Consider the following 116,934-nt stretch of genomic DNA (forward strand, 5'->3'; position numbering starts at 1 on the left):
TGTGCGCGGAACTGAGCCCACCCTTTAATCCTGAGGTTCATCTGCCGGGGCCAAGCACGCTTGGACGGTGGCAGCGAGGTCCTCAGGACGTAGATGGATTGCCTTACAGGGCTAACGAGCTCCATCTGCCCGGGGAGGGGCCCCGACCGGGAATCGAACCCGGGTCTCTGCAGTGACAGTGCAGTGTATTTTCCCCTGGACCACCGGGGGCTCCCTGATAATTCCATACTCTACAGTACAACACCATTTGAAAGTAGCAGTGGCTTAGACGCCCAGCAAAAGAAACACCATTTGAAAGTAGCAGTGGCTTAGACGCCCAGCAAAAGAAATTTTTTCATCTCTACTCCGAAACTGATAATCCATACCAAAGCCTGAGGGGCAGGAGCAAAGGGTTAGCCCATTCCCTGGTAGGCAGGTCATTCTTGGGAAACGTCTTGCAAGTTCTTTTGTAGGTGATCAGTCCTATATACTATTTGTGCACTCAGAAACTCTGAAAAATTACAGAATTTCTCTGAATTTCCAATTAAGTGCACAAAATAAATACACAGAATAAGTGCACAAAGCTGTAATTTCTGTTTCTGTGTTTAAATTTCCTTCTGTTTATTCATGTTAGTGTAATTTGTGTGTTGCCTGGAAAACCAGCAAAAAGCCCCCTCAACCATTTAAAATCTCCAAGGATGTCCCTTACAAGGGGCTGTCTATAAAATGATAGGCAATATGTGCTGGATGCCATGTGAGAAAGCAGAGACAGACCCTTAAAGGTCATAATTAATGTTCATTACAGTTAATGGAAATTTTATGTATATTCCAAAGAGAAGTTCTAAAAATCTCCAACATGTAAGGGTTAAAAGCTGATAACTCACTTGAATATCATTGGTTCCTATGTTGGCATAGTTATTATATTGTCTCTTTGTATTGGCTATCTAAATGTCCAATCACCACTCTCCCCACCAGCCTATATAAGCTGGGGGACATTTGAATAAACTTTTCCTGCTGGCCTCCCTGCGTGCTGCGTGCTCTCTCTCTCTCCGGGCAAAGGCCCCTCCGCTGCCTGTCCACGCCAAGAGGGCAGGCAGCGGGGGGGGGGAAGAGGTAATCTCAGCTCTGAAAACCCTCACACAGCGCCGGGAGAGACCCCCCAGAAGCCACTCAACCCCAACACCAACATAATACCAATGCATATGAAATTTAACTTTAAAACGAGACAAGTCTCAAGCATATGGCTTTCCAGATGATTTCTTTTTTTTTTCTTTTTTTTTCTTTTTTTTTACTTTTTTTTTCTTTCATTCTTTCTTTATTTCCTTCAAACTGCAAAATTGGCTGATGGGTGAAAGCTAGCATTTGCACCTAGCATTTGATACAAATAAGAATTGAGGATGTAGACTGTTCTGAGATCTGAAAAGTGACCAAAAAAACAATAAACACAAAGTAGTGATAAATGGAATGCACTGAGTTGGAGAAAGTGTAGTGAGGCAAGAGCAGGATTGATGGTCGCTGGAAGTTATTTATAATTTTTGTTAAGTCATTAGTAGTCAGGTCTATTAGTGAAATTCAAAGAGTGGAAGAAGTTTAAATACCTCAGAGACCAAGGAGAAATAGATAAAAAGCACTGTGTTCTACAACTGTATAGACAAAAAAAAAAAAAAATTAAATTTGGCATAATGTATAGTAATATTTGGCAGACATCATGCATGGTTGTTCATTTGATGAAGGAAATAAACCTGGTAAGTAATAATGGTTCAACAAACACATGGGATTAACTGTGGACAGCAAAGTATTCATCAATTTGCAAACTGTAACAGCTGCCAGAAAAGGGCAGTGCAGTTTTAGGCTGCATGCACAAAGACATCATATGGTGCAAGAGCCAAGTAACAGTATCTCTACAGCTCCTATGTCATCCCAGATAGACTACTGAATGGTGGTGAATTTTTTTTTTGGATTTTTTTTTGGCTTCACATTATCAAGAAAAGATACCGTGAATCTGGAAAGAGCTTTAAAGAGCAGCAGAAGTGGTGAGTTGGCTGGAGGGATCAGGATCCCTGGGAAGAAAAGCGTATTTAAAGACATGCCACCATCCTGAAAACTGCTTAGTTTCAAATGAAGAATTAAAGTATCCTAAAGCCTTCTTATTCTTTCCCTTGGCTCCTGCTTCAAATCAGATTCTTTTTTTTGCCTTGAATTTCATTCAGTTATGGGGTTTTTTTTTGGAAAATTTATATTTAGTATGAATAAGAATACAAAGCAAAATGACATTCAAGAAAAATTTTCTGTTAAGCTGATGGTGTCATTTAGTACATATAGTTTAATTAAACCATAAATAAAAATGAAAATGGAACTACATGTATTTGATCTTCAACATCAAGAATTAAAGCCAAATTATTTAATTGCAAGAAAGCATAATTAAGAGTAATGATTTGAAACCGAGAGAAGAAATTCATATTTGAATACCAAGACTATATTCTCATTGCACAATTTTTTGATATTAAAAAAAGAGTGCTCCACCCTCAGAATCTGATAAAACTGACCTAAAGAAATTATACCAAATATACTACTAGGATCAGTCTTGTAGTCTCAACAAAGTTAGTAGGTCTTAAAGCATCTCTGAGTTTGTCTGTGATTATGTAACTTCAGATGCTGCATATCACTTGTCAACTTTTGCAGTGGATCTTCTCAGAGACCAGGCTTGCTTTACCTTCTCTCTCACCCACACATCCATTCTCTATTCATATTTAACATATACAGCAAAGTTTTCCAAGCAACATGAAAAATGTAAACATATGTTATCCATTAACTGTAGTGAGGTGTATACATTTAATTCTAATTTGGTTTGGGATAGATAGATAGATAGATAGATAGATAGATAGATATAGATAGATAGATAGATAGATAGATAGATAGATAGATAGATAGATAGATATGAATTTATTTTTTCCCCAAGCACGGGTTACAATGTGAAAATATCTAGTTTATCAAAAGTATAAGCACCAAAGGAATAAACTGTCACTAGTACTTAGTAGTTCTACTAACAAACTAAATGTTTGTTTTTTTCCAGTGCTTGTGCCTTATTTTCCTGTATTCCAAAAAAGATAACCAAAGTCAAAAAGTGACTGGTAGGTGTGGGTTACAGTTGTCTCAAACTGTTTACAGTTCTCTAAAAGGGAAATCTAGCCATTTTTGTTGAGGAAATACAGTATGTACATTTGCCTCTATATATTATGGGATAGGCAGAGCCAGGTCCAAATGATGAAGGAGCTGTGCTCCTTGACGTATCAAGAGTTTTGGAAGCATCATAACTGAAACTGATGCTACCAGTCAACAGTGTCTTGGTATTATGGCAACAATTTCCCATGTTGGTCCTCAAATCCACATTAACACCTCAAAACACAATCACTCATGTTTTTTCTGCATCTTCTGCCCCATTACCACCTGTTTAACCACAACATTTTAGAAGTCCCTCCTTTCCTCTCTGAATTTTATTCTCTACTGAAGATCTCAGTGCTGAACAAATATACAAGGCAGATGGTCAAACTGGATGGTAGGAAAAGCTGCAGTTCTAGCAATTCTTTTAGTTGTGTATGTCCATTTTGGGTAATTTCAATGAAGAACAATAATTTGTTGTAGTCATTTTTCAGATTTTAAATGTGTTTATTTCTCACAATATGTCCATGATTGTTTTTTAAGACGGATAGTGACTTTTGTTAAGCTTAGGGAGAAGAAGATTGAGAAAAATAAAAAAGGATATTTACCTATTTCCTTTGCAAAGAGTTCTAAAAATTCCCATTAAAATTAAATTGCTCCCTAAAGAGTTATTGTTTCAGATTTAGAAAGTCAGTCTTTAAACTTAAAAAAGGGGGTTTGCTTCTGTTTCAGAGGTAAATCTCAATGCTTCCTTTACTAATCAATACCTTCTGATATCTCTATAGCATAGGCGGTAACGTTGTGAAGATATTATTTATTCTCTGTCTTCATATGTAAGCTTCAAACATATTGCATAAAATAGCATATGCACACAATAGTTTTTGTATATGTATACTTATACATTTCTAAAACATGCACACATTTTTTTTGTGCTATCTCATGTCTATGGTAGGGGTTCAGTAAATAAAGTATTCTTTAATCTGCATTGACCACTTCTTAGATGTCAAGTAAATAAATGTTCCCACATTATTTAAATCATTAATATGATTTTACTAGCTAACTTTCTACTGGCCTCATGATATATTTCCTGTGAGCTTGTTGTTTTGCACAGCTCAGGTAAAAGGAGTTGGCAGCATGGTGTCAAGAATAAACTTTAAAAGGACTCTCTAAAAGTAATGCTTGGAAGGTATTCATTTGACCTTCAGTGACAGAGCTTATGCCTTGCAAATTGATTAATACAGATACAATATCAAATCATTTTTCATACAATTTTTTAATGTTTGTTAAATGCTGGAACAGTATGTAAACAGAGTATTTGGCATTTTTATTAGGCTGCGGAACTCAGTCATTTCCTTTGCAACAACATCTCATAAACTATTTTGACAGTCTAATAAACTATAAAAAGCTGTGGTAAAAACTGGCTCTGAATGTTATAACCGTACAAAATGGAAAGAGCAAGAGAAAACATCTATCACTGAGATTATTATCACTGTTGCCATGGCAACCTGGTTGCAATGGCAATATCTCCATGGTTCTGCTGTTTGTTATCATCTTTCTTGATTTTACATCATTGAAATTGTAGTAATTACACTCTGCCTGATGAAAAATGCATGCTGTCATGGCAACTAAGTCAAATATTCTTAATCATTTCACCTCTTCAATCTAAAATGTAATTGTTTGTCAGTAAAATAGGTTATACAGAAGGCTTCTATGGACTTATGATTGCCTTAAGTGTTTTGCAAAAATTGTGCTTTTAGGCTCAAGACCCTAAGCTAAACTAATAGTCTACAACGGTAAACAATGACTCATTAGAGAAAGTAATCAGTTCTTATTAATTGTAGAGTAACTGTTCTAATGTAATAGAATAATGAAATAAAAAACATATTACTTGAACAGAGAACATTGACAATATTGGTAGAATCTTGAAGTAAATTGTATGTGATTCAGATTCTGTATTCGTTTCATTTGAACTTCCTTGCCACTTCCATTTCATGAGGATCCACCTAAAATTTAAAATACTTTTATTTTGTAATACATGTTGACTGCTCCCTCACCTCCAAAAAAACTTCTCTTTGTGAATTCAAGGCTGAAGATTTAAAACACTGTAGACAATCTAAGGGAAAATAGTAATAAACTACTAGTAATTTGGGGCATTACACTAAAATTAAATTTTTTTGCTTTCCCCTCTGGTCCTGTACTGTGTATCTTTTCAGACTGACTATAAACCAAATTTTCAAAGGGATCTCTGTCCAACCTCATAATTGAGTAGCCATATTTGTTCAGTGATGCACTGGGAAGATTATCTTACAAGGGACCAATTGCAGGTACAAATGATGAAATTCATGTTTCATTTCCCAGATCATGCCTTTGTCTCCCAGAAAGATTTTTGCACTTCTGCCTATCATTTAAGCTGCAGGTAATTGTTACTGCATTAAACTATTGTGATTAATTGCAGAGTCAGACTTGCCGAGGACTTTTTTTTTTTTTAATTGGACCTCTTCTTGAGTACATTTGACAAACTTGTTCTCGCCACTTTGCAAAGAACTGAGTTCTACTGATACTTTCTTATCACCTAGCTTTGACCATGTGCTCTGCTTTGTGTCTTTTTTCCAAGTCTATTACAACTGTCCATGCACAAGCAGATGGTTCTAGTTAAGTTGAGGCTCAGTGTCAAAGTTTCTGTTTCAAGCACAATTGTTTGTCCTATTGATATTTTGTATAAATTGAGATTTTTTTTGCCACCTGGGAAACATGGAAGAACACTTCATCAACACTCTGAATCAGTTAGGGATTTGTTTGGTTTTCTTTTGTGCTGGGAATAATAGTGTGCACCCAGGTGCCCAGACCTGAATTATTTCTTCTTCAGTAAGTTCATAATTTAAATACTTCACAAATATTAATGAACTCTTCCAAACACTTCTGTTAGAGAAGGAAACATTGCTGATAGGTAACCAAGATACAGGGAAATAAAGAGCTTTATTCATGGCCATGGAAGAGATTATGAGATACTCTGCAGTCACACCCAGAGTTTCATTGACATCCTTATCTAAAAGATCATTCTTGTTTGCAGGCCAAATCATGAACTCTTCACCCAAACAACATTCTCACTAGAATGACTGGGAACCTTCTCTCTTACGTGAATCCTCTTGTAACTCCATGGTGCCTTTATTATGCATGGAATTAAGGGAATTTTAGGCAAACTGTGATAAAATGACATGCCCACTTGGAATGCGCTGAGCCACTGGCAATTGTTCCCCAGTAGGGAGCATGATTTCTCCCACAAAGTTACTCAAGTTGTGCCACAACTCAAGCTGGGTAGAAAATGTCTCCTTTTGTGAAAAACATTCTGCTGTTTTTAATTTAGCTGCTCCTTTCTCCAGAAGAAATCAAAAGCTACATATGCCTAATTTCCCCAAGAGGGAATCATGCTGTCAAGCCCCATTACCACAGGTTAAAAAAAAAAACAAACAAATTTAAAAAAATCTAAAACCAACAATTGAAAACTAGCCACCAGAAAACTAGATAAATTTGTCCACTATACAAATACCTGTAGCAATTTGAAATTGTCCACCAAATGTAAATATCAGGCTTTAAAGCACAATAGCCACAGGCTACTCAATCAGTGAAGCAGTAAAAATGGGTCAGATCCCAAAGAGCTAAAATATGGCTCACCATTCACCCTGCAACAAATTTCTGTCCCTATTGAACTTACTGTCTTGGGAGTCAGAATGACAAAGTAAGAGGGAAAAATGCATAATGATCTTCAAGTGAAATATCTTTGTTTTTTTTCCTCTTGACTATCCTAAGGTTTTCATCCCAGACTTGAATAGGGTTCTGTCATTTGTTTTGTATTAATTTCTACATCAATTTTCACGGTGGAACCTCTTCACATTTATTGCCAGTGGTAAGGTCCATTAAGTTACGGATGTTGCTCTTTTATTTTTAGGAAGCCTAGAGCCTTCTCCTTTCTTAATGTCATCTGGGGTTTTCAGATACTTCCAGATAGGCATCTTTCCATTGACTTTAATGGATTTTGCATCAGGCTGTAAAACCCTGACTTTGTTCTAAATTTTCTTTAACTAGATGTTTTTTCAGGGTGCTTCTGCCTGTGCCTTAAACATCATCAGGTCTGCCTGCTGTCCTGTGTTGCCTTTCAGCTTCTTAGCTCACTGCCTGTACCATTAACAATACCAGTGTGGACCTGCCACATCTTTCATTAGTGACACTAAACTGTAGCTTCCTCACTGACACCACAGCGTGTCTGTGGTCTCCTACTCTGCACACTGCCTGTGGGGTTCTCCAAACCCAAAAACTGTTCATACACTTACCTGCGACTTCAGATCAGTTTTGGCCCTGTGGACTAGAAAGCCGAGCATAAGGAAGGTAGACCTTATGGTTTAAGATATGAATTAACATTAGTCTGAAAAACAAAATAGCTGACAAGAGAGGCATTTCTCAAGTCTATGTTCTGATTTGCCTGAGCCACTGATAGAGTGAAAAGCCTAAATTCCACTGCTAAATAATACAGGAAGTCCCAGGTGAACACTCAATCACTTCTAGCAGAAATTTAGCCAGAATTAATGAAATCAATTAATTGATTAATACTTCATATCTGCCTTTTCTTGCCTCCTCTACTGTTATGTATAATTTATCCTAAACAACTTGTCACGACTGTTTACACTAAAGAAGATGTGGTCTCTGTGCAGAAGAACTTGATAGTCACACTTTAAGCTTGACCTGGGCTGCATGCAGGACCAAGAGAGAAGGGTTAATATTAGTCCTGTTTCTGTGCCACAGGCCCTATATTACTAACAGATAATGGATTTTTGTATTCTGACAAGGGAGAGGTTTGTACTGTGACAACAAAAAGATCAGCTTTTCCCAATAGGTGCAACAAAACAGTGTTTGTGAAGTTTTTGGGGGCTTAAGTATTTCCATGTGGTTTTAGAGATTGGAAAATACCTGTGAAGTTCACTGTGCACAACACAAACAATAATGTAATACTGATAATATAGACAAGCTACAGAGTTCCACATAAGGTCAGTTAGTAAGTGACTTTGGTAGCTATCTGTTAGAAATACTCTTTTATAAGTTCTTGGGAATACATTCCCTGCTCTAAATAGCATTCACTGTCTTTCCTGAAGACAAGAGGCACGAATTAAGTTTTTCTTCCACAATGAAAATTACTGTTATAAAGTAGATGTACCTTGGTTTCTCATTTTCCATCCCACCTTTTAGTGAATGTATGTGTCATTTGAAAAAAAATAAAAAATAAATTGGAAAATACTTTCATAATATGAAAAGGTTTTGTCAGAATATGTTTTGTGATACCTTGAGGTATTTTTGATCAACAGAGCAATGTAACTGCTCAACCTAAGATGAGTAAATGTGTGCTGAATGAGGGCATAGAGCATGAAACAAAAGTAGAAAAGAAACCAAATGTGTCTCTGTATTTCTGGTTTTTATGGAACCACACAGATTCAGTAAGGCAATCTCCTACAATGTATTGATAGATGAATTTTTGCTGCCCTTACTTTTCTCCTGCAATTTTGGTAAGTATTATTTCTGCTGTTGCTTTCATTCTTACTGTTTCTTTGCTGTTTTATTTATATTTATACTCAGAAGCTATAAAACAAATATAGAAGGGGCTAGATTTTTTGCCACAGAATGTCTTTGTGGTTACTAAGGAGCTGCACAGGCCATTGACTATAATCGTTTGTTAAGAATAAACATTATACTACAAAGAGCTCATTTTGGAACTGGATTATTATTATCATGTCCAGATTATAGACAGTCTGTTCAAGAAGAGATCTTAAAAAAAAAAATATTTCTTTGTCATCCTAGAAAGCAATATTAAATATTTCCCCAGAACCTTAAGGTAGAAATACTATTAATGTTCAGAAGTATGGGAAAGAATTTACATGTCACTTTTATCTCAGCAGATCTTTCATTTCATAATGAGACCTGAGAGGTGAATTTCTATTCCTTCTTTCAAAACTTTCCCATAGTAGCCTTAAGGCTGTGTCTAATAATTCTTTTAATAAAAAAGTGTGCTCCATAATGTGAATCCAGAACATAAACTTAGTGAAAGGTGCCTAGAGACATCCGTCAATTCTTACTTCAGACAATGTGATTTTATCTTATTTAAAGATTTTCAAAATCACTCTGGTGGGTTGGGACAATAACCAGTGTTTCACTGAAGTGGTGGCAAATTTGTTGCATTGGAACTGGTTCTGGAAGAGACGATCCCGTTCATCATGCAGATTTTGAAGTAAAAGGTGCCAATAGACTCTGCTGAGTGACTTCATATGGCAACTTACAGACAGACATTGATATATATGTATTTTAATTGCAAAATAAAGTGTGGTTCATATCAACAGCAGGTTCCCTCAAATGAAGAAAATCCAAAGCAATTTGTACTAATCCCACTTTACAATACCTGTAAGACAATAGAAAATTCCAAGTGGAAAGTCTCAAATTGTGAATATGTTGGAGGTTTTTTGGTGCTAAGCAGCAAGATTAAAATTATCATAGGGTTTTTTTTGTTCTGAAGAGAATCTTCCTTGAAGAAGGCTGCACAAAGATTTCAGACTACTGTAGCATTGTCCTCCTAAGTGCTCGAATTGGTTGGACATGCTGCTTGTCTCTTCTTTCTGGAATTTCAGAAGCCAGCTGAAGTAACTTGGTTAATTAACAGTAATGGTAGCCCTTCAAGAATTGGAATGATTAGGTAGGCACAGGTATTGGTTTTATATGAGATGGATTCAAAGATAAGTCGTAGTTTCTTATGCTATCCAAAGAGCTACTTCTCATAGAAATAATATTTTATTCAAAAAATTAAGGGTCAAGACAATAATAAAGACCTAGGCCCTGAACTAAGATTCTTAATCTGATATTTTGAATTATTTTCCCTGCAAATGATTGTGTCAACTGCACCATACTTTGAGTTTCCTTAAGATGTGGTGGAAGAGAAGCTGAGGAGATAAAAGAAAGTATTTCTGCAGCTTTGCTCACACCACTGCCCATGTTAGTTTACAAAGAGGGATGAAAACAGTTCAATGATAGCCACTGATTGACCTCATCGTCCCACATGGCTTCTTGCCAGCCGTTCTTTCTCAGCTATGATACGTGTCTTAGTACTCTTTTATTTTCCTAAATATGTATAAAAAGTATATGATCCATGGAAAATTTGAGCTCCTGTCTCTCCAGGGCTGTATTTACTAGTGTACCTACTAGACAAAGTACACAGAGTTGTTTTTACCTACTAGACAAAGAACACAGAGTTGTTTTTGTAGCAATAAGTCTATAAGTCTATAAGCAATAAGCTGTAAGTCATCTTGACTGTACAGCTAATGGTCTGAGATGCAAAGGCTGATGGTTAAGCTCACACATCAAATTCCACTGTCTTCTTATGAAACAGAAGCAAGTCTCTTCACTTTTAGCATAATCTCTGCATCCCAATATAGACTGGTCTCACTTTACCTATTTTTGAAAATGAAGAGCTTTGGAAAAGAAAGCTGAAAGGAAAGTATATGTTTTTTCTAAAAAGAGCAAATTAGTGAGTCCTTCAGTATTTCCATTATTTCAAGGCAAGTTGTTTGTCTTTCCCTTTGTATCTTTTGAGGTCTGAGAGGCTTGCCTTAATTAACCAGAATTTAGCAGTGGACTTAGCATATGGACTGATATATGGGCAGGTAGCATACCCTTTTTAAGATTTAAACATCTCAAAGGTAATAATAAGACACTGGCAGAAGATAGTTTCAAATTGCTTTTCCTTTCTAATTGGCAATTAGGTCTAATTAACTTTTAGTTAATATTCAATGATTTCCTTTAACAAATGGAACCCTGATGAGATCACATCTGTTAAGACCACTTGGTCTGTGTCTCCATTTTCTGCATATTTCTGTAGTTTAAAATTAATTCAGCTACAGACTAAAAGAAGATCATGTATCAACTGGAAAGAAGGTATGCATTTATCTAAAGTTACCACGAATCCAGAAAACTGAAACAGTAATTTGAAAAATAACATTAGTATGTAATCCTCAGGGCTTGGAGTGGAAAACTTGTAGAGATCAAGCTGGAAGTTTGAATAGATTGGGGGCTTCTTTGATATTAGCAGAATTACATTTGTGAAATAATTTAAAAATATTGCTCTGATTCTTAGACCCAACGGATAGAAATTTAAAGGGTCATGTCCTCAATTACTAGCTTTGGGGAAAGAAAAAAAGACCACTGGATAAGTACTCATTCAAAATAAGCTGAGGATTCTGTTTCAGTGAATGTATAGTAAATATATTTTGCTGATTTCAGATCTTAGAAATTAATGTTAAGATATACTTGAGTCTCCCAGGATAAGTAACAGGAGATTGCAGATTACGTTGTATTAATAAGACATGAACAAGCAAATATGTATACTTAAGTCTTTTAGGAACTCTGCTGCAAAATTTTATCCTTACATGGACAGTCCAGAAGACAAAAATAGAACTGTTTGCATGAGCATAGAACATTTGCCTAAGTAAAGGTTTGCAGGACAGTCATTAGGCACATTGTGTTCCCTTAGCTTTCCAGGCACTGATTTAATTCCATATCTATTTTTGTTTATTACGTTTTTATTTTCTCACTTTGCACTAATATGTGTCATGGCTGGAATTTTTTTGCTACTCACCCTATGTTTTTCCTTCTGTTTCTGTCCCACTTTGAGTATGCTTTGTGCAATCTCTCAGTAAAACAACATGTAAGTAAATCCTTGGGGACTGTCTCTGTTTTAAACCCACTGATTAGGAAGATTTTTCTAACTTGCTTTTTCATCAGTTAAATATTTAATAAATATACAGGTACTGCTCATCTTATGTGGATTAAAAGATATTTTGACCAGCAGAATCATACCTTTCTATTTGAGGAAAATTCATACCATATAGTCCACAAAATCAAAGTTTGATTACGACTAGTTTGGGGTTTTTTTGGGTTTTGTTTTGTTTGTTCATTTGTTTGTTATTATTTGAACATCAGAAGTTTCCTTGACAGAAAACAAGAATTTTAAACTTTGCTAGAAGAACCAAAGCAAAACAAAAATGTCAGTGCACAACACTTTTATTTTTAAAATGTAGTGCTAAATTTCACGTATGTAAGAAGCAAAATTTACAATGATACAAAGCTACATAGAGAAGCTGGATGGAAATAGGAGAAATCATTATTCTTTATATAAGCAGCAGATATTATAAAAGTTTGTTTTGGCTTAAATATAGATCTGCTATGTATGAGATCTTTGCCACTTAATTTTTTGAAATTCTAGATTTTTTTTTCCCATATTTTGAATTGAACTCTAGTTGTTTGAATGCAAAAAAAAGGGACTTCCCTCACAGTCAGCAAAAAGTACTACTAGCTTGCATCACGTTATCTCATTTGCATCCCAAATTTGACCTTCCCTTGGATATGATAGGTCTCGTCCATTTCTCGTTTGCCATGGTGCATGCTGCTGTGAGTACATGGATATTGTGGAATTACTTCCAACTTTTGTCTATGACAGTAAAATAGGAATGAAGGCTGCTTACTCTGCTGCCAAACTCTTCTGTAATGTAATCTCATTAATTTCCAAAAGTCAAGTAAGACTTGTTTAGGTGGAATCCTTCCAAAAACACAAGTGCTTAGGGAAAGAGAAACTATATGATATTAAGTGTGATACATTATTATCAAAATAAAAAGCAAACCCTAAAACCTAAATCCAAATCTTGAATTCTTACTTTGATATTTAAGAGCCCTATATATATATTCTGTATTTCAGTCTTAAAAGCAAGGTTCTAGCATCTTAGGGAGACGTAGAATATGATATGAAAGGAGGGTTGTTAATTAGCTCTAATGCTTCGCCTAGAACAGGCTTTTGTTAATTATATATATGCCTAGGTTAAATATTAATCGTTAGCATTTATAAAGAGCTTTGTATTTTTTTTAAGTACTTAGCAAACATAAACTAATTATATGTCACAATATCCTGTCTAATTAGATGACTATGTAATTTCCCCACAAGATACATTATTTTTCACTTCCTGTCGCTGAACTATTTTGTAGTATTGTTTTATATTGTTGAATGGTTTCTTTCCGCTCCAGGATTGATTGAAGTAGAAGGAAAAAAAAAGTACCAAAAAAAACATGATAGCTGTTTGGGAAATTCCATTTTCTCTTTGGAAAATCCTAAGCTTGTTTTTCACTTGAAGGAAAGAGTCTGTTTTCATGAAGCTTCTGAATAGAAAGAGGGGAAAAAAAAATGTGTACTACCTTTGTACTATATGAAAATGTTACATATGGTGTTTTCAGTAAGAAAGATTTTGGAAAGTCTTTTCACTCCAAAAGTTTGGTTTCTGTATACTGAATAAAAAGGAAACACACGTTACCTTTTGTGGAACTTTTTGAAATCTTTCATACACCTGACTCGGTCTGCTCCATACTGTTGGGAAACATTTCTAACTTGTGGTATAGGTAGCCTGAACGGATCTTCTGTGCATCCTCCAAGATAAAATAAGTGTTGCCTTGGCTCTTAGTGTTATTAAAACATAGAATCTGTCTATTTGTCTGTCTATTTTTTTATGTTATCCATTCTTAACATTTCTGAAGGCATCAGTTCTCAGATCACTTTGAAGGGAAAAAATGAAATTTCTGTCTTGTAAATTTATATGATATCATGGAATCAAGAATATCCTAACAATAGACTACCTTACACAGTACCTATCTGAGCTCAGCTTTATTGGAAATGGTAAATTTTGCTACATTTGTTCTCCCTTCCGTTTCTCACATGAAAGCTGAGATATGTCCTATGAAAACTGATGTCACTACCCTTGCTGAATGGCAAATTGCTTCGGAAATGTGTTACATCAATACACTAAGAGTGACTTAAACATGAATTTCAGAAAGTTTGTTTCTTTCTTTTATGTAGGATGAGACCTGTCTCTTAAGAAATACCCATCTGTGATATACCCTGCCACCAAATTGCACCTTGGTATTTGCCATATCAGCTTGGAGAAGCCTCTCTCCTTCTGTTTTGTGTCAGACCCAGGGTTTCTTAGGACACTGCTAATGCTACTAGACTTGCTTTACTATTTCTTATTGGAACAGGAAAGGACTTGAGTCAAGACCTTTCCTCTTCCTGCAGAGCACCATCCTGGATACTGGGCCATAAAAAGTCCTTATGCACCATGGGCAGAATGAACAGCCGTTTTCTCACAGTGCTTACCAAGCTTATGAAGTTGTCAGTTTTCATTGCTGCTCACAGTTGTCAGTTTGCCCAAGCAGATCATTGGCACCAGGTGACGTGGAATTTTTCGCTGAGGGTCTAACAAATAAATACATCTACACAAGAAATTTTCTTCTTTAAAAGAATGACTAATGGTTAAAATTCCTCATCTGTGATTTTTTTAGAAGGAGCTATCAGAATGAAATGCTCAAATCCCACTGGAAGTCAAACATTTAAAACTCTCAGGCACTTAAATGTTAGGACTGATCATTCTTAGGACTTGACAACATAAAACAACTCTTGTTCAAATTACAAACTGTGAAGAAGTTGCTGAAAATTATTCCACTTATTTAGGAATTCATAGAAGGACTGTACTGCAGTGTTAACTTTGACTCTAAAATACTTAGGTATTTTGATCATACTAACAAAAAGGCTCATCTTAAATTTACATTTCTGGTAATCTTGGCAATGCAGTTTAGTCATCTTTACCATTCTTCCTGAAAAATAGAACTATTTCAGTCCTTGTGGGTATTATGGTAAGCATCATATATGTGATGAAAAGAAAAAGGAAAGACCCATCTGTGCTCCTCACAACACCAGCTTCAGCAAATGCAGAAGCACAACCGTCTGAAGTTTGTGTTTAAGGAAAAGGTAGAGAAAGAAGTTCCAAAACTTCTGTGTTCTAGGGAGGCCTTTGGAAACCTATCTGTTGTCTCCCTGTCTGTCCAATTAGATTTTTCAGAGACACTGAGGAAGCTGTAAGTCTTTAGAGGAGCACTGTCTGCTGAAGTTACAACTCCTGGGTTATTCAGGCCCCACATCTATTCTCACCCATCTCATACTCATACTATGTATACATTCACCCTTCCTCTAAACAGGTGGATTCCCAAGATTGTGGCGAAGCACAGCTGCTGTGCAAACACAGATATTAACATTCCCACAGCTTTAGAAATATGGTATTACAACTCATGGAATTTAATAAAGTGCCACGCATTCAATTCTTGTGTCACTGATGTTATTATACGTATGTTAGAAATCCCATCTGTGAAGTACAGATTACTTCAGTGCCTTTTGTTCATCACTAACTCTTTAGGAACCATATGGAGTGGGAATTTTCAAAAGACCGTACCATGGATCTAACTCTGCTCAAGATCAAAGTTTTTTCATTAACTTCAGTGGAACCTGAAGTAGGTCAGCACCAGTTGCTGTAGAAGATGCAATCCTTTAAGCTTACTGAAAGATGACAGAGGAATTCATCCTAGATTCAAGTCAGTGGGATTCCTGGGTATGAAAGAAACTCATGGCTGGCTCTTCTGTGAAGAACATGATCTCATCAACTGGACTTCAGAGAAGTACTTTTGCTTCAGCCCTGCTTCCATACTTGTTGACACAGGCTTCTCAGTTCAGTTTCTAGAGGCATATGCATCGTCACATTAACAATCCTGCTGCAGGATTCAGTTCTGAAGGATGGGATGGGCTCTGAGCAACCTGGTCGAGTAAAAGTTGTCCCTGCCCATGGCAGATGTTCATTAAGGACCCTTCCAAGCAAAACCATCGTATGACTCTATGTTGCAATAATGTGTGCCATTAATTTTAACTTTTGATGCCCGCATTTCAATATGATTTCTCACACTGTGCTTGCAGGTACTATTTAAAATGGTAAAAACAATTAGAAGTGCTTGTTGGATACCTTAATGCTAAGATTCTGCTGAAGCATTACGCAAGCTAGGGTAGACAAGTGAATTCTTTCAAACTTCCATGTACTATACAGCATTTATAAGAACAAATAATTAAATAAGAATCTTCAGAACATTGACTACTTTAGTATCTCAGAAAAACCTTGGGGCCATTATAGGCTTTTTGGAGGTGATTCAAATTCACATATAGCTCTGATCTCAGAGTGCATTTTGAATGCAAAGTAGGTCTACACCATTACTGGCCCCTCTTAGCTATTCTGAAGTGTCTTTCCAAAGCTGGGTAGTAACAAATTACTTAAAACTGATTAAAGAGTTACATCCTATTTCTAAATGTGCTGGAGAAATATAAAAAAAATTTCAATTTAGATAAGAATCAGACACTATCATTTTAGTCTGATAACATTTCACATCACTTGTAAAGCTGAGTGACTACAGAAGTGAAGGGCAATAATAAACTGATACTCTGCTTCAAGTGAGATTAAATTTTAAACAAATATCTGTATATAGATGGAGATTTATAGAGGAGTCTAAGGAGGAAAAGCTTGCTATGCATTAATACAAATATAGTCTACAAATCTTTAATATAACCCCAGGGTATATACCTCATGTGCAGGGTATTAGTATTTAATTTTACTTTAATATTTTTTTTTTTTTTGTTATTTCAGTCCTCTTCCAACCTCCTGAAATGTATTTTTCATGATATTTTATTTTTATCCTAATACATCAGTGATGTGTCTTATTTATTTCCTGTATTCCATTCCTCTTCTGTGGTTAGATTTTGGAGGATTTATTTAGACTTTCTTGTGATAGTGATCCAAGAAAGCCTGAAGACCTGGTGATGCCATCTCTATATGATACCTTCAAGAGTTGAAATACAAAGCAACCATCTAGTATTAAATAGTATACTGTCTTCTTTTCCCTTCAGTAACCATATTTACCTTCCTCAGGTTATGTAGGGCTCCAATAAACACTTTCTGCATAACAGAATATTTTGGGACAAATCTGGTGTTTGGTCTGGCATCCTGCCCAGCTCACAGCAACAAAGGGCAGGGTCAGTTTCTTTCAGTTTTCTAACTCCACAGTATTTCTTCTGAATAGAGATGGCATGTATTTTGTGGGGCAAAATGCTAGACAAATGCTAGCTGGGTCTGGGGGGAGGGGGTGTGACCTACCAGCATTTAGCCCTTAACTAGGTCTTGGGCCATACCTAGCCAAATGGACTACCGCAGGGAAACCTAAAAGTTATTACAGTTCCATGCAGCCTTTCTGTGAAATAGATGACAGTGAAGGTTTGTATCTGACCCTAAAATATAAATCAGTGTTATGCTACTAGATTTACCTTGACAACAGAAAGCAAGTAGGCTATCATTATTCCAGCACTGAATATTTTTATTTTCATAAATTATAAATATTACTTTTTTCTCTCCACCTTCAGTCTTAAGAATGTGGTTTCACATTTCATTTAATGCTAAATGGTTCATTACATAGAGTAGCAACTTAGTTCTCTTATTATGGTGTTATCTTTCACTTTGTCAAAATATGTCTACTTGATAAGAAATCTGACAGAAGTTGCTTATGATGGGATCACTAACAGCCATCAGTTTCTCTCTAGCAAATGAAACTGTAACCATGGAAACGGCCTTTTTTTGCCAGAATGAAAATGAGACAGCACTCTGCTGCAGCCATTAGTAGAATACACAAATGTCCCTCAAGGCAAACATCTAAAGCAAATGGACTGCAAAGTAAGGAGCACTAATTTCTATTTATTTAGGATTTGTAAACCTAGCAGAGCAAGATATTAACAAAGGAACAAACAAAAGGAGGTTAAAAAAAGATGTTTGTATTTTTCTTTCCATCTACAAAACTCCTCATTTTAAATAAAAATGCTTCATTCTGGTCTTATAAGTATAAGGTTAAATAGTACTATAACAATGCACTTAAATTAGGCTGTGGTTTGATTGTACCTGTTCTATGTATAAAATAATAAAAAAAATTATACTAGAAGAATGGTTGAGGTTTTTTTGAATTTTCGAAAATCCATATTTAAATGCAAAGGTATTAAAAATACTGAGTGTGAGACCGTTTTTTTTCACACTGTTTAATTTTCAAACAACCATGTTCATACTGATAAGATACACCAAGGCTGATAATAAGTGTATTCTAAACAGTATCAGCAGTTGGCCACGGGCTGTCAAAGACCTTTCAAGTGTCATACTCCTCTTACTATCCTCTTTATTCAGTAATACGCCCCTCTTGCTACAAACTGCTTATTGAATGCAGAGATTCCTTTGACAGACTGGGATTAGGTGAGGGGTCTTAAACCATCTGTGATGTACATCAGTAAGATATATCTTAACTTGTTTGCCTTCTCCTTTCACATCAGAAATCATGGTTACACTGGGAACATCAATGTCTAGCTTCTGTTCTATTTCCAGCTCACTGAATAAACTAAAGATACAATTTTCCACTAGGATAAATGGTTTGCTAACCAAAACTGTTTAGATATTTAATTCGTAGCTGGCAATGGATTGGAATCATCATGCTAATTACTTACAGATACCTGTGTGCCTATAAATATGACAAAGCGACATGCTGTGACAGGTCACTTTCAAAGACCTCTTTCCTATAGTGTGATTAGAAATACCCACTGTTGTTCTGATATTTTTCATGGAGGTCAGGGTCAAGGCATACTTATAGAAGGAGTTGCGTACATACAGCTTAGTGGTTGCAGCTGTAAAAAAATTAAGAACAGGCAAGGACACAGTACTAACCTGACTTAGTTTTTCCTCTAAAGCCAAAGTGTTCAAGCTTTTCTAAACTTGCAGTCCATGACCTTTATGGCATTGCAAGAGTTAACCGTGTCGGAAATGAACCAGCTTGGGTAATTAAAATGGCATGACAAAGATGACTGCCTCACTGGAATGTTCCTTGTCTATCTTATCTGCAAAATGCCACTAAAATATTCCCCCTCAAATCAAAGGTACATGTTAAAATAAACACAAAAACAGAGAGGTGTCTTGGTTTTTGGTTTTGCTTGATATTGTCTTTTAATTGTCCTAAGCATATGTTCAGCCATATGTGTGAGTACATATGTATATTCACATAGATGCACACACAAAGTAAAAATAGTTTATTAACATTGCAGGTAAATTTGCAAAAAGCTTTTTCAGACTTAATTAGCTATCTGCCTGAGTAGATGTATGTCAGGTAAAAAGCAACCAAATAAGCAAATTTTGATATATTAGAAAAGTGGGTGGGGGAATACACAAATAGCTTTCTTTTCTATCTTCTACTATAAAAACATGGGACTGCACCAGTCTTTAAGGTAAAGAACACATATCCAGACATGGCACTACTTAAGTGCAGTGCTTGCACATACTTGTATACAAAATAGCTAATTAAAATTGGCAAAATTTCCAAGGAAATAGGGTTGTTATCGGCTGCTGGAAACTGACAGCTGGAGTAGCAATTCTATTTAGTCCTGACATCAGAAAAAGCTTTAGTTGAATAATACTAACCTAGTCTGAAATTCCGTCTTTAGAAGAAGAGAAAAGGTCAGTTAGTATCTGAAATGTCTGACACCAAGGTACACTTGATGTGAGAGGACATAAACCAGCTAATGTATACAGCCACATTCTCGCTATTTGCATTACATTTCAAATTCAATCACCTTTAACATCATCTAATAGAGTATCTTTGTAGTTTAGGGTACAGACCTTTACCGGTTGCCCATGACTTGTTATTCCTCTAAAAGATGGTGAATTATACTTCTAACTGTATAAAAGTAAAGAAATTTTTACAAATATTATGATGCTTAAACTAAATGTGACAGTGATATTCTGTTGCTCAAGTACCTTGCTATCCTGTATTGTCGTCATGCATTCAGTGGAGCTTATATAGTGGATAATTTGCTTCTCGGCATTCAAATGAGCATTTATGTTTCTCCCATAGTCCTGAATTGATCCAATCTACTCAAGGCAACTAAACTGAGAGAATACTTCTCCTTCAGTATTCAATGAGATGAGAGAAGATCATGCAGAGAATGATTCACCCACCTAAAATCTAAATCATATTCTGAATGTGCTTATTTTTATCATTGTCCATATAGGGAGTTGACAGGTGAGTTCAGGTAGTGCCTAAAACTGAGTGGAGGAGCTTTCTGCAGAAGCAGAAGTTGCCTCACATCCAGAGAAGAACAGATCAAATATTTGAAGTCAGTCTGAAAATGCACAGTCTTGCAGCACATTTTGTCACAGTAGCAGCATCACCATTGATATTGCTTGCACACCACTCTTTCTGTTGGAATAAGGGCAAGAGAAAGAAGAAAATGAGAAGAAAAAAAACCAGGTCTTCTAGCAGGAAGAAGAGAAAGAGTAGTGTTCCTTTCAGCTGTACTATAGATGTTTTTGTCTCCCAAATTGGCTCTGAAATAATCTTGACTGTGCCAGGAGAAACAGGTATGGCTGAGGCTGCAATAGCATCCACAGTCCAGACCCAGCCATGTGATACAAAAATTCCAGCAGGTATGTGCCAATCATCTATTCAGTGACAATCAGTCACTACAGGGCAGGTCAGAAAGAGAGCTGCTGGCACAACTAATTCAGTTTTACCTGTCCTTATTAATACTATGGTTCTTAATCAAATAAAGGGACAAGTTGAAATGTATCTTAGGAAAGTTTCTAGATTGATTATTTTTTTTCTCCAACGAATCATTCCACCCTGAACTGAATCCCACAATACTATCAAGCACCATGGCTACAGTGCACTACTATGTATGGTTATATTGAAAAAAGAAACTTTATATGTAGCTAATAGCCTCTGGCATCTTCAGTTATTTCTCTCCTGAAGAGATGGTTGTGTCTATATGACAAAACAGAAATGCAGTTTCACAGAGACAAGTTAATTTAAAACAGGTAATCCTGCCTCACACAGAAGTGATGAGAAAAGTTCCAGATACTGTGCACTCTTCACATTCAGAAACTCCTAGTTTGCATTTTATTGTTTTCCTTGGGCCTCATGCTGACCTCAGTGATGTTTGTTGTTGTTTACTATTTGATTCTTATAATTTATTCTACTTTATAAAGTAAGAAAACTCTTAAAAAGAAAAAATATTAATATGTGTATAGGTTTCAAAGTGCAGATGAGCACAGGATGTTTACCACTTTAAGAAAACATTTTTGAAAGATCGAATTACCCCTCTTATCAGTCCACTTCTTTGGGATCATACCCACACTGACTAACTTCACCTGACTCTAGTCTCCCAAGATTCTTAGATGACTTACTCCTTACAGAAAACCATCTCTTCTAGCTGCTCTAGAGAGAAAATAAAAGGTTTAATTTCTTGTTTTGAAGACTTACATTAGCTCAATGCCTAAAGATAGGCAGACTTAAAAGCAAACCTTGACAAAGGATCATTGATTGTTGACACTGTTTGCCCCTTTCAAATAGTCCATTCCAGGTTAGGAGCAAAATTTTTTCCTCATGTATGTATGCAAATTCTTTATTTTCAAATCTGATTTCAGTTCTTGTATTGGCAGATAACTATACTGGCTGAGTGCATAAGACAAATATCTGCATCATCTGAACCATTAACGTCAGGAATTGCACCTAAATTACTCATGTTCATTCACTTGCATAGCATGACTACTTCAATGAGCGTAAGAGTATTCTCCTGACTAATTTTGTGGTTTTCAGTATATTTGTGTATCTAATGGTACTTCAGAAACTCTACTAGCTGTTGTATCTTGAAGTATTCTGTGCATCATGAAAATATGTCTTATGTTTTCCAAAACAACTGAAAGCCCCCCAGTTATCAAATAAAGTATAATTGATAAGCTAGTGGGATCTGCATAGAAAACACAAAAAGGCAGATTGATCACTAAATCTGGTAACTCCTAACTGCAGTAGCACATGTATTACAGAATACATGTATTACAGAATGCTCCCTGACACAGAACAAACCTGGTTTCAAAACACTAGGATAAATTACATACAAACACATTGTTTCAATTGCTATGAGTGTAATTTCATGTGATTTAAAATACTTTTATATAAACAACTAAAAAATTAATCATGTGAAGAATCTAATTATAGAAGCCTAATACAGAATTTTGAAGATCTCCCAGTCTAAAATATCTCAGGTCAGTACAGTTTGATATCTAATATATTGTTTGGTTCACAGTAAGCATGTCTGTAGGGATCTGATCATGATAATCCTTGGTTTGCTTCAAATAAACCTCTCTTCTCCTGTACTGAGCTTCCTGCAGCTGTGCAATAGCTTTTTCCTAGAAACACTGCCAAGAAGCAGCACAGTAACAGGGGTCAACTCCAACCATGAACTTTATGAATTGTTTAGTTGCACATTAAAGGACAGCATCAAGTTCACTTATAAGCTTTGAAATGATCTTATTTCTAGCCTGTGCAGGTGGATGATTCCCTGTACATTTGATTCACTTGGTCAAGATTTAACCCATTGTCTCTTGCAGCCCTCCCTTCTGCAAAAGTGTCTGCCTTCTGATTTTTATATTTTATAGCTGTTTTACAAAAAAAAAAAAAAAAAAAAAAAAAGTGGGTGAGAATCTGGAGAGTGTTTAGGAACTGGGATATTGCTAATCCACAAAGCTGCCTCTTAGCTTTTGGTGCTTTTGACCCCAAGTGCAAGCCCAGGAGAAATGCTCTTCTCCCTAGGGCTCTCAAAATAGAGAATCATCTATTTCATACACAGAGGGTGCTTCAGGTTTAACTGTTACAAAAGCAAGGCTCTTGTTTTCTTTGGTGTTGACTCTTTCAGCGCCTTGGAGAATGACAACAAATTTACCTAAATCAATGACCTGCAATTACAGGTAGATGAAATCTGTGGGATTTGCTTTGCCTATTTCTTTAAGCATGTGAAAATAATACCAAAGAATTCAATTTTTCAGTGCCAGCTTCCACTCTTCCAGTACCTCTACCTATCCACCCATGAAATATTGAATTCACCCTTCAATCCAAGGTCCATCTGAATCCTCCTGAAAGTGTCAGCATACTTGCCCCCTGAGCAAATTCAGCTTCACTTCCATATCATTCTTAGAACACAAAACTGACCTCTTTTGGGGGATGTGGAACCCAATAAACAAGATAAATGTCGAGATATTTGTTATCTAGAAATGAGAGAGACAAAATCTTACTTCTCTTTTTTTAAACTTCATGGTTCAATTGACTCTTCTGCAAAATTCTGGGAATTTTGTGCCAAGGAATCTTCATGATAGCAGAGAGAGAAGATGGTGACCCACTGAATACAAACTTATGGGTGCTAGTCATATTATGATAGTAGTGTCATCCCATAGTCTCTTAGTGTACTAATCATACTCAGCATATCAGTACAGATCATATCCATGCAAGTGCTTTTTTTTCCCCTCATTATGTAGCTACTTATTGCTTTTTGTTTTGTTTTGTTGTTTGTTTTTTTTTTTACCTCCTGTTAAACTTGTGGCAAAAGGAGAGAATAATGGAAGAATGAGGTCTATAGGGGTTTCCATCTGCTGCTATTGCTGCTATTGCTGATATATCATTCCTCCTCAGATAGGACAAAGATTCTTGGCCAAAGTTCTATTAACATTTGCAGAACAGTAACACCAATGCTGGAAGGCACGTCTCTCATGTGTATTTAATGAAGCTAAAATGGGTATCTAGCCTATCAAAGTAGTCTTACAGGAGTGTTAGAGGAGAGCTGTGTAACTAACTGAATTTTTTGATCAAGTAGATAAAGAATGATCAATTTGAAAAATAATTTGAACATTTTTAATATTCTCAAAGAAAAGAGATCTGAGACTTTATTTTCAGATTGACCAAAATATTAAATATTCAAGGGAACATTGAAAATGATAGTAAATTTTTCTAAATGAAAAGTTGTTTTGAAATGAAAAAAATCAAAACATTTCACTTGAAAATGTCAGAGTGAAGTGTTTTGACTTTTTAAAATGTTTTTGCAGAAAAATGATAAATTATACATGAATTTGTGAATTGTTTCATCATCTCAAATATGCATTTTAGTTAAAAGAAAGTTACAGCTCCCTTCCTAGAGTTTTTTTTTACCTCCTGTCTCTGGTCTAAGTAAGCAAGTGTTTCTTGCTCAGTTTTTGTCTTTAAATTTGTTTGACATTTAACATATACACTGATCATAAGTTCCAAAGACTTGAACCATACGGTTGTTCTTAGAGTAGATCTGACTTCACTGAAAAGTAGTGCTTATATTCATAAGCACTTTCACACACACAAACACACCCAAAGAGAGAGGCAATTTCTGCTCTGGGTTACAATAATTTAGAACTGAATAATTATTTGAAGTTGAACTGAGTTATTTCAAAATCAAAATGACAAAAGGTTTAGATCTTTGTGCTGATAGTTATTAAGAATGCTGTGATAAATCATGGCATGACCTATTGGATGCTTAAGAACGTCTGAATAATTACTGCAATGATTGTTGTAATGCTCTCTGTACTGTATTGCAAGATATAGCTCCCATAATAGAAATTAAATACTGTCATAACATTATTTCTGTTTTCAAAGAGTTGTTTGGACTGCTAGGGAAATGAGGTAGCATTCAATTTTAGGTTTTAAGTTAAAATAAAATTGAGATTAGTGATTATTAAAAATCATTAATCAGAATAAAACTGTTATTTCCTCCTATATTTCTTAATTTATCTGATTTATATTTGAGTAAAATCAAATCCAGAGAGGAATAATTTATGATTATATCATAGCTGTTATTTAGTATCTGTGGAGGACTTAATGCAATTGCTGCTAATTCTTGAATTTTGGCCAAGTGGAAGTTAACATCCTACAGATTAGTTGTAACCAAATACTCTCTTTTGTCTCTGTACAAAACATAAATACAGAGACTGTAAAATATTGTATCGTCTTGGTTATAAAAAGTATTTACCTTTTTTAATCCACTTTAGTACATTTTTTCCATTCTTTCCGATCAATTATATTTACATGAACTTTTTCCGAAATTGCTTTAGGTCAAATATTGTGAGGAGTTACTGACTAATATAGTTTTAAATTATAAGGAAAACTTTTAAGTCTTTAAAACCATTAGGAAGAGAAAATAGAAGTCATACAACATTATTTATTTAGATTCAAAGTGAATTATACCTCTGCAATGAATGTTATGCCTCCTTGGGTCTGATATAAAGATATTTTTTTATTTCAAAGCATAATTGTTTAAAAAAAACTTTCTACCTTACAAAGGCTTTGGGAAATGGTCTCTGCTCTGGTAAATGGTTACGGCTCAGTGAAGCTCCTCAATGCTCCTTCACTTGTTTACATTGGCAGAAAATTTTCGGCTCACAAATAAATGCACCCATAGGACCCAGGTGAAATGAATGATCAAAAGACATATCACCCTGAAATGAAATTTCAACATGTTGCTCTGTTTTTCTGTTCTGAAGTGGAAGAATGATTCAAAAGAAGAGAAGTATCACATCAGGCATCATGATGTGTTTATGTTAGCTGACATTTTCCTGGCTATTTCAAATAACTCTTAGACAACTGAAAAGAGCCTTCCAGTAACCTGCTTGTATCAGCTGTGCTGGGGAGACAATAGCTTCCCAGGTTGTAATCTGGATAGTGCTAAAACCTCTGCACTTTCCCTTGAGTGTGAATGTTATAAATAGTGACTAACTGGAACTTCCAGAGAATGATTTCATTTGCTAGGGACTGGTGTGGGAGTAATGTTCATACAGAGGTGCAAAGGAAAACCAAGTTAATTTACTAATAGCCTAACTGCTACTCTTTGTTTAAACTATTCCAGGAGGTGCCTACGGTCTGGATTTGTAGCCGCATCTTCAGAAGGACTTTAGGAACCTTCTGCAAGAAGACATATGCCAACACAGTTTACAACAAAGAGAATATGAATTGAGGTTTAATTTGGCATCCTTTTAACCTTCATCAGCATTCATGCCTGTTTCAGACCTCAACATCACTTTCAGATTAGTTGAACGTCATAGTACAGCTATGTTAGATAAAACATAAAAAAATAAGTTAACAGTTTGTAGTAGATGATAACAATATTGAAGTTTTCAAAAACATTAGTTTACTTCTCTTCAAGATGTATTTATTTTCTTATGTAATGTATTGCAAATATTTCTGTTTAACTTGATTACATTTCCATTTACCTTTCTCTCAATGTTTGGTTTTATTTTCTAGTAAATATCTCACCAACATGAAGATATTTCTGAATTATTTGCTGTTGATAGAAACAGAAATGTTAAATATAGTCTGCAGCAGTGGCTGCCTTCATTAAAATGATTTCAAAACAGCAAACATGATGCTCAGTGCATACTTTATTTCTGCTAGGAGACATCACATTTCTAATTAAACTGAAATCATAGCTGAATGAAAATACACAGAATTCAGCATGATTATTTATGCTGTACTTTTAATTGTTATTATTTTTTTATTTTTAACGAGGCAGAAGAACAAAAATCATAGGACAGAGGATGACATTTGAAATATATGTATTCTTTCTGTGAGCAGGCTTTGTTGTTACAAGTACCATACTCCCAATAGGATCTTTAGGGGAAGTCTGTTTGTATCACAACGTGTAGCATTCATCAGGAATTAGTAAATTCATCCAGGAAAGAACCCAATGGATTCTTTGTTACAGAACTCCGTAGTACTTCTCAGGAAAAGTCTTGGTTTTTTAGTCCTGGGAAAACTTCTTTCTACTTAAAATGAATAAAGAGAAAGAAAGAAAAAAAATTTTTTTTTTTCCTGAAGAGCAGTAAGGAAGATGATGTATTAAAGCAGATACGGACTATTTGCAGTTATGTAAGACTATTAGGTACCCTGCTTGTTCTGGCTTTTGTAATTTGTCCATGTCCTACTTTCTATAACTCAATCCATTGTGAACAAAAACATGAAATACCAGAATAGTTCATATTTCATTTTGTCAGCAAATTAGAAAAAAAATATAAAAACAAGCACAATAGACATCATATTTGCTGAGTATGGAAGTGAGTATTTTTTCATATCAAAGGAGTCTGAAAAGAACAGAAGGTTAAGAAGATTTCTTTTTACAATGAGCAGATGTGCTTGTTACTGTTGATGGACAAGCTTATCCATTTACATCAATTAATATCAACAGCAAGCACATCAATATGGAAGCTTGTCCTGACGCCTTGATTTTTTCCCATCTGACAGGTAATAGTAGGGCTGGGAAAATGTCACAACAATTTAGTCATGCTTCACTGGCTTTAACTAGTTCAGTGACAATGGGAATGCATCATGCTAAGATTCCTTATGATTCATAATGGTACTGCATTAGTCGGCTATTGCAGAGGATTTAAACTAGTCTTTGTCAATTAAGGGTTTAAGGTCAAATCCTCTTTATGGTTTTTTCATTCGTGCATTAAGTAAAAGCAAGTTAAAATATTTATGAATGGCACTGAAATGTGGAAACTTTCTTTAGGAACCTGTCTTTTCATATTGAGTCATAACTGAAACCAACTATGTTTGACAAAGAAGGGCTATTTCATCACATGGCATGGCTTATCCCTCCCCTTCTCTAAAGGCCCGAGCTAAAATCTACTCAGTTTTGGCAGGAAAACTTCCGTGGTTAGAAACCTGCAGTCTTAAACTTTTTAGACACTGAGACAAAATTATGCCTCAGCACACTTGACAATGATCAAGATATGATCACAATATTGCTAAATAGCATTTTGAAATTGTTTGAGTGTTCAGCAAACCAGAAGGGAACACGGTATATGGGTCAGTGAAAGGGATGCAGTGTAAACTCTCTGCTGCCCAGCAGGAAAACCAAAACAAGGCCAGACGAGCCTAGATAATACGTGCTGTCCCCATGGCTGCAGTGGCTGTCCAGCCCACCATCTGCAGGGTGTCCATTCTGACTTCCTGGGGCCAGCATGTCCTACTTTGGGGATGGTTCAGGGAGCAGGGACAAGGAGGAACTGCTGACTTCTCCCTGGAGCCTCGCCTCTGATCAGCCCATTCAGCTTAGGGGGACCTCTGTGCCTTCTTATTTTACAAATTGAAAACTGCTGAATATCCATATCTTTTCTTCCTGAGGAGCAAGAAGTAATGGGACATCTTCTGCCACTTTGTTTAGGTGCTGCCTCACTGTTTTCCCTGAGTTGTACCAGGGTAGCTGAAAGCACGTCGTGTCCAATAGAAGCATATTTTGTTGTTATGCAACGTTTCAGTGCTTTGGGTTAGAAATGGCATGGTGAATCCTTGTATGTAGAGACACATACTTGCACATACTTGCTCACATTCTCCATTCAAATATTTTTAATTTAAATTGCCATATATTCAGATGGTTTTTCTTCTGCTCAGTCCTTGCAAAGAGAACTCACTTGAAGTAAGAGAGGATTCAACTGTCAGCTATAAGTCATTGATTTAACCTTTCTGTCATGAGAAAAGTAAAATCAACTTGTTTCCAATATAGTTAAATGTTTAGTTATATATGAAACTAGATCTTTGGAAAGGATAGGAAATTACATTTTCGATAATCAATCAATCATCTGTGAAGAGAAGTTTATTTAAAGTGACTCTTTTCTGATTACTTCTAGAAGAGATAAATAGAAAATTATTCATAAAGAACTCAACATATCGATAATGTGACAGCTGAGAGGTTGTGCTCTTCATGCAGATCATTTTATGAATTTCTGTGAAACCAGACAATGTTATCTAAATAAATTTATACTAATGGCATATGTATATTGGTTAGAAATTAAATAGCAGTAATTGAAATTTTCTGGTCAGTCTATGCCAACTATACATAAAAGTATCAGCGTGAAAAATACCTAAATACTGATGTTCTTTTTACTAATTCAGAAATTGATGCAACAGGTTATAAAAACAGATAATAGAGCTATATAGCTACTGAGTGTTTTGCATATACTTACCAGATGCCTTAGTCCCAGACATTGGTTCTGAAGTTGCACAAAGATGTGTGGTGCTACCCCCATGAATCTGCCCTGGCCCTGGAAGCTCTATTTTGTAGATGTGAATCATATTTTTCATCAAAGTACCTTGAAGAACAGTGTATCTCTGTGCCCACTGCCAATCTGATGGGCAAGCAGCAGAAGGTTTTGAGTGAGGAAACATGGAGAAAGATGTTCAGTCCATGGAGAAAGGATTTCTTGGGAATGTATGATGGTCTTGGAGAAATTAATGAGAAGAAAGTTATGGAAATAATCATGAAGGTGATAGTTTTTGCGTTTCCAAATCTTGTGCTTTGTATGACCCTGAGAGGAATAAAGAAGGCATTGAAATCTCTTAAATATCATCAGTTTCTCCTTTTTCTCCTCATTCTGAGAAACACCTTTTTCTAGAATCTCAAATTTCTTTGGTCAAGATAACAAGGGATAAGTCATTAAAATACATTACCTGAAAGTTTTTATCTAGAATACTTGGAGTTCTTTTCTTTAACTGTAAATTTAATCAGTTTCCTTTTATGAAAAACTTGTGTGTTTTGTTTTTTTAATGTGAAAATGGGAATTTTAAGAGAAATATTTTCATTCAGAAAATTCATTTTTTTCTGAAAGTTCACTTTTCACCACAAAAAGCCTTCAAGATTGCTATGAAAAACTCTCAGAAAAGTTAAGTTACAGATCTGTTCTTAAAGTAGCTAAGAAACACCAAACTCCACTTACTGGAAATCTGTTTATCAAAATCAGAAATGGTTTGGACCTATTTCTTCTTCTAATGTTAGTGGAAATAGCAATGTTTTGGTTTTTTTATTTAGAGTATTTGGTGGTCTAAGTGTTTAGAAACTTAGTTCTTTACATTTTAAAAAAATCTTTTATAATATACTGTATATGTCAGGTGTACATCACACAGAGACACCTGGACTGAGAAAATAAGATTAAAAGTATTATAAGGAATAAAAAGTAAACGTTTCTTGAGATGCTTTATAAAGTTCTCTCCTGTTAATAAGAAATTTTGTTGGCAGTTTTTGTGAACTAGGCAAAAGCCAGCACAACAGGGATGGTGAACAAAAGATGGTGAGTACAGCTCTGTACTAATCCCAGAATTATGAGGTGATCTCCCTGCCAGAGCTGCTTTAAGAAGAGAAAAAGACCTGATGAAATGTGGGGGAAAAAAGGAGTCTGAGAAATACAGTGAATGCACTGAAACCACAGGATTCAGGCACAGGTATTGCCCAAGAGATTACTAAGAACAAGACACCCAAAATGGCATTTTACAAGGAAACAAAGGGCAGGATTTTTGCATTTGGTCCACCTTAAGAATTTATTTCTATTCAAAGCTTCAATTCTGATGCCCAGATATCTTATTTTGCTTCACTCTTTGACATATTAAGGAGATGTCAAAGTATACATATTTGGTCTAGAAAGGGTAGCTCTGCAGTTTGGAGTCAGCAGGTATACTCTTACAGAAACTGGGCTCAGTTTTTCCCTTAGATGCACTGATCTCAACAACATCATTGCTAAATTATCAGCACAAGCCCATATGACAAAGTGGCTATTGTTAAGCAGCAGCAGAGTGTGTGGCCAGTAAGATCTCTGCTTTGGTGGCACAAATCTCCAGGAAGCAACTTTCTTCCATTTCATTCGAAAGAAAATCAAGGGTTTTGCTGTTCTTGAGGTGCTGCAGAAACATCTTGAAATGATCATGTGATCTGTTCTACAAGCCAAAAGAGGTATTTCTTCAAGGCCTTTTTTAAACTGAGATATGCTGCTTCTTGCTCAAACCCTCCCACAAACAGATGAGGACATAATACAGGGCTATGTCTCATTATGCAACCTACCTCCCACATGCATGTTCTAAAAGAAAGCACTGAGCAGCTGCATAACTCTCCTTGGGGCATGAATAGAGTCTTTAATACCAACTCTGAAATGAGAGTGATTAGTGCTGTTACTGGCACACGCAACACCTGAGCATTCATATTTCAGTTCAATGTAGCTGATGGAGCATCTTGATTTTCAAGGGGAAAGAGCTGCCAGATTTGCTCATGGGATATGCCACAGTGACGTATGGTCCAGGCATTAACAGACTTTGTGCATGGCACTCTGATTCATGGCAACTCTGGGATTAGTGACAACCCCTAATTAATTAGCAGTTTATTGTGATTGTTTTGCAATAATAAAATAACACGGGTGATGTTACAAGTTAGAATCACTAGGATGTTACTGGGATGCCACTGTCAGTACTAGCGTGGTCAGCGACAGCTTTGCCTGAGCTGTTCAACAGGCACAGCCCTGAAAATAACAGTCATAAGAGGTCTATATCACACACTGAAGAGAAACTTGCTGTTGTAGATGGATATGCTCTCTGACAGCTCAGAAAGAAAAAAAAGAGAAATAGATTTAGTTGTAAGCAAGGATGGTATGCCAGTAAATTAGTACTATTTATATTCCTTGGCAAACTGAGCATTTTACCCACCTTGTCAGGATGACTGCCTGACCCCAGAAATCTCAACTGGAGCAGCTGAGGCTAGTAACAGGCAGCGTGAAAAATTAATGCTCACAGCTCATAGCTCATAGTTCATGCAACAGGGTTATTTATTTATTTAGATTCAAGTAAATGTGAAAAAAGAAGTTCTCCATATGGCCTAAATGCCATTGATGTAATCTGAAAATACCACCTGATAGAGTAATTTAAGAAACATCTCTTCACATACTGATCCTCCCTCCCTGCTTGATCAATGCTCTACTTTACAATAGCTATTGTATACACCCATTTTCAATAGAGTGAAAAAAAAAGATGAGCCTTGCAATATACCCTGCAGGTCAAATTCAGGTTATATTAAGTCAGAGAAGGGGAAGAATCCATTTCAATGTTAGTGAGGAGTGGATCTATTTATAAGGCCTTTTTAAACCCTTGCTTCATTTCACAGCATATATGACAACTGATTTTCTCCAGCCCAGATGACTATGGCTGCTGGGATATTATCTTGTCAAGGAAACCAGTCTATTGGTTTCTGATTCCTAGAAACAGAATAAATAAAACAAAATGAACAAGGCAAAAGCCAAAGAGAACTGAAGAAAACATCGGCAGAAAGATTTTCCTCCAGTCAGCATAAGGTATTATGTTTTTATTTCTGTTGGTATAACAAAAGTTGTGACATTCTTTCATGATGTCTAGTGCGGCATTTAGCATTGGGACTTTGTTCAGTATTCCAGTAAATAAGAACACTTGGAAAAATGTCCTACCTTAATACTCTGTTCTAGTAGTAGGAAACAATATTTGTGGGGACTGGTCTACAGATTTAAAGAAACTTACAGAAGTGTGGGTTTTCATATTTAAGTACCAAAAATCCAGCATTTGCTATCTAAAGATCTGACTTTTGCAAATACTTAAGTACATGACAAACGGTAATTTCATGAGTAAAGACACACCAGTGTTTAAATGTTTTAGAGGATTAGCCATCTTTGTACATACCATACATTACTTTCACCATAGTGTTTTATACATTTTCTCCCTACCAAATATCTATTTGTTATGGTGAAACAAAACATGATATGCAGACCAATCCCCACTTTTCATCGTGCACTAAAAAAATGTTCATTTAATAGTGCCTGAACACAAGACTTGTTTCTTACAAGGCTGTAAGAAGGCTTTTCAGTTTGAGTACTAAGAGAAGATCAACTCTTCACCTTTTTAAAAAAGAAGCTTTTGGAACATGCATGATAAATTGTTTTGTGCTCAAATTCATTAGATAAATTAGCTTCCAGAGAAGCTACTATAATCTGAAGGTTTTAAATCATCCTTTTGGATTATATCACAGTAGCTCTGACTACTATCATGGACCGCCCTTTGTTCAAGAAACACCTATTTTTGTATTAGAGAAGAACATTGAAATTATGAACATCTGAAGGTAACCTCATCTCAGATGAGGTTTTCTGTTACGTTTTGGAGTATTCAAAGCTCAGAGAATGGTTATCTGCTACTAAGGGCTGATGGTTATATGCTGGTGTAAGCAGGAATCAGGGTGACATAGCTTTTCTCAGACAAGTGACAATAAACTCTGTATCCAATCATGCTACCACAAATATGGCACTTCTCACATACTTCCTAATGAGAAAATCATGTCAGAACTTCTTCTGGAACTACTGACTTGTAACTAGGAGTTTTGAAATGCGTATCAATGCTTTATTTTCTGATTATGTGTCAGTTAAACACATTTTCCCTTTTGTATGACTCACAAAGAAGTCTGAGAGGGGGCAACATTGACCCTAATTGTGAGTTTCCCTTAACTGCAGCAGTCTAAAATATAAGCCTCCATTTTAAGGCAGTTGTCTAAATTCTTTCTGCAGGCAGTGGAGAAAGAATCATATCTTAAAAAAAAGATTTGTCTTAGATAGCTGTCTTAAGTTCAGTGAAATAACCCCTGGAAATCCCTATATCTCTCTACCAGTTACGCAGGTAGGCAAGAATTTTCAATGGTTACAATTAGGAGAGTAACTGCTACGTTTTACAAACTTCTGACAAGTGCCTAAAAGAATTTCTTAACTTCTCATATGTAGAAATTGCAATCTGACAACTCATAAATTACTGGAAGCAATTACAAGCTGTTAAAATAATAGTGACAGGATATAGAATACATACACAGTGTCTCTTCTTTGTAATTACAAAGAAATATAAAAACATATATGAACAAATGAACCTTGTAGGGTTAAAAATGGGCGCTTTTTTATATCAGAAATGTGAGATTTTTCTTATTTACTTTGGCAAATAGCTGGACAGTGCATTACAACAACGCTGTTTGTTCTCCGTTCTGAAGGGGTATTTTCAAACTGTTCCAACACTTACAAGAAGCCACTTATCACCACACTGGAGACGAACCGAAAAGCTGGTCTTTACTTAGAACTCTTTGTTAAGGATTTTCTAATGCTTAACTTTGCAAATCCTTGAGGCTGCCACTGGAGATGTTTATTGAATGGCTTGTGCAAGTCCCTTCACATCCTCTTGCCCCATGTCCACGCCTTCAGCACAACAGCGGCTACTGTTTCTTTCAAGTACTTTGACCTTTATACCTGAAAGGCAGTAGTACACCATGAATAAACTCTAAAAAGGGTAGTGCAGCAGTATTTTTGTTAGCATCATTATGACTATTTGTAATAATGGACTCCAAATCACTGTGCTAATATTGTGTAAGCAGGATGGGTATAGTTTTTCCATCCTGAAACTCTTCCTAAATGGAATAAATATTTCCCTTTGTTGGCTGGAGTCAGAAAATGTTCAAAGCTGGAAGATCTTTGTTTGACTCGGTTGTTGAGGTGGATTGAAACCTCACAGAGTTACTTTTCCCTCTCATACACAGATCTGTGTGGGAATAGGCACAGGTATTACTGAATTACTGAAAGGTGATTTGGTAGATGTTTACAACAGATCAGATTTTTATAGCAATGGCGAGAAGTGAAGGGAACACAGTTGTACTATTTATGCTGATATCAAGTTTCACTGACTACCCTGTATTGTACTACAGGTACAGTAGTTTTCACTTCCAGAAACTGGGAATAATTCCAGAGGAATGCATCTGGATAACATTTGCCTGTTACCCTCCTCAGAAAAGAATTAGTCACCAAGGGCCCTATTCATAAAAATTAATTCAGGCCCTTTCCACATGAATATCACATCTTTATGTGGAAAAAGTGTGATGCATGCTTCTTTTCTACATAAAGAATCCTTTTCTGTGATTAATGGAGTTATTTCCTGCTGTCTGTAAACGAACACCTCCCTACTTTGTTAAGGAGGAGATTGAAGTCCAGAGCAGAAGTGGGAGTGGGATGGACAAGAAACTCCTAGCTTTAAAGAGTATATATGAATGGCATTTGAAAATGGTTACAGTATAAATGATTTGGCTACTTGAGCAGAGGAACGCTAAAGAATGTAGAGGAAAAGGGATCAGTCCTTACACACAGAGATTTTTATGAACTGGCCTGGCATTTTTCTTAAAGTTTACAGTTTCCTATTAACTTTTCAGTGTTAAGCAAGCCAAAGCTTCCACCTTGAGTTGCATTTTACAAAATACTACTTCCAGCAGTTAATTCATAACAGTGTGATTGCTTTAATCAGCCCGCAAGATTGATAAGTTGGATTGACTGGAATCACATCGTTAGCATGTGAATTTTGGTGGAATTTTAATAGCCACCAGGGGTTCACAAGATTTATGGCAGAGTCAGCTTATGATTTTCTTTTGGTTGAATGCTCATTTTAATGTCCTGTAACATACACTAGACCTTGCCTACTGTTCAGTTTGTGCTGTGACGAAGGGTTTTAAGATATTGTAAGTTCAGATCATTACATTTCATGTGAGATACAGTATATAACTAAAATATTATGTTTTACTTCAATCACTCCAGGGAAAAGTACAGTTTTATTAAAGACATTCAATGCAGTTACAACTACAGCTGCAGAACACTTCTTGAATGAGTCTCACATGGCAGTGAATATTTCTGGGTTTTGATGGATACAGTCCCAGTCTTGGTTTTACCAAGAAAATATTTAGAGAAGCTTGCATAGGAGTCTCCTAGATGTTTATGACACTCCCCAATGGCAGTGAAATACAACGTATTACATGCATTAAAGTTAAAAGAAGTGCAACTGAAAGGGAAAAAGAACCCAGCTTTGAGTTAGTGGTTCAGACTGTGCGAGTGTACTGATTGAATGCTTCTAGTGAAGATGACAAGGAGGGAAAAACAGACTATTAGGGCTAACTTGATCCATATGATAAACTCTGATGACACTAGATAGAAAATAATGAGATAATGTAACCCATCTGAAACACGAAGAAGCAAAATGTTTCCCGTCATAAGACCCAAGCCTTCAACTTGTTATGCAGTGATGTGTACCCCTTGTCTATAACTAGAAGTGTCTGTCAAATTGTGAGCACTCTCCAGATTTTTCATAAAACATAACAAAATTTTCAGCCATAAAATGTCCATTTATTCAAAGACAGTATAGTAAAATGGTACCACTGTCTTCTCCGTTGCCCTTTTTACTGTGGAGCTAACCCTTCTTGTAACAAAATAAACAAAACACCAAAAATATCACTGCAGACTTTTCTTCAAGCACTGTTTTCTGGTTTGATTTTTTGGTCTTTTTTTTTTTTCCATGTATGGTTTTACAATACTATAGCCTCAGAAGATTTGTCATACAATTAGGACTTTGAATGCATAAAAAACTCTTTAGAACCAGAAGATCCTGAGAACTAAAATTCCTGAGTCATTCAACCCGCTATAAAGATCAACGCTGCCACAGGGGAAAACCTACAGAACTAAGAAAATTAGAGACTGCAGTGGGTTTTTGGTGGCTTGCTGGTTTTTTTCTTTCTCTGATAATCTAAGCAGTTGACTTTAATTGCAATTGAATATTACAAGTAGTATTTTCAGGTGTAGATCCAAGGGCTCCCTATTTAGCATAAGATGTCCACTGACCATAAGCAACATAATTTAGAAGTACAGTCAGTTAGCACTGTTTTGCTAGAAGAATGGTCCTCTGAACTTACGTTTCTGAGTGCACAGAGGCTCCATACTGGAGGGCATGTTTAGTGATCATTTTATAATGGCATAAAAACATTAGAAACACAGAAATAAATGGAGCATTCTTGGGCAAATTAGATTAGCTTCAGCTCTTTCCACATGTGATTGGAGATGATCTAATTGGCCTGTGGCATTAAGTAAGTTATACTGAGTGTTTGAATATAATGCATGTTATGTTTACAATAATAAATGCATTAGAAGCATTTTTATTTTTCATTTTTCTCTTAACATACTTCCTGTTAGCATGAAGTGTACAGTACTTGCCATGGCAAAAGGAAATACTGTCTCATACCAGTGTAAATTATTTTTCCTCTGCCTGCAATTTCACCTCTTCTTGAGTTCTGTCCTTATTTAGAAGACAAATCCTTCAGTGCAGAACGTTGTTGAGGAGTAGAAGCTACGTAGTACTGCATTGTTATGGAGGAGTTTCCTTGGCACACTTCAAAAAGTTATAAGCATTAAACATTTGCCACCACTCTGATAACAGATATATATAAACTTCTTTCTATTTTGGGTGACTTCACACAAGCATTGTCTGAATTTAGGTCCTGTTAACTCTTGCAGACATCAGTGAATAAGCAAAGAGTGCCCTTCTACAGCAAACACACAAGATACTCTTTACAATAGCATGATTGTTTTTGTATGGATCTGTTTATAGCAAGAAGTTACAAAGTTAGGCAGCCTTACACTAATACTTTTGTATATAGCAGAGACCCTTAGGATAGACATCACACATGAAATCATGACTCCATCAAATTCTTTGAGTTTATCCTAGGTTTCAGTGAGGTCAGAATTTCCCCCTGCAACCTGCTGTGGTTGCAATGCAATTTGTGAAGACATCACTTAGATCCTCTAAGGACTAAAAAACACAAGGATGTTTTTCAGCATAGAAAATAATAACTCCTAATAGGTCATTTATGTTATAACCCTGCAAAACAGTTCATCAACCACCTTTCATCATGTTCTTTTGATGACTATGAACACAAACAGCTCTAAAAAGATAGATGGTGGGATGACAAGCTGGAAGGCTAGGGGCAACATCAGACACAGAATATCAGTTTGCTTTGTAATGCTTTCCTTTTAGCTAATAAATTTAATTTTGTGTTGAAATGAAGTAAAATACTAGACAGTATTGACTTGACTGTATACTGTGATAATAGTACTTTTGAGTAGTAGAAACTAGCATCAAGAAAAAAAATTGCTTCTCATATTCAGCTTCCCCAACTGTTCTCTGTACCCCTAAATCTCATTTGGCTACATTATCTGCTTCATAAAAACAATTAGCTGTGACTGAGTGTCTCAAACCAAGTTACAACAGGGATGAATTGGGTTGTTAGTTACAGAGAGCTTTCTCTGACAAGGATTTCATCCCTCAGAACAGTTTTCTAGGTATTTGGAAGGTCTCAGATTCATGATTATAGTTTGGTTCTGCTGTAAACAAGATGCCAATCACAAAGCCTACTTCTGCAGATATATCCCATCATGAATCTCCTGGTCCTGACATGCTAGTTTTAGCCTAATCACTAAATTATGTTTCCTATAAAAAATGACTTCTAAAACTTTGTATTCAACAAATGCATAAGCAGAGACAAATGAAACAACATATAAAATAAAAAGGTTGCACTTCTCATCTCTAAAACCCCTAGAAAAATATTAATTCAGAACATATTCCTTTATTTAATTCTTTTAAATTCTCCATTACTGGTTTTACTTTTTACTTTAGGTAAAAGAAGCTATTACCCATTCAAGTAACAAAGATCACTGTCTTTTATCTTCACAAATGTAAGAAGATTTCTCTATGTCTGACCTGAAGGAAATTGCTTACTCATTGTAAGTAATTATACACACAGTACCAGCTACCAGAGACAGTATACTTTCTGCATTTCCCCACTGCTGTACTTCCTGCATATGTGCAACATAATTTGAGTGGGAGACGAAACTTCCGCTGATATGCTATCTAACTGCCAAAATATACAGAAAATTTCATAAAAGGAAGAATGCCACCCAAAACAACTAATGCAGCACCAGCAGACCAGAATTATTTTTTTCTTAATATCGTTAGATTCCTCTTCATCTGTTTTCATGAATGTATCCCTTTTGACTCAAGGGTGGCCACTGGGGCTGGGGAAGAAAGTACAAGTTTTGCAATTTGCTTCCTCTTCAGATTATGACTTGCATTTCTATGCATAGTGGCATCTGTTTATTCAGGTTCAATTCTCTGAAGACAGCAGGGAAGAAGTGAGGGGAGCCAATTTACTCCTTCCTTCTTCTAAATCTTTTTTTCAATGTCTCTGTCCAGCAGCTCTTTCACTCCTCAGGTTTTGCTTCAAGTGTCTACGAGGCTTCCTGTTGCTTGTTCTGCATTCCTCTGCAGTGTTTCTGCTCTACCGTTTTCCATCCAAACCCGCACCTACCCCTACCCCCAACTTCTTCCTAGTAAAATGGGAAATTCCCCTTCAAACTGAGGTCAGTCCCTTAGTCAGTCCCAGTCTGCATGTGGCCTGTTCGAGCTGATTCCTGTTGTTCGTACTACTGAGACACTTGATTTGTCTGTTAAATTGTGTTTCTTGTAGAGAAAGCATATTGTTGTGCATACTAGCTTCAAAAGGTTTCTTCAAGCCTGGATGCCATAACATTAGGCCAAATCACAGCTCTCCACATTTTGTCACTGAACTAAAAAAGGATACTATTTTTTTCCTCTATAGGTTAAAATCCACATATTTTTCAGGAATATAGCTAAGGTTCTTTATAAAATGATCTCTCTTATGGTTGCTACTGGAGATTTTACTCATTTGAGATTTTTCTTCAGAAAAAGTATGAGACATGCATGCATGTTTGTACAGAATCACAGAATGACAGAAATATGCCAAGTTGGAAGGGACATACAAGGATCATCGAGTCCAGCTCCTGGCCCTGCACAAGACCATCCCCAAGAGTCCACCTATATGCCTGAGTGTATCATCCAAATGCCTCTTGGCTTGGTGTTATTACCACTTTTCTGAGGAGCCTACTCCAGTGCCCAACCACTTTCTGAGTGAAAAATCTTTTTCTAATAGCCAGCCTAAACCTCCCCTGATACAGCTTAAGACCACTGCTTCAGGTTCTATCACTGGTCACGACAGAGAAGAGATCAGTGTTTGATGCTCCTCTTCCCCTCCTGGGGAATCTGCAGGCTGCAATGAAGTGTCCCCTCAGTCTCCTCTTCTCCAGGCTGAACAGACCAAGTTACCTCAGCCGCTCCTATAATATGGCTTCCCATCAAGACCCTTCACCATCTCTGTTGTCCTCCTTTGGACACTCTTTAATAGCTTAATATCTTTTTTATATTGCAGCAACCAAAGTTGCACACAATATTCAAGGTGAGGCTGCACCACCTCCTACTTGTTTCCAGCACAGGTCGAGGTAAGAATCTAACTATAACTCTTAGTTTGCTTTGGCTCCATAGTGTATATCTATCCTCCTGAAGGTTTCAGACTTTTCAGGGATATGATTCTTATCTCTGTGAAGTACAGTCCAGGTTGCTCCAGAACAGTAAAAAATATAAATCCCAAACCTTAGTGTTCTCATAGATATAGTTTCTCCTTTGCAAATGTCCTACATTCTCATTTATATTCTCATACAAATAAGAATCAGGTCCTAATTTTCTAATGGGATTTGACGTTGAAAGAACACTTCACATCAAAGATCTAAATTGGCTGCTTTTGAATTCAATTCTGAATTAAATGGAAAATGGCTTTGTATCTTGGTATAAATCTCTAATGGTATCTGGCCTTGCTGACATTTACAGGACTGCTGCTCTATATTTTCACTGATACAAGCACTCTGGGGAAAACACCATCACACTGTAGCTCTTCTTGCAGCTTTCTTCAGTCAAATTTCTTTGCATCCACTTCCATTCACATTATTTTGAAGTGGTAATCCCATGGCTGTAAACTTGAAAACGCATTATATCAGTATAGCTGTAGTTACTGGTTTTTTCTAGCTCTGGTGTCTCTGTGTCTAACTTAAACTTCATGTCTCACTTTCTGCTTAATACATTATTTTCTGACCAGAAAGCAAGTCAGAAAACTAGGCAACTTCGCCTTTTTTATTTTAATTTTGGAAATCTTATGCTTCAGAAATAAAAAAAATAAAAATAAAAAATTAATTAAAAAAAGGATGCTCATTTCCCTTTTTCATCATGAAATGCAGAACGTTTAACATAAAAACGTAGTACAATGCCCAAATCTAGACATCTGATTTGAGTCTACAGAGGATCCAGATGGTCATTAATGGCACCCAAGTGAAGAGCCTGTATTGACTGCACTGTGAATGCTGCTTGGATATGAAACAGGGACCCAGGAATACAGGGACCAAAATGTATCACTAGCCCATCTATCCAATTTCCTATTTCCAGAAATAACTGTATCAGATCTTTCAGCTGACTCATAGCTAAACACATGAAGCCCTGAGCTAAATTGCTGGAAAATAATTATGTAGCAAGGAGAGGTTCTTAATTAATCCTCAATAAATGACTGAGGGTTTGGATAACTATCTTTTTTAATCTTAGCTTTGGTAACTGAGTACAGTTGTTACTTGTTCAGCCTTCTGTGGGTGTTAGCAAGCCTTGCTAAAAAATATGCAACAATAAGTTCAGAGGGCCAGTTCAATTCAATATTCCATGAAAAGGATTTCACTTTATTAATGTTAAACTCACTGCATTCCAGATTCTGTGTACAACTTGTTCAGGCTCCTTTTTGGACGATCAGTCTCTGTCAGTCTATGAAGGTTGAAACTCTTATCTTTGTGAAAGCTGGAGTGCAGGTAAGTACAGGGCTGTTTCATAATCAGGTCACAAAGTACCTGTGCTTTGTTTGTGGGTTTGTTTTTATTATTTCTGAAGGGTTTTGCTCTTTTCAAAAGAAATTATTCTAGTGCTGTCAAGGCAGAACTACATTTTCAATTTTTTTACCCTTTCAACTATTAGAGAATTTGAGGATTCAGCAACATTTTCTTTTCTTCCAGTTTTCACTGTTGTTCATTCTGTGGCCGTTGTTTATGAATGGAGAATGGTTATAAAAGGAGGCTGATAAAGCCTCATCTGAAATCATTATCAGCAACTACATCCTGGATTTGGGAGTACAATAAATGAATAGAGTATTCTGCACTTGAATGCTGCTCATCTTATATAATGAATAAGCTTTCACCAAAGTGCCAAAACCTCTCCTTTGCATGTTAGTCAGTCTTAAGATATACCAAAATTTAAAATAACTTATTCAACAGATAAGTTATTAGTTCTGATTTTTTTGAAGAAAGTTTGCATGAAATGTGAAATGTAACTTCTGTTGAGCTATACATATCCTCCCCTGCACACGATTTTTAAAGGCTGATTTAGGATTAAAAATTAATTCAAGGTCCTTGGGCTAAATTCTGATCTCGCATTTCACCAGTGTCGAACTTTACCTGGCAACCAACAGAGTGTCTCTGGGTTATATCAGTATATGTAGGTCTGCAAATTTGGGGCCCAGTTACTATGGCAATAATTTCTTTTTACTCTGAAAATGTTTATATACAGTTTCTAATGTTTTGGCCCATATTTTCTACATTTGTTCCAAGGTAAAATGTAATAATTTCACTGAGAAAACACAGATTTTGAGACAAATATAAAAGTTAACTTCTCTACTCAAAGATTTGCATTCAGAAGCACCATCATTTTAACAGTAGAACAAGCTTCTATCAGCAAAAAATAAAATATTTTGCCAGTGAAAAAAAGTGACTGACTGCACAGCTTCCACTGCACAGCTTCTAATTCAACAGCAATTAGTGGCATAGACCAAAGACTCTGAAATCTTTAAGCTTAAAGCTACTGGTCTTTATTGACAGTTTTACTTCCATCACTCTTGCTAACAGTAAACTGATAATATTTATCCATACTCTCAGTATTACTGCTTCTTTTATCATCAATTTTAACACAAAAGGGGAACAAAAGTACAGGAAAGATTAAAACTAGAATATTTTTTTCCTAGATTCATAGACTTTTGTTATAAAGCAAGGTATTTATGATTAAATTTGGTGGAACTTTATGTTTGGTGGTTTTTTTTTTTCAGTGTTCATTAGAAAGAAGCAGTAAATCAATATTTCACTCAGTTTCACTCAGCTTACTACAATATCTGCAGTCTACTAAGGGCAAAACCAAATGGTTTTGTTTCTACATATGTATTTTTACTCACAAGATATGTATTTTCACACACAACACCCACTATTTAAAAAAAAAAAAATTTATCCTGTATTTACTCAGATGAGTTTCATTTATTTAGCATATATCACTAATCAAAAAAGTTTGTAGCACATTTTCAAGAATGCCTTGATAAAACGTCATTCTCTAAATATCAAGTGTTACTTCCACAGGCATTCAATTTTGTCATTTTCCAATGTGGAAATATAAATTCCAATGAGACTGCATCCTGGAACATGGACAAATGGGTGGTGAAGCACTGGAACAGGTTGCCCAGAGAGGTTGTGGATGTCTCCATCCCTGGAAATGTTCAAGGTCAGGTTGGATGGGGCTCTGGACAACCTGGTCTAGTAAAAGGTGTCCCAGCCCATGGCAGGAGCATTGGAACTAGATTATCTTTAAGGTCCCTTCCAACTCAAGCTACTCTATGATTCTACAGTTCTATGATTCTATGAAAAAAGAAAGCAGATTAAATGATTTTAAGTTAAAAGCCTGGATGCAGATGTCTCTGCTTTGGTATATCAGAGAGATCAGTCATGCTTTTTAACTGATCTCTTTCTAATCTTTGAACAAAAAATTGAGTGCAATTTGGACTCCTTGTAGTTTTTTTTTTTTTGTTATTATTTTATTTACATTCACAGAAGTGGGTTAGGGATATAATTGAAAATAAAATTTATTTGATGCTAAACATTTGTAAGCTAAATAAACAACACTCAGTGAAAAAGAAGACAATGACATGACAGAATAGAAATCAGATATTTTGTAGGGTAATACATAGGGTAATGACCTGTAGCTAGTGTTCTTATTGCCTTATTTTTAGCAGTTCTTTTTCAAAAAACCTAGAGTTGCAGGTCACAGGGAAAAACCTCATGATTTAAAGAAAGCTAAAATTTTAGATCTGAGTGCCTTCTCATAGACCAACTCCTATAGCAAATCCTATACTATTACTAACATCAATTAATGACAGGATTAAACATGATGGCCTGGATCTTTCTTTGTCTCAAGGAGACTATAAATCATAAGTCTTTCAAATTGGGAACGGGAATGATCCCTCCCCAAAACCTCTGATTTTCACAGTCATTTTATAGTATCTGGCCCTCTGCTAGAGACAGGCTAGATAGACCTTTGATCTTATGCTCTATGAGGTTGCACAGTCTTTGACTATCATTCTCTGAAAGTTTAGCTTCAAATAGAGCCTGTTCTCACTGTGTCCTGATTCTTTGTCTACCATTCTCACTTTTCCTTAAATTCCCTCATATGTAGCCAGCATTAGCAAAGAATACCTCTTTGCATGGGTTTTTATCTAATACTGCTTCCTATGGGGGCTGGATGTGAATGGGGAATGGCATTTGATAATCTCTGACTCCATCATAAATGAAATTTAAATTAAAAGCAGCTGTTTCTTTTAAAGTGAAAGACACATCTGCATTAAATATAATACAGCTTCATCTGGCTTGGTCTGCCAACACTTCAGTCATATGGTTTTTGGTCTTGTTACTGACTGCCATCCATTTCCTAAAGCTTTTGATTTCTTTTCAGAAAGGTGGGCAGGAATTAATTTAAGTAATTTTTAAGTAGTTAAATAATGACTTTCCTCTCTCCTTCTTGCAAAATATGCAGCTTGATGAATTTGGATAGTCTGATCCTAAGGTTATCAATATGTAAGTAGTGATTGTATTTGATGATGATGTCTCATGAGCACTGGACTAACCAACAACAAACGAGGCAGTGGGAAACCAGTCAGCCCCAAACTCAAAGCCACTCCTGGGAAAGACATTTTCTGGAAGCTGGCATGTGGGTGTTGCAGCTGTGGAAGCTCAGCATATGAGTGGTTACAGGTATTGGCTTCCTTTTTTCTCTGCATATGTTTGTAGGAAAATGGGCATCAGTGCCAGACACAAAGAAAGGTTGAGCCAAGCTGTTTCAGGGGAAAAAAAAAAATTTCTTGTGGTACAATACAATCTGTATTGCTTGCATGACAGTTATATGGTGTTCTGGAGAAATCTGTTTATGAATAATAATGGGGGTTCTGGCAATGTTGGCGGTAGCACTCAATGGAGAGTCAAACAAAGGGCATTTTGTTTCATGTTCATATCTTCAGTAGTCAGGCATTTTGGAATTCTATAATCAGAGTGTTTTCCTTTTCTGGTTTCAATTTGGTCCTTCCAGTCTTGTATACTTGTTTCCTCTGGTTTAAGTAAGATTATCTAACAGAGTCTTGAGTTAAATATCTTTAAAAATATTCATTCAAATGTGATTGATTAGGTTGGAAAAACTGTCCCCATCTTTTGGGGGATGGGGTGGGGAAGAGGAAAGGAATGGAAACAAAACCAAAGAAAGATGGAGTGGAAAGCTGTCTAGAAGGAATTTTGCACAAGCGTTTTATCTGAGGTGGAGGCAAGGATTACCTCCTATCTTTACACTGTACTGATGAAGTGGTACAAGCCAAAAATTCAGTAGATTGAAAATAAGGGAATTTCTTTAGGGAAAAAAAAGGAGGATTTTTTTTCGTCAAATCAAATATCTCTCGTTCTGGAGAATGACTCCATAATTTTGAAATTGACCTTAAAATCTTTAAATTCCTGAACAAATTCTTTGTGATACAAAAAGATGTCTTTTCTTCTTTGTCCCTTTCCTTACCAGTTCTTCTCTGCTTTTCTGTATCCTGGCAGAAAGAGAGGCATGGTGCAAATGCCTGAGTAGCACAGAGGAAGCAGGATTGGAGGAGATGGTGCTCTGGAGAAGGGAGGGATCCACTACCCAGCCTGCTTGTCCCTGGCACGGTGATCAAGAAGCAGAGCTGAGACCCTGACATCCATTCAGATGCTCAGCTGGCAGTGTCCACTCCCTGGGATCCTGAGAAGAAGAACCACATTGAAAGGCAAAATATTATCCTCTCTAGTATAACTTCAGACTATTTCTAATTCTTTTTTGGCCCACTTCCTTAGTTTTTCACTTGATGTTTTAAAACCAGATCCTAGAAATAGTCCCAAAATAGCTCCTCTAAGTCACATGTCACATGCAAAAATCTTCAGAGAATTAGGTGGAGCTTGGATTCCTTTGCAGACTTTTCTCTTGTGAAACAGACAATATGAACAGTGGAAAGAGGAGTATCTTTCCAATCCAGTCTTCCATTCTTGAATAGAAATCTTTCTTTAAAAATTGATGGCCTGGACCACAAAGAGGATAATTCGGCACACAAAGAGCCCCCTCTCTGTCTATAGATATTCCAAATTTGCTATTGCTTCTCAGACAGGATAAAGTTTTATTCACATGCTTAACAGGTCTGTTTAAGTAATGCTAAACAAAGTAATTAAGTGTTTAATGGGGTTTGCTACACTAATTTAAAGTATACCTGGTTTGGGCTGAGAAGGGCCAGCATTTGACACTTCTCGACAAACAGCAAAAACAAACCACAAATGGAGAGTAATCTACCTATCAACACTGGATTTCTCCCTAATCTTTAATCAGTAACAATTGACTTACACTTTGAAGCACCTAAATTAGTGTCACTTTCAGATATGAAATTGTAACATCTCAGGAAATATTTACTGACAGCAAGTAAATTCTTATAGCAAATGACAACATTCTTACCAAGGACCAATTGGAGCTATTCAGTTAGGTTTTGAGTATACTTAGATCTTGTTTAATCTCTAGCCCAGTTTTGCAAAGTAGTGATCCTCCAAGTTTTTATTTGGGAGTGAGGAGGGTTAACTGTACATATACAGAACTTCTTGCTGCTCGTTTGGAAAGCAAATCAGTCTAACTTGCACAATTTCTCACTAAAGGCCTATATGGTTTGACCTCTGGTTTGACTCTTACTTCAGGTCTTTTTATTTTCTTGTACAATTTCTCCTTATTACTAATTAACTTGCCAGGTGATCATGTACCAGATCAGCTTGGTAATTCCTTCTATTTCCCCCAGTGCTTGGATAGAAACCCTAACAAGTCAGTATCTTTTCCTAAAAAAATGTCAAGCTCTCTCTGAATGCACATTCTGAGACTCCTCAGTCCAGCAGTCTTCGTTAACTAATTTGCAAAAGTTTTCTCTGCTGAAACCACCTTTATAGACCTGCCTTGGTTAATTCTTCTGTTTAACATAAATTAAGCTGATTTCTGTTTAGCTCATGTGAGGTGTAGAGCCAGCAGTCTCTATTCTTTCTGGTTCAACGGCCACCTGGTGAAGGAAAGCAGGTTTCTATTGAGGGGACTCTGGCTGCTATTCCTGGCTGTACCCCATTCCAGGTGGTAGGATGAGGCCACTGACTCGAATAGACTTGTCATTGCACTTGGTTGTTGTTGTCTGGCTCCTACTCCCGCCCAGCCCTCTCCAGCTCCTGACAACCTGTTTCTGCTTGGTTCTCTTATGGTTTTCCCTGGATAGTTTGGACCCAGGTAGATTAAAATTCTGTCACACTTTATTTCTTAACAGTGAGTCATATTATTATTCATCTGTGTTTTAACTAGTGATAACTGGTATGTCAAACCAGATTCCTGCTACTCAAGTACATATTACTTGGGGTAGTATGAGGGATATACATGACATTTTTAGATTATATACCTAATGCATGTTAGCTAACATATGACAGGCAAAACTAAAATGTTACATATTGTGAAAATTTGGAATAAACTTGAATATGTATGACCGGTAGAATGTGGAAATCTGATCTGATAATTAATTGCCTTTTTAAAAGTTAGATGAAAATAAATGAAGAAGATGGGGAAAGGACAGACTGACTAGGCTATTGACCAGAAAGCCATCAAAAGCTTTTGGAATTGTTGATAGATAGATTATTCTCACAACCCTGTGTTATTTAGCCAGACATTGAACAACCACGTTTCACAGTATTAAACCCTGAGGACCTCTGTGGTAACTGCCTCTGAGAAGGAAATAGGAAGGTTAATTCTGGTCTAATATGACAGTCTAACAGGGCAGTTGTCCAGGCAGGAATTCATACCTCTGCATAGCTTGGCTTGGCAAAGTCTTTAACTGTGTAGGTTAAAAACAGCCTGTTCATTCTGTTCATTGTGCCTCACACTGAACCTCTCCTACTGGTATGGATAACCAGGAACATCTAGAGAATTCAGTCTCTTTAATTATTTAGAGCTTTTATAGGGCTTTAAATATAACATGTTGCTGCAAACAGTTATTCTTGGCTTGTCAATGAAAACAAATATCTCTATATGTCCCTCTTGCCTCCTTTCAGCATTCCTCTTCTGCAGTGCTGAACGAAAGCATGGTCAGCCATTGCATAAGAGAGCCAAGGCAAATCCAGGTTTTCATACAGAGGACGCAGAAGCAATCAACTGTTTGCAAGTAGAACTAGATGTTTTAGTCTAGAAAAGAAATATACTCTAGATGACAGTGATGTATTGCACCCTTTTCCCATGTATATTCCTGGGAAATCAATTGCGCTACTGTGATACGGCCAGCCACATGTTACATAAAGGCATATATGTTATTAATTATAACAGAGGTGGAATCCAGAATTTCTATTGGCAGTAGAGTATAGCATTACCACACAGAGCCTTATTACAAAAGTAAACTGCAGTTTTGATAGTGGATTCCTTATTTCTGGATGTATTAATTATATTTATTTCATGGAAGAGATTAATGGAATGTTTAAACAGAGATTTTGCAACCTTTATCCTTGTTGGTAGGTGCTTTTGTCTTTCTGTCTTAGCTTGAAGCATCATGTGTCTTTCAATGGAGCTACTTGACAGTTGACATTTTCTGCTTTTACTTCTACTCCAGCTGCTAATTGCATATTTACAATCCTTCAATCAAGAGGAAAAGAGAAACAGATTAGAAAAATTTTCAGTCTGTCAAGCAAACCATACATATAATGAAGCATTCACTCATTAAACATAGAGAATTTTATAGCTTTAATAATAAGTGTTATAAAGGGCACAAAGGTAATATTAATTCTAAAGGAATGCAGGACTAGAAAAACAATAAGTCATTTTGACAGTTGCTATGAAGACTATTACCAAATGTTATGTTTACTTGACTAGGTTCAATTTATAAAACAAGACCCATAAAAAATCTACAGCCTAATCAATTGAGATGCCCTGTTACAAACGACAGCTAATGGAGTGAACTTCTGATATATTGATTAATGATTGAATTGTGATCATGGAGTTTACAAAATTAAGATAATTAGTAACGTGAGCTGCTTATGAAATGAAACAATGTGGCAACTAATTAAATTGCTATAATGAAGATTTAACACTGTAAATGTTTGTTCTTAAGGAAGCAAAATTTTCTGAATGTGTGATTATCTTTCTAAAAGGAATTCACAAAGGTGTGTTTATTATGCAAATATAAAAAGATACAGGAGCTTTTGTTCCTGTGCTGTAATCACCGATTAATTCCTCCATATATTTCTCATAAAAATTAAATTTGAGGGACATAAGAAATTCTCCTTTGTTTCTGTATGTGCTGCTTGCAATCCCGAACATAATCAAGTGAGCTGACAGTATGTATGATTATATATGATACCACTCTGCAGGAGACAGTTCCAATATTGTATCTGCACTCCTCCATTCATTACTGGCAAACATGTGCCTGGAACTCACTGCAATGTTACAACTGGCATTTTAAAATATTGTGATTTCTTTTTTTTTTTTTCTATCCAGGACTTGGATTCCCCATAGGATTTATGCACACTGCATTGTATTATTCAGTATATGTTCATGACTTCCACTACTATTAGGAAAAGCTATGTGTATAGATTCAGAGCAGAATACATCTCATAGTGGATTTCAGAAAATATAACATACAGTTACTTTAAAACACGAGGTTAACAAAATAGGAACTGAAAGTCAAGGAAGGGAAAAACAAGCAATTTAAAAACCATTCACCCAGTACATTTGATCCTGTTCCCATTCTTTCCACAGTAAATTATGAGTTACTTTGCAAAAGTCAATGCAAGTTGGCATGAAGCTGGTAGGAAATCAAACCTGAGCCTATCCTGCTTAAAAACCTGAAATATGTTCTTCATTTTAAAGCAGCCGTTGCTCTGAAACCTGAAAACTGATAGACACATTCAAACCACTCATTAGGTAACAAAATACTCTTTATAAGACCATAACTGAGTGTGGCAATAATAGCACCACAATAGACTGTGACAGAGCTAAAAAGGCTAACTGGTGCTTGGGGCTCTGTAATGGGGCTCACTAGCTCAGTTTCCAGTTCTGCCAAAATAGTATCGGCAAGGCACTTTTCCTCTCAGAGGCTCTGTTTCTGTGAACTTAAAATGTGGATACTGATAGCATGAACAGCTTTGAGATCTACTGACAAAGAGCAGAGGGAATTACCTCAGTAAAGTTTATTAGTTCTATCAGTTGGACAGGGATGCAAACAGTGGAGCCAAACCAGCTCCCAGAGAAGAACAGGCTTCTAGTAAGACCAAATATCTCTCTGGATCACAAGGCACTCATAATCAACACATCTGCTGATTATGTCTGCTCAATGAATTTTTTTTTCATTGTCTAAGAAGTGGAAAAAAATCTGATTTAGTAGTGGTACCTGTTCCCTCAACCTCATTAAGCAGAGGACGGGTTAAAAAAGTATGTTCACCTGATCCTCTGCAGGCAGCTGCAACCTATCTTTGGCTCTGCACAGAGCAGATGTGACCTGGGCACTTCCAGAGGTGAATCCAAGAAAAAAAGATTAGTGCTTCCCTCAGCTGGATCAAAGAAACTTTCGTCAGAGCCATTTCAGATCTAGCTAACATCGAGTCAGGGCAGAAGACCATGTGGAGATCCTCAGAGCAATTAGTGCTGATCTCCTTAAAGACCAGGACGTGCCACTACACCCAGCCTATGTTGGCCTGCTCAGAAGAGGAAGCACGGCAGTTGGTTTAGGAGGTCTCTTGAACTTAAACGCAAATCTGGGAATCTTTTGGCCTTTCAGAATCTTCCAGTAGATCGATGAATAAACATGATGAAAGACAAAGGAAATAAAAGGCTACAAAATGAAGTCTAAAAGCAGTCTCCAGCTTTGCATACAGCGCCTGTCAGAAAAGGTCGTCTGTTTTACAAGACAGGAAATGCAAAACAAGAGCATCTGTAACTATTTGTAAATAGCGTCAAATTTATGGAACTGGTTTGACATGAGGAAAAAATATCCCTGGAAAAGAGTTGCAAAACATCTAAGTAGTTTATTTTGACATTTTAAAAACTTTTAAAAAATGTTATTCTGCTTAAAAATTTATCTAAATTTACATTTAGACCTATTTTGCAAGTAAACGAAGGACATCAAAGTGAAATAAAACATTTCATTTGGGTTCAAACAAAATATTTATTTGGATCCAAAATATTGCCTTCATTTCAGCCAGAGAACTGAAAATACATTCAGCTATTTTTATAGCTTTCACTGTAACATCATTTTAATTTTTATTTCTGCCCTATTTCTCATATTTTCTATAAAGAGGACTCACATGATTTTTTCTCTAGTGGAATGTAAGCATTTGATTTTGTCAGGGTGCATTAAAATGTTGCATTCAGTGATTGATTGCATCAGTATTTTTAATATTGCTATTACTTAGGGTCTTCAATGCAACAATCTCATTTGCTTTTCACTATTCTCCTTCATCTTCTATTTGCTAAAACTTGATAGTTCTTTAAATCATACTCCCTCCACTCACATTTTTACTTTTATATTTAAGGTAGAAATGACTGAAAGCTAGCAATAGTAATGAAATTTTTCACTAGCTCGGTTTGGGAGAAAATGTCCAAAATGTTCATTGAAACATTTAATTTAGAAAACTATTAAAAACTGTAGGTAACAACTGAAAAGGAAAAGCATGAAGTTCATAAAAACTTTTCCAGATTTTTTCTCCTTATTTTAGCCCTAGTTCTCTTTTTCTCCTGCTTCCTTTTTCTGGAACTGTTTTTTCTTCCTTCTCTTTCCTTATTGGTCTGAATCAGAAAGGTCTATCTGCAACTTAGATTTATTGGAATAGAGGTAAAAAAGAATAGGAGCAACTTTTCACTGTCAGATTTGCACAAAGGAGTCAGTGCAAGTGAAAGCCAAGTTCCTTACCATTTATCTCTTACTCTTCTTTATCTCTATTCTTTTTCTCTATTTCAGTCCTTTCCATCCCTCTTCCTTGCCTTTCTTTATACTTCTCCCCCCCTCTATCCTTACTTTTCGGTTTTTTAACCATCCCTCACACATCCCTACTTATTATCCAGGGACCTATTCAGCCACAGAAGACTTGAATGTTAAGTTTGAGAAAGTGAAAGACACTGTTGCAATGAGCACAATGATAGATGATTTTCAGTAGGGTTTTTTTTTACCGAAATGTTTTAATATTTTCAGAAAAAAATGTTCTCATCCTTTCAATAGGTTAAAAAATAACCCCTGAAGTGTTAGTGTTGGTAGTATATATTACTATTGTTACAGAAGCCAGCCAGAGGGAGGAAATGACCTTTAAAATGGGAAGAAAATTCTCAGTCCTTCTTGCCTCTTCCCTGCTTTCTGTTTGCTCTGCATTTTCTCATTTTCTTCTTACTTTTGCATTCTTCTCTTCTGCCAGTTCCCCCACACTTTTCTTCTTTTTTTTGGTGGTAAATGAATATAAGGCTTATAATTCACTTAAAATCCACTTTATTTACCTAATTTGAATGCAGAGCATAAGGAAAAAGGTATGATAGTCTGTACCTATCTCAACTCCACAAAGCCAGAAAATTAACTGAAAAGACAGAGTGTGGGGAATGTATCTCCACTGTTACGCTCTAGGCTGCAGTTTCCCATAAATGTAGTTCTGAAGTACATCCATCACCCTCAGCATTTCAGGGTACTGCTGTATGACACCATCACACTGAAGGATTTTCTTGATGTAATGGCTCACATGAAGAGGAAGGTGCTGTGGATTATCGCTGCCTTCCAGAAAGGCCTTTTTGCCCACTTTGCTGGAGGCAAAACCAGATCCACTGCATGCCTCCTCCTCTAGGACAAAGCTGGTCTGGACATGACTGGAGCAGACAGAAGGGTGCTCTGCTATGCCCTCTCTGCATGTGAGATAGAGAGGAGCATCACCCAGGGTTCCTGAGGGAGTCTCTCTCTAAGCCGACCAGCACATGGAACCACATCATTTCAACTGCTATGTCAAGTTCATACTTAGGAAAGAACTATATATACGCATAAACTCCCTGTGCACTGCAGCACTAATATAACAGCATCTGTGTTGCAAACCAAATGAAGTGCTGAAGCATCTCTTATAAATACACTTCTTTGGGAACAGAATCTGCAGAATGGATTCTTTGAAAAAAGATTCAGACATATGCTTCCTCCTCTGCTAAGTGCCCTGAGAAACAAAGCTTCAGATGTCAGCAGAAAGTTAATATATAGAGTTGGGAAACCTTAAAGGAAGGTTGTAGAACAAATTCCTTGAGGAATTTGTCTTATATCTTATATGAGCTTGTATAATGTTGCGGGAAGAAAAAAAAAAAAAAAAAAGACAGTGAAACAACTAATATCTGTCCAAAAGGAAAGAGAAAAATCAATATTCTAGATTTACTTAATGGTTTTGTTTGGAATAGGTTTCAAGGAAGGGAGTCTTTGCTTTATCTCAAGATCTCCTCATATAAACACAATAGGAGATTGAGAGAAATTATTTGCCTGTCTTTTGTATTTTATTTTTGAATGATCTAGTGAAATAGCTGACTGTCTTTGTTATTCACAGTTTCTGGTCCAAAAGTATTTTGCTGATTGCACAAAGAGAAGTCCTGCATGGCTATCTTGAAGTGACCATGACCAGGAAACTAAGAATACAACATATATAAATTGAAATATTTATCTTCTGGGCTTTTATATTAGCCTTAAGTGTTGGTATCTCCCTGGTCATAAGGATTTGGGAGCTTCACTTTTCATAGCTGTTGCTCAAACTGATCTCATGAATTTACAAAGCCTATCTTCCCAATCTTACTTGAGACTATTCTTAATATTGAAGTCTAGATTCTAGGTATGGGAGTCTTTCATGCATCAAGTTTTGCACCTCATGTAGGCTGACACCACACAGGCATGAGCTCAACCCAGTTTTAGCCTAAAAGGACCAGACAAGTCTGAAGAATACCTCCTTCCTTGCAGTTTTATATAGTTAGATACAGATGTTCTGTACATTCTCTGAACCTTTTATAGTCAGATGAGAGTAGGATTTGGATTTTGTTTGTTTGTTTTCAAAAAATTACCAAGTCAGATTGTTCTTTTCCTAGAAATGTATTTGTCCTGTACATGCAAGAAAGTGGGGAGAGGAGGAGCTGGTTGGCATATTCTTAACTACTATATATTGCAGAACAGGCTTCCAGTTGTCAGTGTCTGCACCCTGTAGAAGTATGGTTTCAATTTTACTTTTGAAATCTGAGTCGAGCAATGTTGCCAACACATATTTTTCCCTGTCAAAACATTTCACTTATTCCTGAGTCTGTAGACAGCTTTTTAGGTTACATCTTTTCCCCAGTCTTATTGAAACAGGATCTTCATTTCTTTTGAAATCATTTTTCATTAGTGTGGGAGCAAAAAGTAGATACTAGAGCAGATAAGTGGCAGCACCTGGCCTAAAGATGTTCCATCAGCTCTTAGTTTCTGTGTGATCATTTCTGATAATTGGAGGATGAAAACCAAAGCAGCAGTCACACTCAAAACGTGATAGGTGAAGACATTATCTTCCTTCCCCATAGCGCTGCCTGTGCTCCCTCTTGTTCTACTGAGCTGATAAAACATACAAAATTCAGACTTAAGGTTTCACATGTTGCTTCAGCAAACTACTCTTTTTACTAATTTGGTCATGATGAGGACTGGTTCACTGATTAGCTGGACTTAAATTGGCTTTAAAAGCATATAGTTTCTGTGCCTGTGAACAACAGATTCTCCAGGGAAGTGGTCACAGCATTAGGCCTGACAGAGTTCAAGAAGCATTTGGATAATACTCTTGGGCACATGGTGGGACTCTTGGGGGTGGTCCTGTGCAGGGCTAGGAGTTGGACTCTGTGATCCTCATAGGTCCCTTCCAATATGATGTGATTCTGTGACTGACTTATTCCCATGTTTGCAGTTGCTTTAACTATTTTCAAACGTATGCACACATTTTAGTCTGGAGGATTCATGTAAACAGTTGCCTCAGCTGTTTGCTGTTCACTAGCTATTGTTCGTGGCATGTGGCAAAGTCATATCAACTAGATCGTATGATTCCTGCTTCCTAACTGGATGTCTAGCAAGACAATGAATAATAATTGAACACTAACAGACAGTGCCATTTTACCCTTACCAAAAAACCCCAACTCAGATTATAAGTGCTTTGTATTCAAATTAGTATATGGTCTGGGAACAACACGTCTGAGAATTTTTAACCTTCAGCAGCAAATAACAATTCCCTTAATAACTGTGAAAAGGAATTCCTTACATTAAAGCACAAAGATATTCAAATAATTCTTTGTATTGTTTACCAGCTGTAATTATTGTTTCATTCATGTTTTTGCATAAAAACCATCTGTAGTTCAAATACCAAACTCCCCAACAATCTGATTTTAATAATTTGTTTAAGATCAGATTGTAAAGAAGGAACAGATCTGAGCAATACAGAGGAAAGATGACACACTCTTCAAATTTTTAGCTTTTATTTCTATTTCAGTTCCCTAACAAGATGAGACTCAACAGCTGTACTGTTTGCAAGTCTGTGCATCAGCAACAGATTAACAAGCCAGTAGAAAATGTGGGTGGCAAGAGAGCCCCAGAGCTCACGTAGACTATTCTTCTTTTCCAAGGCACTATCAGCTCTTGAACAATTCCCAGCCACCTGAGCCTAGCTCTGTCTTAAAGACTTTCTCTGATGGCAATTTTCCCAACCAATCTATTGCAGTGCTCCATTTTTGTAGTATTAAAAATATTTCATACTACCTTTTCTGAGCCTTCCTTGATGTAATTTCAGCCTATTGCTTTCTGTCCTACCCGAATAAAATCTGACATAAAATTTTTCTGTTCCTCTTTTCTGGTTACCCTTTTGACATTAGACATCATATCCACCCTCAGGGCCTCCTTTATTTAGATATCATCACCTGCTGAGTCTTTCCTTTGAGTTTGTGTTGTAAAGACTGAACCTTTGTTTTCCTCCTTGCATTTCCTTCAAACATCCCATAATCATCTTCTGGTGGAGAAAGTATTTCAGACTGTTTTACAGGAAGTATTCCTATTTATTCAATCTAATGTGTTGTTTGGTTTTCTTAATAACAAAGCACTATTTGAAAACTATGATAAATTATGATGTATAGATCTTCTTTTGCTACCTAGTTATCCTTTCTTCTCCTTGCCTTTGGACAGCTGATTATTCCTTACTAAATGTAGCATTTTGCACCTGTCTCTGATGAATTTTCAGTGAGCTCACCATACTAGCTTCTGAACCTGTTGGTCAGTCTCAGCTGAGCAGGCTTCAGTTGGCAGAGCTCAGCTGACCCTCAGTAATTTCTGACTCATTTTGTGAAAACAGTCAGCTAGAGGAGGGAGGACATCCCTGTGGAGGTGAACTTGATGCTTCTCAGATGCTAGCAACTCAGGACAGCATGACTCCAAGGGAAATGCAGTTTCATAGAAATATTTGTTTTAAAATTGAAAAGCTGTAAGGTTACTCATGTACTTATGGTCTCATGTCAAATAACTACTTTGGGGTGTTTTTTCTGTCATACATCCGTCAGCTACTAGAGAACTTACCACAGGTTTCATGATCCTGAGGTTATGTAGGCTGTAATGCTGGGTCTTTCCTTGGGTGATACACACTCCTGGAATTAAATTGAGAGGTCTTACATTCAGCAATTAGTTTTACTGATTCAGTCAGAGGCTGTGGGCTGCAAAATAATGGCTACTAAAGGAGACACCTGGTTAAAAAAAATTATTTTTTAAAATAGCTGATATCTTTAAAGAGGGATTGTGAGTGCATGATGTTACAGGCTACATCTTTATCAACTGTAGCAAAGAGTTGAATCCTCAATTGCATCCAATTCGTGAACAAACTTTTCGTGGTGTTGTGGCATAATGAAAGCTCATTACGTACTGAACTTCTGAATTAATACAATACAGAACATCGCTGTGCTGCAACCACAATAGAAAAGAATTTTTAATCCACGATATTCTGGTCTATGAGACAAAAGTCAGTACCTACAGCTATGAGAAATAGGCAATTTCTTTAAGTATAAACGTTCCTATAATGTTGACAGAATGAAATTGCACATATTAAAAGCAGAATAAAGATAAGAAGAGGATCAGAAGAAATATAAAGTGAACTGGAAAAATAAAGATCTCTCTGCACATGACCGCTATTCCCATCAGTTATTAAACTGCAGCAGAGCTACACACAAAAACAAAGACAGTAATTCAAAAGCTATAGTGAAATACCATGATGTTCTGCGGTGACAGTTGTCTGAAGAATATATAATCAATATGGTTGTCTTTTCATCATTTCTATGAGTTTAAGAAAAAGTTATATGAAAAAATATTACTGGGAGAAAGAATATAAAAATATTTTTCCCCTGTTGGAGAGATATTGCATTTTATTTTGAGAGATGTTTGGGCTTTTTACTGAGAAAAATAAACACTGAAAACAGAAGGTATCATATTGAGGGGTTGTTTTTGGGGGGATCCTGAAGTGCTGATAAAAACAGAGATCTCTGCAATTACTTACAGACCATTCAAAAATATTTTGTCCTGAAATAAAGATTGATGATGAATTTCTGACTATTCCTTAGTCTTGAATGCCTAAGTAGAAACATACAAGCTGACTGCAGAGAAAGAAAACTGAAGGAAAAATTGACTGACATATGATAGGAAGTTGAAATGTATGATTTGGGGATTTTAGGTCTCTTTCTTCTATTTGAAATAAGAAGCTTAGTCCCATGAGAATGTATAAGAAACAGAAGTGAGCTGGCTGAGAATTTTCTACTCCACATTTTCTTTGACAGAAAAATGCATTTTTGATTAAACAGAATTTTTTTTCTTGAAAAGTGTCTGCCTTCATTTAAAATGTAGCTTTCTTTTGTCTGAAAACAGAAATTCATAACTTCTATAGCATAAAAAGGAAGTAAAGACTCTAATTTTGTTTTGTTTTGTTTGATGAAGACTCAAAACACTAAGCCAAGCTTCTTCAGCTACCACCCTAGTTATCTGTTATTGTTATCTGAGGTAAGTAGACTTAGGTAAGGTAAGGTGAGGTAAGATATATATATACCACGTGATTTTTTTAATTATACAGACAAATGGCATAATAGGGCATAATAGTACAAACAAGAAAACAGAAGAAAGAAAAAAAAAGGTAAAGATTGTTATTTAGAATAAGATTTAAAAAATAAAAAATAAAGCTAAAGAAAATTAACTTACTGTCTTAAGTGATGGAAATATGAAAAAAAATGAAATTTTAGAACAATGTCAGCAATACTATGGCTAAATACAAATGACAAAATGTTACCTCATTGGTTTGTTCCAGCTGTGTCAAAATTCACTTTTTGCATTCACTTCTCTCCTCAGCAGCCATAACAACTGTCTGCATAAGAATCCAGCTGCTGACTTAATTTTGCATTTGGCCAGTTGAATATCATGCATACATCCCAAATTTAGGACTCAAGAGTTAGTCTTTTACCTTTAAATCTAAAGATGCTCGTCCAGCCATTAATAGGTTTCTTCATCTCTTATGTCTTTATGTTCCTATTAGCCTGCATTTTTTAATTCTGTTGATGTCAGAAGAATGAATGGATAAGAGAGCTGTGAATAATATGAGGTAACATGAAGTGTAGAGAGGTGCTGATTGCACAGCATGGTTGGGAAGGTTGATATGTTTGCCTAAGGCAGTGCCTCTCTCTCTGCTACCTTTTGCTTGCAAAAAGGGCCCTGTACTGGGCATGCCAGAGGGAATATATGCCCAGCAATGCCACACTGACTTGTGATGCTTATAAAATAAACACTTTAACATCTCTCAGGATACAACTTCTCCAAGGTATCTACCTGTGTGCTTGTATTTGGAGCAGCTCATGTCCATGAGCAATGCATGAACATCCTGGCAAGTATAGACAAGTTCAAATAAATGAAAAGCCTACATCCCCATTAACAGGTCAAATTCTACATTACAGAGGTGAGTCATTGACAGGCAGACAATTCACAACACGCACCATTCACTAGAGACAGTCGGTACTGCCTTGGCTGCTGCCTCTTCTCATAACTGTGTTTCTTGGTCATGTGCTCATCATAACTACACCCATCTTCATTTTTTTTTAACGGAAATGTTTTAGGTGTAGTGAGGAATGGTCACCTCTGAAACAGAGAGCATTCCCAAGGTTTCTATGTTCGTCTCTCATCTAATTTTAGGAGAGGCAAATACATCTCCAAGTGAGTAGTTTTTCTCTTTGAGATGGTATTTGTGCACATGCAAAATGTGTTTTCAAGCATTATCGCTTTTCACCTGACACATCATAAACATGTAACTGTGTAGTAATATGATCTGTTTCTATAGAGACCAAGCATAGTACTTTAAGAGTACACACAAGAATTTGTAACCAATGCTTACGACCTTTCTGCTCCTCTGAAATTTCTATCCATTGCAGGGGTACTTGGAAAACAACAGATTCCTAACCGGGTCTTGAGGCAGCATCGGAAGGATAACCCCCTTATCTCTGCCATCTACGACCAAAGGGAAGTTAAGGCAATATCCACTCTGCTCTTCTCTTCCAAACAGCACCAGCTCTATGTGATTCTTTATCCTTGTCCTAAAAAGCTTCCCATGATGAATGCTCACTAATTTCAGTTAATGCCAATGTATCATTACCTTTGGCAATGCCTAATTTGAATACTTTTGATGTAATGCCCTGGTTAGCATGGTGTTGTGGTTTAACCACAGCTAGAAAAGCATATTCTTTTTTCCATAAGTAGATTTTTTTTGTCTTGGTTCCTCTTTTTCTTCTCTTTCCTTCTTTTTTTTTTTATTTTTTTCTTTTTCTGGGTGTGTGTTTTGTATTGTTTTGTTTTGTTTTTTGATCTTTACCACCTGAAGATCCTGCTGTGACTCTACCATGTGTGTACATAACTCATTGGTCTGCTGTAGATTTAAGAAGAAGAAAAGCTGAACAAATCCCAACATAGTCAGAACACTTTCTCTTACCCTTAGGCTGGAGATAGGCCAGGACAATGCCTTTTATTGAAGAACAGAAATATAAAATGTATCAGGTCTCTTGAACTGACTGATATGTAGAATTTACCAAAATGGAAACCACATGTTTTTAAAAATTTAAAACACAGAGGTGGCTGCACTAGCATTATACTCACATCTGGAAGCAGCCATCTCTCACAGAGGTAGCTTTGTAAATCTTTTCTGGGGGCACCACCCTAAAATTCATTTTGCCTGGGATAAAATACAATAAGATACACTGAAAAACAAAAAGATAATGTAGGAACATCATATGGCTTCATATAGAGGTTGACAAGAACAAAAGGACAGACATCGAACAGGAAGGGAAAGTAAGTTATGTAATTTCAGAAAAAATTTGTTTTTCCTTATACTCATGAATTCACTTGGTAGAACAGTGTAATTTGTTACCTAGATTGTCTTTGTTCAGCTTGCAAGTATATGCCAAACTAAATTATACCTTCTTACTCAAAAAAATGGTTTCCTGTGTATACTCAAAACCATAGTTTCTTTATCGACTGGAATAAGTTTTTACTACTCTTTGCCACTTTTCACCCCTTTAGAGCCAAAGGAGCTGTGGGACAGTGCTTTGTGCATCATTTTACATCTGAACTTCAGCCGCTTTATTGCTGGTGATACAGAAGGCAGAAGCACTGTGGCTTGGCATTTATTCTCCAAGTGGATCTGTATAAGTTTAGAGAGAAGTACTGCTAATAGACAACTAGTGTGGAAGCGTGATTCATTTCTGTGACTACCAGAATAGGAAATTCTCCAACTTCCAGGCTGAACTGTAGGTAGGAGCTCCTGATCTTCACCAGAGGTTTCTCTGGGCCTCTGATTTAGAGAACAGGGCTTAGGTATATGAGCACAAGGAGCAAAGAACATATTATGTACTCCTCTTTGAGTCTTGGTCGCTTTGCTGGAGAGATTCCTGGTGTGGAAGTATCAGCAGGAGGCAAATGCCATATGGGTTTGAGCTCTGTAAAAGAGAAATGGGTATATCAAATTTTGCAATATGGAGTAGAACCATATTTTTATAAGGAGTGTTGACAACATTGAAAAGCTAAGCAGCAGGCCAGAAAAAGATTATCTATGCCCTTGACTGCCCCTCAGAAACCTGTCCCTAGCAATAAACAATCGAAGCTCCACTACTGTGTAAATTTCAATCTGTACACAAGAATCCAAGGGAAGCAAGTTCCAGTAGTGTCACACGGCTCTTCACAGAGTTGAAGGTAGGTAGATCTTCTAAGTAGCACAAGGGCTTTAGCTTTTCTGCCTTCTCAGCTGTTGGAGACAGATTCCTGCCAAAAGAGCCAGCAGTTGGGAAATGGCAAAAGAAAAAAAACAGTTATGTCCTTTCAAACAGGTGCACAATGCCTGCAGCAAAGAGAAAGACACATGAGAACATGCATTTGCACAAGGAGGCATTAGAATAAAAAGGCTTGAGCTGCAGAGACTGAAATATCTTTACAAGATGGCAGGCAGCCAGAAAGCTGGAGGCGGGGGGGGGATGACTGCTTTTTCTTATTTTTCACATTTTTGATTGAAGGCACTTGATTCCGATTTCAGCTATGTGGTTATATATTGATGCTTAAAATGTGAAATCAGCTGTTATTCAGAAGATGATTTAACAAGCTAGGCAGGAATATCTGCCAGCATAGCTAAGTTCAGAAATCAGGCACAGGGTTTCTGCCAAAAGAATTGTGAATTAAGAAACCATAACAAAACACAACCACATCAGCCAATATATATTGCTGCAGATTAGATCCATATAAAAACTATTTTCTCAATATAACAGGAGTATTTAGGTGTCTTTTAAAAGATTTTATTGAGTTTAAGATAACACATTTTGCATTTTACTATACAAAATGCTGAAACGTCTTTCAATGGATGCCTCTATTTTTGTCCTTATGTGCAATTGAGTTCTTTATGCCTGCAGAATTCTAAAGTAACATAAAGATAGCTGTATATGTACAGAATATCTGTCAAAGGATTTGGCCTTTGTTATAACAACCATGAGTTTCCAGGATGTACATGCAGCCATCTGTACCTTTCCTTTAAGTGCTTATCTGGGTGATCCTTCAAAAAATTAAGCCTATTCTTAGAGTTACAAAGATACATATTTTTCACTCATGTGTGATTGGTGTTTAGAAAATAAAAGCTGTTATTCTCAGTTCCCATCTCTCAAACAATTTAACATTTTCAAAGAAAATATATACTTTATAAGTGAATCCAAGATCCCTCTAACTAAATATGTTCCATTTTCCTCACATCTTGAGAATTTTATTCTGCTTCTTCATTGACAAGCATAATGAAAAAAGTGGCACAGCAAGAGCTCTGCTTATTATTTGCTTTGATAGACATAACTGGAAGGAAATGTTCTAAGCTCCAAGTATCTCAGGTAGCCATTTTAAAAGGCAATATTTACACAGTGCCTTTCTGAGATAGAGAAAAGACTCAAAATTCAAAACTCCTATCTGATAACATCCTGTCCACTCATTCCAGTTTATTTTGCTGAGGCTTTATATGATGATACAAAACAAATATCACACAGTTGCAATTTTGGGGTTAGAAATTTTGTGTCAGTTCTCATTGCCTATAGTTTCAAATTCTTCGCATTTTATGACAATGCATATGAAGGCTTCTAACAAAAAATCAAATCTTTTTGTCATAATCTCATTGCCATAATATCATCACCTTTGGCAATCATGTCTGACAGTTCATGAAAATGCAGATTGCCATCAAACTCACAAGGAAGGAGCCCTCAGATGCCAATGCATCCTCAGGGCAAGGAGTCAAACTACCAAGTTTATTGCTTTTCAAGTGGTCATATCCCTTTGGCATTTTTCCCCAGTCTTTCTCCTCCCTAAACCTTAGCACATAGTAAAAAAAATAAAGATGTCATACATCAAAATTAACATTAGTATGAAGATTTTTTTTTTAAGAAGCCTAGATTCTGAGTTTAGATATGCTCTAGATAGGTTACAAATTATACTAATAATTTCCATACCTTTTCTTTCAAATGACATATTTTCTTTAGGATGAATTTAATATTGTATCCTAACTCGATTTTTTGAGGAATTAAAAATTTCCAATTGTTAAATAGGTTAGAATGAAACATTTTGTTTAAATAGACGGTGGGGGAAAAAAACCCACAAATAAAGCAAAACTAAAGTGGTTAGTGTCAGGAGTTGAAAAATGAGAAAAATTAAATTCAATGGCAGTATTTAAGAATCATTTGTGTGTATTAGACAATTGTTACGTACTGTTAAAGAACAGAATGCTCCACAGTGCCTATCTGAACACTAAGAAAAATAGTTGTCTGACAAGGTCTACCCTGCCCAGACATGAATGATGCCAAAGAAGATAAGAATATGAAATCTATAATATATACAGGAACTTTAACATCTCAGCCCACATGAATTTCCCCAAAGCTCTTTGTCTGAGGCTGAAATAAATCAGCCAGAATAAAGAAAGATTCACTTCTCTTAGTATTTTTCCACTTCCACAAGGGAAATACCTTCTATTCCCCCCAAAAATCAGTCTTAAAAGAGGAACAACAATTGATTTTTGTGTCTTGAAGGCAAAAAATTGCTACTGACCAATAATCGTGTGCCCAGTCAATCATCAGCAATGTGTAAACACCAAAATAATAAGACTCATCAGGATATCAGGATAAGAAATATTTCTGAGACAGAACATGAAAAACAGAAATTCACTGAGAATCAGAGGTAGAAGTTACTGACAGGTATCTGTTAAAAAACTAATAATCTCCTCTCTCCTTCAGTTGAATATATTCTGGTGTATTAATTCGAGCTTCATTGATGAAGTTGGGTTTTTTAGGATACTGTGTGTTTAGAGCAGCTGTTGCAATCTTTGACAAATGCAATGCTGACTCTATGACTGACTCAAGTCTGTTGTTCATTGGTGACTTTGAGTTTCCTAGAAGTGAAATTAAATAAGGATAAAGTGCGAAGCACAGCATGGGATAAGAAAAGGAGATGAGAAGAAAGATGGGGATACTAGAGAGAGGTGAAAATCTACATCAATTAGTTCATTATTAAGAGCAGGCTTTCTTTTCTGATGTCACAGTTTTGCATTGTAAGGTAATGAGAGGGTTTCAGAAAAAAAACAGATAAGCAAATACTACAAAGTTGAAGTGATGAGATTACAAAAAAATTCAATTATTAACCATTATACCATTATGTATTATCATGTTATTTGTTTGTAACTAGAGGACAACATGGTTTCCAGGGTCATTAGCAAAAATGTAGTAATGGGCTGAACTCTCAGTTACAGAGATTATGCCTCAAAACAAAACTTAAACTTGTAAAATGTACTGCTGTATCATAAGATGGTGCACTGAAGACTGTGTGCATACCCTCACACAATCAGAACCCAGACTACACAGCCACCCCTCAGGAAGATCAGAGCTGATCCTGCCTGTTTCATCATTCCTTAAATTGTTTAGGTCCCATCCTAATGCAAGCAGTAAGCTTTTTCATTCCTCTAAATTCTTTTATTCCTATGAAGTTCATTCCAATAGTGAATATTTGTTTTTGCAACCATAGTGATAACAGATAGTTACCGGACACAGTACCCTCAAAGTATTTTCAACTACTCTTTTTGAAATTTGACTATATTAGGGTCTGTCTGTGGTGATGGTGCCATAAAGATACAGCCCTGATATAATTCTTACATCAGTTTTCAGTTATGACATTAGCAACTGTTCTGTTTAAGACTTTTCAGAAGTTATGAAGACAGAACATTCTTTCATCTCAGCATTTCCCTGAGAAAATACAGTTTCTCAGCTTTCTTCATAACTTCACTTGCGCTTGAACTCTTCTGGGAAGAGATCTACAGTACCTAACACACTCTCTGTGTAGGATAAATTACCAGTAATTTATTTTACTTGACTGAAACATGTATGGAACTTTTCTTGAGGGCACATTGATATAGGCATGAAGGAGAATTTGTACTACTATCACAGAAAATGTATTTCTTTCACGTGACATGAAAGGCAGGAAAAGTAAATGAAGTGAGAGAATAAAAATTATGAGGAAGGAAACAATTGTTTCTAGTTTGGAAATAAAGTTGAGTAGAATAGATTTTTATCAACCCAATCAGATTTTGGGTTAAGATAAGGACTCTAGAAATATTAAATAATTCTAACATGTTTCTATTTTTGTATAGTAGACTGTCTTACACATTCTGTTGCTTGCATGTGTACGTATGTATATGTACATGAACATATATTTGTTCATGTGATATATATGTGTACATATGATAGACACTTCTCACAAGCTGTTAAAAGCAGAACCTATTTAGCAGGAAGTGGAGCTGATCCAGCAAACAGCTTTCCTAGCTTTTTAGTGTGCCATTTCTGTGTGACAAGGAATAAAGCACAATTGCCATTTGATCTGTGCAAGTAATGGAGAATAGATCTCAAAACTAGTAATCAAATTAATGAGGTACGTTCTCCAAGGAATCACTTCAGCAAAGTAGGTGTTTAGCATGAAAAGCTGAGAAATAGAAATAGCAAAGAGGGATTGAGAGCTTTATTAAAAGGCATAGCAAGGTTAGTAGCCCTGTAATTGAGGTAGGAAAGCAGAGCAGAGAGGTTGTTTTGTTTGGATGTATGAGAAATTCTGGAGATGTAAAATCAGTGGAGCATTAAAAGTTTGAATTTTGGTAAGTATAATAAGGCAGTGGGCTGGCCAAAGTAAAATAGAGTAGGAAATGTCCAACTGAAAGTTTTAGCACAAAAGGATTAAGGTTGAACTTGATCTTCCTCTTTTCACTCCTCAGTATTTAATGCACTAGAGTTTCTTTGCAACTCGCTTTACCAAGTGAGTTTCTGTTTTTCCTCCTCATATATACAACTGGCTGCTTTAATTTTCATTTGTGAATAAACCAAGTAAAAAGCATCACATTTAGAAGATACTTACCTTGCTATATTTGAAAATACAGTAGCCACAGATTAGAAAATGACAAAAACATTAAAGCGTACCTTAAAGAGAAGCAGCAACTCAGCAGTATTAGGCTCTCCAGATTTCTTGTGGTGTTTGAAATTAATAGGAATTGTTTAAAAGTGGATAAAATTAATAATGTAAAGTAAAAAGAGGAAAAATTAATCTGCCTGATATATTTCAGTGTGAAAATGCATCAGTTTTTAACTGGAAAATGCATAAAATAGTTATAATGTAAAATGATAACCCCTCAGCCTGCCCAACCCCCAAACTCACAATAAATTCCTGCCATGATACAGGCAGAAAAGTAATACTTCCAATAAATTTTATTTGTTTCAATGAAAAGATAATCTTGTCTGGGAGTTGTGTTTTTTTAATTTTATTTAAATTAAGAGGAAAAAGAAATCTGGTATGCAGAATGTTTCTCTTTTAGGTCTCTAACTGAGTATAAGTCTGGTATGGTGCTAATAAAAGATTATCATCTGGTTTACGATCTTTGCAAAAGGCACTAAGTGGTCCAAATGAATGTTTTCATGGCCATGTCACAAAAGCAACTGCCCTGCACAGTATTCTCACCCTGAAAAAAAATTGCTTAAGGAGATCCCATGTAAGTCAATGGGATGATGAAGGCTTTCCAATGAGCATTCCTGCATGGATCAGTGCAGAAGGGGCACAGTGCTGATCAGCTCTTAGATTTTCACTTAATCATTCTTCAGTCATTTAGCTAATAAATTTTTAAGAGGAGGAAAATCAAAGCCTGGGTGCAAACACAGAAAAGGATTATTCATTCTGGAGCTGTGAATGGATATTCGGATAATACGACACATGTTTCAGTTCTACTCCCACAATATTAACTCCCTGGCATTTCTCAAACCTGACTGCTGTCTCCTGGCAAATTCCCTGAAATACAAAGTCGCAACCTTTTCTTTTGTTGAATAAAATAAAAATGTTTTCTCAGATTTTTTTCTAGGAAGTTGTTTTCCAAATTTGCTAAATATATCAGCTACCTCTGTGATTTCCATGCCAAGGCTGCTCAAAACCCATCATCGAGACATAAATAGAGCTCAGCAGTTCCTAAGGGGTTAAACTTGCTATTCTGAGCTGAGCCAATTTCACTTTGTATGTTCTGCAGTGCAGTGAAAGTTAATTCATTCTAAAGCACAGAGCTTTCCAGCAACATTGTTAATATTATAATGTTCCTTTGCTGCAATGTCCTAGCTAGTTTATTAGATGAGAGAAAAATACAGATGTGCTGACAAGCAGAGTTATACCTACCCACACTGGCAAATTTTTTATTAAAATTACTTTAAATCATTTTTATGCAGAATTATAAGCTCCTTTAGAATTCTAAAGTAGTTATTTTGATTTTTAGTTGCGCAGCTGATTACATTTGATATAGGCCGTTTGTTTACTTTTTTTTAATAAAAAGGTATGCTTTTCTGATTGTGTGAGGATAATTTTTCTCTTCTTTAAGATGCAGTAGAATTTCCTGCATTAAAAGGTGATTGGGTTAGATGGGAGGTACATTTAAAGATACAGAAAAAAAATTAATATACCAAAATAGTAACACAAAGACAGACATTATGTCTGCTGTTTCTAACAGGAAGGCAAAACAATCCAATAGTCCTAGAGTGATTGCTGGGGAAAATACAAAACCTGGTTGATCCCACACGCAATAGCTATAATGAAACAAACAAAAAAAATTCCTGACATTTCTCTGCAGAATGGAGTGAAGGTTGACAGTACATTCAAAGTCTAATGCATTTATTGGGTAGTCTCTTTCCTATCTGAGCTCTAGCAGTCAGATAAAGGCAGAAACAGTTTATTACAATATACAAAGGGCTCAAAGAAAGTCATCTTGCTGGTTAAACTTTAGCAGCAGACAAACTGGGAATAAAGGTACCATGACAAGGTTTAACGCCTTTTCTTCCATTTCACTCAACACAGCACTGAATTCTAGTGGCTTTTGCATTATTTAAAGCCTACTTTGTGCCTGTATCTTGTTGGATATTTAGTTCCCCTTGATGTGTGTATGAGGCAGCTGATTTCACTTTCCTCTCAGGGCCTTGACTTGAGCTTCAACATACACAGAACAATGTCATTACTGTGGAATTGATACACCTGAAAATCCACACAAACAACACCCTACCGTACCTGGCAAACTACCTGGCTTATCTCTGAGAAGTGCTTGTCATCACCTCCAAAGGCTGAGCTCTTTGTAAAACCTATCACTGAGGAGGGTGCAGCACAGCCACTGCGCTTTCCATAAGCCCGTGCAAAGTGATAGCAGGAGCACAAATGCCAGAGGTAGGAAAGGTGGTCTCTGCCCAGCAGTCATTCCAATTGAGGTCAGCGCCAAAATCAGTGCTGACTCCAAAAGCCAAGCTACGAATGGGCTGGAAGGAAAGGTAATCCAGATCAGAGGAAATCTTGTACAGTGAAAGGTGGGGATGTTGTGTTCACTCTTCTTCTTTGTCTCTGTTACTTTTTGACAGTTCTCCTGGTTGACATTAGTTTTACAGACATGCTGCTTTCCCAAACTATCACTGTCTTTGGAATATAACTGTCTTCTTAGCACCTCAAAACCAGCTGCGGACTCATGCTTCAAGGCACACTTGTAAGGCAGTGTTCATATCTTCCTTGGTTTCAGATTTTGAGAGTTCAGCCAGATGATTTGATTTGACTGCTCAGGACACAAAGAAACATTTGGTAATTTCACTTAAGAAAAGGTTGAAAGGAGATTTAAAAACTTCTAATATATGTAAAGCGCTCACATTTCTCAAATTCTGAATTGATATAAAGAGGCAATGAAATAATGCTAAATATGCTAATAATACTAAATATGTAAAATTAAAAATAAGGATTTTTTTTAAAGTGAAAAAGTATGAAAATAAGTTACGTTGTAGAATCAGCTTTTAGTCTTGAGAAGAGTTAGTTGAAATAGAGTTAGCTGAAATAGAGACAGCTTATCATTCTTTATCCTTAGGCCTTTGTAAGTATGATCATACAAACAAGCAAAAAAAAAGCAAGTGCAATATTTTAGAGGTAGGAGAGTAAGACATTTAATTGCAACAGGAACATAGGTGCCACTGAATGAACAGGATGTCTTTAGTGGAAAAGACAGAGCAGATGACAAGGAGAGTCTCATGGGGAAGACAGTACAAGATAAATGCCAAGAAATGAGTAAAAAAATAAGAAAATCCAGAAAGTGGCACATTAGTGATGTATTGAGTGGAAGGTGAAGAATGCTGTCCCTCATGTGGGGCACTTGAATAGGAAAATACTGTGTCTAAAATTTTCCTAAATTGAAAAGCTCTTCTTTGTGTTCCTGGAAGTCTCCAAGTCTCCTTTTTTAACCATGCTGACTGCCTAGGTGTCTCAGGGCTGACCTTATTTTCTATTATTTCTACCAGTTCCTAGAATTATTTAAGTGCAGCACAATAATCTTGAAATGACTCAGTGTAAAATTAGCTGCCTTGTCTATATCAGGGAGAATGGTGATTCAGAGATGTTATAAATTTGATCTGAGCTTGAGATTTCTCAGACAAACAAGCAGAGACAGAAATAAAGTTGGCTAAGAAACCAGTCTTTCTATATCATATGTACTTAATCATGGTGAATAACTGTGAAAGGCTAATTAAAACAGTACTTAAGGAAGGCATAGACATGGGAAGGCATGGCTAGCATACCAGTTCTGGATCTTTCGACAGCGTTATAAATGTTCAGCAGGGAGATTGGAACTAGATGATGTTTAAGGTGCCTTCCAACCCAAGCTACTTTATGATTCTATGATTCTATGTTTCTACATCCAAAAATGAGAATCTGACCATGTCTCATATTCACTGCGCATCCCAGGCACATGTCAGCAACATATCATGGTATGACACGTGCCTGCTGCCTTTTGAGGCTAGAGCTTTCAGAAAGAGGAAACCAACACCTCGTGGACTGGATCAACTTCAACCAAGGCCCCAGTAATCTGCAGGTATTTGCAAGTCCATTTAGATGCTGCTTTTCTGTTTGTTCTGGTTTGAGGTTGTTGTGGTAGGTTGACTCCGGCTGGACACCAGGTGCCCATCAGAGTTTCTCTATCGCTCTCTTCCTCAGCTGGACAAGAGACAGAAGTTATAATCAAAGGTTGAGATAAGGACAGGGAGAGATCACGCACCAATTGCCATCATGGGACTCAACTTGGGTAAATTAATTTAATTTATTACTAATCAAATAAGTGTACAATAATGAGAAATAAAACTACATTTAAAACACCTTCTCCCCAACCCCTCCAGCCCCTCCAGAGCTCAACGGCACAGGAGGATGGGGCATGGGGCTGTGGTAAGCTCATCACATACTGTCTCTGTTGCTCCTTTCTCATTACTCTGTCCCTGACCCAGCATGCAGTCCCTCTCACAACAGACAGTCCTCCATGAACCTCTCCTGGTCTTCCAAAGGGCTACAGTTCTTCAGGAACTGTTGCAGCATCAGTGCCTTCCATGGGTGCAGTCCTTCAGGAACAGACTGCTCCAACATGGGACTTTGAGCAACCTGGTCTAGTGGAAGGTATCCCTGCCCATTGTAGTGGATGATCTTTAAGGTCCCTCCCAAACCATTCTATGATTCTATGATTCCACTTTATAAATTCCATAATTTTGTTTTTTCACTATACTGATAATATTTATTACATGTAGGAGCTGCCATGTGATCTTCTGTAGCCAAATTTAGTAACCACCATTTTTGGCTTGGCAGTGCTTTTGATTTTACAACCTGTTGTTTAGATTGAGCTTGGGCTCATAGACCTATCAGATGAGAGAGACCTTTACCAAAATATTGTGGGTTTAATACATCTAAGTGCAAAATTAGAAATTCAGAGGCAAAAAAATGTGATTAGAGAACTGGAGGGCAGCTACTGTGAAGCTGTTAAAGTATAGTGGATATGTGGTTACATATGAGTTTGCAGATTTTATGATGGAAGAAGGGCTGTTCATTATTTGGGATAAATAATGGAAAAGTAATTAAAAGTTGTCAGTTGACAGCCTAGTATACAATTCCGGAGATTTTAATCAGAAACTAATCCTTAATTCCACATGATAAAAGTACAGACCTTGGAGAGGAAAATTACAAAAATATTATAGGTCCTGAGAAGATACATCATAGTGAGACATTTAAAGTCTGGTTTATTCACTTTAACAAAGAGAGTTCTAAATTCTTGATCACAGACCCTAGTACTGGGAAGAAAATATCAGATACTAAGAAGTAATTTGATATAATAGAGAAAGGGATAACAGGAACAATAAAACTCAAAGCATAAGGGAAGCAAAATTCCAATTAAAAACAAAACACAAATGTTTCTGAAGGAATGTCATGAATTATTAGAACCAAATCTTGAGAGAATGGAGGCTTTTCTGTCTCTGCATATCTTCGAATAAATACCCCGTGTTTGAGCAAGAAAAGTATTTTAGCAAAACACAAAAGTGTTGGGCTTGATATACGGGAAGCTGAATGAAACTTAATGACCTATGATTTACAAAAGGTCAGACTAGACTATCTAATAATCCATTCTGACCTCACATGCCATGAATCTATGAATAAATCTATGAAATGTTGAGGTGACTCACACACTTCCTTGGAGAAATCCATTTTCTCCTTGTCCCTAATAAAAGACAGGTTCTCCAGTGCTTTGAGGGTAAATATCTGCACTGGTCAAAGCTGTCTTGGAAGACATCATCATAGAATCGTAGAAGATGTCAAGTTGGAAGGATCACTCAATACAAGTTAGAGCCTGTCATCTTGCACTGATTTCACACTGACGAGTTGTATCAAATATCTGTGCTGGTGGTTCTGGCAACTTTTGTTTATAACACTAATTGTGGCAACCATTTCTGCTTTTACACGATGATTGGGATTGCATATATTCTTACTGTCCCTGTTCCATGGGCCAATCTTGTGTCTCCATCCCTCTTTGAAAGTTGGTACTGCAGCAGATATGTTGGAAGTGTCTAATTCTGACCTTATCAGAGGAAACTGTGTTGATTTTACTGTCTGAAGAGAAATGTAGATAATAGCCTGATGGAAGAAATCCATCCAAGCCAAACTCTTAATGTCTCTGAGGGTTCTGAGATAGGAAAAATAGCAAACCTTTATAAGTAGAATAATGGGCCAGATAAAACAAAAGAGAAATCTAACTTAATTCTAGACACATGACATCCTGCATAGGTGTTTATAGCAGAAAAGTAGAGCTCCCCAAGTGGAAGATTTCTAGGGAATATGGTCAAAAAGATAAAAATACTGACAAGTTTTAATCAGAGAGACCTATAAAGTCAAAAAGTGAGCAAAGCTGGGTGAGAAAAAGGCACTTTTGGGATAAACACGATGCTCTGTGATTTTACAAGAAGGGCATCTTTTAATTTCCAATAGGAATGTGGTTGTTTTTCTTAGAAAATGCTGAAAGTCTGTAGCATCTCAGAATGAATGTTTTCTTGGGATATGAGGGGAGGCAGCTGATTTGGAGAGATATTGTTTATATACCTATGAGTAGGCTTTGGTGCATGGGTTTTTTTGGCAGGTTTCTGTGTAAACTTTTCAGCAGTGTATCACAGTTTCTTTAGCAAAGAGGTAATAAAGTAAAAACCATATCACTGGGAAAAAAAATCTTTTCATATGTCATAATTATGAATTTGTGTTTAAGATGTTAATGCCTCTACATATTCTGCAATAATGATTTTAGTCCTTCTTATGACCAGTTTCAAACCCTCAGAGTGTTTTTTTAATACCCAAAAATATCTTCCTTTGCTATTAGAGAAGATTAGTTAGGAAAAAGAAGAAGATATTAATCCAGTAAAGGTCACATAATCTTGATTACAGACATCTACTAAAGCAGAGTCCTTATCTCTAGCAAAAGGGAATTTTGCAAATCTGAAAAGTTTTATCTCATTTAAAAATTTAAAAAAAATCTTTAAAAGATAAAAAAGAGGAAGATTTCCATTTCTTTACTATTAATCCCTAGGAAACTGCACAGTTCATTTTAATGCCATACTAACTAAATGGAATTAATTTGACAAAGCCCATCCTTGAACCTCCAACCTCAGGATTTTGTAAAGTAAAACAATTGTTTCCCTTGTCCTCCACCTTTCATTTCTTGAAATGTGTTCTCTGTGCATTTATCTACAGGCAACCTGAAATTTCATTTCCTTGCAAATTTCTGCATCCTATAGTTAGATAATTGTGTTGTATTATTTATCAGGAGCCAACTGTCTGTTCACACTCTGCAGATGTAGACAAAGACGTGTGTCCTGCCCTGAGGAGCTTGTAGACTAATTCAAACACTCTTATACCATGAACAGTATTCATGTTTATGATAAAATCAGGAGGCCTGGTGTTGTGATTAATCTCAAACACAGCTTACAAGGTTAGTATTGTTAATTTCAAATGTACTACTTAAATGACTAAACTGTAAAGTGAATAAGTGCTTGCAAATTAAGTTCTTCAAGTGCTGATTTTTAGATGTGACATGCAATAACTGCATTATATGTGATAAATGAATGATTCTAGAATGCTTGGTAAAAATATGCTACAAAGAATGTAAATGAAATATTCAAAAAAAAAGGTGATCAAAAAAGTGAGGAATCTGAATTTGGGATTTTTTTATGAAACCAGAATATTCCCCTCCTAATATCGAAATGATTGATTAATTAAATTGTCTTCAATTATCAACATTAAAACGCAGTTAAGACACTTCCAGTGGAAAATTAAATATTAAATTTCTTTGGCTTTATTTTGAGTTTAGAATTTGGAAACTGACAAGTAGCCATTTTGTCTTAAAATTTCAGTGAAACACAGGGTGAGTGAGAAAGGTGTAAGAATTTGTCTCTTTCACTCAATGATACAGAGTAATATCCCTTAGAAGTGAGATGAAAAGGTATAGAAAAGTGGAGAATGAGGTGGCTGACTGTGGAGATGGAAGGAGCCCCAGTCTTGCCCATCAGGCAGTATGGAACAGGCTCCTCAGGGAAGTGGTCACAGCACCAAGACTGGCAGAGTTCAAGAAGCATTTGGATGATACTCTCAGGCACATAGTGGGACTCCTGGGGATGGTCCTGTCCAGGGCCAGGAGTTGGACTCAATGATCCCTGTAAGTCCCTTCCAATTTGGCATCTTCTGTAATTCTCTGTTTCTTCTATGTGCAAGCCTTTTGCAGGAGTTCAGGGACTCAGCAACATTCCATTGATTCAGTAACTGCTGTCTCTCAGTGGAAAGGAGAATAGGTTTAGTAGCCCTTTGTCTTGTGTAGCAACGCACAATCACATTGGAGAAAGCTGATAGGGTTTATGGGTTGCCACTGCTTCCTGCCCCACCTCTCATCAGTTTTCCATCATCTAACACTCTTTCTAATACACAGAGGTCATGTTTACACTGAAATCTAGCACAGCACTGGTATCCAAAATCTTTTACTGAACGAGCTATCTCCAGTACTGGAAAAAAAATGCAGTGGCAACTCTGCAGCAGGAAGGTTGGGCTAAATAGCATCATTAATAGGAGGCACTAAGCACCTCCTTGTAATGCAGCAGTACCTTACATGCATACTGGGGTTCAGAGTACCCTTTTATTTTCCCACCTTAAGCCATATTATACTGTGTTTCACGTGGTATCACAGAGATCTGATCCCCCTTTCTAGCAAAATGAGGAAGTCCAGACTTCACCACCTCAAACTACAGTGACAGAGCATCTGAAGCAGGAGTGTCACATGGGAAGCAAGCTTGCAGTCAGAATCATTTTGTCTTCAGTGGCCTTTCCTCCCAGCTGGCTGTAGTATGCTTACAACAATATTTTTGCTTGTTCTGAAAAAGTTCTACTAAGATGTTTGGACTTAGCTTGAATTCTGGAGAGAACTGGTACAGTCTGTTTCAGCCCTTGAAAAAACTCTATACTTCTTTGTTTTTTCTCCTGAGCTAATTTTTTACAGTCCTTACCCTGGAAATGCCTTTCATGTTTTTTAACATGTCTGTTATCTCCAGATAACAGATAACAAACCTTCACTAACTGTATTTAGACAACTCATATATGACACGTATTTTTTCCCAGCATCTCCAGCAAGGAAAAGCTGCAGTGATGGTGTCAAAGTTAAATACACCACAGGAGCACTTTCTGACTTCCCAGACAATTTACCTTTAAAAAAATATATGTTTCTTGGAGATAAAGATAGAGACATTTTTTCCAATATGAGGCCTCAGGCTAACAGAAGTGTCCTTTCCATTCCCAAATAAGCATATCCAGGGACATTTCAATGATTAGACAGCTCAGACTAGAGCTTACTCCTGTGATGGTTTAAAGAGGCAAATTTCTGTTGACTGTTTGAGGATGACTCAAGTCTTTATTTGTTTTCTCCCTCTTCAAAATTATCTGCTGCTGTACCACATATACTCTTCTTCCTAATTTACTGGGTCTACTGTGCCTTCATTTCTCAAATTTTGCCCTGAAAACTCTTAGCAGATTATTTCTACCTAATCAACTTCCACTGGAGCTAACCTGTGGGTCAGTCCACAAAACAAGGCTGCTGCTGCTCAGCCTCATGCTGCCAGTTCTCAGGATCACTGCTGTAACCCAGGCTGTGGCTGGAAAAGCAAGGTATTGACATTGCTGCTGAAACTGGCACCACAGTTAAAAAAAAAATGCCTTTGGGGTGTACTGCTACTGTACTGCTTTACTGCAATGTTTCCATTTTAGAAGGGAAAGGCACGTTTTGGGATGGGACAGTGAATTAAATGCATAATTTCTGACTCGTAAACCATATAAAATATCATCCCAGCACTGTAGTGGGGGTAAAAAAAAGGATGCTGTCTGCTCTGTTGAGAGAATCTCTGTAAGTGCTTTCACTTCCTAAATTGCTTTCAACCAAGAATATTCTTTGCTCTGATTTGGGGCTGCAGTCAGGCACATCTTCAAACAAACAAATTAATAAGCTCTTCCTCATGAGAACAGACTGACTTCAAGTATGACTTCAAGTGGCTACACTGAAGCAATTTTAAATGATGCATAATCATCTGAATAAAAAATAAATAAAAATAGGGCAGCATGAGAGAGTAGTAAAAATATTCCAGCACTAAGTCAAAATAAAACTAGAAACTAAAGGTACAATTGTGGAATGAAACAGAGACAAAAAAAACACATCACCTTAAAATAAAACACTGAGGTCAGAAATTGAAATGGAAACACTGAAACAAGATGGGAAAAATGAAACAAAAAGTCAAAATCTCTCTGGGGTCATATAGCCAAAACAAAATAGAGAAGTAAAAATGTGTCTAATTTAAAACATGCCAAAAACCTTTTAGTCAAAGGTTTGCCAAGTTTATCCTTTTTTTTTTTTCAAATGAATTTCTGTAGGATTTTGCAAACACAAGTTGAAAAGGCTGCTCTAATTGTAATTACGAAGCAGACTGCATAATAAGACATGAGAAAGCAAAAAGTAGCAGGTGGGATGAAGGAAGAAGACAGGAATCTTAGAAAGGAAACTGGAAGAAATGGGGACATTTTAAGGTATGTACATAACACAGTGCCAGGCACACATTATTTGGTTTGTATTGAAAGAGTTGTTCCACGGACCAGATTCACCATGGAAGCAGCCCTAATACTACAGTAAAAACACCTACTTTTGTTTTTGGACATAACATCCTGGGCACAGTGTAGGGTGCTGATGTAGTGTGCTGCTTGGCCATGATGCCTGAGTGAGAAGTAATTATAAATAGATTTTTCAGCATGACTAGCAATATACATGTGACTATAAAGCTGAAATACAACTAACTATATCGTTCATTCTCTTCACCATTAAAGTACATGTGCATGTTAAAAGAGGAGTCAAACATGACACTGGTTTCACAGGAGATGTGGTAGCTTTATGTTTCCTCAAGGAGAGGTAGACTGATTTTATTGCACCCTTTCCACATAGATAGCAAACAGATTTTTGTGAGAATTCTTATAAGATAACCATGTAAAGTAACTCTATATCAAGTCTAATACAGTTATAAATTCTGAATTATGGCACAGTTTTGATTTGAAATCTAAGTAGTGAAGAGAACATTTAAAGTACTCTTTAAAATCTTTTCTGAGTCCTAGCTTTTTCATGTCAGAGGTTTAGGTACAACAATATACATGCCAAACTTATACTTTTAAAATACACTGAATATATATATGGACTATAAGCACTGGGGTGTGGCAGAAGATGGACATAAAAAAGTTGTAAGTGCCACATCTGAAAACCTGGCAGAGCCATCTGCTAGTTTTACACCCAGGGAAAAGTCTGCTTCATACCTCTAACACAACACAATGTATTATTTCTGCTCTATTCAAAAGCTCCTGATTCTAACTATGAATATGGTAGCAAGACTTTCATGAATTTTTGCTTTCTTCCCCATCTTTCCTTTTGCTCACAGTGTTTCATGATAGGTCTTCCACAGTATTACAAACTGTCCATATGATTTCCCAACTATGGTGCACCCTGGCACACTTGTTTGTAACAAAACCACCTATCCCTTGCATAAAAATCAGGGCTGACTGGAGACAGGGGTCATTGAAAGAAGAAGTCAGATGACCATGACATTCACTGGAAATGCTATTACCCATCACAGGCACAAGCTATCCACCTTCACAACTTCTGACTCCAGTGCTCCTTCAGCCGAGGGAGGGAGCAAGTGGCATGGGACTGGCAGGGATGACATTGCTACTTGGTGTGGGAAAACCTTCTGTGCTACAGGTAACAAAAAGCATAGGACTAGTTCTGCTTGGGGTAATCCAGGCTTCCCCTTTTCTCTCCCCCTGCATTTCCTCCTGGTTGATTATTTTCTAGTTAGGACTAGACACACGATGAAAGAATTTCTAAGGCAGTTAAGACATATTTAATTTTTGACTGTTTTATTTTCTTCCTAATCTTTTAATTTCCTTTATGCCTCACTTCACCTCCCCTTCATTCTATGTTGTAACAGTGCTGAAGTTAAATAAAACAGTCCTGGATCCAAGTCTAGACAGTTATATTCAGATTATGAACACTCTGTCAAAATTTCTGCTAGAAATTGATAGGTTGGTTAACCCAAAAATTGAGATAATCTTTAGTACCTCTAAAAGCAGATATTTGAACTCTGCTTCTACCCAACCTACTGCATAATGGAATGGGTTGAACTGGTAGCTTTTTCTTTCTGCACCTACTCGCATTGCAATTGTTCTCTCAGAAAGTGATTTGTTTTGTGCTGCTTTCCATTCACATCACGACCCAATCAAACCACGGAATATAGGAAAGATCAAAGTAGTACAGCATACTCGCCTACAGTAATTCACAGAATATATGAGGCATTAAAATTTTCATTCCTCTTTCTCGTAAGACTATAAAGGTAACAGAAAATGATGCAGAATATGAATCTGTTCTTGAGACAATGATTGTATCAAGAATGGGAAACAGTATAAACCAACAGACCCTTTCTTGTTACTATCTTTATCACACAGAATGCAGCTCTCACTTGGGTCGTTCACATTTTTATTTCTTTTTCATATTCTCCTGGTATATTTTTCTTAAACAGAAAGCACAATCGAACAAAAAAATGTAACACACCTTTGCAAAGGGTAATAATTTCCCCTCTTGAAATGTCTGGTTTTACTTAAAAAAAATTCTGATCAGTACCTAATAGAAAAGAGGTGGACAGGAAGGAAAAAGTTGTAATGAAAATGATTTAACACACAGTCCAGATCTGAGCTGCATCTACAGACCAGATCTTACAATGCAAAAGAAGTCTGGAATTGGAAATAAATGGAAATAGTAAATGCAAATTAAAGTCTGGTAACACTTTACAAAGATGTGTTCCACGAGATCTAAATGCCATATTTGAAGATGTGCACAAATATGAAGGCAAACCTAAGAAAGTACTAAAAAAATTCTTTCATAATAGATTTTTTTAAAAGTAAATTTTTTTCTCTCTCTCTCTTTTTATTTTTTTTTTTTTTAATTTTAATTAAAATATGAAAAACAGGTGTCATTTGAGGTCCTGGAAGATTTTGTTCATTACAAGGGGGATTCTGGTTTGCAGAAGAATTATACAGAACTGTGACAAAAGAACATATCATTGGATCATGATCTGGCTATGGCATTTCAGCTCCATGCCATGGCATTTGAAGGGTAACACTGTGCATTAACACGGTACTTTAGAGATTGCTCTTGTAAAGCACGGATCAATTTGGTCCTCATTATACCAAACTGGTTTAAGACGTTCTTGCCTTTAACTACAAGATTCTGTTTAGTCATGACTGGCGTTTTAAGATAATTCATATACTTGCTCATATGAAACTCCACTGTGAGATCTGGTCACTGTTGTTGTGGTCTGTCTGTTCCTGAGAGCACTCAGTTATGTCTCACTTTTAACACCCTCTTGACTCACTTTTATTTGGCTACTAAAACTCAATATCCTTTGTATTAGCTCTGACTTTAGAAGCTATACTTCAAAACCAAATTCCTTTGCTTTGTACTCTGTAACTGTTAGTACAGGTTCAGTTCAGGTATACAGGTACTTGGGGCACTTAAAGTGCCCTTATTATGATCATTATTTCATATTTCATAACAATTACATGCTCACAATCGACCAAGCATTTATGCCACTATTTATTTAATGCACTCTGTACAGCCCCATGTTTATTTGGCAATCAGTATTACCATTCCCCTCTTTTTTGTGTTACACAGCATTTGGTAATTTAAAATACCGTCATTAGCAGAGAACAAAGTTCCTGGTGAACATTCATTTTTGAGAGTTATAGACTTCCTAACTGCAAATAAATCTACAATTAGGTGTCCCACAAAGACACAGTATGCCTTATCATGTATGCTAAACTTTAAAAACTTTTTTTATCAAAAGTAAAACAGGCAGTTGTTTGTTTTTTTTTTGAAAGACAGTTAGATCCACCATACTTAAACATCTCATATGATTAGGCAATATGCCACTCAAATTTAGCTTGTTAGACTTAACTTAGATGGCAGTCTCCACTAACTGCGAAATTACCATCTGCTCACCTTGAGAATCTTTATATCCATGAAGTATAAAAAAATCAATAAGAAATATTAGCAGTTTGGGGCACTGCAATATAAAAAAGATACTAAACTATTAGAGAGCTTCCAAAGGAGGGCAAAAAAGATGGTGAAGGGCCTTGAGGGGAAACTGTATGAGGAGTTTCTGAGGTCACTTGGTGTGTTCAGCCTAGAGGAGAGGAGGCTGAAGGGAGACCTCATTGCAGTCTACAACCTCCTCATGAGCAGAAGAGGCAGGTCAGACATTGATCTCGTCTCTCAGGTGACCAGTGACAGGACCTGATAGAATGGCCTGAAGTTGTGTCAGGAGAAGTTTAGGTTGGATATTGGAAAGAAGTTTTTCACCCAAAAGGTGGTTGGCCACTGGAACAGGCTCCCCAGGGCAGTGATCGCAGCACCAAGCCTGACAGAGTTCAAGAAGTGTTTGGATGATACCCTCGGGTACATGGTGGGGCTCTTGGGGATGGTCCTGTGCAGGACTAAGGGTGGGACACGATGATCTTTGTGGGTCCCTTCCTACTTGGAATGACATATTCTGTCATTCTATGATTCTGTGGTTGTCTGCATACTTTGTCAGTGCTTCTTTGCTGCATACCAATCCAATAGAAAGCATGTTGGTAGAGATATTAGCCCACCTATCTTCATGGGCTTTTACCTTATAATCATCTTTGTAAGGAGTAAAAATACTGAGAAATCTTGGGGATGATGTTGCAAATATTTTTTATCTCCCTTGGATCTGGTTTTTATGTTCAGCACATTCACTTTAATTACAAGTGCTCAGGATACAAACATTAAAAAGGACCCTGGGATCGCCAGCTGAACTTCCATGTAGTACAGTCATGTAATATTCTTTGACTTATCATGAGGATTCAGGTAGAGTTCAGGTTTCTGTCAACCTTGTCTAGGCTGCAACAGAGATTTAGGAAAGTGATAACGTCCATCTTTTCAGAACAGGAACTCAGTAAGTAAAGCTGATGGTATAATAGGATAAAATGCAAAGGACTTCGATTAGTAACCAAGTACCTTATGGAGATTGGTGACAAGTGTGTTAGGGGTTCCTGGGAAGGAAGCAGACCACACTGGGTAGATTTAAGCAAGAAGCAACTCATCCGAATTGTAATAGAGGCTTCATAACAGATAGGGACTAATTAGCAAAAAATACTTGCTAGTATCAACTGATAGATAATATGTTTCTTATTACACACTTGTTAAACATCAACAGATCAGTTTAAATAACGTATTGGTATTTCATTCAAATAAAACTGCCTTACTAAACCTAAAGAAATTCTTATTTGAGAGACTTAAAGTGTGACTGTTTTCTCTAATGAACTACGCATTTGTTTCCCCACTAATGTTCTAATTCATGCTTATGATGATGTCTAAAAACATATGGTTACAAAATAAATGTCCCTTAAATTTTTGCAGTTCTCACTCCAGAGATGTAGGTTTATAGAACATGACTCACGCCCCCAAAATTTTATCAGATGAATTTATTGTGATGAGCACAGCGGATAACTCTAGTTAGTCTGTCTGGAGTCTCTCTCCTCTTCAGATAGGATCAATCCCTGTTCTCATAATTTACAAATTGTTCCCAGATATCAAACATCATCAGCCTTGTTATTTTCATACTGCAGTAAACACAAAAGGAGAAGGAGACATAAAAGGTAAAAGGCTTTTTGCCACATGAAAGGGAATGCAAGGTTGATGTATCCTTTGCTCGTGGTATTTTTTGGCAAAAGATACAATAATGCAAGTATCTTTCTGATTGATTAAAGTATTGAAGCGGATTCTTTGCTTCATAAATAATGCTCTATTACTTTTCTTCAAAGACAAGTAAACCTTGACAGACTGACCTTTTTCAGGGCAGAGAGTTGTTTCAGTGCCATAAATTATACTGTAAAACGAGTGGAAATGCTACTGAGAAGTGTGTGACAAAATAAGATTAAAGATTACTACACACAAAAGATTGTTGTTTTATTAATAGAGTCCTGTCAGTAGGATGAAAAATTCTCAGCTTTTTACTGGATGCTGAGATCACGTCAAACAGAAAATTATGAATGCATTTTCTAAAAGACAACCAAATATGTCAAAATAACAATATACTGATTAGTTACCCTCCCCCTACTTTTATGTATTCACTTAAAACAATTTCAGTGCTTTTCAAATAAAGTTTAAGTGCTGCAGTTCAGCTTGTAGTTCTAAAGGATCATACAGCCTGTTGGCCTGTGATGTTACAAGCACGTGTATGAACATTACAGGAAGACACTTTCCTAGAGCAGAAGCCTAAGAATCTCCTTTGTCAGGATATATTATACCAAGAGAAAGAGCATATGATATTTTTGTGTCCATTATTGCAACCAGTAAACACTCAGTTTGAAAAAGATAGCAAGAATTTGAGAAAGCAAGACAGAGATACTCATGGAAAAATAAACCTAGCCTAAATAAGTAGCTTTAGGCTTTACTTCAGTATTATTTGATAACTTGACAAATGGCTCTGTCATTCCTACACATAAAATTTTGTTAAAATGAAAAGAAGAAGCAAACTCATTTAAAATGGAAGAGTTTGATGTGTTTGTATATAGGAAGTCTGTGGATTGTTTTGTTCTATGCTTTCTAATCCCCTTCAATCAATTTACCTGAAAGTTCTGATCAATGACTTTTGGATCAGTGGCATTTATTGAAATGAAAAATTATTTTGGGAAGTCGAGGAAAATTACTTGGACCCAAAATGAACAGTATAAAAATCAAAAGTTTTCTTGATATCTGAATCAGTACAGTTCACTCAAATAATAATTAAAAAAAACTGTAATAGTGCCATGAAACAAACCCGTGTTACACAGAGTCATTATAAATCACTACCCAGTACAGAACATGATTGGATAAGATGCCCATGTATTGGCTTTTATTATTGTTAGCAGTAAAGACCTGGATCAGAATTACCCCTATTACTGCAAGCCCCACAACAATGACAAGATGTGTCAGAAGCTGTAAATTCATTTCAAAAGACATGACAGTTCTTGGATACAAGAGCTAAGGCTAAAATAATGATGGGTTTGCTTACAACTCACCACCTAATGCAAATGCTGTGTGGTACCTTGGGCCAGCCCTGGGCACTGCACTGCCATGAGATAACTGAAGGAGCCCCTGTCCTCTAAGCCCACTGGTCTTTTTCCATACATTTCTTTTTCTTTTCTTTTTTTTTTCACCTTCAAAGTTTTTATTTAGCTGAACATACTGATATCAAATGTCTTCTAAGAAATATTTATATAAAGCTCGCTATTGTATATGACCTTTCTGTTGAATCTTCTTTCTTTTTATATTTCCTACAGTCTTTCTCCTTTCTGCTAATAGCATATCTGATCACACATCATCCATCCTGATTCTTGATATTTCCCTTCAGATTTATTCTCTTTTTGAATTTCACGAGCTATCTCCACCTTCTGACTCTCTCTTTGTTCAGTGCCCTCCACACAAAAGTCCCTCGAGTCCTGGCTCTCCTACTGTCAGCTGTCCTTCCATATTCTCCTTTGCGGATCTGCCTGTAAGCTCAGACCTGGTGTTTTCCAGATCTGCCAGCTCCAAAACACGTTGTCTTAATTTTATGAACAACATGCAAACAGCTACTGTTTCCTTCATCCCATTGTTAGTCATGTCTGTTCATTCTCCTTCCTATGAAATTCCTAGTGAAATTAATAAAGAACTGCATCTGAGTTTGGAAACTCTACTGACTCTATTTATATACACAAAAGAGATCTCACTCTATTTTAGAATTTCACTGGTATATTTCTGCAGATTCCCACACAGCTCTGTTGACAGTCTACAATACTCTAAAATACTACAGAAGTTATCATAAACCCATACTTGATGGAATACTTTATATACATAAATCCTAAGTATCCTGCTGCATTGTATCTCCATTCACAAGCACCCTACATCCTATGGGTTATTCCCCACAGAGAGCTGACCCCTCATTCACAGGTTACTGGCACTCTCACAGAGTGTACTCTCTACAGGAAAGTCTTTCCTGTGTGCCAGGAGTCTGCTCAGAGGAATTAATACCCTTCACCTTCCACCAAGTGAACAGGGTAGCCTTCCTATATGGCTTGTGTTAATCCCAACTAATTTGCTGGATAATTTGAATGAGCAAAGAGAGATGAATCCCAGACTCCAGGCTTCTTGGCTGAATACACTAAGTCACCAAGGGCTGGGCTTAATCTTGTAATTTCTGAGGGCAAATGAATGAGGTCAAGAGAACACTGGGATGGAGGGAGATATCGTGTTCCAATACAGGGTCATAGCATGGGGAAGGTGAGTTTTAGATATAATGGACTTAACAGTATAAATCTGAGCACCCCTTTCTGGAGGATACAAGCTCATACTCTTTCAGCTTTCTCATAAATTGGATAAATAATGTGTGTTTATTTTAAATCAGATATGAATTTTGCAACATTTGAAATAATGTGCTCAGTAGTGCTTCTTTTCAGTGTTAACCAGGTCTGGTTTGTTTTTCTTGGCCATGTGGTTTATTTTTCCTCTTGCCTTCTCTATTCTGCAGCCACATGGTCTGTCTGTAGGGTGGAGTCAACTGTCTTTATTCCAGATGTTTAGAAAAAGACACAGACTAGGAAGGTATATACACATAAAGAAACCTTAAGAAGCTTGGTGGTAGAAGAGCTTCACATTTGCTGTTTCAAAGCTTCTGTCATTTGCTGCAGCAGCACATACTTCCAGCAGTTATTTGGAAACCATGAGCTCTCTCACAAGGGAAACTTCCTTTCTATGCCAATCAGCAGTCATCTGTTCATCTGCATTAACTATGAGCTATTTGGACATTCAGTTATAATATTTAAACTCTTATCATTGTACAGCATTTATGACTCAGGGATTTCGAGTACATCTTAGCTGATAAGCATTGTTAAATTCATAGCCACAGCAATGATTCAAAGTGAAGCTGGAAAAAAAACCATTGCAGTAACTATATATACAAAATGCCATTGACTCAGAAATATGAGATGTTATTTTGATAATGTCAAGCACTGGAATTTTATTCAATTTAGTTTTGTACACAACAGACTTCAGCATCTTAATGAATCATATGTAAAATTAATATTTTAATGTTTTTGAAGTCATAATCATCTTAATGGCATTTTAATTCAGAGACATGTGTTGTCTTTCCCTAATGTTTCTCATGTTTTACAAAGAGTTGACATTTTTCTTCTAACTTAATTGCAGGTATCTAATTAATGTACAGAAATCTTTTATGTGTGCACTTAATGGTCACTTGTACTCCTTACATTAATAAATCTTTCACGTGCTCCATTATGATTTCAAGTACATTAAGGCATAGAAACAAATGTCCTTTCATGCTGTGACTTTGCTTAATCAATGCTGACCTACTTCAACAGAAGGAATGACATAAATGTAGGAGCCCTTCTGCTCCCTACAACCCATACAGCAAGCACAAGAAAATTTCCATACCCTCCTATTCTTAATCATATAGAGAAAATTACGATTGTACTCTTAACAAATCAAATGAAAAAATATTCACCTAAACTGATCCCAGTCAGAGCAAAGAGAGAGCACAGATGAATTTGCCCCACTGCATTTTTAAATCACCATGTTGAGATAATTCTGAGTTACATTGCATTTTGTGATTCCAAGAATTGCATTCTGACTTGGATTTGTTTTGAAGCATTATGCCAGACATCAGAGCCAAAAGGTTTATAAAAGAGATGAGAATGCAGTAAAACTCAAATTCATTTTATTATTCTATCAGTTTAGCTTGACCGCAGCAACCGTGCAAAGGGTTTCTATTAGACAGTTCCTCACTTGCTAAATAAATTCGACCAAAGATGATTTTCTTGACTGAGAAAATTCACTAATGTTGACTAAAGAATTTCAGCTCTGTCTATAAATATTAATGTACTTAGTAATAAATTACACACATGAATGGCACTTTATTACTTGAAACTAAACTATTAAAAGCCTTATTTAGATTGCACAGAAAAAAAAAATTATGTAATTAAAGTAAGCTAAGCAAGGCCAACCTTACACATACTAAATGGCCTGAGCAAAATCTGGGCTCAACCCATGTCTCTCTACTCATAACCAAGTGTTTTCCCACACCAAACTGCTTCAGTTATCAACCCAGTATTCCTGCTGTGTCTTTTCCACTTGTAAAGCATTTATTTCTGCTCACTCACCTGGACCTTTCATTCCTGCTTCTGATTTACAGTTTGTGAAAAGACTGTAAGAGGGAGTGCTGAAATAAGTGTGCTTAAAAGGATTCTGGGATCCATGTGAAATCCAGAGATATCCACGCTCCATGGCAGAGAACAATCCCTGAGAATCTCTGTTCAGAAGAATGGAAGAGTGGAGGAAAGACGGAGAGAAATCTTAAAAAAAACATATGACAATATAAGTTCAGTGCTGACTTTATTGTGAATGGGGAAAGCATTTTCAGCATCATTTCAGTCCTATGTGGACATGTGGCATCCTAAAACCTACCAGCACAGACATCTCTTAAAGGTCTCTCTCCAAGTAATTAACAGAGAGTACATGTGTCTTATAAGAAAGACTTACACTGCTTTAAGTAGACGTCCTTACTTCTACCTATTGAAGTATGTTTCAGAGAAATAGTTACTAAGTAAGCATGTCACCATTTGAATAGGTTGTGTTCCTGTGTACTTTTCTAGTTTCACCTGAGTGAACAACACAGACAAAACATGATTAGGAATATCTTATTTCTTGAGCAACATTGTAAAAAGTGCTCTGTATTTTCCAAAACTAGGCCTAGGGGCATTTCTGTGCTTGCAAAGCTTTCATTGCCTGAGATGAACAGAAAGGAAGAATCCAAACTGACTTTCACACATGCAGCTGAATTTGAAAGGGTAAAATGGAGACTTAGAAGAAGAAAATGAGTTTTCACTGATCAGAATTTCCTTGAAAGTAGTGAAGAGTTGAGATACTGTGCAAACAGATGCCCAGCTGAGTTTAAAAAGACACTTAGGCATCTCATCTAGCAGGAACCCAGTTTTATTTATATATACTATTAAGTGCCTCTCTGCGTCTTTGAGCATAAAAATGCTTTAAAATGTTGTCCTTATCATTATGAAGCACATGCCTTCAGACTGTCTTCATTTCCCATCCTTCAGGCCACAAAAATCCTTAATGTGTATTTTTCAAGGTGTGGCTGAAATGAGTGTGAAAAAAATGCGTTATGTTTTAGCTCACAACCACTACTAATGGCCAAATGCTCCTCAAGTACTTACTCCAATTTGTGACAGACTAAGAAAATTAGCTGTCATAAATCCCTAAAATAATGAATCCACTCTAGAAAATACAAAGTAATGAAAAGGTTAGAGAATTTAGTATTAGAATAGTACCTTCTTGCTCTTGCACATAATAACATTGAATTTCATTTTAGTAAGAACATTTCTTGTGTGTCAAGAAACATGTATATACCAGTTGACACCCATTTACATAAAGTTTTTCATTAAAAATATTCAAATAACATTGTTGGAAATTCAGTAGCACTGGAGCTTACTTGCACTTCAGTGAAAATACTGCCTTTTTATTTGTTTCTAAATTTTCACTTTGAAAGTTTCTAGAATTTCTAAAATGCAATTAAATACTAAAAATTTAGGCAAACAAATATGATAAATACTTATGTTTAAGATGATCCTGTATTTGTCAATATTCAGAAACCAAATTACTCACTGAGCCTGATAGTCTTAGGTGAGTGACTCAGCTTCCCTGAAGCAGATAAACTGCAAGAGGAAAAAGAAATAACATATTTTCTTCCTTGTTTCTGACAATTACTTCTGTTGAATAGGTGATTTCATCTTTTCCTTACTCTGTTTGTTATTCTAGGACAATTGTCAATGACACATTTTCACAACTATTCAAAGGCATCATTCAAGACTTGTTTACACAGAAATTGTCAGGGAAAATATTCACCTGGAATACAGTTTCCCTTTCTCTGTGGTCAGTGCTACCCATCAGAAGTGCTAGGATTTTATTTTTTTTCAGTAGCAATTAATAGGAAATTGCCACCATCCATCATTTTTTATACAACTGATATTCATATCCACTAGGGAAATATATGAAAGACAAATACCCGAATTGCTGAAGGTTGATCTCAAGGTCAGTCAAAATGATCCACAGGAAACGTTTACAGGCAGCTGAAATTGCTTATAATTTGTCAGTAATCTTTTGGAGCAGTCTATTGTAGATAAGTTGTGTCTTGATAATTTGGAGTGGCCAACATGAGTTTTGATTCAAAGAGACAGGCTTTGAGTAGGTTAAATGAAAGAGAATGCATTTATGTAATCTTAAGCCTTCCAAGGCAGAGAGATCAGTGGTAGACATCTCCCAGTGGTGCTCTCTTACGCTGTGTGGGTTGATGCACTAGTTTGATTTAATACCAGATTATAGAGCCATAACCTTGTACTTCTTTTTTTGTTTACTGAATAAAAAAAAAAAAAGCACACTGATTTGAAAAGATGACATTTGTGTGTGTTTACAGAACTTCTGTCAATATAGCATATTTGAAACAAATATCTCAGAACCGTATCAAACCTTTACATTGGATATTCAATTGGTTTTAATATACATTTTGAAAATGTCACTGTTTTCCTCATCAGGGATGATGACCCACCATTCTAGAAGTTTTGCATGCAAGAAGTAAGACACTAAGTAAAACAGAACCATTGTATCACTGCAGCATTGAAAATTCAGCAACATAAACTCCAGGCAGAAAAATAAATATGTAATTTTTGTTGGGCTCCAGAGAGAAGCGATTTATGGATCAAATCACCGAGGGAGTCAAAAGAACAGTCAGAGCAAGTATTAATGTAGTGGAGCAGTCATCCAGTGTTAAGATTAAGGGAAGAGAACTAGAGGGCATTTTCATTTTTTTAATGTTAACATTTGTCAGCTATAAAGAAGGATAATATCAGATAGACTCAAAAAGATTCTATGATTTTGGACACTACACCCTCAGCACTTGGAATTAACCTTTTAAAATTCAGTCCTTTAGGGATTTTTTTTCCTCCCAAATGCTTTCCTTCCCCTTTATCTTTAAATGAAAATACCATGCCTAAATATTAGAGAACTGAGCGCTTCCAAACAGCAGAAGATGGGAATATAGGGGTGGTTATGAATTAACAGCTTTATTTTTTTAAAGTCAGGAGAAATCTCTGAAAATTGTTAGGATTTATTCAGATTCTTCTGCATAAACTGAAGGAAATTAATCCCTGTGAAGTTTTCCTATGCTTTGCAGTCTGCATCTGAGTGAATTCCAACTGAAGAAGATGAAAAGCATGTGATAAATTGCCCCATTTTTCAACACTTTATTTTTTGTTCATCTTGCTTAAAATTCCAGATTATTTTCTTCATACAATTTTTAAAGCTTCACAGCCTCCCAGGAAAAAGCTATATAGTTCACTTGCGAGGAAAAAATTTCTGGTTTTCTCACAAGCCTGGTAGCTGTTCTCTGCACCTCTGCTAGCTCTTACCACTTCTTCTGGGAAATGGAAAGTAAAAATCATATGCTAGATCTTTTGCCACCAGTGTCTTGTACAGCATCATTCACAGACTTTCGTTTCTAGGGGAAATACCTCTATTACTGCATATTATGATTACATCTGTTCTATTTATTTAATTAGTTGGTTTATGTTACACAGTTTTGGACGCTAGGAAGCATCCTCTGGTAAAGTAATTTATCCAGTCCTTCCCTCAGGCATTTCCACATGATGACTCCTAGTTCTTAATGCTTGAAGTTTGTAAGTCCATAAACTTCTACTTCCTATGAAGGAGTTTTATCCTGTTGTTATTATTCAAATACTGGGGATCTTCTAATGCTTTCTAACACCTCTTACCTTTGCCAACAGATTTCATCAGCCATCTCCCAGTCTTTGTGCCAAAGTCATCAGTGAAATTTTATATCACATTTCTCCCAGCACTGAACTGGTGGGGCTCCCACTGGTAATTTCCCTCTGGCCAATGTTTGGTTTTCATCAGCAGACTAGTATCATCCTACATAGCCATCTTATGATCTTTCCACTCTTCCTGCTCCAATATATCTTATATTTTTCCATATTGTACCACATCAAATACTTTATTACACTAATGCAGCTGAGATCTCTCTGTTGAAAAAATCTGCTGTCTCAAAAAGGGAAAGATGCCAGTTTAGTCTGACACAATATGCCTTGGGTAAATTTGAATTTCATTCTAAACACATCTCTACTTATTACCATAGTATTAAATGAGTGTCTCCTTCAGAACTTATTTCCACAGCTGGAATAAAGTAAATGTTGAGCTGAGAAATGTATGGTAAACCAGGTCATTTTCCTTTCACTTTTAAGAACAGAATATGGGTTTTCTATTTTCCAGCTATAGAAAGCATGATACACATGTAAGGATAAAGGATATAATTAAAAAATAATGAAGTGGAGCTCCTTTTTACTTTTGAAATTAAGTTTGTAAAGACTGGTTGATCACTGTCTCACAAGCAAAAGTGCAATTTCACACCAGTGTAACGCAGTAACTTTAATAGCTACTCATACACTTTAATGAGAAAACAAATACAACTTAAATGACATCTAGGCCTTCGCTCATTAATGGTATGATAAAATTTTTTTAGCTACTGAAGTATTAGAAATCTGGCACAAGGATTAAAGATCTCCCATAAACCTGGTTACTCAAAGTATGGAACATGTTTGTTGGTTTTTTTTTCCTTGTATTGTTACTGATTAATTTTTTTAAATTTCATTATCATTTATGTGCTAAATTGCACTTTATGACTATGTTTGTTCTCCATTATTATTAAATATTTCTTGACCACTTGTTTTGAAGCATGATATCTTGTGTCAAACCAGTAACGAAAGAACTCCCTTCCCCTGTGAGAGCTACAACAAAGCTTACACATTATTTATGTACTACTTGTTAGTACATAACAGAGGTGAGGCTGCCACAGCTCCATGCCTCCAGGTACAACCAGCAACGAGGCTGAGCGTGTGTTCCCAGTAGGCACACATGCACATATCACACACATATACTAGATATACCCAGATACACATGACTAGGTGCACAACAGAGCATTAATATGAAGATAGGCAGAATCAGCAGCCTCATCCTGCACCCCTCTCTGGCTGTGCAGAATGGAGGGTCATTAATGGCAAAGCTCTGTGTGTGTGTGTCAAGAGCAATCATGCTGCAAGAGCAATCATGCTCCCTGACCTCTGAACACTCACTCCCTCCAGTCACTGTGACCATGGACACACAAACCCCTCAGACCATGGTGCTGACCCCATTTGCTGGCACTCAGACCCCCAGACACACACACACACACACACACGCACACGGTAGGGAGTACAAGACAGGACAAAATGCTAATCAAAAGCAGGGCAGGGCCAGGCAAGTGTAGTTACCGGGAACACCCTCACACAGGTTCTTTATGCCTCTAATTTCCCATTCTTGTTTCTCTCCACTAGATCCACCTCTTTCTCTGCCTTTCATCCCTCCTCTAAACATCCCATAGTACATCTTGTGCCATCCTGAAGTGCTCTTCTCTTGTATCCCCCACACTCCTAGGCTATGACCTCCTGAGTCAGTAAGTCCAGAGACTCTCTCCCCTTATCTCACTACGGTGGGACCCCCCGCTGCATGGGGTGACCACTCTCCTTGATAGCCCTGTTAAGTGCTGAGCCCCTAACAGAGTTGAATTTTCACCTGAGCTGATGCAGCAATGCTCATCTTTGTCTTTGCAGACACAATGTTAGGAACAGAAGAGTATCCTTTCACAGGCTGTGGTACTTTCAGGAGTAAGTAAAGGTTTCGCCATACTTCTTCATGTTCAAAACATAAACTCTAGCCGTAAGTGATTGATGTCTAAGCCTGTAAAAGATCAACCCAAACTGGAAATGCGAGTAAACCATTCCAGGCATGAAGGGCTCCAAGAACCTGTTATGCTAGCACATGACCTTGCTTTCTGTCCCTCTTTTCAGTAGTCTTCCTTTGTCAGCTTACCTCATGTCTCCTCTTTTAGAAGACACATTATTTCCCTTATGAAGATCAGCAAAAGCAGATCTGACTTGCTTAAAAAAAAAGTATTGCCCTCTGAATAGGCCATCTGTAGTTTTCTGTCAGGATGGGGAGGCACTGGAACAGGTTGCCCAGAGAAGTTATGGATGCTCCATCTCTTAGGAGTTCAAGGGCAAACTGGATGGGGCTTTGAGCACCTTGGTCTAATGAAAGGTGTCCCTGCCCATGAAAGAGGAACTAGAACTAGATGATCCTTAAGGTCCCTTCCAAACCAAAACATTATATGGTTCCATGGTCTCTGCAGCTTCAAGAAGCATTTTAGCAGTAGTTCAGTATCTAGGAAAAAGCCACTTGAGTTCAATTTACATATTACCTTGCAGAATTTCCTGCTGACTTTTGTGCCTGCTCCCATGATAAATTTGCACTGAGTTACATGCAGTTTGTCCCACACATTTTTGCAAAGATGGAGTCAAATTATTACTTAGGGCAGGACCAGTGCTTGAGTAAAAGGGTGAACAATGGGTGAACAGATCAGGAAAGAGTGAGAGGGATTCAAAGGACTTTGAAAAACCTCAGGAAATCTTACAAGAAGAGAAGAATATCAGTCATTTTTTTTAACCTACTTTTACATTTTATTTCAATCCATTTTAACCAGGAATTCTATTTCTTGGCAGAACAATTGGACAAAAGTAGGTCTTGTGTAAGTCTCCAGTGGTGTTACAGTGAGTTATTGCACATCTGATTCTAACTTGGATAAAACTCAATGAAGTGCTAAATAAATCAATGGTTTCTACTTCTTCCTAATAATATTGTCATGGAATCATTTTATAACTGTGATAAGATTTCAGCAGTGCCTGTCAGTGATCAAATAGCAATTTCTCTGGTTAATGCAGCCAACCACCAGTGTTTAGTCTGATCCACAGCAATATACAAAAGAAACAAGAATACCTTAACGAATCTCACCTTGTAAGGTTTTACCATCTGCATACAGTACATTTAAGGCATAGTTTCTGAATTCCAAACAGGGGAACAAAGAAAAGAAATGGGGTGATTTGGCCTGACAGTTTTCAGATGAGATTTCCAAGCTGAGAGATAGTTTAGTTTTGGCATTCACCTTTGGCAAGCACATGGGCTTAGGTTGTAAATGAGCATCTCTTTCCACTATTGCCGCCACTGATAAATAGTCAAAACCACATACAAATTCCTGGGTAATTTTGAGGCCAAAAGGTATCATCTCAGTAGAGAGAGAGAAGAGGATAAGGGGTGCCTGCTGAAGACATTTTCATGGTTGCACCTTGACTGTCATCTCTAATGTGAAGGTTATGCAACTGCTGGCACACGATGAAAAAGTGTGCACATGAGATACTGAGCTCAAAATTCATAGTTCATATCCACAACGGCCTTTAGCACATCTCTAAGAATGATCACCTGCAACCCGGATTAACCCAATAATTTTGGTAAATGAGACAGATCCTGAAAAATCCTTAGACACAATTAAGAGAAGTTTTTAAATAAAGCAAAAACCATATAAACCATAACATGAAAACATCAGAAAAATGAAACAGAAACATCAGAACCATGTAAATCTTGGAAAAAAATTAAGATGCTAGTATTCCTATATTATTTTTTACCATTTATAAGAAGCTTTTCACTGAAATACTACTACTATTCAATTGTTCATGAGCTCTAGAAAAATAATAACATATTTCATACAAATAAGTTTGCTGTTTGATACCAGCAAAATAGAAGTTGCATGTGTACAGTCTTAAGGGAGTAGTGGTACAGATTAGAAATTAAATTACTAAATTTATTTCACTCTTTGCCCTTGGATTAAAAGCTTGAAATAAAAAATATCTACAGGTAGATTGTCAGATCATACTAAGAAAAAGAGAATCTAAACTAGTTTCCCATATTTGAGTTATTTATTCTCATAAAATATTGTATTCCTTCCTGTCCTTCTTGTTGTGACTTCTAGATTTTTTAATGTAAGTCTGTGACATATTTTCAGATCCCCAAACCTCTTTTTTACCAGTAAAAAATTAAGATCACTCGGTAAATAAATATAGGAGATCAATCCATTGCCTTTTAGAAATAAATGTCAAGTTGTAGCTTGTGATCCTGAAGAATCCAATAAGAGGATTACCGTAGACATGTTTCTGATACATGTGACTGATTGCCAAGAGAAAGTATAGATACAAAGAATTATTTAATAAACAAAGAAAATGCACTGACTGCTGGATGAATTTTTATGCTTGGAGGTAATGCAGGGTAGTCCAGATCCAAAGCTTCAACAACTGCAAAGTTAAAATTATTGAATGGGAAATGTTCAAGAACTTGTATTGAAGATGTTCTAGACCTCAGGGTCAGAGTCTGCTCTCACAGACCTTCACAGTGTTGCCTTCCTGGCCCACTTCCCCCCGTTAAACCTTTGTTCTGTCATAATCATATCAGCAGCTCTGCATCCCTGTTCAAAGACAGAATTACAATAAAACACTTACAGAGCCCAGTAAGTGAAATAAGGGGAGATATGTTTGAGTTCTATCTAGTCTGCCTTTATCCTTTCTAACTCCTTCAGATGCAACTGCCTCTGGTCAAGAACACTCTTTTTTTAAAAAAAAATTACTGTTAAAATTTTTATCCCTGTATGATAACCAGCCACAAACATCCATACCTGAATCATCTAAGGGAAATCATATTTTCCTATCGATCAGTCCCTAAGATTTGGATCTGACTATGGCTTCAGTGTTAGTGTACTTCTGCACATTTGTAAATATTTTGCTAGATTTAGTTCTTTGTATGTAACCTCAGGCAAGTATCTTAGCATCTCTATGAACCAGCTTTTTGATGTGAAATGAGATTAAGAATAATTTTTCATCTCAAGAAGCTTGCAAGAATAGTCACTCAACATATAAAAAAGTTAAGTAGTATTAGTATCAGTTAAGATGTTTAAAATGAAACACTGACATGAGAGAAAATGAATGTAAAACTTCCCTTCTCAACTTATCTAGTACTTTTTTTCCTGACCATGAAATATATTATTGAAATTAAAGTAAATAACATTGAAAAGTTGAGAAACAGACTACACCATGAATTAGGATTATAAATTTTTCAGTTATATTTTTAACATTTCCCGTGTCCACAAAATACTTCTGATTCCCGGTTAAACCGCACCTCACATTTCTCTGCTGCTGTCTGAAAAATAAATTATTCTAAATGCTCATGTTCCACTTCAGATGAGGGAGTTAAAAGGAACAGAATTAGGTAAAGAAATCTTTGTTTTGGGGAACAAGAAAAGTAAGGCATACCCTGCCAACAAAAATGTCCTAGTATTCTCTTTGGTTATACAAATGACAATCCTGCCCACTTAATCTCTTCAGACTGACTGTTGTCAATTACTGTGCATACATCACTCTTGACAAGGTACACCTTAACATTTTATTTCTTAAGTGCTCTTGAGTTTTAATTGTTGCAGCACTAGCTAGCATTTCTCCATGTATTTGAGTTAAGGCATTAATATTTCAAATCACGAAATGACAGGACTCTCTTTCTGTCTTTTATAATTGGTACACTGTTATTTCCAAACAGTACCTTTTATATGAAGCACTATTTCATACAAACTGACAACTTGATCACTGTGATGCTGAAATATTAACTTATATTTTGGCAGGATGACATTTCTTGTGACATACATACATTGTATTTATTTTGATTTTATTCCTAATCCAAGAAAAGTGCAGGTCTGTTCTCTTACCAGAGGAACAAATAAGATATTTGATTGGAAGTATGCTTCCTAGAGATGCTATTTAAGAAATAATACACTAAAATTGCTCATTACCTCGAAGCAAAAACATTGGCTTAGAAAGATAATCTATGAAATAGCTAGAAAATCCTTTAAAACATTATTACAAAATTAATATAACGGCATTTAAATGAAAAAAAAAAATATTGCTGCTAAGTATAATTGTAGACATCATTGGTTCCTTTAACTAAAGCTCACTAGAGGTAAAGTGATCACTATTGATGCTATTTTCTTTGTTGCAGTTGAATACATTCCTTAGCTGGTACTGGTACCAAATTGTTCTGTGCTGTTAATTCTGGAAATGATTGCTCTTGATGGCATATACATTAAAAATTCCTTAGCACAACCGTGACCATCACAGTATACCTTGCCAAAACTAGTGCAGATTACCTCCTTCAATCCTTCTGTTGAGTATCTTCTGAATAATAACAGAGGACTCTAATGTAAGCCAAAAACCCCATAGATTATAACTTTCCAGAGACATTGTCTTTGCCTTAAATGAAGAGTTTATTATAAGAGTTTCACATGCACCTTACACATAGCTATGTAGAATATTGATTTTGTGTTGTCTTGAAGGTCTTAGTAGCAATCACAAAACTAGCTTGACCAAGATAAATGTGACTCTGTAACAATTTTTTAGTCTAACAGGCTGCAATCCTGAAGCCATACAACTTAAATTAGTGCCACTCAAACCAGGACAATATTGCAAATTGGACTACTCAGTAGAGAGGTAAATAGATGGGACTATACAAGGATAAGCAGTCTCTGCCCTTTTAGTTTACAATTTGGGTAATACATTCACAGTTACCCAGGAAGATCTTTTAAACCAACTGAGCTGACAGAAAAAGTAGATGTATGCTTCTCAGCACTGAACACCAAACCCTTACCCAACATGACTCAGTAAATGAGAAGAATTTCCACTTTACTCTGATGCTTTGACTATTCATAGGCAACGAACAGGCTCACATTACTATGATGAACTCTTAGGACTCTCCCGTATTTGGTATTAGCTATTTTGTAAACCTTGTATAATTCCACAATCATTACTTTCCCTTTGTTTCAAACAAATAGAGAAGTAGTTTACTGAGACAGTATTTAACTTAAAAAATCTGTCCACAACATAGCCAACTCTTAGTTGCCCCAAACAGTGTATGGCTTATCTGTGTCCCCTGAGACAGAAAGCAAAGTCCCCCTCATGCAGCAGCTTGCTTCCAGCCACCCACAATGGCAAATTCCCTAAAAAAGATGCAAACACTCTAGTCCCACTGAGTGTTATGCTCTCTAATAGCAGGTGCTGACAAAAGAGGCTCCACTTAAACACTGCAGTGGATTACACCACCCATCTCTTCATGAAAAACTGTTGGAAAATATGCCAGAGACGCTAATAATTGTTCATTAAGCTGTCAGATACTCCTCCTATGTAGCTATCAATTTTGTCTCTCTAGGAGAACTGAGAATGGAAAAAAGGAGGCAGTGTTAAAGGTAACAACAACAGAAAAAAGTGAAGCTGTATTATTGCTGAGCAAATATTTCACAATGAATTATTTACGTAACCCGCTTAACCTCCAATTCTGTCTGTGCAGTATCTGTAAGCAAATAAAAGACTTTTTCTCAATCAACTACATTTGTTGCTTAAAATTAACCAGCCACATTTTTTACTACATTTTGGTTAACTGCGGATCAAATACAGAAAGTCTTTTGTAATTATGATCTGTTTAATAACTTCTATTTTGTCTGTGCTAGCTATTCATCACTTATTAAATAAATCGTGTCATTATCTGCTTCCTTATTACGCACAACCAAATTTGGTGCAAATATTTGCATGTGGAAATTCCAAATTTGTTTTAATTGCATTTGTATCAGTGTTTTCTTATTAGCAAGAGGGCTAACGAAAAATCAATGCGGAAGAGGTTCAGGCATGGCTGGAGCAAAACCCATTTAAAATATAAAGGAAAAACTTGTGGGGCAAAAATAGCAGTCTACTTCCACCTTCTGTGTTATCCTGGCCGAATTTCAGAAAAATGTAACAGCAAAACAGTCAGCAGGCACCTGTAATTTGATGCAAAATATGTTTTACACACACAGCAGTAAATGACAGCCCATACTATGTTCATGAGTCATAGTGAAGATAGCAAAAATTATGAACTTCATCCATTCATGATGGGATGCCAAAGAAGCTAAGAAATCTGAGCATGATGGGAAAAACTTATTGAGAGGACTCCCTGACTAAAAAATATGGTACAACCAAATTCCCTGTAGGCTATGAAAACTCAGCCTTAAAAAAAATATCCATTTTGGAGCACAGTGTATCGTACACAGTTCAAACCTGTGAAACCAGTTTGCTAGCAGAACGAAACTACAGAATGGAAACCTGAAAAAAGAGGGTGCCAAAACCAGGAGAATGGTGAACCCCCACTGCTTTCTAGTTTTGGTTGCTTTGGAAAAGGAAGATACCTGATTTCACAAACAACATGTACACTCAAAATTATTGCCAGCCTGCTAGGGGACTTATTTAGTGCACAGTGTGCATTATTTATCAGGAATGATTTCTCTCTCTTTAGTAATTATTAAAAACTCAACATTTGCTACCAGAGGCTATACATTTGTCATATGTATATTTATTAATGCTTTACAAGGAAAAGGTAGTATCTTACACAGCATTTTGGTTCTTTATTGGCAGTGTTTGTCACACAATTATTTACATTTCCAAAGTATCTAAAAATGAAAAGTTATCATTAAAATAAAATTTAAATCAAAACATAACAACAAACCCAACACAGTTAAAATATATCATAGATGAATTTCTGTGCAATACCAAAAGCAAAATGTATGTAAGTGTGTCTTTTACAAGACATGGAGTTTTCCTAGAAATCAAACTGCTGGCATGAATATGTTGTGTGAAGAAGAGCAACTTGTCTTGTTTTTTGCAGTATTGCACACAAATCTGAGCCATCCTACTTGAAAGGTTTGCAAAATTTATTACCTAAAGATGCTCAAAGGGTTGGCAATGCTTGAGGTGCTGAATCCAAGTGTAAGAAAATACTTTCATGGAAAAATCACTCTGGGTGACATTGACTGACCTCATCTCACACAGACACCGCATTTTCCATTCTGCTGAGATCTGATCATCAAGCCAAGCTAACTGAAACAGTCAAAATGTTAGCAGAGCTGAGTATCATAGCAGTCCTACTAATGCCTTCCACAGGTCAGCTCTAAACAAAGGTGAGTCATGCAACCATAAGCATTTGTTCTACAGGTTCTGCCAAGCCACGTATGCTTTTCTGTGGATGATCCTGTGAAAAACCCTTTTTTATTTCCTTAGTACCTCATTAGATTTGACACATTCTAGCTGATTTTCTTGCACAGAACTTAAATTAACCTTTCTGCAACATGAGAAGAAAATTCAAGGAAAAGAAAGGCATATGGAATTCACCCAACAAAGTGTCTGGAGTAGCTGAAATCTGTATATTGTGACGAAGAACATAGGCACTGTGGATGCTGTCATCAATTCCTTTTGCTGGAGTACTACTGCCTCGATTTGTTGCCCTTCTCCATCTCTCCCAGAGAGGGTTTATGCAATGATTACTCAGCATTACAACTCAACCTGTTTGATGGTTGGTGGGAATACACATACTGCGCGAGTGCTGCAAAGCTTAGATTTACAGAGCTTGGTGAGTCAGCTGGCCCTCAGCTGGAGTTGTTGTTGGTTTAACATTATTTAGATGTATGCTTAACAGCTTCTCCTAATGTTTCTCATAATGTATGTTTTAGCAGTTTCTCATCTGTTTCTCATAATGTGAACTAATGTATCTGACTAAACTAATAAGGGAATGTGGAGGATGCTGAACACAATCTGCCAGCCCTGACTCTCTTCCCACGCATCACCATCCTTTCATTCAGCTTCCTTTCAAGGGGGTGGAAAAAAAAAAAAAAAAGAATTATGAGAATACTAAAAACAACAATTAAGAAAATAAATTAAAACATCAGAATGAATGACTGTGTCCAGTGTTCTTCAACAATCTTGCATATGTATGATGCGTAGTTATACATTTACTTGGACTCATCATCTTATGAAATTGCTACATTCAGTGACACTATCTGCTACATCTTCTATTTACAGTTTGTCTTCTATGTCTCATATGCTGAAATCAAATGTCTGTGCTCTGTAGGAAGCACAGCTGGCACCAGGAGACTGTATGGCTACCGACCTTTCCTCAAACAGGTCTAATCACACAAGTGGTATACAGAGCACAAATCCTTTGGTTCATGTATTTTCTTCCCTGTCTACCTGACAAACACCAAGCTCATCTACTTTCCCTCATCAGTAAGCCACTACATGGAAAGAAAAGATTAAACACTGGATTACAATGCCTTCATTTTTATTCTATATTTTCTACTCAGTTGTGTGTCAGTGGCGGAGAGTTGCAAATAGCACTTCATTTTTTTTTTAAGAGAAGTGGCATGAGAACAAGTTTCACAACACTGCGCTTAAGCATTCTAGTTTCAGTTCCTTGTGTTGCCAATTCTTTCAGCTTGTAAGACGGTCAAAAGGTTGTTCAGATGTGCAATTTTACTGTCTTCAGAGACCTCTTCCACTGGCTAACCAACAATAGGAGACTGCCAAATCATCAGAAGGGCTGAACAAGGTTGCTGAAGTCCAAATGGGATGGAACACTGAGTTTGAAACAACCTCACACTTTGCAGCTGTCACATTCTGCTTAAGACTGAAAAAAATTGAAAAGACAAAACAAGAGAAAAGAAAAAATTACAGAAATAATTGGGAATGGAATACAATAAATATTTATATATTTAGGAAAGGAAAAGAGTAAGGAAAGGAAAGATGGTAGGGTTGTAAGTACTAAGGGTACATCATCTTTGTAGTAGTGTGATTATAACGCAGTGAAGTCTTACAGTGTTACCTCTACTCTTCTGGCCTTTTTTACATTTTGGATAGAAATCACAGAGGTTTTAAGGATCATTTGGTAGAGAAGAACCCTGAATCTGTTATCTACCTAAACTTGTGCAAAAATGCCTAAGCTGCTGGGTAATATGCAATTTGCCAAGTTTAAATCCCAATGGAACCAATGTCCCCTCTCTGAAGAAAGGTGTTAACATACAGGGTGGTACACAAGCTGAAGCATCTGCCAACTGGAATGTCGGTTGCAGCCACCACTGTCATCATCATTACCAAATGAAAATACAATCTGAAGTGTCTGAAGTCTGAAGAGTGATATGGAAAACCAAATTCTCTTCTGTTTCCTTATCATTAGTATTACCATTAAGGAGAGTTTTAAAATGACCTGCATTTACTTTAAGGTTAAAAATTATTTCCTAGCAGGTAAAATGTATTGCAGGGTTTGAATTTGGTGATACAAATACAAAGATGAGTTTTGCCCATTGGAGCAATCGAGTCTTAAATATCTATAAAGACTGACAGATTTAATAACACTGTGAACAGCGACTATAAAAACTAGATCAAAATAACAGAAGTGGTAGGAAAAAATCAGTCTTTGTCTTCTGCACTGCTTCACCACTACAGTTGGCAGCAAAGTTGCCTCAATCTCTGGAGTACAAGAAATACCCAGGCCATGATATATGCTGGTAAAGACGTGTACACATACAGTTGAATCAGCAGAGGTGTCTTTACCTCAGACTTTGTGGGGCAAAGTTATAGCTCACAAAGATTATTGGGTCTGTGAGACAGGAAAAGTGCAGGGACTCACTACAATCATTCCTTGAAATGTGTGTGCTGGAACAGACTTTGTCTCCCTGAATTATGCTGTGGTTTTTTTCTCTTCTAAAGGGTTTGCTTCTTTGTTACAATAGGACAGAAAGTTTTCCTTTGCAAGAGGTAAGAGTAAATTCCTCACATTATATATAACATAAATTTTATAGCTAAGTAATCAAATTATATTCATCTGTAGTGCTAGTAATAGATTATGGGCCCACAAAAGTGTTACAATGTTGTGGTAATATTGAAACAGACTTCTACCATGTTAAAGGAAACATTTGGAGTTTTCAAAACAGAATTTCAGTTTCCAGAATGGATTTCTACTGAAATATTTTAAATTTCCACTGTCTACCAAAATTTGAATAAAAGCCGTGTTCTGAAATTGTGATCTTCTACTTGAAGGAAATTTGTTTGGGTGTTTTTTTTATGTGAAAGGGAAAATCTTTAATCACCACAAGCCACCAAGCAGCTGCTTAGCTTATCTTAGTTTAACAGCTCAGAAACCATCTGCAGTTCCACTTCTTTCTTATACCAAAGAGGGAGCTGTGAAAGCTCATCATAATGACAAATTTTCTGACCTGATTCTTATCCTGCCTCTGTCCCTGACCCTCATGTGGTACCCCAGCACTTCACTGCGCACTATAACAGGACATAGACCTGCAGCAAGAAGTCTGTCACAATTTGGTGCATAATTTGTATTAGCTACCCTTGTAGTCAGATAGACCTTGTGCAATTATGTTTGAAGTCTTGCATAATACAGTTCCTTGTAATTGTCAGGTTATTAGCACAGTGTTTTAATTTTGCTTTCTCACAGTTATTTGCATGTTTCTTAATTGGAAGTCATTAGCATATGTAAATACTCCATTTCCATGGCATTTTGCAGCTTGAGCTCACAGTGTTGAATTAATTTGGTAGCTAAATAACCCTAAATGTGAGAAGATACTCAATGTGTACATACAGTGTATTAATATATTTATAAATATACAATAAAATTGTATTTTTTGTGTATTGTTTAATATTGGAATTTTAAATGGAACCTATCTAACTTTAATAGTTTCTAAATATATTTACTTGATTACATAATTGATTATGGGAATCCCATTCACACACATGAAAAATAATATTTAAATTGCTTCCCTTTCAACGGAATTAAATTATTTTTATATCATAACATAAGTTATTGTTAGGCAGCTGAAGAAGATACTTAACAGGTCAACATTTACCAAAGGTTAATGCGGTTACCACAAACGTTTGCTATTTAAAACTGAGTGAAAACTACTGTAAATATATGAATATTTAATGGAATAGGACTTTTTAAGGAATAGGACTTTCTAAAGGAAACCACAATGGAAAGGTTTAGCCTCTTGGGTCTGATAGATTAGTTTTATGTTCTTTAAAAAAAAAAAAAAAAGTGTGAATCACTTTCTAAGTAAAGGAAAACCAGCTATAATAGGGGAGAGGAGGGAAAGGGAGAGGAGGGAAGGGGAGGGGACAGAATCATAGGGGAGGGAATAATAATGGAGGGAAAGGGAAAGGGAAAGGGAAAGGGAAAGGGAAAGGGAAAGGGAAAGGGAAAGGGAAAGGGAAAGGGAAAGGGAAAGGGAAAGGGAAAGGGAAAGGGAAAGGGAAAGGGAAAGGGAAAACTCCACTTTGTTAATATTAATCATTTTGACTGTGTGAAAAAACCTGCTTTCTGAGGGGGCTTTCCTCTAATCCTACGTCAGAAATTTGTACACTCTGATGAAAATTATCTGCTCTTGGTGGAGGTTTTCATCCATCTAAATTTGTTTAGCTAGAATAGAAACTGACTACATCACTTTTTTGCCAATATAACAGTGGTGGTATGATTGCATTTACAGCGCATCCAGACTCCCATACACTCTTTGAAGAGAGCAAGACAAGCTGCCACACCTATCTCTAACATACTGGGGAATGTTACCCGCTGGTTTAATACATTAATTTTATTTCATTATATGCTTGCTGTAGGAAGTACACCTATGCCATAATTGTTTAAAGAGCAACGGTATTTAAAGGTCTATCTCATAAAACTTCTGCATGTATTTAGCATTAACCTTTAAAGATCTTCCCCTATCTACCTCAGTTATTCGTCCTTGTTGCAGCCCAGCTGTTTGTCAAATCTCTTCAGACAGAAGCTTTTCACAATTCTCCTAATAAATTCTAAGAAAAATAAAGAAATATAAAAAGATAATATAAGATAATTTCTTAACAAAATTATGCAGCATTAGGATGGTGATGGTATATACCACAAAATTCAAAGCAATTGCTTGGCAATAAACATCATAGGAAAATGGCCATGCCAGGATATTACAAGGTACCAGAACCTTCTGCTCCCTATTTGCCAACATTCCAGCTATAAGTCATGGAGAGAGATTTTTTTCTTAATCTATTTATTTATTTACTTATTTATAGACAGACAAATGGCATGTTGTTCTATTTATTCTTATGAAGTTATTCTTATTCTTATGTTCTTATTTATTCTTATGAAGCATTTTCACAGTTATTTCTTTTCTTTGTTTCTTTTGTTATTTCACTAGTCTATTCTTATCAGTTTATGCCTTTACCTCTTGTACATTCAACTACCTTAATTTAGAGAAGATAAGGATTCAAAGCTTCTCCAAAGCTTTTTATTCTTGACCTTTTCTCCTCTGCAGTGCCCCTTTCTAACCTAAGGAGTAAAAAAACTCAACTACCATTTCTGTAGTCATCTGCTGACAAATTAGGGCTTTATTTCTCTTTGTCGAATCATGTCTCTAGTCAATCACTGGACCCTCCTTGGGTGTCTCCCCAGGTTTTCAACTTGAATATCCCAACACTACCTGAAACAGTCTATATTAAAATTAAACTCCTTGCCTTGTTTCACCAGAACTGTCTGCCTTTTCCCTTTTCTTCTATTTCAAATGTATTTATGATCTTGCTGCTCATCCTGTTTCACAAATAGTTTTATGCTTGATACTTCTTTCATGCTCAGATTCAAGCCTCACATCTTCTTCCCCCTAATATCTCAAAACTGTATTTTATCTCATGTAGAGATGGAGAGTTGGAATCTTTGTTCAGAGTCTGAATTAATCACGATAAGAAATGATTGATTTCTCTTTCTTTCAGTTATAGTCTACATTCTGCATAAGAAAGGCTTTTCTTTGCTTTATTAAGGTAAGGAAAGACTTCCTAAGTTATCCTTACCCTAAACAGCTTCTCCCACTTCCTTCTTGGATGACAGGGCCTTGAAATGGTCCCTCTACCTCATCAACTTTTCTCCTTTTCATTTTTTCACTAAAAAACACTCCATCACTCCTTATCATTACCTTTCCACCTCTTAATTTTCCCTGTGTCCTAATAACATCCAGTCCTGCCCAGAATGAGCAGCCTCACTTCCCTCTTTTCATACCTCTTTTAAAGGTGTTCCAAACTAGGGATGCATGAATTCTTATCTCAGCTTTCAGGATGGGCCTGATTTGTGATTTTTTTTTAATATTAGAAGGTTTTGGAAGGAATCAACATACTGTATGTCTTTAAAAGCATTAAAGATACTGTTATTGCTTGACAAGGAATTATTTATTATTTATCTTTCGTATCAGAAGCATTTACTTGGTTTAATATAGTTTAAACTAATGACTATACTATTTCATATGTAGCAGCAGAATTCTAAAGTTAAAAGACAAAAGAAGACTTCATTATCATCTAGATAAGCCACAAAACAATAATCACAGTATGACATAGCTGTACTATAGGAAAGACAAAAGTTCCTTTACAGTTGTCATCAACATTGTCTCTCATTTAAACAACGTACTTCAAAATCTGCAGAACTACCTTCATTTCTAAGGGGAGTTTTCCTTTTATTTCGTAATATAGTTGATTTTTCTTCATCTGTTAGTCATCTTTCTTTTAATCACTGCAAAAGTGTAACTTTGACCAAAATATAGAGATTGTTCCAGGAATATGTAGTTTGAACAGTTAATATTATATTCATTTCTGTAAAAAATCCCAAATCTTTCACACAAGTGAGGTCACATAAGCCAAGAAATACATATCCCAGTATTTTCACTTTTATGATTTTGGAAGCCATTAAATAGCAAAAAAGAAAAAAAAAATTGAAATGTGGCCAAGTAGTCAAGAAAAGAGGACTCTGTGTCTTTAAGCTAGGGAGAAAAATAAAACCCAATCATTCCAAATGTATTGCTTTAGTCATCTGGTTTCATTCTATTAATGACCTTTAACATCTGCAAAAATATTGTGAGAAGCTAATTTTGTTTATACTGAGGTGGTGCAGAACAGTTTCTGGCTGTCAGTCTAGGATGTGCTATAAAATAAAATTGTCTTTCGGGGAGTCTGACAAAAACCTACTGTACAGATTCAGTTTATTTACAACAGCATGAAATGAAAAGAAAACAGAATTTTACAACATGCCAACATTCAAAAAACGAATAGTACTTACATATTTATATATATATTTTAGTAATAAGTTTTCAAGATATCCACTGAGATTAAGGGATCTATTTTGTATTTTGTGGTATTCCACAAAAATTTAACCAGGGCAAAATATTTCTCAGCAAATGTTCTTCTCTAGAATTGTAATAACCTATTACCCTGATTTTAAACAGAACCCTCCTTAAAACCAGAGTTAGCTCAGGCACAATAGGCCTTTAATTAAACAGAAAGTCTTGCAGAGAAAAATCGTCTGTCTCATGTCTTTGTATCACAGTCATAAAAAAAAAAAAGTGCAGCATAGTAGAAGGAGAGTGATTTGAGGCTGTCTCAGGAGACAAGGAGCATTTACCTCCTCTACCTCCTTCCAGTCCAGATAAGATTCAGGGAGGAGGCAGAGGAGGGGTGGAAGAAAAGTCAGAAAAACCATTGTATTGTACTCTACCCTAAAAGGGCAAATTGTAACAGGTATCACTGCAGATGTAGAGCTCACCACACACCCCCCACACACACTCACCATCCTTCTCCCTGTCCCACCATGCAGTGAGGTTGGGGTGTCCCAGCGAGGCTCTGATCATGGCCCCATGCAGTATGCTTGAAAGAGAAGCATAAACACTTTTTGAGTGCAGAAAAACCACACTTTTACTGGCCTGGAAGTGAAATGCAAACTCACAGCAGAGGAAAACCGCTCTTATGCATTGGAACAAAAGTTAAAACTGGCAACTTCAAGGTGAAAAGCATTGTATTCCAGTAGCAGTCTCTAGATCCATCCCACATCAAGTATTTTGTCTGAGCTGGTAAGGTAAAAAACATATTTTTATTTGTTAAGGGAAGGAAGTTCATTAAGATACTTAGATGACTACAACTATCTTTCTTCTTCTTGTTTACAGATGACCATAAAGGTCTTTGTTTTTCAGCTGATTTATTCATCGTCTGAATTCTATGTGAAATATTAAGTTAAGAACAAATTATGTGTTTCTCAGTGCATAATTTGGGGACTAATGACCAAAACTGTGGTGGGGCTTTCCTTGCACATGACTTTGCTGAAACTTATAGCGGAGTCCTGAGTAGAGTTTTGCTGTCAAAAAGTTTTGAAGAACACTGCAAATCTTGGTGAGGAAGCAGAAAATAAAAAAATAAATAAATAATAAAAAAAATCTGAAGTCTAGATAAAATATCTTGTAGTCAATGTTTTTAAAAGCCTGATTTAAAAAAAATTAGTAATAATGTTGCAGTGGCCTAATTATGGTATGTTATGTGTTTTCTGAGGGAGGAAGCATTGAGTATGAATTTCTTTGTACAGAGATAAAAGATCAGCAAGAACTAATGGCCAAAATTTCCTGACAAAGAAATTAATATTGGAAATATTTCCAAAATGTGCCTGAAACAACAGAAATGGTAACTTCACCATTTCTTATGTCTTCTGTTCACTATCACAGAACTCTGAAAAGGCTACTTTTAAACTATTTCTTCTAAATAACTTCACCAAAAACATTCATATATGGATTATTTTTTTATTAGGACTATATTCTGCAGCTTCATATATGACCTGTATGTGATAATATTCTTTGAGAGGGCAATTAAGTATGGTGTCTTGTTTACTCTGTAAAGCATAAGGGGCAGCTTTTGTGCAATACTAATTGAGGCATTTTATTTTTCACCTTCCTAGATCAAAATGCCACTAATCTTTGGTATGGTAAAACACTTCGACACAGTAACATTTTGAATGAAGAAGATAAACCCCTTGTCCACTAATTAGAGAAGTAGATGCTTTCAATATCCTTGTGTTAGACTGGTATCGTTTCTCTAGGATATTGAAAATAGTGGCTCCTCCAATTAGTACACTGAGTTGATTATGTAAATTACATGCATCCCATCTTGTTTAAAATAAGTTGTATAGACACATATAATGAATAACATCAGGGAAAATCATGCTGATCCAAAAGGATAGATGGCTAGCACATGGAATCTAACACATACTGTCTAAAGCAACAAAAACACAAAACACTGTGATACACAAAAATGTTTACAAAAATCATGAGAGGTTAAAGATAGAAACAAGGAGTTAAGCAAATCAAACATAAATGTTTCTGAAGCAGTTCTACAGTCCAAGGACTGTACTGAAATGACATATGGTAAACAAAAGAGACTAAGATTAGAAATGTATGTACCAAAATTGTTATATCAGAAATCAATTGTAATTAATGGGAAAAATAGAGAGTAGGCTATTTTACTCATTGCCTTTTGATTTGTCAATAATGACTAGGGAAGGGGTGAAGTAAAAAGTGATTTCTAGCATCCTTCTCATAGATGCTAAACTCCACTGTGACATCTTCAGGCCTCTGTCATACCATTTTACATATTAAATCTGTTGGTACTGAAATGTAGAGAACAATTCAGAGAGCAGTCACCTCTTTTGGTGACTTTAGTCCTGAAGAACCTCTACAACACTTAGCTGGTTCTCAGCTGGTTCTCAGCCTAAGTTTGACTTAGTGATCTATTACACTTTGGTTACGCGCATTATTCTATGAATAACAAGACCCAGTGATAATGAGGTCTTTAAATAACCTCACAAAGGTATGGAATTCGCTAGGTATAAGAGCAGTGAGCAAGAACCTATGCTATTCTGCTATTCTGATTATATTTTCAGGAGGTCAGACTGAAAAGTTAAACTGAGAACCAGAAGCTGGTATTTTCTTCACAGTATCGGTTATTCTTTTCTACAGGTTTTGCATTTGTTATTCCCACTCTGCCTTCAGGACTCTAACATCAATAAAGTAGACAAACTTGAATATATTCCTCTTTTCCATAAGCCATCTGAAATCCTGTCAGTCAAAGGATTTTTCCTTCGAATATTCTCTGCTTTTGAAGGGAATGGGAATAAGGAGAGTTATTACAAGGCTTAGCTACTATGCTATATTACAAATGCTTTGTCTCTTTTGTATAGATAACTTTGCCTAAAATACCTGTAATGGTAATTTTATTTCATGAAACTAAAGAGATCAAGTCTTCTGTAACTAAAATTTGAACCTTATTTGATTATTTAGTGTTGGTCCTGTCAACAACTTTGAAGGCCATATATTCAGTCCAAATCAATGCAACAAAACACTGTATGCACGATACAAAAGTCTTATCTACTTCCTGCATGTTTCAAAGCTTAGTCTTTGCTCCTTCCATCTTGCTTTAACACAAGACATAAACAGAACATGTTATGTTTACGAAACTGTTATGGATGCCAAAATCACTTTTTTTTCACACAGAAATTATTTCCCTTTTTATTTTATGCTTTTTATTTTATAGTATTTTAGTCCAGTGTTGTTTCCTGAATTACATTATGCTATCTGAGCAATTAGCAAGAAACTGTTCTATAGTTTCTGCCACTCTGCCAAACACATACTTGCTTTGCACATTCTCTCAGTGGTTATCTCCTGTAGTTTCCTTTTTGAAGATTCCTTCACAGACTTCTCGACAGAGCTGCCAGAACTTCAAAAAACATATTAATGAGTCAGTGTGTAGGCCGAGGTAGACAGTACAACTACTTGTTCTCAATGTAAGCTCGCTGGTGGTTTCGGCAGCTCAGATCCATCCAGTTTCAGACAATCATACTGAAACACTAAGTGATGGGAGAGAAAAGGCTACAAAAGATAACCCAGAGACAAAGGTCAGTGGGGTTGCCTTTTTAGTCATTTTCCCTTGCTTTGGAAGCAACACACCTACAGAAGCTGGGTTAATGCACAGATGCTCATTGCACGGCTTATCAAAAAGCAAAGCTGGTGATTGCATATAACTTTCTTGCTTCTCTAAGTGCTGAATGGGGATCATTCTTTACATAAATTATACATCATCCATTTCAGTAATATTAGTTAAGTAACAAAGATGCACATATTAAAAGAAGGAAGACATTCCCTTTAGAGAAAGGGAAATGAGTGAAGACATTCTAAATTTTAAAAAAAAACATACAGGATCAAATATCACATCATTTGAATGCTCAAGGAAGAAAACCTTTTGCAATACATACACTTTTTCAGTCCTCAAAGTAATTATCTGTATCCATGCTCACAACCATTAATGTAGCTTCGTTGACTTAGCCAATTATTTATTGCATCTCTGGTATTTTGTACACTTGTGTTGAATAAGATCCCATTCTTAATAAAGAAGTAGGCTGACTGATGAGTCAGAAATCCAAACTTCTATTCCTTTGGGACCTGTCATCTTTCTAGTCTTGTCTCCAGAGAGGCAGCATGAATTGTATAAACACCAATTATCAATCAGAAATGTTTGCCATATGGCCCATAGTGTTCCTCTCCTCTACACTGTCACTTAGTACCGAGCCAAGATTTGTCACTGTTGAACCAGACTGCTCTGTAGCTCTGTAGGTAGAGGTGCCTCATCCTTTGTACCAGCCATCTCCCTGCATTGCCCCTGGGAAGACCCCACAGCAGCAGTAGTCATGGAACTTCTGGCAGCCAGTCTAGTCCAGTGTTTGATCCCTGCACAGACCTTTCCTCCCTCTTGGGTCTTGTTTGTGGAGAACATTCCCATGTCTGAGCATCCACTGTCAGCATGACCCATCTCAAAATGCACTCATTTTGTGTGTGGGACACACAGGAAATCCTCCAGAATATCCAAAGAATCTTCTGTCTCAGCTTTTGTTTCACTTGCATGGGTGAAAAAAAAAAAAAAAAGGGAAATTCTCCCTTGCTCTCAGCAAAAATGGGGAAAAGTTCAAGGAACTTTCAAACAAAAATAGACCAAATTTAACAAATAAATACATAGATAAATAAACTTATTAGCTTTTTGTGTGAAAAAGGAAGCATGAGGTTTTTTAGAGAGTTGAAACAACTAGAAGAGAAACATGCATTGAGGTTAAATAAACTCACTTGTGAGGTTGCTGTATCCACTCTCTTGGTGGGATTTATACTCTTCTTGGAGTCACTGTGGGTAGGTCCCTGACTGACAAAGAATACAGAACACAGGGTACCTGTAAACTTATCTAGTCAGGTTTTACAAATACCGACTCTAGCAATTCTCTTACCCACCCTTGGCTAAACCAGTTGCCAACTTTAGGAAGAGGAGATAATTTTCCCACAGATTCAGATAGAAGCGACCACGAGGTTCTTCTACTGGGGGTGCTCCTAGGATCTTGTTCTTGTGGGAGCATGTAGCTTGAATTTCCTTCTGCTTTCTTCCTAAGGAACAGTAAGAGTTCCAACTTGGATTTTCAATTTCGTTCTTAAATTTGTTATAGAGTGGTTGAAAAATAATTTGCAAAAATTTGGATGGATTCTTTTTGACTATGTATTTACCACTTATCCAATATCTCCCAAAGTTTCTCTAAAGCTGACAGATCAATCCTGAATTCTTAAAAAAGCACAAAATATGATCCGTGTGGTATGACCTTTTTGGAGGGGAAAAGTAGAACTTTGATGTGCAGATATGCAGCCCATATAGGTAGTAACATTTTTGGTATATTAAAGTTTTATGCAGAAGCCTTTGCTTTCAGTCTGGTACAGAAACTTACATTTTCAGGAAGATCCAACAGGAGTTGGAGAATTCATTCTTTTTCTTTCTGGGTAGTCACCCAATTATTCAGGCAAAAGAAAGGACTTGTTACACTTGCAGGTAAAACCTCTGTGGGAAACCTGATGTTTAGATGGCAGTTGCAAGGGGTTTTCCACATTCCTCCAGAGCATCCTGTATGGAGAGGAGACATTCAAGATAAGTGGAAAAATGAAATAGACCAACTCCACAAAGCCGATTATTTTTATACTAAAAACTAGGAAATAAGTGGAAAAAAAAAACTATTAAAACCTAACACAAACCTTGAATTTTATGCTTTTTATCAACTGCCAAAGTGGAAAGGAGGGAAAGAGATTAAAATTTTCCTCAATAGTCTGAGAACAGCTGAGCCTGCCCACGTGACCTCTGTAACTCCTTGTAACCTTTCAGAGATGAGCTTTCTTCCAGTCCCACCTCCACCCTGTAGAGAATATCACTATAAATCCACTTAGTTCAGTACAAGCCTTATACAGTTCTATACAGTTTCCAGCTTTAAAGAAGCATATGAAGAGATTTCTTTTGCAACACTGTGATCTCATGTGGTCTTTCATAGCAACAGGATGCTACAGGTGGTGGACTATGATGCAAGATAATAATTCTGCCCATCTAAGCCTAGAAATTGTGGCCAATGTTAAAATTCCCAAACAACCCACTGTCACAATATATTTACTATTGGAAAAGAAGTAGAAACTTACAAGAGAAAATTTATAACAAATGTTAAGATTCATCAAAGAATTCATTGATCCCCTCCACTGATAAATCATCCAAAAGTCTTAAAAAAATTTAGCTGGGGCCTGTAATTAACCAGAGCATCTGTCGTGGCAGCTGGAGCAGTCCACCGAATGGATAAGTGAAAGCATCCTCCTGCTGAACAGTACTGGAAAACTAAAAGAAAATGGGTTTTAACTAAAGGGATGAGTGAAGGACAGGACAGGATGGGCAGGGAGATTGTTCATATTCTATTGATAACATATGCCATAAGAAGGATTTTTACACAGATTCATTTAAAACTATATCTACTTTGTCTATCAGGATATTTCCTAAAGATCCAAACAAAAAATGTTTAAAAATCAACGGAAGAACTGCCACAGACTTCAAAAATAAGAGGTCCAACTCTGAGGGCCATAAAGCAATCTATAGGAACATTTACAAGATAAAAAAGAGAAGACACTTGAGTACACTGGTAACTGCTGGTACTTAGTTCAAACAGAAAAGTAGAGCCTGAGATGAGTAAAACTTTGATCACTGATCCTAAGGATCAAACTCTTGAGAGGTTAGTCACTGCTCTTTCCCAGGAGATGAGCTCTCTTCTGTTTAAATAAAATGTAACATTATGATAATCTTTTCATAAAGCCTATTCCCAGTCTCCTCCTAATATTTTTTTAAAGGAAGTTTCTACTTCTACTTTTCTTATGCCAAATGAAAAATAAAAAAAATAATCATTTATTGCAATTTTCACTTTATCACGTTTTCTTTGTTTCCAACAGGCAACTGAGTGTTCAATATTATAACATTGATAGTTTCTGACATTTTAATCATCTGTGATATTAATTTTAATTGTAATGCTTTGATGATGAGTATTTATTATATAGAAAGTCATGCTGCTTCATTAGGGACAGGAAATAAAGAGCCATCTTATAAAAATCTAGTTGTTAACACACTTTCTTAGAAACTTGATATTCATTTCCCAGTAGCAAATCAGTGAAAGGAGGGATTTGAGGGATGTATATCGGACATTTCCTCCTTCTGTGTGTTCTTCAAAGGTAAAGACACCTTTCCTGTCATCAGCATGATGACAATAGCTCTGAGTGACAGAAACATAGTGGATTTTATAGCCAGAAGTTTTGGTGCCTACGGATTTGAGGCAGTTCCTTAAGGCTTCTGACAATCTCAGTTTAGACTTGTTGGTAGGGAGGTGATTAAGCACCTTGATGGATTCAGTCCTTAATCGTGGAGATAATGTTTGCCTGGCACAATGCAGTGCCATGCAAGGATATTCAAATGAACTCTGAGGCAGAATAGGAACCAGAAGTGGAACAGCACCCTTAATGTGGCACCCATTTATCTCCTCCATGTAGGAGTCTACATGCAGTAGAGTTAGTCTAATTACCTAATAAGGTACTCAACAAGATTCTAAATCTACAGTAGATTCATCCTTGAAGCTGTGAAATTTGGAGCATAAGGAAAAAATACAACTGGTTCACAATTGATTCTCTGTGAAGGAAAATCAATTCTATGCCCCTGTAGGCAGATGCACCCCTGGGGGAAGGATGTGGGAAATACCCTTTTGCAGTATGAAGAAGATTTTTGTGTCCATGTAGTATTTATTTTTTTTAATCGGAGTTGTTTATTTGGTGGGTTATAATTTTAGAAAAAAACTGGGCACATCAGTCACTGGGTAAAGACCAAGCAAGGTACCAAAATAATCATAGGAGTGTTTAGGTGTCTTCAAAATTCAGCTCCACCCTAACTATGAATACAGAACATGTAAATGCATGGCTATAATTTATTAAAAACTTGTGTGCATAAAGTGGATGCTGCTTCCATGTACAGTGGAGTCTTTGGGACTGTACCCATGGTAGCCTCTAGCAGGACACAGGCTCAGACTCTGAGATAGATACTATTTCTTCACAACACCACCTTTCTTGTGCCATCTTGCTTCTCTCAAAGGTTGTTACATCTTGTTTTGGTTCATGTTTTTCTACATTATGTGTCAGAGTAAGGCAAACAGTGGTTTTGCAAATGCTGCAAGTTGTGGATTTCTCCCTTTATTTCAGGGCTATATGCTACCTTAGCTCTAGTTTTCCAGTTTGCAACTAACATGATTTTTCAAACCACAGAATTTTTCCAAATAACAACCAGACAAAGGTGGATATCCTGTAAATTTTAGTTGTTGTGCAGTTCTTTCCTATGTTATCTGATCTTTCATATTGTGAAAATAGTCTGGTAGTCTAGTGATGAAGAAATTAATAATTTGTGCCACTATTATGCTGCCTCTGAGGCTATCTCAGAATCAATATCAAATCAACACATACAACTTAATATTAGAAAGAAAATTCTACTCCTCTATGAGTTTGAAAACCCAACAGTGAAAAAAAATGTAGAGAAGTTTGCGCCTAATTTAGGTATTACAACTATGCAAAAAATATTGATTAACTGGTTTATGCACCTCAACACCCGTGGTGAATCTTACATAGAAAAGAATCAAGTAACTTGCTGTTGAAGATTTACATCAGGACAATAAAGTACAAGAATAAATCACAGTCCACCCAACTGCTAGTTTAGTAGTTTAAATTTGAAGACATTTCCCTTGGATGTGCAGTGAGCACAAATAGACTCAGGTATTTTGATGTTCAAGACTAGAGTTTAACCTGGATTTGAGTTTCAAGTAAATGTAATAGGCCAAGAGGTTACACATCCAGCACTCCATTTGACCTATCTTTGATGGCAGCCAAAAGTGATGGCTGTAAAAGGACCTGTATGATAGAAAGTCACAGTGCTATTCAAATTTCCCATGGATGAATATCTTCACAGCTATGACAGGTGGTGTCGGTAGTCTTGACAGATGCATCAAAGATTTAATGATATGGAAGTTACACCAGTGTAGTGTTCTGATGCTCGGGCTAATGAGAAATCTCTGTTGGAGCTTGAAACTAAGTGAGTCTTTAACAGGCAAAGCAACAAACAGAGAGCTTGAAAGGCAAAGTGAAAGAAATATTCCTGCTCTCCTCTTTTCTTTTTTTTTGCTAATGAAAGCTCTAACTCACTAGCAAAACTGTTCCAATAAAGCACTGCACAGGAGTGTCACCTCTACACAGAAAGCCCTGAAAACTGATTCTCCTTACAGTTCATCTTTTCTCCAGGGTGATGTCATGATAAATTTTGGGTAGGCTTTGAATAGTTTCTTCTGTGGAGAAGCTCATTTCATACATTTTCAGATGGCAGTTGGAATCATCACTATGGAACTGCTTTGTTAGAAATTGCCTAATGAAAATGTCATGAAAATGAAACCATTTTACATATATAGAAGTGGAAAGGCAAAATTTAAGGATTCCCAAAATATTGTTTATTTTTAAAATAATTTATATTTTTCTTTATAAGAATTTTAGGAGCAAATATTTAACTTTATATTTTTCAAAAATGCTTATGCTTTACTTTTTTTCCTGAAAAGTTAACTACAGAGTAGTATTAAGCTGGTAACAGCATAACCGAAAAATTCTGAACTTCTTTTTTGTCTGTGTGTTTAGTTTAAAAGTATTCTGTTTTGGAATAAAACCAGAAAAAGTGGTTCCCAGAAAAGAAGCTGAAGCACTCTCTCCCATAAATGCAGAAAGATGAACTAAGACTTAAAATCTTTGGTCTCTGTTCATTTCATGTGTGAACTCTTAAACTTAGGAGGCACAGAGTTATGTCTGACCACATTTACCCAAATGATTTCTCTGGAATGTACATCTATCATCAAGCAGAAGTATAAGGACAAAACACAAATAGCCCCAGTTTTGTGTATACTGTGGCAAAGAGTATTTTTTCAGACTTTTTTCCTTTTCTTTAATGTTTTCTTCTTTGTATCTGCAAAATACTGTTATTTAGAGTAACATACACCGTACTTGTACTCTAACTAGCACAGTGGATCTTAACAAAATACAGAATCATGGAATCATTGAAGTTGGAAAAGACCTCTAGTTGGACCATCCAGTCCAACCATTACCCCAGCACTGCTGTGTTCACTAATAAAATGTCCTCAGGTGCCACATCCATGTGGGTTTTTAACACATTACCCTTGTATGGATGGGTTTTTTTATAAATATATATATATTCACACATATATCTCACTCTTAGAGAAAGCTCATGTGCTGTAAATACTAAAGGAGTCTAAAGAATCAGCTGCAGAACCTGTTAAGTTTATGTAGAAGACTATTGACTTAAGTCTGTATCCAGTAAAGGATGTCTCAGCTCAAAAGTATGATCTGAAAAACCTCAGTAAGCTACCACCTGATACCAGAGGTTCTTAATCTTTCTCTTTCACTTCAATTCCCCCTGAAATCCTGCCATCAGACTTGTCTTATGCTGAATAGATCTGCATCTAGCATACTCTTGTTTTAGAAACTGGGGATTTTCTCTAAGTCTCCTAAAAGTCTTCACTCAGAAGGTATTTTCAGATAAGGCCAAAACATGATTTCCTGATCAGTTACGTTTTTGGTGCTTTTCACAGCACACAATCCACCTAACTTTCAGCCTTTCATCTTCAGATGAGCAAGATTTACATCTGAATTCTCCCCTTGGATCATACTCTAAGTACACAAATATCTACCCTACCACTATGCCCAGGGTGAAATTGTGCCCTTGTGCCATGGCCCAGTATTCCAACAGATGTCCCAGTTACAGAATGACAC

General features: G+C 36.4%; 1 long non-coding RNA gene across 2 annotated transcripts; it reads right to left on the minus strand.

The window, feature by feature from the left end:
• Positions 1-48,062: 48,062 nt before the first annotated feature.
• On the minus strand, positions 48,063-111,747 carry LOC114067226. 2 transcript variants are annotated; one of them, XR_003573351.1, is made up of 5 exons: positions 111,504-111,747; positions 60,704-60,927; positions 60,089-60,164; positions 56,495-56,628; positions 48,063-48,561 (listed from the first exon to the last, which is right to left on the minus strand). It is a non-coding gene; the product is annotated as an uncharacterized LOC114067226 (long non-coding RNA). The 2 variants fall into 2 exon arrangements; XR_003573352.1 differs by lacking the exon at positions 60,089-60,164.
• Positions 111,748-116,934: the final 5,187 nt, after the last annotated feature.

The sequence above is a fragment of the Empidonax traillii genome, unplaced genomic scaffold (genome assembly GCF_003031625.1).
Source record: "Empidonax traillii isolate 1590-97213 ecotype Southwest subspecies unplaced genomic scaffold, ASM303162v1 scaffold883:size360155, whole genome shotgun sequence".
Lineage (NCBI taxonomy): Eukaryota > Metazoa > Chordata > Aves > Passeriformes > Tyrannidae > Empidonax > Empidonax traillii.